This window comes from Erithacus rubecula (genome assembly GCF_903797595.1).
Source record: "Erithacus rubecula genome assembly, chromosome: 17".
NCBI lineage: Eukaryota > Metazoa > Chordata > Aves > Passeriformes > Muscicapidae > Erithacus > Erithacus rubecula.
The window spans coordinates 14,526,032-14,663,057 of record NC_136669.1 but is presented as its reverse complement, the minus strand read 5'-3'; the positions used below and the strand labels follow the sequence as shown (position 1 = coordinate 14,663,057).

Sequence of the window (137,026 nt, the reverse complement as noted above, 5' to 3'; positions counted from 1 at the left end):
TGATTCCTCATTTTGCCCCTCCAGCCCTGCCCCACATGGCACCAGGCAGGCGTGAGCTGGCATAGGGTGTTCAGAGGAGGAGGCAGCAACAGAGAATGGGGCACCCAGCACCTGCTTTCTAACAGGCATTAAATATTCTCTGAGCTTCCTCAAGTGGGAAAACATCTCAAAACCCTTCCTCTGCAGTGGGACCAGACCTCAAACCTCATTCTTCTCCCCAGGGAAGAACATATTATCATAGAATTGTAGAGTAACAGAATGGTTTTTGTTGGAAGGGACCTTTAAGACCACCTAGTCCAGCTCCCTGCCATGGGTAAGGACACCTTCCACTATCCCAGGTTGCTCCAAGCCCCATCCAACCTGGCTTGGCATAGGGAAGTTTAACTGATTATCACAGGCAAAACCAGAGAGTGGCAATCTGGCCCTGACCTGTGTCTTTGTTCCTAATCCCAAAAGTTCGTGGGGTTTGAGACAGAGGAATATTTCCTGCTCACACCTCCAGCAGAACTTCTCTCCTGCTCATGCATCAGCCGAGCTGAGGCTGGCATGGCAGAGACACCACGTGGTGCAAATGCCACATGCCTTCCCCTGTGCCATCCTTCCTGGCCCCACAGGACATTCCTGGTACAAGCTGTTTTCCTCACAGCTCTAGGGGAGAACAACAGCGGCCCTGGGCTGTGCAGAGATGTTGTGGGGCTTTTTCTGGAAAGCTGTTAGCTGAGGGATGAGAGGGAACATGGTGAGGTAATTGGGGAAGATGAGCCTAATCTCATTTTTTTTGTTGTGAAAAGGGTGTGAAGAAGAGAAAAGGAGATGTTCTGGTAAATTACCATCAGGGCTGCTATAGTAACAGGGCTTTAAAGATTGCCTCGTTGGCCTCCTTGGGGCTATAGAAAGCTCTTCAGATTGTTCTGTAGTTTTCCACTCTCTCCTGGTGCAGGCTGGCCAGGGCTGCCTCGTGCCTGTTGACTGTGCCAGTTGTGCATCCACCACCACCATCATCCCATCCGTGCCAGCCCTGGCTGCAGGGAAGGCTCAGGGGAAGGAAGGGACTCAGACCCAGGTAAGTTTGTTAAATTTCTCCCTTCAGGCTCACAGAGAGTTTCAGGGAAGTACCTTTATTCACTTATTACTTCTTTTTCCTCCCCCACTCATTACTCTGACTCATTTCCCTGTAGGGAGTCTGAGAGGGGCTGTAGGAAACCAGCTGGTGCATCACAGGCTGCACAGTGCAGCACCAGACCTGGGAGCAGGGTCTGAGGGGATGTGCAGCCAAAGCCTCCCTTGGCCAGCATAACACCCTGAGCTGAGCCTGGAACTGAGCCCTGCCCTGAACCCTGATCTGAACCCTGACCTGAGCCCTGTCCTGAACCCTGATCTGAGCCTTGTCCTGAGCTCTGACCCGAGCCTGGAACTAAGCCTTGACCTGAGCTTCGACCTGAGCCCTGTCCTGAACTCTGTCATGAGCCTAGAACTGAGCCCTGTCCTGAGCCTGGAACTGAGCCCTGCCCTGAACCTGAGCTGAGCCTGGAACTGAGCCTTGATCTGAGCCTGGAACTGAGCCCTGCCCTGAACCTGAGCTGAGCCTGAGCTGAGCCCTGTGCTGGGCCCTGTCCTGAGCCTGTTTGTCCTCTGGCCCTGCCAGCAGGTGCTGGGGTGCACAGTCCCCACAAAGGGCTGAGCCAGCACAGAGCCATGTGAGCTGTGAGCTAAGGGGGGAACATCACTTGCCACAACTGTGCAGTTCCCTAAGAGCTGCTTCCCATCCCTGAAGGGAACAGTTTCCTTCCTCTTTTTAAAGGAAATCTCCAAACATCTGTGCAGCAGTGCAGTGCCCCCACTCTGTAGTGCTATCAGATGCCTCAGCTGCGATGATGGGAGCTTTTTCCTCTAATCTCACATCAAGCTGCTGGAGTCTGCCCCTTACAGAGGGCCCATTTCTATTTCTGAGCAGTTCCTCATCCCTGCAGAGCTGCTGCTTCTCTCTGTATCCTTGACAGCTGCCCTTGTTTCCAGCACAGTCAGCCTCTGGGTCAGATGTGTTACCTCAGAGTACAAATAGAATTTAACAGGATTTTTGGTTCCAGGAACTACTCATGAATTCCTGTTCTCTCCTTCCACTCATAAATGCATTTCATTTCTCTTCAACACCAGTTTAATGTAGGTGGGGTTGTCTGTATTTTAGGTCTTTGTTTCTCTGGAATTCACTGAAATGGAGAAATGCTAATGTGTAATTACTGCAGGAGGGAGAATGTGTTAACAGCCAAATCCCTCAGAGGACCCCAGATTAATTTAGTAAAAACAAAGAGCTGTGTGAATTCTGGTGTGAATTCAGTGAATTCTGCCATGAGGAACGGGAACTCAATAGGTGTGCTGGTCTGTGGCTTCACACGTTAAAGAGTTTTCAGTAATTTCACTGCAGATTCATAGAAATAATAGGTCTTATTCTTTATTAAAATAACACCTAAGGTGAAATTCAATTTCAGATGAGACATGTCCCTGTGCTGAAGAACTCAGGCTCTTCTAGATATGTTGCAATATATTGAAACCAAGGACAAGTGAATTAAGATTTGGCTGCCAGCACAGGCAGCCATGCAGACCCTCAGAAGCAGAGAGCACCAACACTTGTTATCCCCTGGGCACACACAGGTAGCCCCAGCAGGGAGAGGAAAGTTCCTGCCTTCTGCAGGTGTCAATCTCAGGTGGGAGCAGCCCTGGGCTGTCAGACACACGGTGGGATCCCAGCGGATAACACCACCCCTCTTGGAGGCAGCCACTGCCCTTGGACTGTGGCTGCAGCTGCAGGAATTCCTCTTTGCCCAGAGCTGGCCTGGCCCCGGCGCTGGAGGAGGGAGCAGCTCGCCCAGGCTGCCACTGCTCAGAGCACAGAGCATGAGCAGCTGGGCTGGGCAAGGAGGACATTCCTAGTCTCACTGAAAAAACACTCTTTTTTTTCATGTTTTAATGAAAGAGTGCCCAGAAGGTTCTTCTGTTTCTGTTATGAAATTTTTTGGAGCTTACCAGGATGTGGCTGTTATTCATCTTTTTTCAGGCTTGTGAGCTGAAGGGTAAAGTTTTATTAACATCTTAGAGGAAAGGACTCAGCTTTGGGGTTCCATGCATATTTACATTCTATGCTAAATATGTAGGTGTATTCCTCTTGACATTTCACTTGGTCTCTCGCTGAGAACTTGCCATCCTCTTTTTAAAGCATTGTGCAATAAGCAGATGGAAAATAGCCCTTGGCTATGAGAAAGAGATCTGAAGAGCTGAGGTGGAAGTTTTGCTCTCTAAGAAACTCTGCTGCTGGTTGCTAGCAGCTGGTGTTGGGTTCAATTTCTCCACAATGAGAAGCAGTAAATGTAAGGGACTTTCCTGCTGGAAGACAAAAGATGGCTTTAAAGCAGATACTTTGCCTTTAGAACTGGACATCTGGAACTGGTTCCCATTTTTGCTGAAGATCCTATATGTGACTTTTCCAAAGCCTTTACTTTTCATCTTGACATCCCCTGCTGAGGCTCTGAACACTCGGCCAGGGACTGCAGTGCCTTGTGTCAGAAGATGATGATTTAAAAGGCAGTCCTTGGATGCTGTGATAAGGTCTGGTGATGATTCATCCTAAATGGAAGCCATCCCTGCCTGGCAGCTGGCACAGCTGCTGCCCTTTGAAATGCACCTCTCCACCCGGTGCTCTCTGGGAGACAGGACTAACACGAGGAAGTTTTTGTGGCACAACCCTCACTTGCAATTTGTAAAGCTTTTCAATTGGCCGGGAAAGGCTGAAAATTGCTTTCTAAAAGCTTCCCATTGCTCCTGTCTCACTCTTCCCCGCTGTGTAAGGACAGGTGAAGTTCAGCAAAAAGTTCAGTTGCAAACTTTGGAGAAGTTCAGTATCAGGAGACTTTTAATCTGTGGGTGCTAACTTTGCCTGAAGTCTGGCAGAGCTGGAGACAGCTCCATCTGGGAGATCAGGGTAGGTCTGTAGCAGTTCAGCCCGACCTGCTGCTCTGGAGGCTGCCTTCCTCCAAGAACCTCCAGCCTTACATCCTAATTAAACCACTCCATCTCCAATTCTTCAGACTCTAGAGACAAAAAGCTCTAAATGTGGAATGGAGTGTAAATAGATCCATCAGTGTCTGTCTCCAGGCTGCACAGCTGATGTGCCTCACTGTGCCTGGCTAGGTGGAATGAATGCAGAGGCTGGGGTGAGTGGCCATCTGTTTATCCAAGCCTCTGCTGGTCAAAGCATGGAGGGAAGGCGAGGTGGGTGAGCTGGGAGTGGCTGTTTTACCCTCTCAAATGGCACCTGAAAAAACTTCAGTTGTGTCTAAAAAATATGATAGTATAAGCCCACCGCACATCACAGGAGCTGTTGTATGTTATTTATCTTCATCTTGATGCCCACATTGTCAGTATTCATTTTCTGTTTGTCACTTCTGCTTGACAAGAAGATGTCAAGTTGGTATTTAACACAGCCTTGAGGATGTTTATTGTGTGTTGTGCCATCACTTTAATGTTCATAGATTGCTGGGCTGCAGAGGAGTGCTATCGACCGGGGATAAGAGCAAACCTCAGCAGCAGAGCTTTTTTAGAAAAGTAAGCAACTGATTTTTTACATGGGCCTAGATTTTGGGCTAGTATCTTTAGGGCAATTCTTTGTTTTAATGGGAAAATAGGAAGAATGGTTTACTTACAGACCTAGGGCCAACATAAGGGCCTTCTCAAGTTGATAGAAGGCTCATGTGGTCTTTGTTTATTGAAGATTTTTGTTCTTAGTTGCAATGAGAGCATACAGTGGTTTTATAAGAAGTTTATAATTATAGATTCACAATTTACAGTACTTTGTTATTTTTAAAATGGTTCACAGTTCTTTGCTTTAGATTTTGGAGTTTGACAAATTGCTTCTTTATGATTTTGCCTTAAGTATTGTTGTTTAACAGTGATCTCATATTTTAGGTAGATTACTTTTGCTTTACTACTTGAGCCTTCTTCTTTGATACCCTGTACCCCTGGAATCCCAGAAAATTTAGAAGGCTTACTGTTGAGGCCACACATGCTTCTTTTGTTTGGGTGGCTATTAGGAGGTCATTTAGGTACTGCAACAGCCTTGCTTTTCCTGGTGGGGCTTCCCAAACCTCCAGGTGTTTTCCTGGCAGCTTTGTGCCAGATGTTTTTCTCCACAAATTGCTCTGTGGTGGTAGCAGACTCAGGCTGGCCAGGCAGCACAGCATCTGTAACACAGAACATCTCCTGAAACATCTGAAACACAGAAAATATCAAGTTCTCCAGGGGTGCCCAAGGCCCTGCCCCTGCTCAGGTCACAGGTGTTGGTGCTGGATCTGGAGTTTCCAGCTGGATGGCTCAGCTGAATGTTTTTACTGGAGTTCTAACACTTGCCTGAATTGGGGGCTACCTATGCCAGATCTTAAGCTGAAACAGCACAAATTTTGGCCCAAGATGAGATGAGAGATTCTCTGGGGGGGGTCAGAGAACTGCACTGTGCCTCTGCTGGCAGAGGCTGTGCCCAAGGCTGTCCTTCTGATGGAGCTGAACAGAAAGGAGGCTGAGCCTGCCTGCAGTCATGCAGAGTTACTTGGTACATTCCCAGGAGGAGCCTGTTAATCCCATTGACCTGGCTTGATTTCAATCAACACAGGAATACTCTGCCTACGCAGGTTGTACTGATACTGTTATTTAGCAGCAGCAGGGTTCCCATCTCTTCTGATATTTTATATGTGTTTTGTAAATGCAGTGTCACAGACACCCTTGGCAGTCCTATGTGCTTTGTTCCCAGTGTCCATCCCTGGTAATGCCCTGGCTTTTCTTTCAATCACAGAATTTTTAGTCTCACAGATTTTGGGTATCTGACCCTCCATAGCCTTGGAGCCCTTGATTAAGACAGAACACCTTCAAGCCAGATGTCAGCAAAATGTCCCCAGGCTGAGCAAAGAGAAATTCCTGACCATCAGCATTGTGCATGCACAGGTGCACCCAAAGGATGGTGGCAGCCCCATACCTCAGTGAGGTGTGTGCAGTTTTGGATGCCAAAATAGAAGAAAGATTGGACAGTGCTGACATCTTGAAACCCCATCAGGAAAGCTTTATCCCTTGGAGACTTTCTCTGAGATCACCTGAATTCCTGGCAACTTCGCGCTTATCTCAATTTGGAGAAGTCCAGGTCAGGCTGACTAACCATCATCAGAGATGAAGAGCAGGAAATCAAGCCATCAATCATCCACAAAGAGCACCCAGCAGCACGAAGAAGAAGCCCATTAGAGGCAAAGTGGACCTGTCAGAGCCAGCATGAGGTGCCTCTTCAGAGAGAACTTAGTGTCATTTTCTACGGGCGCCTCATAAAACAATTAAAATAAATGTCTTTGGAATACAGTTTTCTTCTCTCTCTGGGAATGTTTCCAGCTCACTCAGTTACAGCATCACCACAAAGAAAATGAAATTTTGCAATTATTGAGGACAGATACCAGCAGAGGGTAATAGCTTAACTGTGGACCTGCTGGAGCACTGGGGCAGTGCCACAAAGGCATATTCAGAGGTCTTGGCCTGACTCTCTGTTCTCCAGTGTCTTCAACCAACCTTTTTGCTCCTGCAACAGTGTTTATTGCTCTTCTCTTCCTTCCTGTTGCAGACACTCTCCCCTTCCTCCTTGCTGATGTCCTGGCTCCGAGTTTGCAGGTGTTGGGTTGCAGATTCCTGGGACAGAGCCTGGTCCTTGCACCGTGCCTGGTGTATTCCTGGCCAGCTGTCAGACACGTTAGGCAGGCTGAGCCCATGGCAGCTTTTGGAACACATTCCCATGCTGGTCTCTTCTGATCTGCTTGCTCAAGTTTCCTCTGTTACACCCTCAGCCCACTTACAGAAATTGCTGGTAATTTTGTAGCTCAGAAAGCCAGAAATGCAATTACAACCATATCAGTAACTTCCTTTTCTCACACCAAGGCTCCCTTGCAAATGTTTTATTTCACAGGATGTTAAAAAATATATTGATGTACAGCAGAAACTGGAAAATGTTGTCTTCAAACTTGGTGTCTATGACTACCTGGACACAATTCTTTTGGATTTATCACATTGCCATGCAGTGCCAAGCGAGCACACGCTTCTGGCAGGAACCAATTCACAGCACTTGTGCAGACCCTGCCTCACACACAGCAACAACCACTCAGGGCTGCTGTAATGCCAACAATACAGCAGGGCTGTGATTTTGCAGGAGCAGTCTTTAAATTTAACTTACACCAGAGCAAGAGAAAGGCAGTTCCACAGCTGAGTTTTCAGCCTGTGGTTGCTTGCTGCAGATCTTATTTCCAACATCAAGAATGTCCCTTTTGCCTGAATTCACCCCACTTTATGCATTTGGAGCCTAAAAAATTGGTGATACACCCACACAGTGTGTGATCCACATGCCAGAGAAGCCCTGGCTCAGGCCCTTCACTGCAGGCTCCACCAGGGACAGTGGGCACCAAGACTCAGGGTAGGTGATTTAATTAAGGTCTGAATGTAGGCTGGATGAGAGTTAGTTCTTCATTCTCATCATAGTAATCACAGAACAAACTGAAAATTTCACTCACCTCAGCAGAGATTTGCAAAGTGGAAATTTGCCTCCTGCTGAGTCTTTGTGAATAGGTGGGACTTGGATCTACTAGAGGGAGAGTGAGGATCAGTCAGATAAGTTTCTCAGTGTGATGGGTCATAGGCACAGGAAATACACCCAAAGCCTACTTTCCTCAATAAAACAAGCAGGATGACAGGTTTCTTGCTTAGAAATCCACATCTCCTTGCAGTGGAAGTACCTGACCCACAGGCAGTCTTCTGCAGGGCTCAGGCTCATGCAATCCATACAGTCAGTGCCCATCTTCCCCCTTGCTATGCTCCTTCCCCAGCTTTGTGAGGCTGTGCAGGGAAAATGCACTTTTACAAGGTTGGTTTTCAAACAACAGGGAGTTTTGGAACTTCTGCTCAGCCCTCCATACACTGTCTGTGCCTTCTGTGGTGGCCTCCACTGCTTTGTTCATGGCAGAAAGGAGATGCAATGACTCCTGCCATTTAACTGGAACATCTTTACCACCTCATGGGATTTTGATAGGTTTGGGAGTGATGCCCCAGCTGCACAGCTGAGTGCCTCAGGTATCACCAGAACCATGAGCTAATCCCATGACCAAGAACAGACTGGAAAACCCAAAGTTGACTTGTGTGACTGACAAGCATCAACCAGCTCTGCTGGCTGTGTTTTCCTCCACAGATGAGTGTTCATCCACTCCCAAAGATCATAGTTGTTGAAGAAAGAATTGTTAGAAAGTTTTTCCTCCTCGGAATTCTGCCTTCCCACCTGTCCATGCCAGGCAGTGAAAAAAGGCTGGCTCTGCAAGAAGTGGAAGCCAGAGCTCATGCAAGCCCCCAGCACATCCCCACCAGCCTGGGGCTACTCACATCTCAGAGAGGCTGTGCCAGGCAGGAGCTCCCACATGCTCTCTGCCCCTGAGGTTTGCTCTGCTGCATCAATTCAGGAAGGGCAGATCCAGAACTTCTTCTGGGAGCACGGTAGCTCTGAGTGGGTGGAATGTAGGAATGTCATTCCAGCATGCAGGTCAGCTGTTCAAAAGCTAAAAAGCCTCAAAGGCAGAAGAACATTACCCTGCACCCATCCCCTCACCTCATGGGGTCCCCCATCCTCATCAAAGGCTGCCCAGGTATTCACACCCTGTGTTTTAAATCCACACTGATCCATTAGAAAAGACTAAGAAACATCCATTGAATACTGAATCAATTCTTCTGTTCTAGCCTAGATTCCAGCCACAGTGCTCAGTGGTGCCTCTCTATGAAGGACACAGACATTTCCCTCAGAGACAATGTGGAGGAAGCAAACTGAAACTAAGGCAATTGGGATGGAGAGAGAAAGGTTTTGTATTAATTCCATCTTTTTATGTTGCAATTAACCTACAGCAAAGAAACTGACAGTGTCCCACAATGGCACAGACTTTTTCCTGCTTTGTGGAATACAGGGGGAGCTGCAATTTATCCCCCTGCTTACGGCTGTGTCTGAAAAAGACTGTATTTAAAAGAACAAACCAGATAGTTTGTCCCAAATTGAAAAAAAAATACTAACAAACCAAAACCCAAGCAATCTAAAATAATTTTGTCAGAGCTTGCCTAATTTGATTTTGCTTTGCAATCGTTAACTTCCCATTGCAAAAGAATTCATATGGGAAACTTTTTCCAGTTTAATTCCTGAACCTTGCCCTTCTAATTAATCAGATGATGGTCTTACAGCTTGATTCTGTTTTCTGTTCTAGTTAAACTGTTTGGAAATGTGCTAATGTTTCATTCTCATGCAATTGGATTCAGCAGCCAGAGTCTGTACTACACTTCTGCAAAGTTTGCTATGTAGAGGAGCACAGTACAGAGAAACCAGTCATGGATCCATAAAGAAAATCGATGGCATTTGGGAAAATACATTAGAGGATCTGGGCCTGTATTTGATGCATGTCATTAGCTATTTGCAAGAGAGAAATGACATGAGGGAAAGCAGCTCCTTTCAGTCTGCAGAAAGCTGAGAATATATTCTTCAGCCTTTCAGATTCCACTTCTCTTTCATATTAAGAATCCAAGTCTCTAAAGATCTACCTTATAAAATTGCCACTGAACTGTAACAGGAGACACTGTGAAATTCCAGCACTGCAAAACTCAGGGAAATGAATTTCCATCGTGGCTCTGCATAAATTTCTTCTTTGCTGAAGCAGAGCCTGGGAATGACTGACGTTTCCATGCCGTGTGTGCACAGGGCTTTGAGGCTTAGATTTCACAAGAGGTGCAGATGCACCACTGAGAGCTCCTTGGAAGCTGCCTTGTTTACAGGGCTCAGCCTGCCAGGGCTGTGTTTAATCCAAGTCAGGTCACGGGAAATTGTGCTCCAGCCTTCTCATCCCGGTCCAGACTCCATGGTGATATATGCTACTGCAGAGAAAACCCTGCCTGCTGGGGAAGGGAGAGCACAGCACCTCTTCATGCAGCAGGACTTGGCCCAAGGTCGAGCCAAGTCCAGCAGAGGCCAGAGAGCAAACAGAGAGACACACTGGAGTGTGGCCGTGGCTGGGATGTAGCTCATGCAGTGGCCCTGAGGACAGGACCCTGAGCTTAAAGGCAGCTCTGGAGATCCCAAAGGCTTCTCACTGCCCTGCCCTCGCAGCACCCCAGTCCCAGCTTTGGGATATGCACACCCATACCAGAGCTGGCCTTGGATCCAGGCAGGTGAGCCCTGAGGAAGGGAGGAAGCTCTGTTTGGAGACCCACATCCTGGAAAATGATCCATGTGTTATGAAAGACACAGGTGCAGGCCAGGAGGGAATTGGGCAGCTCCAGAGATCTGTGCACTTCAGGCATAGGCCACTCAGGCTCGGGGGGCCATGGGGGTGTCTGAGAGACCATGGGGTCCCCAGGGCTGGGAGTCTGCTGGCTAGAAATGCCACACTTCCTAATGTGGCATTTGGTCTTTATTAAATGGTTGCTCCATGGCAATGAAGCTTTTCTGTGACCAGTGGTTGTAGTGCACATCCAGGAGTTTCTGTCACCCATTTGTTGCCTGTCCTTTGACGAGGGGCCTGTTGGTGGCCAGGAGGCAGCAAACACTCAAGAACATTTGCAGCACTGGGTCTAAGGCTGGCAGAGATGGGTATGCTGCAATAAATGAATCCCAGTCCTGCTACTGAGCAGTCCGTGCTGGGACATAGGCAAGAAGAGAAACCTCTGGTGTAAGGGTAGCCATGAGCAGGGCTTTAAAAGGGAATTTGTCTGCTGCAGGACAGAGATTTAATGTTGCTGGAGTTACAGAGAGCAAGCAACCACACACAATTTCTCCTTCAGAGACCTTGTTTCGGGTTAGGTCGAGGGAGGCTCACGCAGACATTGCAACACTGAGTCATGGCTGGAGACACTGGAATTGTAATGCCTCAACAGCTCATTCTTTTCCTGTTTTCAAACAGGAGCTGAGTTCTGTAGGAGCTCAGAAATGACAAGAGAGGGAGCACTGACAAAGTTGCCCAGTACTTCTACTACCCCACCTGGCATCCTTCACATGCTGAATGCACGCTCCCAAAGGCTTACACACTGCAGTGCCTTGCAAGCACTGCTTCTACTTAAGCAACAACATACTTGCCACAAGTCTTCATCATTGCAGCCTCCTTCCCTCCTGAAACCTCCCAGGCCACAGCTCTTGTGACTGGCTTGTGCAGAGACACAACCTCGTGATGCTCAGCCCCACATAAATGCCTTTTCCATTCCAGATTAAGGACTTCACCTGCACAGATTCTGCCTGTGCCTCCCCCACTTGCACCTCCTTTCACTTCCCAAATCCTTGAGATGCCTCTGACTTCACAAAATCTGCAAAACTTCTGTCTTCTGTTTGTCTAACTGCTTTCTTCACTCAGCTTTAGCCCTCCAGACTTGCCAACATTTATCTCACTACATCATCAACTCTCCACCCATTTCAAACTCAATTGAAAGCACATTTTCTCCCTTGCCTTTGGTTCCTAAATTATATACCCAGCTCATTTCAAAATATCAATTTAGAAACTTGGCAAGGTAATTATTAATAACACCTCTGTTCTTCCCTGGAGGAGAAATAATACTACAAACATGTGAAATGTGTACACAGTTGTCATTCTCACTCTTCTCTTTTGCTAAACATTCTGTTCTTTACAGGAAATTAAAACAATCCTACACCCAGTATTAAGTAGCTGAGGCAGTGGAATTAACATGGAACCATAGAACTGGGACAGTATTCCTTGATGTGTCCCAAAAGTTGGGGTGACACAGATGCCAGTGTCTGCCATGAATTAGTGCTTGGCTGTAAGGGATCCGCAGCACAGAGGGGCTGAGCTTGAGGAGTGATGCACACCAAGAGCTGGAGCCCAGCAGTTCCTTCAGTCACTTGTGTGGAGCTCATCATGGCAAACTGCTTCAGCTGTAATGATGCTATTCATTAGTTGATTCTTAGATTTCCCATGGGCTTCTCAACAACCCAGAGCTATTGGGAACCACTGAGCTGTGGTGTGGGCTGCAAGCACCAGGCTCAGAATCATGGCATGATTTGGGTTGGAAGGGATCTAAAAGTTTATCCCATCCCACCCCCTGCCATGGGCAGGGACACCTTCCACTATCCCAGGTTGGTCCAAGCCCCGTCCAACCTGGCCTGACACACACCCAGGAATCCAGGAGCAGCCACAGCCTTTCTGGGCACCCTGTGCCAGGGCCTCATCATTTTCACAGCCAGGAATTCTTTCCTAATATCCCATCTAACCCTGCCCTCTGGGTCCCCCTTGTCCTGTCCCTCCATCCCTTGTCCCAAGTCCCTCTCCAGCTCTCTTATAATCTCCCTGTGTATACTGGAGTTAAGTACCTGTTTTTTTACTTTCTAAGTTTTCATTTTCTACCTGTACCTATAAAACACAGTAATGTTCTGAAGAATTTTTCATTGCCCATAGTGCCACAGAACATGCAGTGAAGAAGCTCCAGAGTTTCTCCTGAAGCAAGCCTAGTACATGGGTGCTGTGTACACAGGGAGCTGTGATCAGTGATCCAGGTATCCCCTTTATCCCATGTTCCCACACCATGCCAGTAGGAACCAAGGTTGTGCTTCCCTAACTCTGGGGAAAGAAGGCAAGAAGAAAAGAAATCTCTTGGAGGATGAGTGGGGAATTGAGTCCTTTGGAGGATGGAAGGAAATATAAAGATGGGGTGCCTCTAAATCCTGTGGTGGAGGGACAAAGTGAGGGGTTCCCAAGGAAAGGAGGAGGTGAGAAGTCCTCAAGGGATGGTTTTATGCAAGAAGGGAAGCTGTGCTTTCAGCCTTGCAATATAAGGAAGACCCAACTCACAATCACTCTGTTTTGAGAGGAGCACAATGTGTAAAAAGGCTATAAAGGTATCCAGGGGCTTTTAATTCTGAAGACTTGTCCTGGAATTGTGAGGCCAGTCCTCTGTTGTGGCATTTAAGGATCTGTAGGAAAGAAGTGCTCACACAGACAAGAGCCAGCTTATTGCTCACCTTACCCAGTAGTGTCAGTGGCTTTGGCTATCATGGGCCCAATGGCTCCTTCCTGGCACCTCAGCCTCTAGGGTGCTGAGGATCTGCCTCAAGTAACATGGCACCAAAAGATAAATAAATAAAAAAATAAAAAATATATAAAAAATAAAAAGTTATAAACTGAATGTCTCATATCAGCAAGAGCTTGGGAGGAAAACATCTGGTGATAGTGAGAGCCTTTGGCTCTGTGTTATGACAGCCAGTGCCAGTCTGGCAGATACATCCCTGCTTCCTCTCCCTGCCTCCTGGAATCCTGTCTCCCAATTGCAGCTCTGCTCCAGGTGCCTTGCTCCCACAGAAGTGTGGGGTATTTAAGAAGTAGTACTTCTCAAGTGTTTAAAGTGCACAGGTTTAAAGAGAATCTGATGTTGTTTAGAAGTTGGCCAAATTCCATGTTCCCTGGCTGGGGAGGGGATAAGCTTCCACTTGCATGGAGTGAAAGTAAAAGCTGCCCTGAGACCCCCAAAGTGTTCACCCTGCCTCTTCCTTGGTGGGGCCAGCCCTGGATTTTGGAAAGTACTGCATTAACCTATTTCGTGCAGATTGCCTGATCCCTGTTCATGTACCACAACAGCAGTACTAAGTATGAAGAAGACTCGTGAAACTGGAGCTTCTAAAATATCAGTGCAGCACTTTTGGGTTAGGAGTCCTGCCTTGAGACGTCCTAATACTGGAAAAATGCTCCGACGCTGAAAGTTTGATGTCCCATCACATGGGTTTGATGCCACCTCGTGGTAGTTCCATGTCATGATTTGCAAGGCAAAGGTCTCACTCTTGGAATGTTTCCAAGCAGGTTCCTCATGAAAGAGTTTGGAGAAAGGATGATGTCCAGCTCTTCACTGCTGATTTGCAGCTCCACAGTGCTGTTAATAAATGTTAGTATGAGTGTAAAACAAAGATTGCACATTATTCTGTAAAGTGCTGTAGAAATACCTTCAGGATATGGAAGTTGCCCTCACAGAATATGCTGAGATGTCCTGACATAGAACTTCAGCCATAGTTGCCTCATCATCCTGGGACTTCAAGACAAACACTTCTACTGAATTCACAGTTAGATTTTCAAATTTGGAGGAGCTCTTTCCTCCCTTGAAGAGCAACTTCCCTCTCCAACCCAGTTGTCATTATATTGTGCTAAGGGTGTAATAAAGAGCTGAATTACCTCACCCTTTGAAAAAGAGAACAGAAATTACTAGGACTGGAACAAATATTTCAACCAAGAATTGGCTCTTTGAAAAGAAAATTGTTCCTCCTCCCCTCTCCCCAGTCTAGCAGAGAGTGATTTGCCAGGTGCATTCATGGAGCTTTTGAGCCTTTCACGAAGCAAATGGCCCAGATTGCTTTTGTTTGCCCTCTGAACTGCAGGAAAGACACCACTTTACAGCTGCCAGAACGCCGTGCTAATACAAAACTCTCGTGCTCATTGACTGAATAATCACAGACCATGTACAAATTGCAGTGAAATGACTCTCTGCTCCTCACTTTTCCCCCAAGCCTCAGGCATGCTCATATCCATGACATGGGAATCATGTTAGGCCTTCCAGAAGCTCTGGGTCATTGCTGCAGCTGAGCTAATTACTCCTAGGTTTCAGCTGGGCTGATTAACTTTTATGTAGCCCTGTAATATCAAGGCATTTTGTTTTCAATCCTGGACAGTGTTAATCTGGGGGAAAAACCTCTGCAAGTGTTCACCAGACTGAACACTTCAAATGTCTAAATACAGCTGTTTGTTAGGCTGTTCGCTGTCTGAAGAGTTTAGAGGGGGTGTTACATTATTCTTTGTTTACATCACTCTCAAAAACCTATTGGACTGAAATTCTTCATCTTTGCTCTTTCCTTAAAATCAGCACATTTGAATCTGATTGCAATATAGAAATTGAGTGGCAAGATAGGAGAGATTTTTCACACATGCCCATCTGAAGAGGTTTTAAAAGCTGAAGTGGCAGAGGCAGTGAGTGAGCAATAATCTGTGTAGCAATGAACTTCTTTCTCTCACACATGGACTTGTGAAAGTGGGAGCTGATATTTCCTGGCTAAGAGATATTTTCAGCAAAATTTCAGCTTTCCTAGGAGAATATTGCTGTTGGATGTCTTGTTTAGATGCCATGGTCTCAGACCTTTGGATGTCTTCAGAAGAGGGATCAACACCTTGAGTGAAACCAGAGCTGTTAACAACTCTTGCCCCAGAGAATCTCAGGTTTGGCAGAATCACGTGTTACACCTCTGTGGAGTTTTACTTAAATCACAGCAATCAAGACTAACAAAACTACAACTTTGTTGTATTTACCTTCATTTTCAGAGCCAGCAGAAGAAAAAGAAATGAGGAGCCATTCAGATTGAGGAGAAACACAACCCTCTGCAGTGGAGGAAAACGCATCTAAAATAAATCACATAGGATCCCAGAATGGCTTGAGTTGAGGAGACCTTAAAGCTTATCCCATTCCAAGGGCAGGGACACTTTTCACTATCCCAGGTGGCTGCAAGCTCTCTCCAACCTAGCCCTGGACACTTCCAAGGATGGGGCAACCAGGGCTCCTCTGGTTCCCCTGTGCCAGAACCTCAGCACCCTCACCCTGAACAATGTGATAGCACAGTGATGTGACAACGGTTAAGAATGGCTTAAGGCCATTCTCTGTTGTGAAAAGTCCCTCTAAACTGATGTGAAATCCAGCTCAAGATTTGGCAAGATTAAAACATGCACAAATCTGCCTTCTCCTCTCTAGTGACTGACTCTTCCCAGTTGGTGCATTTGTGTTTAGGATGGCGTATCCCACCCAGCATCTGACTGCCTGTTGGTGATGGGGCAGGTCCCACTCCTGTCCTGCCTGCCATCTCTGGCAGGGGTTACAAACCAGACTTAGAAAAGTCAGATGGCCGTGTTCAGGAACCCAAGTCCCACTTCACACCAGTCAGCCTCTGCTCTGGTTTGTCTGTCAGTGATAAAACCACCTGGATGTTCTGCCATCCTGTTCTGGAGAGAACAAAACAGGCCAAGGTGTACTGCTGCTGAGAATCTCACCTCCCACCTCCCAGTGCCTATGCAGGTTTGGGTTATACCTGTCCCTCAAATATAACCCTCTCTGTGCCCTGTGTTCCTCTGCTGCTGCCATGTTTGGGAAGGATGGGATCTACCTGAGGGGGCTGCGCTGCAGATCACCCAAGGAGAATCTCTTAGCTCTCCGTAGGCAGCTGATTATTCATGTTTTGTTTGCTGGTTCAATTTATTTTTAGTTGACAGAAACAGCTGTGAGGGGGAGAAGAAATGAGGAACAAAAGCTGACAGCATGATTAACTTTTTAACTCAAATTGCTTCTCAATTAAAAGAAGCTAAATATTCCCTGTGCTCCTTGCCACTTTTCCCTGTTGGCAGCTGCTGTGTCACCAGGAACATGACACAGTTTCGCAGATGGAGGTGGAGGAGGGGCTGCACGGGAGAAAGGCTGTCCATAGCTGCTCCCCCCTCTGGGGTCACTTCACAGGACTGGGGACAGTGCATGAGGTGCCAGGCCCAGCATGCGGTGGGCTTAGAGAAGCAATCAGGGTATCCAAGCTCAGCATCCCCAAACACAAAATGAGATCTCTGGTGAGATTTCAAAGCTATTCCAACCCCTTGTGGGGTGGAAGGGTGCAGCTACAGAGAAACATCCAGAAGTTCATGTTCTAACAATGAAAAGCGCTTGTAAAATCCTCAAACAAATCTGAGACACAGTACCAGGAAGAACCCTCAGCTTTGCTGGGATTGATGTTGTTCAGTCAAGGTATAATGCTGGGTAAGTTTCCAGCTACCACTAATTGGGGTGCAGTCATTTAATTTCCTAGAAAACAAGAGCCCCTCTTCTCACTGTTTTTAAGTCTTGTGAGTCTTAAGTCTCACGAAAGTCTTCAGCCCAGCGAACTCGCTATCTGCTCTTCCCTACATTGCTTTGCCAGCCTTTTCAATACCCCTCCTTATCCCATTCTGCCCTTTGCCTTGTGAGGATCAGGGCTTTCCTCTGAATCCTGTACTCGGGTTTGAACTTTGACTCCCAGTTTTCTGCCTAATTCCCCGTCATCCCCACACAAAACCAGGATTGGGCAGGATCAGGGGTGTGGGGGGGAGGGATGGGGTAAGGTTGCAGCTCAGCACATCAGAAACAGACTGTCCAGCCAATCCCTGGATCCTTCCCCCAGCAGGAATCACAGAATGGTTCAGGCAGGAAAAGAGTGCAGTGGATCAAACAGTCCCACCTCCCTGCTCCACAGGATTGCATCCAGGTGGGTTTTGAATATTTCCTCTGAGGGAGAGCCCACCCCCTCTCTGGGCAGCCTCTTCAGTGCTCAGTCACGTGCACAGAAAAGTTCTTCCTCATATTCAGATGTAATATGCTGAATTCTGCTTTTTGCCCATTGCCTCCTGTGCTGGGCCCCACAGAGCAGATCCTGGTCTTAAGCTCTGACCTCTCCCTGCAGACACTGACAGATAAGGCTGAGGGCCACTCTCAGCAGTGTGTCCTCTTGGGCTGAGCAGCCCCAGCTCCCTCAGCCTTTCCTCATCAGGGAGATGCTCCAGTCACTTCATCACCTTCCCTCTGTTGACCTGCTGGAGATGCTGCAAGAGCTGCAACCCTCCTGCTCTGGAGCCAGGCTGGGAGAGCAGGGAGTGTTCAGCATGGAGAAGGCTCCAGGGAGACTTTACAGTCCCTTTCAGTGCTTAAAGGGGCTCCAAGGGAACTGCAGGGGGACTTGGGACACAGGCCTAGAGACACAGGACAAGAGGGGATGGCTTCACACTGACAGGGTTAGCATATTAGGAAGAAATCCTAGGCTGCCAGGGAGGTGAGTCCTGGCACAGGTTGCCCAGAGAAGTTGTGCCCACCCCATCTCTCAAAGTGTCCAAGGTCAGGTCGGACAGGGATTGGAACAACCTGGAGCACTGGAAGGTGTCCCTGCCCATGGCAGGGAGTGGAACCGGATGGTCCTTCAGGTCCCTTTCATTCTGTAATTTTATACCCATTCCAGGAGCCCAGAACTGGACACAGAATTCCAGATGTGCCTTCCAGGGCTGAATAGATGGGCAAGATCCCCTCCCTGACCTGCTGGCAATGCCAGAATCCTCCACCTTGCCCCCAGAACACAGGGCTTGTGAATGACAGCTGTGACCCCCAGAGCCTTTGCAGAGCTGTTGTCCAGCCTGGGCTGGGACATGCAAGAACCTCCCTGATGCTTTAGCTTCAGCACGGACACCCTCAGGCGCTGGATGTTCAAGGTGGAAACCATCAGGCAGCAATAAGCCTCCACTGCTCCCCTCAACAGCTCCCTTGGCCAGGCAGCCTTGGTTGAGCACAGGTGACTGTGAGAGACACGGCACCGGCAGGGACGGCTGCTCCGGGCTAGGGCCAAGGGAGGAGAAGGGATTCCTGGACCCCAGGGGGAGCCGAGGGCGCCGCTGTGCCCCAAACCCACCGCCGGCCCGAGGTAAGGAGACACGGGAACATGGCGGGCACACCGTGAGGGAGGCGCGGCAGCCCCACTTCACTCTACCGCCCCGCTCGGCAGGGGGCGCCGTGCCGCCCGCGCATGCGCCGCTGCGCCAGCGCTTCGAACCGCCAACTGTCCCAATTCGAATTCGCATTCTCGCCGACCAATCGCAGCGCGCGGGGCGGGCACGCCCCGCCCCCACGGCCTCCTGGCCAATGACAGCGCCTGCTGTGTTTAAAACAAGTGCGCGCGGGCGGTGGGCGGGGCTGGTGGGCGGGGCTCCCGCTGCTCCTGGCGCCCACTGGGCGCGCCCGCGCTGCGAGCGGGGCGTGTCAGCCACGCAGTGCCGCCCGCCCCCGGCGCTCCGGGCCCTCCTCCGCCCGCGCCGCTCTCTACGAGCCGGGCAGGGCGCTGTGGCCGTGCGCTCGGTCCCCGCGGACGTGCCGCGATGAAGGCGGGCGGTGAGTGCGGCTCTACCCGCGGGTTCCGCAGTTTCCCGGGTCCTCCTGCGCTGAGGGGCGGCTCCGGAGCGGGCTCTGCCTGCCGGGCGGCTCCTGAGGCGGTGTGAGGGCGGGGGCTAACGGGATACACCGAGCCCGGGCTGAGGGAGCGCCGGGACCGGCTGCGGGTCCGGGGGGCCGGGCCGGCGGCTGCGCGCCCAAATTCAAACGCGGCGGGGGCGGCGCGGCCCGGCGGGGGCTCGGGGCTCGGGCCGGCTCCGCCGTGCCCCGCTCCCCGCCGGAGCCGTGCCCCAGCCCTTCTGCCACCGCGGGCTCCGTGGCTGCTGGCTGCGCCTCAGCAGCCCTGGCCTCAAAGCCCAGGGGTCAAGATGTGTATTGCGCGTGGGAGAGCATCTCCAGCGTCTGTGAGGTTACAGGGTGTACAGGAATGTGCAGGAAACTCCATTCAAAAGTAAGAGAAAGTTTTTTACTGTACGGGTGGCTAAACGGTGGTACTTGGTTGCCCAGAGCAATTGTGGGATCCACATCCTTGGCGTTGTTCAAACTCCCCTGGATGTGGTCCTGCCCCACTTGGCGGGACGATTGCCGTGGGTGACCCCCAGAGTTCTCTTCCAGCCTAAACCACTCTGGTTTCATGAAACAACACATTGGAAATGAACCTGTGCCTCTTCCTGTCTGTTGAAATGGAGTTTTCATTTCACGGAGTTGCTCACGTACCCCCTGGTCCCTGTTTGGATGTTCATATAGGCTGAACTGGCATTCCAGTTTGGGTGTCCATTTTCATGGCAATAATACTGCTGAGGATAATACATTTTGTGTACACATATATATGTGTGTGTATACATATTGCATTGAAAGAATAGTCCAGACGATATAGGCAATGGATCTTCCATTAGCACCCCTGGCAGCAACTGCTTGGAAAGATAGGCTTGAGTAGGTTTGGTGGTCTTCCTTATATCTCTGGCTGTGTTCCAGGGACTGCTGTCAGTTGAGAAGGAAAAGCTGGGGCATGGGGGAGGTAAATGAAGTGACAGTAGTGACGGTTAAACTATTTGTTACTACTGAACAGGGTCAGCTCAACTATTTGTCACTACTAAACTTCCTCACAGGAGTCAGGACTCAGAGGGGCTCTTGGTGAAGAGCACTTGACCTTGAGCCACCCCTTCTGAGTCTCTTGGCTTCAGTAACCAATTTGAACAAGCCCTTTCTGCTCTGTAGCTTAGTCCTGTGGCATTATGAGACATGAGCTAGATTTCCCTGGTTAATGTGTTTGCAGTGTCCTGTGCTGCAGTGAAGAGGTGCTCAAGTGAGCACTTGTGTATGTGTGCAATACTATGTAGTGCCTTCTTTCCTTGTGCTGTTCTGTCACTAATTCAGGTGTGCTGTGTTTTTCTTTTCCAGTGGTTCACTGTAGATGTTCCAGATGTTTTTCTTTCCCTTCAAAGCGAAGGATAATAAAACGGCCTCGGGTCCTGACATTCTTGAACCTCCCCGAGGATGTTCTGTTCCACATCTTGAAGGGCCTCCCTGCTGCAGACATCCTCTCAGTCAGAGCTGTAAGTGCTGCAGCTTCACCTCTGCCAGGCACCAGTGCTCAGCTCTGCCTCCAGGAGCCTGGACTGCACACAGAACAGGCTTCTCATATCACAGAGCCTGGAGAAACCCAAAGAGTGCCTGCAGGGTTGAGGTTTTTGCTGTCCCAGGGACAGTTTTGTTTCTCACTGCTCAAGAGTAGTAGCAGTGTTTGACTGCTTTTTGTACCTTTTCTGTCGCAGTTGTCCTGCCAGATTACTGAACAAATTGGTTTGGCATCTCTTGCCTTACTGATTATCAGGCAGACAAGTTAAACATAACTTGTGTTTAATTAGTTACTTCTCTAAAATAAGATTGCAAAGACCTGTTTTTCTGTTGTTGCTTTTATTTTGGTAATCATTATTTTGTGTTCCCTACATGCAGGTGCACTCACATCTTAAATACCTTGTGGATAATCATTCCAGTGTTTGGGCACATGCAAGTTTCCAAGACCTGTGGCCATCTCCAAACCATCTGAGGATGTTTGAAAGGTAAGTTTGAAACATCAAATTTGTCTGGCCTTTTAGAAGATGTTTAGATGTTTGAAGGAAGATTATCTGTTCTAATAAGCCCTCAGTGTAATTGAGGGATCTGAGTTGTACAAAGAGGGCCAATATTTGCTTTGGGAATGAAAAAGGGGTTGATGTAATGAATAAGCTGCAGCTGGTCACTGCTGTCTCTTTAACCAGAGCAGGGCCTATTGCATATACCAAAGTTATTTCTTTTCACAGGCATTAATATTCCAGATTGGAACGTAGCACATTCCCTAAAACCTCTTTCTGGTGCTCCCATGTGAATGAACAAATGAGATCGGGGGCTCCAGAGAATAATCCTGTTTCTAGTTCTGAGTTGGCTTGGTCACTTCTTGTGCAAACCAGTGTATTGAAAAACAGGTGAATTTCAGTAACAAAGTTTAAAAGTGTAATAACAAATCTGCTTTAAAATGATGGGGGACATCTTTTTATCCATCTGATTTGAAGGGGATCCATTGGTCTCAGAGAATTCTTTAACAGGTTGAAATGCCATGATAATAGTTTTGCTTCTGGCTGTCACTTCTTTCTGAGGCAGATCACTATGTGCGCATCAGTTTGGGAGGGAGGAACACAAGGGCTTGATGTTTTGATGCATGTCCTTGAGGGCACAAAGACCAAACTGTGGATTCTGGTACTAGGAAGGATTTCAGCCTTAAGTGCTTTCTCTGTTTGCCCTTCAGGGCTGCTGAAAGTGGTAACTTTGAAGCTGCTGTGAAGCTGAGCCTGGCGTACTTGTACAACGAAGGCTGTAAGTGTGGGAGCTTGTCCTGGGGCTTTGAGGAACATGGCATAGCACAAGGAAGTTTTACATTGCTCTGCTTAGGCACTGGCCATGAGGCTGCCAGGTGTTCAGTGATCCTGGGATTCAGGGTTGGGAGTTGTCCTCTGTCAAACTTGTGATCAAACTTGGCTACTTTGGTAGTGGGATAGATGTATGCAAAGGGCCTGGCAAGTGACAGGAGGAGCCTCCTGACACAGGGTCCTGGCAAGGCAGTTGGTATCTGAAGAATGACCCCCCAAATTAGGTTATGTGTTCCTAAAGCTTGACTGTATTAAGATTTTTCTCTTTAGCAATCTGCATGCTTGCTAAGGCTCTAAATGACAGAGACAGTTCAACTTTTTCCTGATTGTTTCCTCTAGTCTGTCTTGGTCTGACTGAATGCCAAGCAGGCATTGTGAACAAACTCCAAACTCTGCCTGATTCCTGGCTTTCTCTCTGGTTCAGTGTCCATCACGGGCCATGGGCGTGCAGAAGTGAATGGAATAAAGGCATCTCACTACTTCAGCTTGGCAGAGCACCTGAATGTGTGTGCAGTCCCCTTTATCTGGCTCTTCATCCGTCCTCCCTGGTCCTTCTCTGGAAGCTGCTGTAAAGCTGTGGTCTATGAGAGTCTCAAGGCAGAGTGTCAGCTTGATAAGGTCAGGTTTCTTTCTGCCCTTGGCTTTACCCTACGTCAGTAACTGCATCTCGTTATTTTGGAAAAAATACTTTTGCTTCCCCAAGGAGCCTCCTGTACTCTTGTTGCTTCAATGACTGTGGTTCAGTCATTTTATTGAATTTATTGCCAAGCCTGCACATGATAGATCTTGAGTGCTGGAGGCCTGTACTGTCTCTTAAGAAAGGTTCAGTGCTATCTCAGGGATAACAAAACATAGAGAAAAGCAAGGGGGGAGGAATGATTGAAAGATAAGCCAGAACTGTAGTCTGAAATTACTAGCAAGAATTGCTGTGCTTTAACAATTCTTTATTCTGATGCTTTCTTCAGGCTCAGAAGGGATCTATTCTCCACAGCTTGGCTAAGGTTTTGAATTTCTTTGAGGTGAGAAGTATTTCTGATTTGATGGGTTTGGGCTTGGGTTTTTTTTTCTGGTGATGCTAATGCTGTTTACCTTGATTAAAAACATAAATCAGCCAGATTCTCTTTTGCTCCTCAAATGGCCCAGGAGTTTCTGTTCTCGTGAGTTTAATTTACTGGTTGTTTAAAAGAACATTATTAACTTACTTTATTGAATTGTACAAACAGTGAAATTAATTTTGGCTTAATCATGGGCTTGCAGTATGTTCAGGTCTCAAAGGAAGCCCAGCAGTTGTAATGCTTAGCAAAACAAAAAATAAAATAAAAAGCCTTCAGTGGCAAGCAAGCCAAAAAGCATTTGTCTGGCTGAGGGAAAGCACCAACTGCTCTCAGAGCCTGCATCTGCAAATGGCAGCACTCAGTGGATATGGGAGCATTCCTCAGAGGCTGAAGGGCATTCCCAAGGGGTGAATTCTGCTCTGTATCTTTACCACAGTGTTCTGTAGCTTCTGAAGTGTTGAGGCATGCACTTGTCTGGACAGAAAAAAATACCAATATATGCCTTTTGTTTTAAGGATGAAGGAAAAAAGAAAGAATCCCTTGAACTGCTTGAAGAATCATCAAAACAGGGTTGTTTAATCAGCTCCTACCTCCTTTGGGAAAACAACAGAAAAGCTGCTGTAAGTAGTCATTTTTTGTCTCCAAACAACTTTTACACTAACTTTACACTAACTCTGTTATGTGCAAGGAATGTCCTCAGAAAGGAATTGCTGTTCCTCAGGCTTATCCCCTTCATAAATAAGGAGGGTGCTGAGAGCTCTCTGCAATGAGCTCTGGTGTCTGCCTGGGTGTTTGAAGTGAGGCTGTGAGCAGTTGTAGCCATGGTGCCACAGAAGTTGCTTTACTCCAACTCTGCTGAAGGCCTGGGCACTGCTGGCCAGTGCTTCTAGGGCTCTGGGGAACAGGAAGAGGAGGTTCCTGCCTTCTCATTAATAAATCTGCCAAAGCTGTCCCCTTGGAGTCATGAGTGACTGCTCTCATTTCCTGTGAGACCTTGGGCAAGAACTGAAAAAAGGTTCTTAAAATCAGTGGTGTCATGATGAGAAACAGACTTGTTGCTGAAATAATAGATGCACCTCCAGGCAGTGCTTTTTCTCTGGATATTGGTGCTACAATTCTTCTGTTTGTTGTGTAAAGGCCATGGTTTTTACAAATGCTTGTGTTCCTCCCTGTAGATGTCAGATCCTGGCAGATACCTCCAAAGTCTCCGGAAGCTACGAGACTATGCAGCCAAGGGCTGCTGGGAAGCACAGGTAAGACTGAGTTTTCCCAGAAAAACAGTCTTTATTTGGTCTTTTCTGTGCTGCCATTGTAGGTTTAGATTTCTCTTTTTAGAAGCAGGACCAGCATTGCTTAGTCATGTCTTTATGTGTACATCTGTATCTACTCTACAGATTCTCTTCTTTGGGAAATTGTGGCAAAATGAAGTAAAGATGCATCTTTTGATGGACTTAAAAGACTGGCCCCAAATAATCTGTGTGCTCAATATTTATACCAAACTAAGAACTACTGGTTCAAGTAGTTTCCCATGTTCATGATTTTCAGCAGGAGAAATAGAGGACCATCCTCTGCTGCCATAGTTTGCATTTGGTAAAATAAGCATACTTTTGTGTTCTCTCTACTACAGATAGCTTTAGCCAAAGCTTGTGGGAATGGAAGCCAACTAGGATTAGAAGCAAAATCTTCCAGGGAAATGGTTTCTCAAATCTTTCAAGCTTCCCTTCCTATCAGCAAGCAAAGCATCTTCACTGTGCAGAAAGGAATGAATGAAATAATGAGGTAAGAACTTGGTTCCAAGAGTGAGGTCCCACAGCAGAAACCATTCCCTATTTCTCTCTACAATATCCCTTCAATTTCTCTGGGTAACATGTGCCAGAAGAATTTCTTCCCAGTATTCCATCTAGCTCTTCCATCTGTCAGTGTGAAGCCATTCTCCCTTGTTCTGTCACTTCAGGCCTTATCCAAAGTCCCTATTGACTCCCTTTTCCTGAATAAATAGCCACAACAGTATCACCTGTTAGCCTGCCCCTTAATCCTTGTGCATAAGTTCCTTATCCTTCCCTAGGCAGACCTCAATACATTCCAGTTGCTCTCTCACATGCAGGGCAGCTCCACCACTTCCTCTTGTTGGCATTGCTTTCCTAAAAAACTACATAGCCATCCATGGCAGCATTGCAGCCACAGGGGTGTCCCACCATGGCTCTGTAATGTCAGTGGGATCATGGCCCTGTGACCACACACACACCTCCAGCTCCTGTTTACTCCCCACACTGTGTGTGTTGGTGTGCAGAGGGGATGGAGCAGGCAGGTTTTCCAGGAGGGCTGCCAGAGGATACATCACAGCCACAGCCCCACTTGGGGGAGCTGGCTCTTCTCTTGGGAGGCCTCTCATCAACACTTGTCAGTGCTCTGCTTGGCCTGGCTCATTCCCCAGTTGGATGTCCAGTGGGACATCACCTCCCAAGTGCTTTCTCAAGTCTCTCTTCCTGTTCCAGGTATATCCTGGTGGATTGGCTGGTGGAAGTGGCTACCATGAAGGACTTTTCCAGCCTGTGCCTTCACATGACAGTGGGCTGTGTGGACCGTTACTTGAAGCTGAGACCTGTACCTCGAGCTCGGCTCCAGCTTTTGGGAATAGCCTGCATGGTCATTTGCACACGGTGAGAGCTCTGGCTGGTGAGCAGAGGTAGTCATTGTGATCATCCAAATTCCTTCCTGCAGCTCAAACTTCTCCCCAAACCCCATCCCTTGCTTGTAAAACTAGAAAGGCTCTTTGACTGCTTTTTAATGTGTTAACGTACAAACACAGACTCTGTAAATGAGGCAAGAAAGGTAGTTCCTTGCAGTTTTTTTTCTTATTTAGATACATAGTTGTGGATTGCTCTAAGTGCATTCTATCAGCAACTGGAGTCTTTCACACCATGTTGGCATGAGAAAGCTGAAAAGGAATAACAGCAGCAGTGTTCCATAGCTGAGCCTGTTTACACTCAGATGAACTGCATGGTGTGGTGGAAGATTATCCTTCTGTGTTAATTTCTTTAATAGCTTGTATCTTAACCTAGGAGAGGCTTCATAGATGAAGAATTAGGATCAGAGAGTCCCAGATTGGATTGGGTTAGAAGGGACCTAAAAGATCGTGTCGTTCCACCCCCTGCCATTGGCAAGGACACCTTTCCCTATCCCAGGTTGCTCCAAACCCCATTCAACCCAGCCTTGGACACTTCCAGGGATCCAGGGGCAGCCACAGCTGCTCTGGGTATCCTATGCCAGGGCCTGCCCACTGTCACAGCCAAGGATTTCTTCTGTATTAGGAACCACTAGTAGGTGCTTCCATCTTACAGGTGAAATAGAGCTGCAATTTTTTCATTGCTGGTCTTCCTGGGAAAGTACCTTGTGAGGTTGTTTAACTCTGGTCATTGTGGATGCAGTTACCTGTCATAAAAGCACAAACCCCCTTTCTGCTGGGGCTAACTTACTCTTTAACATTACAGTTTCATCAGCAAAGAGATGCTGACAATACGGGAAGCTGTGTGGCTTACAGACAACTCCTACAAATATGAAGAGTTGGTCAGAATGATGGGAGAGATCATTTCTGCCTTAGAAGGGAAGATAAGGGTGAGTTTGGAAAGTGGATGGACTATTTTCCCTCCTTGGGCTGCTGTTCAAGTCAGGCTGTAACAGTTCTTTCAGTCAGTTTATGTCAGTTTTCTCAATGAACTGTGGAGCCTGTGCATGTCTCAGAGCATGCAGATACAGAACCCTCTGCCTTCTGTAGAGATTGAAACTTCAGTTTTAGTAGGCCATTTATTCTCTCACTGGAGAATGCTTCAATGTAGTAGTTAAACAAAAAAAAAAAACCAAATAAACAAAACCCAGCACCTGGAAACAGCTGTTTTAAACACTTTGCGCTGGTCTTACATTTCCAACCTCTGTTCTCTTTTCTGCACTAGATACCCACCATTTTGGACTACAAAGAAGTTCTGTCAAGCATTGTCTCACTGGAGAGAAGAACTCTTCACCTTTACAGCTTCATCTGTGAGCTGTCCCTCCTGAACACAAGCCTCAGTGTGTATTCCCCAGCCCAGCTGGCTGCTGCTGCACTGCTGCTGGCCCAGATATTGCATGGACAAGGTAACCAATCTTACCTCAGGTGGAGCTGCAGCACAGAGTGCCAGACTGCCTTCTCATTCTAAGGGAGATTTTTTGGGGGGTTTGGAGTGTTAATTTGTCTTTAGGCAAGATGTCCCAATCACTTGCTGGGAGAGGTGGAGAGAAGGGTGGAGAAGAGGGGGACAGGAATAAGAATTCAGAATGAAGAGCTGAATTCAGCCTGTTTGGCTGTACTGGGCAACCCAGATGATTAGAGGGCTGGAACAGCTCTGCTATAAGGAAAGGCCGGGAGAATTGGGATTGTTCAGCCTGGAGAAGAAAAGCTTCAGGGTGACACCTAATTGTGGGTTTCCAATACCTGAAAGGAGATGACAGGGGACATGGGCAGTCTATTTACAAGGGGCTAGAGAGACAGGACAAGGGTAAATGGCTTCCCACTGCCAGAGGACAGGGTTAGATGGGATATTGGGAAGGAATTTTTTCCTGTGAGGGTGGGGAGGCCCAGAGCAGCTGTGTCTGCCCCTGGATCTGTGGAAGTGTCCAAGGCCAGGCAGGTTGGGGCTTGGAGCAACCTGGGACAGTGGAAGGTGTCCCTGCCCCTGGCAGGGGGTGGAATGAGATGGGCTTTGAAGTCCCTTCCAACTCAAACCATTCCATGATTCTCTGATTCTATTTTACCTCTTGATAGCAGTGGTGAACTACAGCATTAGCTCAGGCTATGCAAGCTTTGTGTTTACATGAGACTGAAGATTTCTATCTTTATGTATAACATCCATTTGGCAGATAAACCTATCCTTGAAGCCATTTGTGAACTTGAACAAACTATGATATAAGCTTGTAAATATTAATGATCCTTATCCTATTAAATAAAATTTTAAAAAAAGCTGACTCACTATAGAACTACTACACTTCATGAATATGTAATTCAATACATGTATATGTACTCTCTTCTCCAGCACACCCCTGGACCAGCCAGCTATCTGAGTGCACTGGTTTCTCTCAAGAAGACCTGTTACCCTGTGTGCTGAGCCTCCACCAAAAGTGGTAATGGTTTTGGGACTCTTCAGGGGGACACATGAATACTTGGATTGTAGCTCTTGCAAATGTGCTGCACCTGTACAGTCAGCCTTTCTCCTGAAGGAGGAGCCTTTGGTTAACTGCCTTGCTCCCCTGCCATAAGGCACTAAGGTCCAGTTCAGGGACAGCTGTTCTATTTCTACCAGCTGGTCTGGCCCCAGGGTCACAGAAAACAGGGACAGAAAAGGAATTAGATGCTCACATGCTCAGAAGCCACCAGGTGTCCTGATGAAGCTGCTAAAGCACCAACTCCCTTAGCACAGCACTGAGGGACAGAAGGAAATTACCTAACTTGGCAGGTTTTCTTAATATTGTTTAATAGAATCCATTCTAAGATAGGGGTTTTCATCTTTCTTTCCAGCTTCCATGATGATGTCCCAAAGGATTATAGGCAGGTGTCCCTAATGGCAGTGAAACAGAGATTTGAAGATGAGCGCTATGAAGAAATAGGCAAAGAACAGGTGGGTGAGCTGAGGCTGCATCTGCTGCTGGCTGACACCCAGAGCAGAGCTGCTGCCCCATGGCAGGCTGTGTGAATAAAGTGGGAGCTTAAAAACTGAGTTGCAGGACTCCTAACTGATATTTGAGTACCTGTGGGAAGAACTCGCTGGGTTACATTTCTCCTAGAAAATAAATAAATAGTGTCCTTCTGGCTGTTTAGTTCTTAGAAGAACCTCATGGTCTAATTTCTTACAGGTGCTTTATTTTTCAAAATTTATTTATTTAATATTTTAGGTTATGAGTTACAGCCAGCTCTGCTCATTGTTGGGTGTGAAACAGGAAGACCCAGAGCCCAGTCCCTTGCAAAGGAATGTAGTGGAAATTCAGACTTTCCTCAGCTCTCCCTCTGGAAAGAGAGCTAAAAGGTGAGTATAACTTGGGGTTGTTAGCATCTTTGAAGATCAGCCAGAGCCTTTCCTCTTCTCTGATATCCTGAGGTTTCATTCCTAAATACAATCAATTTTTCTGTCACCATCTTGACATATGTATTAAAAGAGCAGGAAAAGACTTGGCTTTAACATGTGATTTCTGGGGTGTTTCACTACAGAAGGCGGGAGGACAGCATTGAGGATGACAGAGGCAGCTTTGTCACTACTCCCACAGCAGAGCTGTCCTCCCAGGAAGAAAGTCTGCTGGACAACTTCCTTGACTGGAGTTTAGATTCCTGCTCTGGTTATGAAGGTGATCAGGAAAGTGAAGGCGAGCGAGAAGGAGATGGTGAGCAGTTTATTCTTATCAAAAGCAGCCAAGAGGATTAAACCTGTCTTTTCATTTTTGCTTGAAACTGTTTCTCAGGCACCAGATGCCTGAACTTTCAGCTGAAGACCAGTTGGAAAAGCTCTTCCCTTTCCCCTGTGGTTATAATTTTTACCAGTTCTTTCACTGCACTGCTTCAGAATGTGATGAGAGGTTTTGTATTTGCTCAGCATTTCAAAGTCAGGCTGTTTGCAGTGCACCAAATGTGATGAATGAGCCACTGTCGTAGGAACACTAATTAGCTGTTGGGTTTTGCTGACCCTTGGCCTGACTGCTAATTTTGTATCTCTTGATACCTGTTCAGATAGTCTAAGGAAATAAAAGATGCTGTGTGAGTAGAGGGTGAGCTTAGTGCCCTGCACTCCTGGTGTGAGCGGACAGAAAGTTGACTCTTGTTTGACTTTTTTCTACTTGACTCTGCTGAGTGCTTGCTTGGTTCTGGACTAGGACAAACTAAGGTTTCTCTTTTCCCATCTTGCAGTGACCAGCCCCAGTGGGATCCTGGATGTGACAGTGCTGTACCTGGACCCTGCAGAGCACTGTGGCCAGGACTCCAGTGACGAGGACAGTCTGCCTGGGGAGTGGGATGGCTCTGGGGCACCCCTCAGGGAGGGGGAGCTGCCAGGGGCATATCTCACCCCAAGGAATCCCAACCCAGAGGGGAGCTCAGGCTACTCTTCTGTCAACACTGCCAGTCCTACATCTTCTGTTGAAGGCAGCCCTGGAGCTCCTCCCAGACCTACCTCAGCACTGCCCCATGGCAATTCCATGAACAGGGAGCCGTGCCAGCCCCATCACCTGCACAGGAGGCAAGTCAAGAGAAAAAACATGGCAGAACACACAGAAGAAAGGCTGAACTTGGGCTTCTTAAGCCTCTGATTTCTTCATGCTTTTCACTTTTTCAGGATTCCTGGAAACCGTATTTCTCTTTCAGTCTTACAGGGATGATAGTGAATAATTGTAAATACCTCCAAAATACCTTCCCTTCAATCTTGTCTATCTGGGCTATTTCCTCCCTTCACATCTGCCTTTTTATGTATCTCTTATTGTCTGATTCTCTGCTAAGCTTCTGCTCTCTCTGCAAAATCCATAGCCCAGTTTTATCATCCCTCTTAGTGATAGAAAAGCACTGTCCTGTCCCTTGCTTCCTCTGAGGCCTGGCACTGAATGAAATGAATTGACATTGGTTCTCAAGTTTCTGAATGTAACACTATCCTTGAATTCTTCCACTTGAAAGACCTATTTTGAGGTTGTGCTGCCTTTTTACTCTGTCCAGGTCTCCCTCAGCTCCCTTCTTCTTGTCTGTGGCATTTGCTGCACTGATACAAGGTTTTTACTGAAAAACCCCAGAGGTAAATGAAGGCTCACTGCAAGTCTGAGCTGCTCTCTCACCTACCTCTCACATGGTTTAAACTCCATTTGCCTCTTTAGTTGCCATGTTTTCCTCAACTGAAAAATCCTTCTGTGCCTTAACACATAGGAATTGGAATACCAAGGTACAAGACTTCAAAAAGATGTCACTGAAGTTAACACTGGAACTGGACTCCAGGACTGTTCAGAAGTTACTGTGGCATTGGCAACAGTTCAGATACACACAGTGTAGTGAGTGTTTACTGACTTATTTTTTATAAAATTGTTTTGTTTGTAGAGATGGGTCCTGGTCTTCCTTCCCCTCATCATGAGGCTTGGCAACTGCTGGGATAAGGTCAGGGTTTACCTCTGAGCTGAGTTCTGAAGGTTAAATTGCAGTGGCACTGCCTGAAGGCTATTTACACAAATCTCACAAGGAGCAAAGGGCTCAAATCACCTTCACAACCCTACAGCAGCTCCAGAAAGGCCTTCAATCTGCCAAATAACCAACAGCAGCCTTGGGTACTTGTCCACAAAGTTTATTACAAAACCATGTACTGCTGCTCTTGTTCAAAAGAGACAATAAAATCCCTGATTTAGTTTCCTGGCTCACAATGACTCCACTGCAGTTCTCCAGCTACTGCTTCCCCTGATCTGCCATGCAGGAATGTCTTCACATTAACTTGGTACAGCAGCAGCCCAGACTTCAGCACTGGGTCACATTAACATGGGAAGAAAACTTGTAAAAACCTCTCTCATTCTAAAACTGGCAAAAGTGAAAACATATCTGGCAAAGGCCTCACTGTAGAAAGCTCTGAACTCAACCTTGATCTGAAAAAAATAAAAGCAGAGAAGGGGAAGATGAATCAGTTTAATTCCTTCCTAACAAGAGGAAATTAGGTGGAGAGCTGGCTCTGTATTCCTGCTGCTGGATGCAGAGCCTTGGCTGATTCAGCCCTGTGCTAAAACCAGATCTGGCTCTGTATCAAGCCTCACTCTTGGAGGTGCCTCATGGCTAAAATAGCACCTGGCCTTGAGAGCCAGTGCCTCAGGGCTGAGGCACTAAAACCAGAACTAGAGGCTGCTTTCTGAGAGAGAACAGCAAAAAAGTACAGCCCAGAGCTTCAGATTAAAAAAAAAGAAAAAATTACCAGATGGCCTGAGTCTGCATTTAGCCCTTACTGTATTCCTTCGTGGGCAAGTATTTCCAGAGAAAACTTGAGGAAACAGGCCAAGTCTGGCTCTGTGTAGCACTGGACTGGTCTCACTGGAGAGCTGTCACAGCCAGGCTGCTCTGTCCTCACCTGCCTGTGGGAGCACAGGGCACAGGCAGTAGTCCCAGCACTCACCTCAGGGCACCACTCGGACATCCAGGGAGTCATAAGCTGAGGATTTCATCTTTTCCAGTGGCTTCCCAAAGAGCTGCCGCAGGGCTGCATAGTCAGGCTTCTCCTCGTACTCCAGGGCCACCACCTGCTCCAGGTAGCTCTCCAGGGCATCTGCAAAGAAAGGGACTCACATGGGAGCAGCACAGACACTCCACTGCCAAATGGCCATTTCAGGCTGCTTGTCCTGCAGCCAGCTCACCCACCACCCCAGGCAGCTGCAGAGAGGAAAACCAAGCCAAGGCTAAGACAAAGCTCAGAGAATCACAGAATCACACAATAAAATACATTCACCAACTGGTTTGGGTTAGAAGGAACCTTGAAGCCCATCTCATTCCACCCCTTGAACACTTCAGGCATGACACAACCACAGCTTCTCTGGGCAACAAAATGGGATGGGGAAGTGACCTCTAGCCCCAGATATTTCATTTCTAAACCCACCAGCACAGCTGTCCCTTCAGCAAGGGATCAAAGCAGATCATGGAAAGCAGGCCTTGTTCTGTACAGAAAACAAGGGATTTGTTCCCAGCCTGCCAAACAGTTCATGCAATGCTTGATCACCATCACCATTGGAAGGCATTCTGGACCAGCACCCCAGCACAGAAAGTTCTGGCTTCAAGTACAGTCAATCCTCTATCCCTGAGTCCCATTGCCACTGAGCAAGCCCATACCTGGAATGGATCTCTGCCTGAAGCACAGTTGGAGAAGGCATCTCACATCTTTTCTGTACCTGGAATAGTCAGCAGAGTCCTGTCAGGTGAGAAGCAATGGAGCAGGCACCTGAGCACCTGGCTTTGACAATAGAGACCAAAAATATCCCCAAAAGGCTGAATTCAGCTGGCTGTGTTCCAGATGAAGCAGAACTCACTGCTTTCTGCTGAGCATTTCCCAGAAGAATAGATGATTTCTCCTACCTTTCTTTCTGTTCTACCACAGCTTTTACTTTGTCCAGCTCATCAGACCAAGGCAAAATGCCACAGAGCCATTTCAGAAGACAATAGCCCAGAGATTCCAAGTCACTCCGACGAGATGGTCCTGATGGGATGCACAAGACATTCATGTGTCACTCATGAAGGGGCAGAAGTAAAGAAATCCAAGAGCTTCATGAGGAGGTGTTCTGGGCTATCAATACTCCTGGGAGCCTGTTAACTCACGTAATTCAGGAATCACCTCCCAGCCTCTGGAGGAAGATTTCCTGAACACTGTGAAAGAGCACTCACATTCCCATCAGGAGAAGGACAGAATTTGGCATAGGCTGCCCAGGACAGCATTGAGTACCCATCCCTGGAGGGATTTTGAAGTCATGTAGATGTGGCTCTTGCAAACTTGGGTTAGTGGTGACCTTGGCAGCATTGGGTTTACAGCTGGACTCAATGATTTTAAAGATCTTTTCTAACCAAAGTGATTCTATGATTTAAATGCCTTTCCAGTTCTGATTGCTTCAAGGTCAGAGTAGAGCCTGCTGCAAATCTGTTTTTGGCAGGGATCCAGTCTGGCTTGAAACAGATCCCTGCTAAGCCAGCACGAAGGGCCCTGTTTTCTATTCCCCACACACTTGCAGCAGCCAAGGCTCCAGATGGAGCAGGAACATCCCTGCTGCAACCTGTGTGACCTGGCAAGTCCCAACACAGCAGCCATCAGGAGGCAGGAGTGAACAGCCCAAATAGGAACCTGGTTCCTGATGCATGTGAATGCCTGGAAAGCAGCAGTGCCAGCAATGCCAGCAGGGAGCCCCAGCTTCAGGGAGCACCACCACGGGAGTAGTTCCAGCAAGTGTCACAAGCCCAGACCCACCTGTGCCCTTGTGGCTGTCCAGGCTGATGAACTCCATGGTGCCCTCGTGAGGGGTCCTGCTGCCCTCACGCCGAGCCACGTGCTTCCCCCCGGGGCAATACCGGAATGCAAAGCCATAGCCAGCCAGGGTCACCTGCAGGGCAGCACAGAGCACACACCTGAGCACAGAGAGCCCCAGTGCTGCCCCACAGCCCCTGCCTCAGCACTGCCCAGCCTGCCCTGCCCGAGGCAGGCACCTGGAGCCTGCCTTATCCATGTCACAATCCCCCCTCCAGTGCCCTTTCCTGGCAGCACTGCTCCTGCTCCCTACCTGTGTGAGGTCTGCTGGGTTCAAATAGATGTTCTCAGCAGTGATGTCCCCATGCACGTACTCATTCTCATGAATGTACTCCAGGCAGTCTAGCTGGGAATAAACAAGGGGAGCATATCAGATGCATGCAGGCTCCTGCAACACCCTAGCTATCACCAAGCTGGACCTTCCCCAGCTCCCTGCAGCCATCTAGAAGAGCACTAAAAACACCATGTCTCACAGCCTTCAAGTTCAACGGTCAGGTTTTTCTCATTCTTCTTATCCAAAATTCATTCAAAGTGACACAGTGCTCAAAAGATGCTACTAAAATTTACAGCTACTTAAGAGACCCCATCCCAGCCCCTGGAGCAGCTTTAAAACACCTCTGGGAGATCCAGAAGGAAATTGGAAGTCAGTTCTGAAAAATCTCTTGGGAAGCATTGGTTCTCCACATACCACACGAATTGCAATCTGAAAAGCTGCCTTCTCCCTCAGCAGGTGCAGGCCATCACTCAGGACCGACTGAAGAGAACGCCCCAAGTCAGAGAACACCAAAAACCTGCAGGAGAAAAGACCCTGCAACAGACACTCATCACATCCACTGGACCCCACTTCAGGCTGACCTGGGCAAACACTTCCTTGACTTTTGATAAGAGAAAACTTCTTATAAAGGAGGCAGGTGTGCTCATCATGTGTTGCAGACACACAGCCTGAGTTTCCCCTTTGTGTTATGTGTCAAGGACCAGAATAAGGTGTCCCTTGGCCTGAGGGGTAGCAGCAGCAAAAGCAGTAACTTCACCAGCAACACAAGGACTGAAGGAAACAACATAGTAAGAGGCAAAGCATTTAATAAATGATAGGAGCACTGCATAATGCCAGGAGCCCAGGGGACAATGAGAGAAGGACTAGCAGACAGCAAGCAGAGGAGAGGGAAAGCCAGAGATGCTCAGACTGAGCCCAAGAGCTCAGTCACCTCACCTGTAGCTGTCTGCATGCAGTCCAAAGCCAACGCAGTTGGGGATGCCCAGCAGTGGCACACAATGCCACTTCTTCCACTTCTCCACTACAAGAGAAGAGGACAGTGCAGCAAATGCTGCTGAGATGCTCCAGGAGGAAAGAGTCAGGGATGCTCCTCATCTGAAGGTCTGCTCTGCCTCAGAGAGCTGACAGTGGCCTCTCATTCTGACTGTCCCCAGAACTGCAGTCTGATTGTGTCTATTGGCATGTCAATGCATATGGCACTGTAGAGCAAGATTGGAACAGGGAAGATTCTAGGAATACCAGAGCAAGCTATGCCATGGAATTGCTACAGGGCTGGGGAAAGCAAGGGGGGGTGGATTTTTACACTTCTAGAAGTGTAGATTTGACATAAATTCTTCCATCCCTTCTGCCTACATTCTTGGGGCAGAAATGGAGTAAATATCAGAGAGCAGCTGACAGAAACACCCATGGAAGAGGGACAGGTGAGTCAGGCTGCAGGGCTGAACAGCTGCCAGACACATCAAGACAGAGTGAGGAGCACAAGACAGCTGTGCTCATACTGCACTGTCCCACAGCACACAGACTGCTGGGAGAACAGGTATTGACCAAACTCCTCAGCACTCTGACACTAACCAAACAGAGGATTAATTTATCCCAGCCTGGCCTTCCAAGAGATTCACATAACTGATCAGAGAGGAATGCTAGTTATCCTTAGTCCCTGCCCTCCCAAGAAACACCAACCTGTGCCTGCCTTTGCAGCTCGCTGGAAGAAATTCTGTTCATTGTAGATCCTCCCATCTTTGGCATCCTAAAGGGAACAGGGAGGAGCATTACTTCAGCCACACACATCCTGCTGGAAAAGGAAACTTGGGTAAGATTACTAGAAGACCTTCACTACTCATTTTAAAGAAAGCAAAGATCAACTAACAGAGCTGAGAGCAGAGCTAAGCTGTCTTGGTTCCCTGTTTAATGCTGCCCCTAACGACCACATAAACTCAGCATCAGCACAGAACAGGACAGGGGCCATCTCAGGTTAGGCCTTTCCAGCAGCCAATTTACAGCTGTCTGAGGGTTAACAACAGCCAGGCAGTGCAGCCCAGGTGCAGCATGGAGAGAGCTCTGGTCCCACAGCTGATACATTAATAGGAGCCAGAGGTGACCTTAGCCACAGCAGGGATGAGGGCATTTCTACAAACACACAAGTCTCAACAGAGAGCAGTAACATTTATTCTAACTGTCAGAAAGTGAGACAAGAAAGTCTGTATTAGTAACACTTGAGGTATTGTGTCTCAACTGCACATAGTTCACACTCAGTGTGTCTGTGTTTGCCTACACACTGTATCTATTCAACACTAACTCAGGACAGCTGCTATGGTGCAGAAAGCAGCAGTGTTATATTCTACCTGGTTTGATACAAAACTGGTATCAAAGACAGCTGGAGAACAGCAGGCTGCAAAGAACACAGACCATGTCTCGGAGGGTATTTCACTGCATTTTGCCTGTGAGCCCATGTGGGCCATCAGACCCCAGAGCCAAAATGCTCTCATGCTATATCACACTCCACAGTGCTCAGCAGACCACCAAGCAGTCAAAAGGTCCAAAACAGAGAAGCTGGGAGTGTTGCCTACAGAAGTGATTACACTTTCCCACCTACTGGTTCTAGTTTTGTGGCACTTAGCAGATTTTTCTCATCCACAGTGTACTCCTTCTCCATCCTTTCACTTGTCTCCTCTGACAAAAGGCAGAGGGATTATCTAAGTGCCTTCAAGAGCCCCCCAAAGCCATCGGTCAGCACTGGTCCTCCTACAGACCAGCAACCCCCAAGAGCCACAGGAGACTAGCAAACAGTCTTTCAGCTCTTTGTGAGTTACTGAAAATCAATAGACTGGATTTCCATCACAGAATGACTGTTACTGGAAATAACACATTTCTGAAGAACCTAAGATATTGACAAAAAAAAAAAAAAAAAAAAAAAAAAAAAAAAAAAAAAAAAAAAAAAAAAAGCTGGAAAGCTGACCTGGAACTCCAATTATAATTCCTATTTGATTTCAAAGTGTGCTCTGGTTTTAAACAGTGTCTCCATGCTGGCTCTCACACAGCCTCAGCACAGCACCAAATCTCAACCTCTCCAGTTTCCCCAGACTTCAGCAGGGTGTGTGCACACCTGCCAGAGAGGAGAAAAGTTGGTCTGACATTCCTGAATCAAGATCTTCACCTCACACCACCAGGTTCAGTCCTTCAGGTTTCTGAGCCTGGTCAATCAAAGCAGCAGCCTTCTGTAATTAAAGCTTGGGGTTTTTTAATCCTTGTATTTTCTTCACACCTTTAGCAGAAAAGCCAATTGAAATCCCAGCACAACACCCTCAGAAGGTCAGATCCATCTCCTAAGTTAGCAAAGACTTCTATGACCACTCTCTCAGATACTCTCAGCCAAGCAGGTCAGGACACAGTACTCTATGCACTATTCCTTACCCAAACAGATCAAAACTCACAAGTTTGAGGGAGTAGCTTTGCTTTTGAGGACAGGCTCCAGATGCTGACTGCGCTGTGGAAAGATGGAACAGATGTGGTTACAGGAGCATGGAAAAGAGGTTGAGCATCATTAAATGCAGCCTGTGCAGCTGGATTAACTCATCCTCTACTTCTTTCCCTTGAGCTTTGCAAAGCAGCCTCTGTGACAGAGCCTTCCCATATCACTACAAAATAATTCTTACCTTGCTTCAGGAGCTCAGCACCCTGACATGCTGCAAGTGCAGCTCTGCTTAAGTCACAGAAGCATCTGAGCATGGCTACAGTATGGGGGGTCTCTGAGGGGTATGTACAGAATAGATTATTAGTACAACCTCAAAGGCATCCCCCAATTCATTTGCTGTGCGCTCCTTCCATCTCACTCCATGGTTTGACAAGTCTAAGGGATGCCAAGTCCCTCTGTTCTGTATGGATGTTAGAGTTGTATATGGCTTCTCTTCTCCAAAAAGATTTGCATCCATGACTTGGCCTCAAGGCAGTTCCTCTTCTCTTGCTCTTAGACCAAGTGCTATTCACAGGTTACCTGCTGCTCATCACCTAAAACCTATTTCTATAAAAGCAGCCTCCACTACTGATTTTCCTTTTCATCACATTTTTTTAAAAACATAGATGGATGCTCAGACTTTGTTATGCAACAGCTTGAATAATGAAGAAAGCAAAGCCAAATATTAAGCAAAACCTAGTGATGGAGAAGATTCCTCCTGGACAGTTTCCAAATTAACAAGAGAGGAGAAGATCAAAAACTCCCCTTTGGATGTTTACAACTAGACTGAAAAGATCAGCACTTACTAAATGGCTGAGAAGCAGCCTATGTGGTGTAGTTGCTTTCTTTGGCCTCAAAACAGGCTGAGAATTGACATTTAGTGGGTATTGACACCACTTAGAGGAACTCCTGTACAGTGCCAGCAAATCGTTATTGGACCTAAAAGAACAGAAAGAGGAAGTGTGGCCCCAACAAAGAGCATTTCATAATAACAGAGCAGCCTGGCCTCAGCTTGATACTATGCTGGTGGCAGAGTGGCTGACAGGCAGATGCCCAGTGAGGAACGGCTGGAGCCGTGCCAGGGAAGTTCATGTTGACTATCAGGGAAAGGTTCTTCCCCAGAGGTGCTGGCACTGCCCAGGCTCCCCAGGGAATGGGCACAGCCCCGAGGCTGCCAGAGCTCCAGGAGTGTTTGGGCAGCGCTGCCAGGGATGCTCAGGGTGGGATTGTTGGGGTGTCTGTGCAGGGACAGGGGTTGGACTCCAGGGTACTTGTGGATCCCTTCCGGCTCAGAATACCCTATGAATGACAGATCCCGAAGCCTGCGGGTCACTGCCAGCCGGGCGGACACCGCACTATCACCCACTGCGCGGGCTCTGGGGCATTCGGGAGTCCCGACCGCCATCGACGAACCAGAGCCGCGGACCCTCGCCGCTCGCCCGTCCACCCCGGGTCCCGCAGTACCTTCGTACACCAGCCCGCAGCCGCCCTGTTCCAGCAGCCGCACCAGCCTCCACCGCAGCCCTGCCTGGTCCGTCAGCACCGTGTCCGCCGGGAGCGGCGCGGCCGGGCCGGCCCGGGACTTGCGGGGCGAGCGGGGCCCCAGCCGGGCCGCGGCCGCCCGCGGGGAGGGGGAGGCGACGGGGCTGGGGACCGGCGACGGGCTGGGCACCGGCGACGGACTCGGTGCCGGCGCTGCGGGCTCAGTGTGCTCCTCGGGCGGCGCGGGCAGCCTCCCGCCGCAGGCCGGGCAAAAGCGGAACTCGGGCTCCACGGCGAGCCCGCACTGCGGGCAGAAACGGTTGCGCCTGCGGGACACGGACATCGTCAGAGCCCGTCCGCCGCCTCGCTTCCACCGCCCCGCTCCCGCCGCCCCCAGCACCTTGGGGAGCCGCCGGCCACGTCCGCCCGCGGCCGCTCCGGGGTCGGTGTCCCTGTCCGTGTCCCTGTCCCTGCCCCCGAACCGCGCCGCCCGCGCACCCTCCGGCCCGACATGGCACAGCGCCGGGCCCGCCGCCACCGCGCATGCGCCGCGCCTCGGCCTGTCGGGACGGGGGGGCTGCCATGGACGATGGGCTGAGGGGACGCGGATCTGTATGGGGCACCGGGGATCTGAGGGGCATGGGGCTTCTGAGGGGACACCGGGGCTGTGAGGGGACACCGGGGCTCACGGCGGCCCCGCGGCCCGTGGGCTCCCCGCGGCCCGGCCGGGCAGAGACACGGGTGTTCGTTCAGGCCGCTCCGGTGGGGATCCTGACGGGGGATCCCCTCAGGCTGTGCTCTCAGCGCTGCCTTCTGGGGCCGAGTGTTTGTTTTCACATTACTTCATAAAAGACATCAGGAAACTACTTAGAAAGGAGCCTGGGACAGCGGAAGAGGCGCTCACAGGTTAATGAGTGCAGGAGTTAATGTGTAGCACAGGGCTGTTTATTCAGCGTATTCTCCGTGTATCCCATCCCTCGTGTATATTCTACACCTCAGGCAGGCACCATTTCCATAAAAGATGTGTATGTGGACTTAAACCTTTCCCATCACGAGGGCAGGGTCTGCTTGGGAAGGTGCCTGGCCCCTGAGTCCCCACAGCAAGGGGAGAGCAGTAGGGACCTGGTTCTTGCCCCAGAGAACATCTCACACATAAAGATGTTTTCCAAAGCCCATCCCAGTGAGCCATGGAACACCAGCCGCTGGGCACATGCAGAAGCAGAGTGGATCTGGAAGGCAACTGCTCATTGCATGAAGAGCTGAGTAGAGCAGCTGCTCCCACCAGAGCTTAGTGTGAAGCAGGAGTGAGCTCTGTGTGCCAGTGGTGGGAGAGGGAGCAGCATGAAATAACCCCTGGGGTATGGACTGAGCACACCAGGGGGCTGCAGGGCTTGGAGGAAGCATCTCCAGATAGGGTGTTCTGCACAGACACCATCCTGCCACAGGCTGGTCACCCCTTCTCAAACACTCCAAATGCCAGGGCGTGTTCCTAACATTCAGTAAGCACACAAGAAGTCCCAGCAAAGTCAGAACTCTGCCAAATGACTCTGGGAAGCTTGGCATGTTTGAATTGGTTTCTGCTACCTGTTGCTGGGATTTTTTTGAAGCACCTGGACACTGTCAGGAGCAACAGGGCAGGCAGGAGGGATTCTACCATTCCTGCCCACCATGGCCATCAGGACACCGCACTCCACAATCACTCTGTTATTTCCCCTGGCATTGCAGGCAGCAGCAGAACATTGAATTGCTTCACCTCCACTGCCAGCCCCCTGCACCTGAACCACTTTAGTTCCAGCTCTTCTCACATCCCATACAGGTACAGCCTCAATTTATTTGTTGACCCAGAGCATCTCCTCAGAATTTTGACAGAAAAGAAGCAGCCCTTTATGAGATTTGTTTGAATTTACCTTAACAGGCTGGTGGGTTGTCTTTGTTTCCTCTAATTCCTGATCAAGGTCTTAGTCCCCAAGCCCTTCACAGTGACCAGTGGCTCACCTGGGAAATGCCTTGGTTCAGCAGATTTATGAAGTCTTGCAATTGCCATTTTAATTTTTTAAACTTTCTTAAGCTGGTAATTCTTGATCATAGCTGTATAATTTTGTTGGTGGTTGCCTAGGGAACAGTGATCACGACCTGATTGCATTCAATTTGGGGAGAGAAGAATCTATGCAGTACACAGGCATTCAGGGTGCTTTAAAAAGTCAGACCCCATAAATACAAGAAAAACTGCTAAAACAGAATGATAGGGAAAACCAGACAGAAAAAACACAATTCTTTAAGATTTATTTCAAGAGCCACCAAGCCATCATCAGAGAGGAGAAACCTCCATCCTACTTAATGCTGTATTGAAAGTAATAATTAGCAATAAAAAAAGAAACTCGTAATAAATAGATGAAAAGGGAAATAATTAACAAATTTCTGCATTTCATAATTGGTAATTTGCATCAGCAGGGCAATCTGGGTGCCTGCAGTCACTCCATAGGGGATTGTGTTTGCAGCATTGCACCTTTTGCCTGGTCTTAGGAGGAATTTTTTCCCTCTTTCCTACCTCAGGCATTGAAATCCAGTGTGGATTTTGGGCTGCAGAGGCCTCTGGCTACTGGAGAGCCTCTGGAGCAACCTGCAGTACTGCCTGCCCTGTTCCAGCTTCCTCTAAAGCAGTGGGTTAGGTGAATTTTTAACTCTCACTCGCTCTTGGAAGAGGAAAAAGTTTAGATTTTTAGGAGAAGACCTGTCTTCCTGTGGCCTTTGTGTGTTGAGGATGGTCTGACAGAGTCACAGAATATCCTGAGCTGGAAGGGATCCACAGGGATCACTGAGTCCAACTCCAGGTCTATGCTGCTGTGCTCTCTGGGATAGTGCAGACAGCTGGGGTGGCAACAGAAAGATCCCTGTCTCCCCCCTGCAGGAGTTTCTGTGGTGCCAGCTCAGTTATGTCTCCCTTATCTCACCCCTGGCTTCCCAGCACGCTGCCAGCAGCCCAAACACGTGACTTATCGGATTCAGGTGCTGGCAGAGATCTTTGAGCTTGACAGAATGCCCAAAGCTGCCAGTTCTTCAACCTCTTAATGAAATGAGACTGCTCCTTTTCATTTACACACCTCTTGGATCCTGAAGTGATGCCTCTTGAGAAGCCATGCTAGAGTGCTGGGAGAGGCCTTGGAACCCTTTCAGCTCCAAATTGCCAGGTCCAATCCAGCAGCTTTAAGAGGTCTTGGCAGTTGGCACACCTGTGGGAAGTGGCCCTGGGGACAGCAGCTGCCTCTCTGGGCTAAAGGGACAGCTAGGCTGCCTTTGGGCAGTGCAGGCAGAGCCTGCCCATGTGTCCCAGCCCGTGCTGCCTCCCCAGCTCCCACCACAGCAGGAGGCTCACCCAGGCACAGGAGCAATGGCAGCTGAAATTCCCAGCCACATCTCCTCGGTGCTGGTGGTGCACCAGGGTCTGTCAAGGGCCTGAAGCTCTGTAACCCCCAGCAGGGACACGGGGACACAGCAGCCACACTCTGGGGACACTTTGCTGGAGGCTGCTGTGGGCAGAGACTGTGCCAGCTCCCTGCAGAGCACTGCTAGGGAGATCACACGTGAGGAGAACAAGGATTGGGAAGAGCAGCAGATATTCTGGAAGGCTTCTTCCCATGTCATCCTTCCCAGCCCATTGAGATTTTCCTGTGTCTGAGCACACCAAGGGGAGTCTGTTTCACTGTGCATCTTCGCAGCACTTAAAGGACAAAGTGATACACCAGGAGACTCCAATCTGTCAGCCAAGATTGGGGGGCTGCAGGCTAGGATGCCTTGGGGTGAAAGGGAATAGGGAATCCACGCCCAAGAGATCTGGTCCTTGGCAGCTCTGGGGGAGCAAGAGAAGGTGTTGGATTCACTCATCCACTTTAACCAGAACCACCATCCTGGCATTTTACTCCTGAGCAATGGCACTCCAGGGTAGAAAATGCCAGTCCTAGAGCTAAACCATGCAGCACTGCAGCAAAGTTAAGGATGGGGAGAAATGAGGACAAGATGGAAAATGCTCTCAACAGAAGTCAGTGTATCAGTCCCTGCACCACAGCTCCCAGGATGTGTCCAGGGAAGCCCTTGCTGCATGTCCCCGAGCCACCAGCTGCTCTGGAGGAAGGTGCCACTGGGCATCATGGGCTCATGCTCCTTCCTCCCTTGCAGGGAGCAGCAGGAGGCTGGGACAGAGGGCAAGGAGCAATGCAGCTATGGTCACACAAGGACAGAGAACATCCAGCCAAAATCCTCGCCTGGGTACTGGCCAGGGTGGCAGGGCCATGGGGAGAGCAGAGAAGTGAAGGAGGAATTACTTAATCAAGTTCCTCTTCCCAATGTCTTCATTTGGCTGCTGGCTGAGAGATAAGGGGCCAGAGCCCTTGGGACTCACTGGTACACTCCCCCCTCCCTCCAGTGCCCCTGCCAATCCGTCCTGCGTTTTGAATGGGGAAGGGGAGGTCTTTGATGGACAGAGATAAGATGGTTTCATGAGCCAGCCAGCACCTTTAACACAGGTTACACCCTGAACCATGTATGGGGTAAGCAGGGCTGGGGTTTCTGAACCAAGCTGATCTGAAGCAGCAGGATGGATGTCCCCACTGCTGCTGACAGGATGGCCCCTGTGGCTGCCCCTTGGCAATAACCCCATGGGAGATGGGGGTGGCAACAGCCAACAAGTAAAGGTGGTGGAGAACAGCTTGAGCCATTATCTCAGGGACACAAATGCTCCAGCTGCAGGCAGCAGGAGTAGAGTTGACAAGTTTGGCACAGGGGCTGGTTCTTCCTTACAGGGGCTGATGTGAGAGGTCAGAGAGGGACATCCCCCAGATAAATGCTTCCCCACTGCCTAATCCCTGCTGTCCTTGCTGCCTCCTCTCTGCCTGATCCACACTGCTTGATTCCTCACTGCCTGATCCTGCCTTTTTCTGGGTTTCTCCTATGTTCCTACTGAGTCTCCTGCATACTCCCAGCATTGGGTGTGAGCTGAGTCACTGCAATGCCACTGCACCTCATTGCAACATCTCCTGTCTTCTGTTCCAGGCACCATGAGGAGCCTGTAAATACTTTCTTTGGCAAGATTTTTGTTTTGATCTAATGGCTCAGCTTCCTTCAAAGGCAGGCATGGAGAGGCACTGTGTGAGGCAACAGGGAAGGTCACGGGAAGAAGTGAGGCAGCTGTAATTGGGGAGGATCAAACCCAGGCTTGAGCAGGGGTGTGGACAGGTGGCTCAGCCTGGGCTGGCAGCGTGTCACCCCAGGCAGTGACTGTCCCAGATCCTCCCCAGGCCCAGCTACCTGTGACTACTCAGCTGGCTGCTGGCATCACCCGAGACACGGCCAGGGGCCCTGTGATGATGCAGGTGCTGGACAAGACCACACCATTGCCAAGGTGGCCACAGCAGCATGCCATGCAGGAGGGTGACTCACAATGGGGGAAGGCAAACAGAGGACGAGCCCTGAGCCAGGCCATGCTTGGAGGGAAGGCACGTGCCATTCCCACGCCTGGCCAACCTGCATCATCCACGTCTCAAAACACTCGTTTGGCTCTGGTGAGGGACAGCTCTGAGCCAGGCAGCTCCTTCCTGACTCTGAGCACTGTAATGAGCTTTGCTTTGTGCTACTAAGGATGTGAGTGTGAGCAGCAAACTTTGCTGTGGTCTGGTGGCTGCTCAGTCACCCATGAGAGACAGCTTCAGTTCCTCTGGTGTCTGTGGAACCAGCTGGGGGAGGGCAGCTACAGGGCTCCCAGCTGCAGCTCTGAAGATGGACACTGGGTCCAGGCCTCTCCCAGTGCAGCCCAGTGAGAGATGGGATCTGGGCACAGGCCAGACAGTCAGAACTTCAACTGCAAGCACCCTATCTGGGGCCAGACCCACAGCTGTGACTTGCTCCAGGTAACTTTGGCACCCAGGGAGCCAAAATTCAGCCTTGGCCACTGCCAGGATCAAAGGCACCAAGGTGGAGAGTGGGGTCTCCCAGCTCAGGGGTCCCAGCAGTGCAGTCATGAGTGCCACTCTCTGTAACACCAGTGCTGCTGATTCCTACCCCCATACCCAGACATCTTCACCCTTGCCCTGGTTCTCATTTCCTCCTCTCCCAAAGCAGTCGTACTCAAAGCCATCACTGAGGTATTCAGCTACATGGAGACCCCAAAAATCATAGAGTCATAGAATTATAAAATCATTATATAAGATAAATCATATATAAGATAGATATATAAGACATATATTATATATATATGATTATATCATATATAAGATCAAGTTCAGCTGTTCCTCCAGCATATGCCACTAAAACATGTCCCCAAATGCCACATCTACCTGATTTTTGACCACTTTCAGGGACCCCACATGCTCTCAGGAGCCTGTTCTGATGCCTGAATTCCTTCTCTTTATCATGTGAAAAAGACTGGCTGCCCTGCTGCCTGCCTGTCATGTCCTGGGGCGAGCTGGGTTCACTGGGGCATCCCAAATCCCCCCCAGCACTCACAGCACCATACAGCTGCCAAGGGGTACCCCCTGTCCCTTGCTCAGTAGAGCTGCCTTGAGCCACTGTCCTTGTTCCTGTTGCAGTCGGCTTTCCCCACCCTTCTCTTCCTCCTCCTTCTCCCTGCACTGTGCAAACTTTCCCCTCTTTGGTGTTCTCAGCACTAGCAGCACATTCTCCTGCAGCCAGCGGGCAGGGCAGGCAGACACCAGCAACTGCGACCACACTCCAGCGCCGGCACTTTCATCCTTATCTGGAACATTCCACCTGCCCCCTGGAGCGGCCCGGGAGGGCAGCATTCCCACGCACGGGAGCTGGCACCCGCTTCCAAAAACCAGGGCAGCAGGGCAGGGCCCGCTGTGGAGTGCTGCTGTTCAGGAGAGGAGTGGACGGACAGACGGACATGGCAGCACCGACCCTGCTCCAGGAACCACCACGGCTGCTCATGCCGCCGTCCCCACATTGCGTGTGAGCTCCTGTCACAGACACGCGTGGCCCCGCGCACACACGCATGGCCGCTTGCACACGCTCGTGTCCAGGTGGGCACGTGTGAATGTGTGTGTCGCACACCTGGCACACGTGCAACGCCAAGCGCGTGTGCCCAGGTGTGCTCTCATACACTGGCATGGGTGCGCACACACACACACACACACACACACACCCACACACACACACACACACACACACACACACCCACACACACATACACACACCCACACATACACACACACACCTGGCACACGTGCAATGCCTGGGGCACACCCAGGTGCGCAATGCCCTGTGCGCACACACGCGGGCACACATACACGCACACACATCTGTCTGAGTGCACGCAGCGGCACACACGCGTGCACACGGACACACGTGTGTATGTATATATCTATATATACACACACATTCTCTCGCCCTCTCACGGTCCCGCCCCGCTCGGTCCCGCCCCTCCCGGCGCGTGCGCGGTGCCGCGGTCCCGCGGCGGGCGCGGGCGGGGCCGGACGGAGCCGAGCCGCAGCCGGAGCCGGAGCCGCCCGGCCCGGTGAGTGAGCGGGGGGGCGATGGGCGGCGGAACCGGCACCGGCACGGGGGGCGATGGGCGTTGGGGGGTGATGAGCACCGGCGGGGGATGGCAGCAGGAGCAGGGGAGTCGGGCGGGGCGGGGGATGCGCGGGGCCGCGGCCTCTCGGCCGGTCGGCGGGGCGGCCCCGCCCGGAGCTGCGGCAGCGCCGGGGCCCTTGGCCGGCTCCTCCCGCTGCCGCCTCCGCGCTCCGGCGCGGCTCGGGCTCGATGCCGGCGGTGGCTCCTGCGCGGGTCGCGTCCCCCGTCGGCTGCAGCGGATGGACGTTCGGGATGGAGGCGGCGCCGCGCGGGATCTGCCGGGGATGCTCGGCCGCGCTCCGGCAGCCGCGGGCGGCTGCGCCTGGCTGGGACCCGCCGGCGTCCCGGGGGACCTTGGGCAACCCCTCCCTGCCGGGGAACAGACACGAGGCTGCGGGGACCGAGGGGGCATCTGCTGGCCCCCAGTATGAGAAAGTCTCTTGTTGCCAAGACAGACCTCGGTGGGCTGGAGCGTGTCCAGGGAAGGGAACGGAGCTGGGAAAGGGTCTGGAGAACAAGTCTAATGCGGAGGAGCTGGGGGTGCTCGGCCTGGAGAAAAGGAGGCTTCTTAGTCCACAGCTCCCTGACAGGAGGGTGCAGCCAGGTGGGGGTCAGACTCTGCTGCATGGGAACAAGTAATGGAACAAGAGGAAAGAGCTTCAGGTTCTGCCAGGGCAGATTTAGGTTGGATATTGGGAAAATTTCTTCATGGAAAGGATTGTCACACACTGGAACAGACGTCCCAGGGCAGTGGTGGAGTCCCCATCCCTGGAAGTGTTCAAAACTAAGTGGAAGCAGAAGGGATCTCGCTGTCCTCTGTTCACAGCTGCCTGGGTGTCCTGTCCTGCCCAGCCTCTGAGCAGCCGCAGGAGCGGGGTTGTACACGGGTCCGTAAGAAACCTGTGTGTTGGGCTCCAGACCTTGTTCTTGCTAAATCCATGAGGCCAGCGAGTTTGCAGAGTTTGTTTTTTATGGGCAACTGCAAACTCACTGTGCAAGCCAGTGTGTTGTTTTTAAGGTGAAGGTGTTGACCAGCTCTTGCAGCAGCTTTGTCCCTCCTCTTCTGCTGCTGCCCCAGCACAAAGGCAGTTACAGACACAGCCATGGAACCCATCAGGCTCCCTATGCCCACTGACACACTCCCACTGCAGGGCAGCAGCTGTGCACGAGCCAACCCCTCTTTCTGCAAAGAGGATCCAGCCTCAGCTCTCTTCTTTATTTCAAGGCCTGAAGTTCCTGTCTGGGTCAAACCCAGACTCACGTATCTGTCGGGCACTGGGTGTTGGGTTTGTAGAGGGCTCCGAGGTGCCTGGTCTCTGCAGCACCCATCACCCCACCAGCCTTACAGCCTCTTAGAAAGTTTTATTACTGTTTGCACAACCAAGGTGAGGTTTTTATGGTCTGGCTGTGTTGTGATTCCCAGATCTCTCTGAACACTGAGAAGGTGAAAACACCCCAGCAGAGAGAGCTGTGTGTCACTGAACACTCAATGCTGGTTTGGTGGCTGCTGGCCCTGGTTGCTCTTTGCAGAGTCTTTGGGACTTGCTGGACGCACCTGCCTCGGAAATCACTTGCTCTTCCTGAAAACAGTGGCCCTGCTGTGGCTACTTAATTTCCAACACAGACACTGTGGGTAGCAGAGGAATTTCCTGCTCCAGTGACAGTATGGAAAGTACCCAGGGCCTGACAGCCCTCACCAGGTGTGTGATGCCACCACCCAGGCACCGCGTGCTCCTCAGCTGCAGAGGTGCAGGTACCTGGCAGCTCATCCTGTAGGGGTGACACGGTGTCTCTGTCAACCAGCAGAAGAAATGCCGGGTTTATATTTAAAAAGGCAACGTCTGCCATTTCCAGGGCTGGTTTCTATGGGAACGGGACATCAGAAGAGCAGAAATGCGGTGTGTGCTCTAAAATAACTGCCGGCTCCCGGGAGCATGTGGCCTTTGCTCGGCCCTTTCCGCTGAGGCGGTGGCCGGGCACAGCCACCTCCCGGCCATGAGGCAGTGTGGAAGTGGGTCAGGAGATGGGATGCTGTGGCCTTGATCCCTGCCAATTCTCAGCCTGTCCTCATCTAAATCCACCAGAACAGCTCTGGTCCAGGCTGGCAGCTGGTGCTACCACGTTATCCAGCACAGCTCGGTACTGCGGCGGGGGCTGGCGAGGACCAATCTCATATCCACTCATGCAGGCTGTGAGTGTCTCCTTCCTCACTGATCTCCCTGGGGATGGCCAGGGTGTGTCCACAGTCATGTCTTCATGAGACCCTTCTTCCTGCTGTGGTCAAATGCAGAGAGGGGAACTGAGTTGTTCTCCCAGAAGCTGGTGGTCTCTTCATCTCTCTTCTCCCAGATATTTGACCCTGCCCCTTGGTGGGAAATTCAGTCTTATCTTGTAGTGCTTGAGGTCAGGTGGGAGCATCTCTAGCAGGGGCAACGCAATGTGCTGCCCGTGTCCTTGGTGCCTCTGAGGTCATCACCAACCTGTGGCACTCAGCCCTCCCTTTGGGCCAAAGATGGGCTCAGACATGGACCCTGGGGCCTGCCTGAGGCCCATGCCCTCTGGTCATGGACATCTCAGGGCTGATCCCAGCAGCACCTCCCAAAACAGGTTTTTCTCTTTTGGGTTGGAGAAAAAAAAAAAATCATGTTTTAGATAGAGCCTGGAAAACCATTTTTACTCTCAAATCCAGTCAAGACTTCTTCCTCCTCATCCTCCAGCAAGCGAAAGGTCCAGAACAAGTTTTCTTGAAACACTTAAAAACTTGGAAAGTATTTATTTGCAATACTGGAGTTTTTGGTCTTTGGATAGTGTTTGTGTTACCCAAGAGCTGCTTGACATTTTCCCAGCAGCAGCCGTAAGACCCGTGGGAGTGGTCAGGGGGGCAGCTTGGGTTTGAGGGTGTGGCGGGGTGAGCAGGATTTGGGATGTGTGCGAGGGCAGCAGCCTGCTCCTGCCTGACCTGCAGCCTTGGTCCTCTTGAAAGTGAGCCACAACTTTGATTCCCTTGGTTTGCTCTTGGTTCCTTCAAGGGGGTGCATGGCAAAGGCTTCTCTTTGGGGGTGGGGGGGCTACATCGGGGGGTTTCAGGTGCTGCTGCGTGGGATGTGTGTGTGGGTCCTGTGGCACAGCATGGACTGTTCTGCGTGGCCACATGCGGGCCAGAGGTCAGCAGGAGACATGGCACTTTGTGAGGCTTGAAGGTGCCTTTGCCAAGTCCCCATTGCTCTTCCTTTCCTGCTTGCTCTGGGTGGGGGATGGACGTTTTGGGGCTGAAGGATAAGATCTCCTGCTTTTTCCTGCCTGGAGAAAGACCTTGAACACAGATGTCCCTGCTGTTGGGGGAATCTGTGCATAGAGTGGCAAAGAAATGGTGGGTTTTTTGTGATGTGAGAATACATCTGGATTTAGCATTGGGGCTGGGAAGATGCTTGCAAAGCAGGAGGAGATTCCTGGGTTTAGGGTTGGGGCTGGAAGGTGTGTGCCAAGGCTGGAGAAGGCTCCTGGAGAGCTCAAGGAGCTAGTGGCAGAGAGCAGGTGAGGCAGGTGGGTGTTGTTGCTGTGCCTGCAGCCCTGTGTGAGTCTCAGGCTGCTGCAGCTGTGTTGCCGCCGGAGCTGTGCTGGCTGTGTACGTTCAGCAGCACCGCCGGGAGCCAGGGTGGGCCAGCAGCCTCCCCTGCTCTGACTGTGGCACCCTGAAACCCCTGCTGAGATTGCTGGGTGCCAGCTGCACCCACCGAGCTGATGCCATCCCAGCCAGGGCTGGAGAACGGGCTATGCGGCGTTGCTCGTGGCTTATGTGCCCGTCCGTGTCCCTGTGGCAGGTTTCGCTGCTGCCCGCTGTGGAGCAGCGGCTGGGAGCTGGCCCCGGCAGCTGCCCGCTGTGATCCTGTCGGGATTTGCCGTGCTCAGAGGCTGGCGCTGCTCGCTGGGGCTGCCGAGAGTGCGGCAGCGCGGGCAGGAGGCTCTGCCCGTGCCGGGGCTGCCCCTTCCTCCTCCATGCCGCCCTGCAAGCCCAAAATCCCGGCCAGTGGGACGGCACTGCTCCGTCAGGAAATGCCACTGCAAATGGAGACACGAACTTGAAGGGGTGGCGGATGCTTCCCGAGAGGGGGAGGAGGTGGCGGGGGATCGTCCTCAAGCACCGACCTTCCCTTATGCTTCCCTGCCTTTTTCTCCTCGCCTCTCCGAGCAGTTTCTGCTGGGAAAGCACCGACAGTGTTGCAGAACCAACCGTTCACACGGCAGGAGGTGGAGGCACAACTTGCAATCTCCACCCATCCCAAAATAATGGGTTGCCAGGGCTTTGACGGCTTTCCTGGAGGTGGTGTTTGTGTTCTGTAACCCTGTGCTCCTGCAGTTCAAGGAAGGGAAGCTGCTGGGAAGGACCCAGCTTAGGTATTGAAACAGTAGCTTCTGTCTCTGGGAGCAGCCATGCCAGCAAATAGGGACTCTTACTCTTAGGAGAGGGAACATAATTGTTATTTTGCCCTGTCTGGGGCCAGGCCAGCTGCTGTGGCACCAGGCTGGAAGCAGAGAGGTGGCCTGTGCTGGATGGGGTGTGGGATGCTGCCCTCCTACTGGCCAGCTCAGCCAGCACCTGGAACTCACAGCTCTCTCCTCTCCTCTTCTCTCCTCCAGGGTCCTGCAGAGCAGTGGTGCTGGCACTGAGCCCCTTCTGATGGGAGGATGGTTGTGCTCAGGCAGTTCAGGCTGCTGCTCTGGAAGAACTACATCTTGCAGGTAGGCTGGCACTGTGCCTAGGGGCTGCTTCTGACACTGCTAAATGGGGGTACATCAGAGCTTGCCCAGCCTCTGGCTCCTCCAGGAAACCTCCCTGGACACAGGGATCTCTTGGAGGAAAACTGGGTTATTTGTGCACGTGGTGTGTTTTGTGCTGGACTGTGTGACCTTATGGGTTTTGCTATGTGCTCAGTTTTTTTGTCCCTGGTATCCTCTGCCTGCCCTCTGGCAATGAGCTGAGCTCCTGTTCTCCTGGGACAGGGTAACTCACACCCCACCCGTGTGACAGTGGGGTTTTTTGAGCTGTCTCCTTGAACAGCCTTCTCTGGGAATGCCAGTGCCTCCAAAACCCACTGGAACCCTGAGGTTTGTTTTTTTTTTTTTTTCCCATTGCTTTCTACCACTCCCAGGAACAACTTTTAGAGGTCTTAAACCACTGGCACCCACTGCCAGCCCACCTCCCACCGTGGCAGCTGGGTAGTGCTGAGGGATTTGGGGTCTGGTAGGTCCTGGCTGCTGCTGGCCAAGGCTACAGCACCTTTAAGCAGCTTTCAAGTGTAGGTGGGTGGGTACTGTGGCCCTGCTGAGACCCAGAGGACAGAATGCAGTGGAAGAGGAGGGAGCAGGGGTGGCTGCAGCCTGCCTTTATGCTTTCAATTACCTGTCTGCAGCTCAGCACAGTTGCTGTAAAAATAAACCAAAGGAAGAAGGAAGTTCTGGCTGCACCTGGCCTTCCAGCAGGCACAGACAGGGAGCAGTGCTTGGAGGGGACAAAGGGGCTGGCAGCAGGGCTGATTTGAAGCCAGGAGCATGCCCCATCTGCTCTGCAGAGGAAAAGCATTGTTTAATGGTGTGCTCCAGGGTGGGGACACATTTCAGCATGTTTTCCAAGGCCACAAGCTGACTCAGGTCTACTGTATTGGGATACATCTAAAAGTCCTGTTCCTGATAAGGACAGGGAGCTCCCAAGTGACCCCACCCCGCAGTGAGGATGGATGCTGGCACATGTGGCTCTGCAGAGTGCTCTAGCCAGGGAGGTGGGGATTATGGATGAGTATCCCTGTCACCTCTGGAATACAGGCTTGAGTGACTTCTGCCGCAGGGCTGCTGAGTGTGTGTGAGCCTGCAAGTTCAGGGAGGCAGGGAGCTGTTGTGGAGGCAGCCCAGGAGATAGGGAGAGGTTCAGCACAATAGTAAATCAGCAGGAGGCAACTGGGCTGCCAGGGCTGCATTATAAACCCATCACACATCTGCAGCGTTTGCTTTTATGAGCGTGGCTTTGGGAAAGCTCCCTTTTCCCTGCCTGCTGCTTCCTGCCTATGCTGCCAGGGCTGGCTGTGACTGGAGGAGACTGTTCCCCCCAGGGGAAGCCCCAAGAGGTGTTTTGGGCTTTGACAGTGAGTGCTGAGAGCCAGGCTAATAGTAGTCCCTGTATCATCTCCTGACAAACTGTCCAAGATCCCATTCACCCTGGCTCCTGCAGGGCTGCCTCCCTTCCCAGGATGTCCAGGTTGTGCTCAGGGCTCCCTACCTGCCCCACTGGAGACTCTGCCCACCTGAGCCTGCCTCTGGCTGCTCAAAAAATCCGGTTGCTGAGACAGCAAAGTTGTGAGACTAAAGCTCTTGGTGCTCCTCTTTCCAGCCTGGGAAAAGGGGAGGCTGGAAAATCCCCATGTCTTTTGAAGCCCAAATTAGCCATAGGCCTCAGAAAAGGTTAATGCTGCTGCTGCTGCTCCAGGCACGTGCTCCAAGTGAGCAGCCATGAACTCCTGTGGCCAGGGACATCTCTGGGCTGTCCCTGCTGTGGCTGAGGCTGAGTGTGCTGTGTCATTCTTGAGCCTGGCCTGGGGTAAAGGCAGCTCGGTTTGCAGAAGGAAGTCACAGAATTGCAGAATGGTTTGGACTGGAAGGGACCATCCATCCCACTGCCCTGCCATGGGCAGAGACACTTCCCACTAGACCAGGTTGCTCAGATTACCACAGTTTCCCTGGGACACCAGTTTGAAATGCTAATGAACGTGTTGGTGGGGGCTGTTACTAGCTGGGGGGCATTATGCAGGAGAGATAGCACTGGGGGAATTGATGCATGAAGCTCCAGAGTGCAGGGCTTGAGTTCATTCTCCAGTTGCTTGAACCTCAATTAAAAAAATGAGCCACAGTGTGTAGTGCAGCAGTGTCTTGGGTATGCCCATGGGTGTGCTTGCTGTGCTGTAGCTGTCCTGTAGCCAGAGGCTCTGCTGGCCCCCATCCTGGGATGCAGATCCCATGCCCAGCTGCCTGGAGGAACTCAGCTCCAGCAGGAAAAGTTGTGCTGGGTCAAGCAGCCTGCATGGCAGATCCCCAGGGCACAGGGAAGGAGCAAAGGACCAGCCTGGTCATTCAACCCAGCAGCATGGAGAGGAAGGAGCATGATGGAGGCTGGTTTGAGCTGGAGCAGTGCTTAGGGTAGGGGACACCTTGACTGGAGAGTCTTGAAGGATGTGGGAACCAGCACAGCATTCCCGGCCTCTGGAAAAACCCAGGTTGTGAAACTTTGTGGAATGCAAGAATGCTATTGCTCCTTGGTGTTCTCATGCCTTTAACCCCGTGACTGTGTGCTCATCTACCTTCTGTGTCTGCATCTTCTTTTTTATCTCTTGAGAAAGTGTGTACTAGGTATCAGTGTATAGACACATCCCTATGGTAGACACCTAGATGTCTGTGTGTACATATAGATACATACTATATTTTCTATCCTGCCCCGTATTTGTCTCTTTGCCGGCAGAAGCGGCAGATCCTGGTGACGCTGATCGAGGTGTGCCTGCCGCTGCTCTTCGCCGCCATCCTGATCGCGCTGCGGCACCGCGTGCACTCTGTCAGCCACCCCAACGCCACCCTCTACCCCTGCGAGTCCCTGCACGACCTGCCCAGCTTCTTCTCCTCCCGCCATGCCAGCAGCCCCTGGCAGCTGGCCTACGTGCCCTCCAACAGCAGCGCCGTCCACAGCATCGCCGAGGCGGTGGAGAGAGCTCTGCCCATCAACATCAAGGGTGAGCAGGGCTGGGGCTGCCCCTTCCACCTGGGAGTCTCTGCTCTGGCCTGCCTGCTCCACCCTTCCAGCCCACACCATTCTGTGACTGATTCTGAGATTCCCAGAACACCATTTTTTTTTTAACTTCAAGGCTATAGTTTGATTTTTTTTTTTCCCCACTTAAATGACAGGATTTGGGGTTGACTTTTTGGTCTCATTTTATTGCAGTTTCCATCTAGAAAAATATCACCCTAAAACAGTAAAAGAAGGTGGCAGCACTTCCCTGAAAATACTGAAAGAGTATTTTTGGAAATCTTTTGGCACAGAAAATGTTAGCGCTTAGTGTTCCAAACTGTTGGGATTTTCTGTGGGAAAGCTGACTCCTGCTCTCAAGGAGGACGAATGTCTGCATGCCCAGGATACACAGCAGCATCCCGTGTCTGAGAGCAGGCACGGCACATGCCATCCCAGCAGTGCTCCTGGCCATGGCTGAGCACCAGTGCATGGTGTGTTGCATTTCCCTGTCTCTCTCCCCTCACTCCACAGCCCAGGGCTTCCCCTCGGAGCGGGACTTTGAGGAGTATGTCAGGCTGGACAACCGCTCGGGCAGCGTGCTGGCGGCCGTGGTGTTCCGGCACCGCTTCCCGCACAGCGCGGCCCCTCTGCCGCTCCAGGTGAGCCAGGGAAGGGGGCACAGATCCGCGCCCCGCTGTGACCCCGCTGTCACCCCACTGTCACCCCGCTGTCACCCTTCTGTCACCCCGCTGTCACCCTGCTGTCACCCTCCTGTCACCCCGCTGTGACCCCGCTGTGACCCCACTGTCACCCCGCTTCACCCCACTGTCACCCTTCTGTCACCCTCCTGTCACCCTGCTGTGACCCCGCTGTCACCCCGCTGTCACCCCACTGTCACCCTTCTGTCACCCTCCTGTCACCCCGCTGTCACCCTGCTGTCACCCCACTGTCACCCCGCTGTCACCCTGCCCTCTGTCCCACCCACCCCGACCCTGGTGCTCCTTGCAGGTGGAGTATGAGCTGCGGTTCAAGTACAGCCCGCGGAACGCCCCGCGCAGTGAGCAGACGGGGCTGAACCCCAACCTGGACCGGGACTGGCACACCAGTTACCTGTTCCCGCTCTTCCAGCTGCCCGGGCCCCGCGAGGCCAAGTTTGCTGATGGGGGCACACCAGGTGAGCACCCCGAGGACACAGGGTCACCTTTCTGCAGCACCTGCCAGGCTCTGAGCTTTTAAAGAAATAGGTCCATATTAAATTCAGTTAGTTATAATGAAGTGTTGATTTCTGTTTATACCAGCATTACATTTGTGTCTGTCTAAGGTGAACAATTAAATATTGGTTTGTATTTTAAATATTTGTTCATATTCGCATTTGTTCAGGGTAACCCACACCCCACCCGTGTGACAGTGGGGTTTTTTTGAGCTGTCTCCTTGAACAGCCTCCTCTGGGAGTGCCAGTCCCTCCAAAACCCACTGGAGTCCTGAAGTTTTTTCCTCCATTGCTTTCTGTCACTCTCAGGAACAGCTTTTATAAAGCATATATTTATTTTATATAAATACAAGCAAGCGATTAAATATTTATGTAGATATTAAAAAATTTTAATTTACATTAGATCATTATGAATACATAAGTAGTTAGATGCTTATGTGTTTATATATATGTTTATATTCCATTTTATGCATATATAAACAATTCATCAAATAATGACACAATTTAAAATTAATATTTGATTATTAATTATTAGCTGTCACACTTCTTAATGTTCATTATATATTAATTAATGTGTTTTTAGTTAGTTGAATTATTATTTATTGCTTAGATATAATTGGACTGTATTTAGAATTTTGTTATATTCATCATAGTTATCCTTTATTTAAATTTTATCCTGTGACTTCATAGGCACTTCTTGGTCTCTGGGCACCTCTGCTGAGCAGGGTTGGATAAGAATAAATTTTAATGTGCATGAATCATTTTAAAATTTAATTTTTTTCCCATTTCGATTTTTAATGGAAATTTTATTTCATGATCCAAAGTGCCCAGTGTTTATTGCACTGCTTAAGTACTTGAAAAGTAAATAGAGCAGTTCTGTGGTTTGAGGTGTTTAAGGTTGAGGTGCTCTGCCAAACCACTGGCAGAGCAGGAGCCAGCAGGGACAGTGTTGGTGCTGGTGCTGGCTTAGGATTGGATTTTTGGGAACTTCTCCTGTAGTGGCAATGGGAATATTTCCCTCAGTGGGATTTCTCCCTCTGTATTCCATTGCAATGTTCAGGGAGAGTGAGGGCGAGGAAGTGGGCGAACAGGTTTTGCTCACAGTGTGTAAATAAAGCAGAGCCCTAGAGTGTTTGCTCAGTACATGAGTTAATATCAAACAAAGTTCCCAATCTCATAATTCCACTTTTATCTTCTCTCTCTGTGGGCCATTTTAACCGACTGACTTTCAAAATGTTCATTTGGGGTTTTGTAAGAGGATTTAAGTTCCTGTTCAGGTAACATTTGGCAGCAATTCCACTTAAAAATAAACTATTTTAAGTTTATTTTGTTATCTGAAACTGTGTCAAGAGAGGTTTAGGTTGGATATCAGGGAAAGATTCTTCCCCCAGAGGCTCCCCAGGGAATGGGCACGGCCCCGAGGCTGCCAGAGCTCCAGGAGTGTTTGGGCAGCACTGCCAGGGATCACAGGGTGATCACAGGGATTGTTGGGGTGTTTGTGCAGGGACAGGGGCTGGACTCGTGATCCTTGTGGGTCCCTTCCCACTTGCATATTGTTGGGATATTAAAGTATTTTCAGTGTTTTCTGATGTACAAAAATTTAAGCCACGTGTGTGAGTCACAGGATATACTTTTTCTCACTACAACCTGAATAGTATTGTTTATTCTTTTGGTTTACAAAGAAGAAGGGGTGAAACACAAGCCCAGTGACTTGTGGTGGTTGATGGTGACAGAGAATCTCCCCATTTCAAAGCCACAGCAGTGCTGCAGGACAGTGACAATGAACAGAGTTTTCCTGGCATCTCCTTTTCAATGATGATTAATAGAGATACTGGTTTGGTCTAGTGGAAGGCCCATAGCAGGATGTGGAATAAGATAAGATTTGGTCCCTTCCAACCCAAACCAGTGATTCTGTGAATTTGCTGTGGTATCAGTTCTCCCCCAGTCCCTTATGTCACAGCAATACTTACATTGCTTTTCCTCTGCACTGCAGTGTTAGCCCCTCTTCCCATGCAATCCTCCCCCCAGAGGCAGTGTGTCCCTCCAAACCCCGGAGCCATCAGTGTTCCCGTGTGTTCCTGCCGGGCAGGTTATCTGCGGGAGGGATTCCTGGCGGTGCAGCACGCCGTGGACAGGGCCATCATGCAGTACCACGCCAATGGCAGCTCTGCCAGCCTGCTGGACAACATCACCGTGGTGGTGCAGCGCTTCCCCTTCCCTGCCTACGTCAATGACCTCTTCCTGCTGGCCATCCAGAACCAGCTGCCGCTGCTGCTCATGCTCAGCTTCACCTACACCTCGCTCAACATCGTCCGCGCCGTCGTGCACGAGAAGGAGAAGAAGCTGAAGGTGAGTGCTGGGATGTGCTTCCCTCCCTCTCCAGGGATGGTTACTTTAGGTTAGGAACAAAATCCCTGCTGGGTGTAGAGCCAGTTTACAGGAGGTGGGGATGGCAGCAGATTAGCGAGCCATAGAGAAGAATGTTGCTAATCCTGCTGCCATGAGGGGGCTGAGCTCTTCTTGCTGTGCTGGACCACAGGGATGGTGTTTCTCCTGAGCTGGGAGAGAGGGCAACGTGTGTGGCTTTCCAGAGTTCATGGATTCAAGAGTTCAGCCTGTTGGAAGGAAGATTTTTGCCTTCAGCATGTGGAGACCTGTTGTGTGTGTGGTGTGGGGGCGGCTGGAGCTCAGCCACGTGGTTGCAGCAGCAGGGCTTGGCTTCCCCCAGGAGTTGGGTGACCCTGGTGGCACCACTGGCACACTGCTCTGTGTTTGGGCTCAGCTCAGCTCTCTGGGGACTCCTACAGTGGTGGCAGCCTGGTTTGGGAAGGTGGGGGACACCATGCCGTGCTGGTGTCCGTGCTCTGGTGGTACCTGGGGCTGCCACCTCTTTGCTTGTGCCACGGGGCAAAGCCACCTCTGCCTTGCCCCAGCCGTGCCCGGGGAGTGTGGGTGCAGCCCTGGGTGACACCATGACCTCCCACAGGAGTACATGCACATGATGGGCCTCAGCAACTGGTTGCACTGGAGTGCCTGGTTCCTCATGTTCTTCCTCTTCCTCCTGGTGTCCGTGTTCTTTGTCACCGTGCTCTTCTGTGTCAAGGTGAGTGTCTGTCCCCAGGGCACGAGCTCTGTGCTGGCAGGGCACAGGATTGCAGGGGCACTCTGCCCATGGGACTGTCCTGGTGTCCCAGGGCTCTGCAAAGACTTGAGTCTGGGTTTGCCATTCTGAGACGGGCAGTGCTGCCCCACAGTCACATTCATGGCAGGGGTGACTCCCCCCAGAGGGAGGTGGGGATTGGAGCCCCAGGGACACTGCATGCAAAGCAGGACCACCCTGCTCCCACAGCCTCTGGAGGGCCTGAGCTCTCCCCTCTGCATGTGCATACACCAGGGGAAGCAGGAGTGGGCTCTCTTGAGTGCTGGCCAGAGTGTTCCCTGCCCCTTAGACCCTGCATCACACAAGGGTAATCTGTATTTCCTCCCTCTGGAGTGGTCTGGGAGTTTCTGGGTGTTCTCACCCATCTCAGTATGTCTCCAGCACTTGGAGAACATCAGGTCTGTGCTGCTAAAGCCATGGCTGGCTCCAGCAGCTCTGGGCTTCACAAGATTTTCTTGGCAGGTGAGCGAACAGGGAGCAGTGCTCACCAACAGTGACCCCACGCTGGTGTTCACCTTCCTTGCCATCTTCTCCATCTCCACCATCTCCTTCAACTTCATGGTGAGCACTTTCTTCTCACGAGGTGAGTCCCCCCACGCTGCCTCCTTTTGTTACTGACAATTCAACTTGTGGAGGGGGCATTTCTTCCCATTTTTGGCTGCCTTTGCACACAGGGGTGTGGGTACTGTTGCTTCCCAAACCAGAGGAGGTCCAAGGGCTGGAGCCCCTCTGCTCTGGAGCCAGGCTGGGAGAGCTGGGGGTGCTCATCTGGAGAAGAGAAGGCTCCAGGGACACCTCAGAGCCCCTTCCAGGGCCTAAAGGGGCTCCAGGAGATCTGGAGAGGGACTGGGGACAAAAGATGGAGGGACAGGACACAGGGAATGGCTTCCCACTGCCAGAGGGCAGGGATGAATGGGACATTGGGGAGGAATTGTTCCCTGAGAGGTTGGGGGACCCTGGCACAGGGTGCCTAGAGAAGCTGTGGCTGCCTCTGGATCCCTAGCAGTGTCCAGGGCCAGGCTGAATGGGGTTTGTAGGAAGGTGTCCCTGCCCACAGCAGGAGGTGGGACAAGGTGATCTTTAATGTCCCTTCTAACCCAGATCATTCCCTAGTACCATGACCAGCTCCTGTCTTAGGGCCTCATCTGGGTGGCTTGGCCCCAGACTCTGCTGTGGGATGGGCAGGGGGCTTCTGCAGCTTCCCACCATGGGATTGGGGTTGGGGTCAAGCTCCTGCCTTGCTGTGGGATGTGGGGCTGGCCTTGTCCTGCCCCCATATAGCCATGCTTTGTGCACAAGTCTGGAATGTCCCTGGGTGGGAAGCTGGTGAAGAGTGCTGGCTGCCATCACCCTGATGTTTTCCCTCCTGCTTTTCCCTGTGCTGACAGCAAACGTGGCAGCTGCTGCTGGTGGCTTCCTCTACTTCTTCTCCTACATCCCCTACTTCTTCATCTCGCCCCGCTACGACCTCATGTCCCACAGCCAGAAGCTGGCATCCTGCCTTATCTCCAACGTGGCCATGGCCATGGGGGCACAGCTCATCGGCATGTTTGAAGGGAAAGGTGAGCTGGGCCCTCTGTTCCTGGGGACAGGAGCATCCCCTTCCTGCCAGCCTCATTTTGTGGTGGGGTAGACAGCATCGAGGAGAAGAAGTACTTTTCTTAGTAGAGCTGATTGCTCCCATGTCAGGCTCTTCAACCTTGTACCTGTGCCCCTGTGCTGTGCAAAATGTAATCCTCACTTAGTTACCAAAGCAATTTTGTTCTAATGGATGGGAACCATTGCATTTCCTCCTTCACAATAGATATCTTTAATTTCTTTAATTTAAAAGAGTCTGCTGTTGGTTCCAGCAGAGCCATGCATTTACTAAGAGTGGCAATAGCTCGGTGGCTGTAGTGATGTGGGGGTGATGCTGGAGAAGGGATCATTTCTTCCCAGGCAGTGGCAGAGAATGGCATGGAAGGAGCATGGTGGGGTGGGGAGCCTCCTGTCAGGTGTCAGTGCCGCCTTTCCCTCCATCTGCAGAGGCTCATAGAGCTGTGCAGGTGCTCCTGGTTATGGAGCAGTGAGCTGGCAGCCCCTCTGAGAAGATGGTCCCCTAGGGGATGCAGAGGGAGCAGTGTCCCGTGTGTCTTGCAGGGACTGGCATCCAGTGGAGGGACCTCATGAAGCCCATCAGCGTGGATGACAACTTCACCTTGGCCCAGGTGCTGGGGATGCTGCTGCTGGACTCGGTGCTCTATGGCCTGGTGGCCTGGTACGTGGAGGCCGTGTTCCCTGGGGAGTACGGTGTTCCACAGCCCTGGTACTTCTTCCTCACGGTGAGCACTGCTTACACCCCTTCCCTGGCCTTGAGGGGCTTCACCTGGGACGGTCACCACTTCTGTGTCCTGCAGCAGGCCAGTCTGATGAGCAAGGGTGGCGCCATCTGGCCTCCAAAGCCACGGGGTCTGCAGCGTGTCCTGGCTAAAGTCTGATGCAGTTGTAGATTTTTCCTGTGGGTGAAGGTCATCTCGGCTTTAAATCTCTCTCCCAGCACTTCCTGTCATGCAGGGTGTTCTTAAATGTCTGCAGGTCCAAGCAAAGGCATTGGAGAAAAAACCCAGGTGGGAGCAACCAGATCCAGCTATTTGACACCCCTGAGCTGTGCCATGCAGGCAGCATGGGTGACCTGTGTCCCACTGCCAGCCGCCACATGCCAGGGGTGGGTGACAACTGTCACCCCATCAGCTGAGCCACCCTTGCTCTGCCAAGCCAAACACTTGGCATCACCCTCAGCAGCTGCAGCTGCAGTGGGCTTTGTGGCCCCATGGCTGCAGAGAGGATGTGTTTTATTTGGATACTAGAGATGGATCCTTTGTTATTTGATAGAGAGGTTTTTCCTTCTCCCTTCCAGATTCCTCATCCCAGAGTGGTTTCACTCCAGCATCTCACCCCCTCTTGCAATCAGATCAAGGAAACAGACATTAAGCATTGACGAAAGCTAATCTTGCATCCAGGAGTTAATTGAATTGTTATTCCCACAGGGATTTAAGGTCCCAAACACTCAATTTCATTTCTAGAGGCTGTAACTCCAGCAGATGGACCCCAAGCTGTAGTTTAGTGTTTCTCAGGGGTTTTGGAGGAGAGCTCTCCTAGGCAGGAGATTTTATTTCTCAGTGGAATTTTTTCCATGGAGATGAAGGTGGGGAAAAGCTGCTGTGTAACCACAGGCAGTACTTCTGTCAGGGAGAGATGGGGGAAGGCAGGAGGGCAGGAGGAGGTGTTTCATCATGTCAGCCCTGCCTGCAGAAGACGTTCTGGTTGGTAATTCTCAGGCCAAGGAGAGCAGTCTGGGAAATCCTTGGGAGTGTGTGTTGTGAGGAGGAGGGTGACCAAGGCTGGGAAGAAGAGATGGGCTCTTCCTGTGCCTGATTTCTGTCTCTCCTTCCTCCATCAGCCCTCGTACTGGTGCGGGCGGCCCAGGACTGTTGTGGGGAAAGAGAAGGAGGAGGAGGAGGACCCCGAGAAAGCCCTGAAGAGTCAGTACATTGAGGAGGAACCAGCCGACCTGGTGTCAGGCATCAAAATAAAGCACCTATCCAAGGTACCGGCTGCCCAGCAGGGCACAAACACACCATAATGTTGGTTTTGTAAAATCTATTGCCTGCAGGCAGCTTCTGTATCCTTGTGCTGCCCTAGGGCTGGGTGTGGCTCTTCCCCAGAGCTGGCTGCATTTTGTGGTGGGATGAAATGCTGGGTACTTAGAGATGCAGTGACATCTGTATTTAACTTGTTCAAGTCTGAATTTAACCTGAATTAGACCTGTTGTCTGCTGCTAACTCCCCAAGAGCATGCCAGGCTTTGCCTGCTGGGTGGACTTGAGACACTTGCCTGAAGTGCAGCACCAACTCACAGACATGATCCCCACAGGTCTTCAAAGTGGGAAACAAGACAAAAGAGGCAGTGAAGGACCTGACAGTGAACATGTATGAAGGACAAATCACCGTCCTGTTGGGACACAATGGTGCTGGGAAGACCACCACTCTGTCCATGCTCACAGGTAGGAGCACTCTGCTGCAGGAACTGATGGCTTGACCCTCAAAGGAGAGCCAGACCCTGTCTCTGAGGGCAGGGAGGGGTTTTTGATCTTTCTTGGAGCACCTTCTGTTTGCTGAGCTATTGGCCAGGAGTGCCAGGGTAGTGAGAGGGAGATGGAAGGAGCATGGGAGGTCCCTGCTTAGCCCTCCACAAGAGTGGGATCAGCCAGTGGGTGAAATGACAGACAGGTTTTGTGCTGGAGAGCCATGAGAAGAGACTGGACCTGCTGTAGGACTGCTCTCTGTGGGCTTTCCCATGATAAGGCAGATAAGGTAGAGCTGGTGTTTGTCTTGAGCTGCTGGGCTCCAGGATACCTGTTTTGGCACGATGGACACAGGGACCTTTGATGGTCCTTTTCTGTTCTCTATTGATCTGAGCAGCTCCTGGCAACTCAGGGGGCTCAAGGGACCTTCCTGGGAGCTCAGCCCTGACACTGCACAGCTCAGAACCATGTTTGACCTGCCTGTTCCTCTCCTTTCTGCACTGGCAGGCCCAGTTCCCACCTGTGGGTGCCCTGCTGCACATCCTGCGGGCAGGAGGAACCTGTTGTACCCCAGCCTGAGCATGAGACAGACTTGCTGGTTTTTGTCAGAAAGCTGCTGGTGGGGGGGGAGGGATGCTCATCAGTACCCTCCACATGTCCACTGGCTGTCTCAGGGTCATGTTGAGCTGCTGTGCTGCTCCCCACAGGGCTGCACTCCCCGACGGGCGGGCAGGCCTACATCAACGGCTACGAGATCTCCCAGGACATGGTGCTGATCCGCCGCAGCCTGGGGCTGTGTCCCCAGCACGACGTGCTCTTCGACAACATGACCGTGGAGGAGCACCTCCACTTCTATGCAGGGGTGAGCCTGGCACTGAGCAGGGCTCAGCCTGGGGGAGGCACCTGGAGGTGCTGCCTCCTAGATGAGCTATGGAGTGGGTCCAGAAACGGCCAGAAGGTGGAACACCTCTGCTCTGGAACCAGGCTGGGAGAGCTGGGAGTGTTCACCTGGAGAAGAGAAGGCTCCAGGGTGACCTTGGAGCCACTTACAGTGACTACAGGGGTTCTAGGAGAGGGATTTCAGACAAGCGCCTGGAATCACAAAACAATGAAGAATGGTTTCACACTGAGAGAGGGCAGGGTTAAATGGGATATACACAAGAAATTGTTCCCTGTTTTGGTGGTGGGGCCCTAGCACAGATCGCCCAGAGAAGCTGTGGCTGCCTCAGGATCCCTGGCAGTGTCCAAGGCCAGGTTGGATGGGGCTTGGAGCAGCCTGGGATAGTGGGATGTGTCCCTGCCCATGGCAGGGCAGTTGGCCTAGATGACCTTTCAGGACCCTTCCAAACCAAAGTTCTGTGATTCCATGATAAGCAGGACAGTCCTTCCATCCTCTTCCTACCTCATCTGCAGGCTGGTGGAGGAGTGGAGGGTCTCAGACAGCACAACTCCATGGAACCACCCTCCAGCTGTGCCAGCTCCTGCAGGGGTGGGCGGGAGTCCATCTCTGCTTCCCCACTTTCCTGTGTGTGCATGGAGGAGGGATTGTGGTGGGACTTGGCAGCCCTGCAGGTGGGCTCATCCCTCCCTTCCTTTGTCTGGCAGCTGAAGGGATATCCACCCTCCAAGTGTCCTGAGGAGATCAACCACATCCTGAGGATCCTGGGCCTGGAGGACAAGCGCCGCTCGCTGACCAAGGCTCTGTCCGGGGGCATGAAGCGCAAGCTGTCCATCGGCATCGCCCTCATCGGGGACTCCAAGGCAGGTGGATTCCCTGGGCTCACCTCACACTGGCACCAGTGCAGCTCCTTGGGCTGCCTCTGAGCCTGTTCCTCATCAGTGGTGAGCCAGTGGGAGAAGCAAGGACAGCAGAGAATGGGCAGGAGCACCCTGACTCCGTGGACCATGCCCTGAGGCGCTGCTGTCTGGTAGCTGCTCCCCAGGATCACTGCTGTGAGGCCAAGGCTCCTCCTGGGCCCTGAGTTTGTCCCCTCCTGTGCTGCTGATCCTCTCCCAGCCCCTTCTGAGCTGCACCCATCTCCTGTGTGCAGGTGGTGATGCTGGATGAGCCGACGTCAGGAATGGACCCAGCCTCTCGCAGAGCCACGTGGGATCTCCTGCAGCAGCAGAGGAGCAACAGAACCATCCTGCTGACCACTCACTTCATGGATGAGGCAGACCTGCTGGGGGATCGCATAGCCATCATGGCCAAGGGCGAGCTGCAGTGCTGCGGTTCCTCACTCTTCCTCAAGCGCAAATACGGTACGGGAGCAGCAGCAGCCTGTGCCTGTGTCTTCTTGTGGCCAGGGAGGAGCAGGAGGGGGATAGAGAGCAGGGAGGGAATCCACTGCTCCTTGCCTGATGGCTGGTTGCTCCCATCCTGCTGTGTGACCTCTCCTGAGGCCCATCCCCACATTTGCTCTTGCATCGTGTCTGTGTCCAGTGCAAAGCAGTGCCTGTACATCCCTCTCTGTTCCAGCCCCCTGCCCAGGCTGGGCTGGGCTGGGATTGACCCTCCTCTCCCTTCTCTGGTGGCTCCCCCCAGGGGCAGGATATCACATGGTGATGGTGAAGGAGCCCTACTGCAACCTGGGAGAGATCTCCCGCCTCATCTGCCAGTACGTGCCCAACGCCACCATGGAGAGCAATGCTGGGGCAGAGCTGTCCTTCATCCTGCCCAAGGAGAGCACACACAGGTAATGGCATTGTCTTCTACTGCCTCTCCCTGGGGGCGTCCCCTTGTCTTCACACTGTCTCACAGGCTTGCTGGAAAGGGGAGCTGCTCCCTGCATCAGCACTGGTCATGGAAAATGGGATTCAGTTCCTCCTGCAGTGCTGAGGGTGGCAGTCCCAGAGGGTCTTTACCCCAAGTGCCCCCTCCCATGAATGTGAGTGTCTGACACGTCCCTTCTCCGCTCAGGTTTGAGGCCCTGTTCACAGAGCTGGAGCAGAGGCGGGAGGAGCTGGGCATCGCCAGCTATGGTGCCTCAGTCACCACCATGGAGGAGGTGTTCCTCAGGTAGGTGGAGGGGTGACCAGTGCCTGTGTGTGCTTTGGTGATGCCCAGCACAGCTCTCCAGGGCACTTGTTGGCTTTGGTCTCTCGGCTTCGGCTTCCCCAGCTCAAAACAGCTGTATCCTGCCTGGATCTCTGTTTCATCACCCCCTTTCCCTCCTGCACAGGGTTGGGAAGCTGGTGGACTCCAGCATGGATATCCAGGCCATCCAGCTGCCTGCTCTGCAGTACCAGCATGAGAGGCGCTCCAACGACTGGGCCATGGACGACTCGAGCAGCCTGAGCGGCATGACGGACATGACGGACGACAGTGGCGCGCTCATCACCGAGGACTGCTCCAGCATCAAGCTCAACACCGGGGTCAGTGCTGGGGGCTTGGTGCAGCGGGAGCAGGGAGGGGACATCTGAAGGGCAGGGTTTGAAAGGAGGGTTGCCAGGTGGAGCCTCCCCTTCCATTGCTCTTGTTGCATGTGGTTTGGAACGACAAATTGAAAGATCAAGTTGGAATCTGCATCATTAGGACAAATGATATTTAGGGTTGGTCACTTCCACTGTCTTCATGTTAATTTGGGGTTTGAGTTGCTCTTCACGGTGACCTAATGTGGTTTTCCACCCGCCGTTGTTCCATCTTCGGGGTTTTCCAGAAGGAAAATGAGAAAATCCATCTTCCAGCCCTCGCTAGGCTGATGTTCCAGTTCCCTGGCAGCCCTTCATGCCCCGCTGCCTCAGCGCCTGTGATCAATATCGCTTGTCTTCTCAAGGGCATGTCTCAAAGGCAGAGGGGGAGGAGGCTGTTGCTGGGTCTGGAAAGCACAGAAGGTGTTTGCAGGGGCAGGGCTGGGCACTCACCGGTGCCTCACCTGGTCGCTCTGGCCAACAGCTGCCTTGCAGTAATCCTGTTTGGGAGCCTCAGCTGCTGGGAGGGGGAGAAAGGTAAAGGTCATGGCTAAAGCTGCTTTTCCCACCTGAGATGTCAAAGTGATCTTTCAGAAGCCATGGAGTTGGAAGTGCTGGAGCTGGGCAGCTGCCCTGCTAATCCCTTTATAGGCTTAGCTGGAGAGCAGCCCTGTAGCATGGCAGGTGCATACAGGGTGGGGGTGCTTTGGGGTCATCTTGCACATCAGCTGCATGGGGCAGTGTGTCCACATCTGTCAGGGCTCACCATGACCCGGCCTCTCCCCCGGCAGTTCTACCTGTGCTGCCAGCAGTTCTACGCCATGTTCATGAAGCGGGCCATGTACAGCTGGCGCAACTGGAAGATGGTGGCGGCGCAGTTCCTCGTGCCCCTGATCTTCACCGCCTTCGCCCTCGTGGTGGCCAAGACCTTCCCGGGCCCGCGGGACTCGTCCCTGCTGCGGCTGACGCTGGATCCCTACGGGCAGACCGTGGTGCCTTTCTCGGTGTCGGACGGCGCGGCGCTGCCGCAGAGGCTGGCGGATCAGTACGCGGAGATGCTGGATGCCCAGCGCCAGTCACCGCTGGAGGTGCTGGGTGAGGGCTCAGGGAGCACCCCTGGAGCACGCCCGATGGGGTGTCCAGGGGGCACTGGTGTGGGTGGTTAGGTCCCAGAATATCTGCAGAATATCTGATGCTTTTCTTCCTTTGTGGGTGTGTTGCTGTGGAGTCGCTGATCCTTGTAGGTCCTTTCCAACTCAGGAGGTTCTATGGATCTGTGTTTGTGTGATCAGGACTGTGGTGGGCTACCAGGGCTGAGTCTGCTTGGGGTGTTTTGCAGTTGGCCTCAGTTAGCTCTGGTGTGGTGGAGCCCACCCGTAACAGCAGTGGTGTTTGGCAGGTGGGCTGGAGGAGTACCTCATCTCCCGAGCCTCCGAGGAAGGAGGAGCCTTCAACGAGCACTACATCGCAGCCGCCTCCTTTGAGGACGCGGGCAACCGCACGCTGGTCACGGCACTCTTCAACAACCAGGCCTACCACTCCCCGGCCACCGCCCTGATGCTGGCTGACAACGCTGTCCTCAGGGTGCTGGCAGGCCCCAACGCCTCCATCACTGTCACCAACTACCCCCAGCCCCGCAACATCACCGAGAAGGCCAAGGACCAGCTGATGGAGTGCGTGTGCTGGTGGCACGGGGCTCGCTTTCCTGCTGGGGCCCAGGGGCGGGTTGGGACCCTGGGACGGTGGTTTTGTCAGCCCAGGGACACTGAGAAAAACCCACTGTAGAGATACAGTATGTAACCCTCTGCATAGAGGATACAGTCATGTATAGAGTATACGTAGTACATCTCTCTGTATACTGTTTATATGTGCATTATATCTGTGTAAATACATGCATAGTATACAGAGATATTCGTAGTATACAGTTAGTTTTCATATGCAGTATCTAAGTTCAGGTTGGCTTGCTTGTCAGTGGAGGAGCCAGGCTGAAGCTTCTCAGACCCCAGTGTAGCTGTGACTGCACTCAGGAGGTCAGGGGAGCAAAGCTGAGCCTGGCAGCCATGTCACTCCATGTACATCTCAGAGGTTTGGCTGTTCCCCCCAAGATGCTGGCTGGGGTTAGTTTTTCACGGGGGCTCATAGTAGGGGAAGCCATGTGGCCATGCTCTTCACAAAACTCCACACCCAGGGCCTCTGCACCTGACCTAAACCAGAGGGGCCATGTCTGGGACCTCAGCAAGGCAAGGTGGAGATTTCTGGTATGCAGGGTGGGCTGTGCCTGGGGGATGATAGTCTCCCTTGAATATTTCTTCAGCATGTTGGCAGAGTGTAGGCTCTTCAAGAACCCAGTGTGGGTGTGCTGGCCACAGCTTCCTCAAGAGGGGCAGTGGAGGGGCAGGTGCTGCTCTCTGTTCTCTGTGATCAGAAACAGGACCCAAAGGAACGGCTGAAGCTGTGTCGGGGAGGGTTAGGCTGGAAATCAAGAAAAGGTTCTTCCCCCAGAAGGGGGTGGGGCACTCAACAGGCTCCTCAGGGTATGATCATGATCATGATCTGGTCTTAAGGCTGCCAGAGCTTCAGGAGCATTTGGACAATGCTTTGAGGGATGTACAGGGAGAGATTGTTGCAGTGTCTATGCAGGGCCAGGGGTTGGACTGTATGATCCCTGTGTGTCCCATCTAACTGAGACTATTCTGTGATTCTACGCTGTCCCTGTGTAGCTTCAGCATTGGTTTGCTGAGGTGTCCCTGCTCTAACATGTCCCCCTGTCCCCACAGAGGCCAGACTGGGTTTGCCATTGCCATCAACCTGCTGTATGGGATGGCCTCTCTGGCCAGCACCTTCGCGCTGCTGCTGGTCAGCGAACGCGCCATCAAGGCCAAGCATGTCCAGTTCGTCAGCGGCGTTTATGTGGTCAACTTCTGGCTTTCTGCCCTGCTCTGGGACATCATCAACTTCCTCATCCCTTGTGCTCTGATGTTGGTGAGTCACCCCTGGCACCCCAGTTCCCTCCCTGTGGGTGGGAGTGCTGAGTGCTGCTCCTCTGGGATGCGTATGGGTGCAGGGAGAAGGACACGGCCGCTGGTGTTGTCTCTGTAGAGGGGACCAGCAAGAAAGCTGTCCCTTGGTCCTGCTGGGAGCTGGACCATGGCCAGCCAGCTGGGGCAATTGCCTCAGACAGCTGAACACTTTGCTGTTGTTAAAATGTTAAAATCTGTGGAATCTTGGGGAGGAATTCCCCAGATCTGCCCTTCTGTATCCCAGTCTGCAGAAAGGGCCTCCCCTGGGATCAGCCATGGGCTGCTGGTGGGACCCATTTGTGAGGGCTTGTCTGGGTCAGTGCAGTGCTGTTATCACCCTGAGCCACTGGGACAAGGAGACTTCACCTGAGGTCAAGCCAAATGTGCCTTTCCCCACATTGCTGTGCCCCAGGTGATATTCCAAGCCTTCAACGTGCAAGCCTTCACCCAAGACAGCCACCTCGTTGATGTGATGCTGATCTTCCTCCTTTATGGCTGGGCCATCATCCCCCTCATGTACCTTCTCAGCTTCTTCTTCTCAGTGGCAGCCACAGCCTACACCCGTCTCACCATCTTCAACATCCTCTCTGGCACCGCCACCTTCCTCGCCGTCACCATCATGAGCATCCCAGGTGGGTCACTGCCCTCTCTACCTGATCAAGCCCCCAAGGGGGCTCTCTCACCCCAGGGCCATTCCCACAATAGCCATAAAACCCTGCAACAGTTCATTCCCACCCATTAAAAGTGACAAAATATGTTTGGTTTCCCACTGAATTTGGCAGTATCAGGGTTTTTTCTTGCAAACCAGCAGTCTCTAATACCTTAATCCACCTGTTCTCTTTCAGAACTGGGGTTGGTGGACCTCTCCAAAACCCTGGATAAAGTTTTTCTCATCTTACCCAATTACTGCTTGGGCCAGTGCATCAGTGACTTCTACCAGAACTATGAGTTCATTCAGTTCTGCACCTCCTCTGTTGAAGCCGTCTTCATCTGCAAGGCCTTCAGTGAGTCTCTATGTCCTCACCTGGCCAACCCCCACAGCATCATGGAGGGGGCTGAGTGGTGGAACTGGGCAGTATCATGGGGCCTCTGCCTGGGCAGTAGCTGCAGGTACCATTTTAGAGCAAGAACTTGGCAGCATATCAGGGCATACATAGGAAAAAGTTGCTTAACTGGATTACCTTACTCATGATTCAGAGAAAAATGTGGGCATGGGGAGGTTTCACAGATGACTAAAGAAATCCCAGTCCAAAGATTTTGATGTCCTCTGCCTGCCTCCACTGGGCACCTTCTGCCAGATTCCCTCCAGGCCCAAATCCTCTCATGGGAAGCATTGGGAAGAGCTGTGGGCAGGGAGCCAGTGTGGGATGGAGATGAGCTTGGCAGAGCTTTGGGCTCACAGCTTCCTCTGGAGCTCATCTGCCCTTCCCTGAATTGATCCAAGAGTTGATTTTGTTTCATCTTTCCTCAGATATCAGTTATCAGATGAACTACTTTTCCTGGGAGACCCCTGGGATCGGGCGGTACCTGACCTCCTTGGCTGTCCAAGGTTTCTCCTTCCTCTTCCTCCTCTTCCTCATTGAGACAAACCTCCTCTGGAGACTGAGAACTCTGCTCTGTGGTATCTGCAGGCGGCGCAAATGGGTGAGTGAAGCACGTAGGAGGGAGCTGTGCCCTCCAAACCCAGCCCAGGGGTCCCTGTGAGCTGGAGATGGGCCCTCACCACCTAAACCATCTTCCCAGGGAGCATCCCCAGAGCCTGGAGGAGCCAATCCTCTTAGGTGTATGCATTGGCAAAGGGAGTTAGGCATCCCCAGAGGTGGCTGATGGAAGGGATGGTTCCTGCCAGGGTTGGGGACACTGGAGGAACCCATTCATCCCCTAGAAGCCAGGTGACACAGAGTGTGTCTTTCCCCTGTGTTCAGGTGGCCCTACTGAACAGGGTGTCCGTGCTGCCAGAGGACAGGGATGTGGCAGATGAGAGGAAGAAGGTTTTGGAGTCGCCACCAGAGCTGCTGTCATCTCTCAGCAGCCCTCTGGTCATCAAGGAGCTCACTAAGGTGAGGTGACATGAGCATCCTGCTGCCGCCTGAGCCGTGTCCTCTCGGGGCTGGCAAAGGCACCGGGGCCTTGCCGTGCCGTGGGCAGTGACACGTGGCTGGTGTGGGGTCTCCTGCAGGTCTATGACAGCCGGGAGTCCCTGCTGGCAGTAGACAGGATCTCCTTGGCAGTCAGCAAAGGGGAATGCTTTGGTCTCCTTGGCTTCAACGGGGCAGGCAAAACCACCACCTTCAAGATGCTGACAGGCGACGAGAGCATCACGTCGGGGGACGCCTTTGTGGATGGCCACAGCATTCTGGCCAACATCAAGAAGGTACCCAAGGGTGCAGGGGATGAGGGTGGTGTTGCAGACTGTCCTGTTTTGGCTGGGCTGAGCCACCTAAGAGGACATGGTTGCAGTTCCAGAGGCAGGGACAATACCCCGGGGACACTGTGTCCTTGGCTGGCTCAGCTCTCCATTATGTGGCCATGTGGAAGCAGTCTCCACTAGGATTACAGATGTGATACAAATGGAGGCCAAACCTGGTGATGGTAGCAAAACCTTCAGACCTCTTCTAGGGGTCTCCTTGCTGGGTGTTGCCCACTCCCTTTGGAAGAGGAAGAGATGAGCAGGGATTAGGCTTTCAGTCCAGTCCTTCCTCTACCACTGTCCCAGATTTCACGGAATATTCTGGTTTGGGAGGGACCCACAAGGACCGTCAAGTCCAACTCTTAAGTGAATGAGCATCCCAGGCAAGGTCAGATATGAAGAACATTCTTTGAGAGCATGCCCCAAATTACTTCCTTCCCTGAAGCTGCTTTCTTTCATGCTCTTGAGAGGTACCAGCGCTGCAGTGCTTTCCTGGGAGCCTGGGCACCCCAAAATGGTCCCTCACAGTGAGGAACCAGCTTGGCAGAGGTGTTGTGAGCCCACCCAGTTTCTGTTCAGAGACACATCTGTCCATCCCTGCCACCCCAGCTGCTCCAGAGGCGCATTTCCCTCTCATTCCGCCCACGGTTTCAGAGCTGCGGCTCAGCTCCCATCACTCCGAGCAAAACCTCCCGTGGGTGCTCCGACACCCGTGGGCTGACGGGTGTCTCCTCTGGCCCAAGGTGCAGCAGCGCATCGGGTACTGCCCGCAGTTCGACGCGCTGCTGGAGCACATGACGGGCCGCGAGACGCTGAGCATGTACGCGCGGCTGCGCGGCATCCCCGAGCGCTACAGCGGCAGCTGCGTGGAGAACATGCTGCGCGGGCTGCTCCTGGAGCCGCACGCCGACAAGCTCGTCAGGACATACAGGTGACACACGGACCCCTCCTCCTGCCTGGGCTCGCCCTGGCTCTCTCCTGGTTTGAAAAAGACAGGTGTGCTAGGCAAAGCAGGGCCTTGCCTTGGAATGGAGAAAAGAAATGAAGGGGCTCTCAGGCAAAGGTGTGGGATAATAGGAATAACAGTTCTTTACTAGTACGTATATATGTAACAAGGCAAATAAAATGAGCCCGGTAACATTTCTTTTGGTTGTGGGCACTTTGCCCTGTGCTGCAGTTACTGTCACCCTGGCAGTGAGCGCTGGCAGGTTCCTGGTGGAAAGGGCAGATGTGATGATCCCCTGCAGCTGCAGGGGTGCTGGGGCTGATGGCGGCTGTGTCCCGAATGGGAAGGGTTGGAGGAGAAGTGGGACACTTGGAAACCAGCAAGCTGAAGCAGGAGGGGGTCCAGGCAGAGGTGCTGGGTCCAGCAACAGAAGAGGCAGCTCCTGGTGTTGGGATGGTAGGGAGGGAGCAACGACTTTTCTCCTCTGAAGCCAAAAGCAAGAGAGTGAGTAACTCCCTCCCACCCACCCTCCTTTACCTGCTTCTAATCTCGGGTGTTCCCCCCTTCCCCCTGCCCATCAAGAGAAACTCCCAAAAAAGCAGGGAGGCTCTCCCTCCCCCCATCTCCAGTTTTCAAGGACCCAGCCATCAGTGTCCCTCAGTGTGTCAATGGGAAAAAATTCCACAAGCCCAGAGGAAAGGAAAACCCAACCCCGAGCAGGGTCTCTGTCCCCATTCCTCACTCCCCTTCTCAGCTGAAGGTTGAACTGGATGATCTTGGAGGTGGTTCCCAACCTGAATGATGCTCTGATTGCTCCGCAGCGGTGGGAACAAGCGGAAGCTGAGTGCTGGCATTGCCCTCATTGGTGGCCCCCCCGTGATCTTCCTGGATGAGCCCTCCACTGGCATGGATCCCGTGGCCCGGCGCTTGCTCTGGGATGCAGTGACACGGACACGGGAGTGTGGCAAATCCATCATCTTCACCTCCCACAGGTGACACTTGGCTGGGCAAGGCTTGGCATGAGAGATCAGGGAGAGTGGTGGGATCTAGGGGTGGGGACACACCTCCAGGGCCTGGTGGGTGGGCATACACTGCTTGCAGCCAAATCTCTCTCCTTGTTCAGAGAGAAGGGAATACACCTCCAGCTGCTTTCCAGAAGCTTCTGCTTGTGTCCTTACATGCTTACATGCCCTGGAAAGCTGTGGGTGCCCCATCCCTGGAAGCATTCAAGGACGTGCTGGACTGGGCATGGAGCAGCCTCTTCTAGTGGAAGGTGTCCCTGCCCAGGACAAGGGGTGGAATGAGATGAGCTTTAAGGTTTCTTTCCACCCAAACCATGCTGGGTTTGTCTGAACGAGTGCTGTCCTTCCTGCAGCATGGAGGAGTGCGAGGCGCTGTGCACACGCTTGGCCATCATGGTGAACGGGCAGTTCAAGTGCCTGGGCAGCCCCCAGCACCTCAAGAGCAAGTTTGGTAGTGGATACACCTTGCTGGCCAAAACCCGGGGTGAGGAGGAGGGCGAGCTGCAAGCCTTCAAGGCCTTCGTGGAGAAGACTTTCCCAGGTACTGTGAGCTGCTGGAGCAGGGGCAGGGTGCTGGGTGAGAACATCAGCACATTCCCTAACACAGAGCCTCTCCCTGCTCCATTCCCCAGGCAGTGTCCTGAAGCACGAGCACCAGGGCATGGTGCATTACCACTTGACCAACAAGAACCTCAGCTGGGCACAGGTAAGGGAGCACTGGGAGCCCTTCTCCTGCCCCTTCCCCTGTTCCTGGTGCTTTGCTTTTGGTGGTGCATCCTCCCCACACTGCATTCTGCTCTGGGAACGTGGCACGGGTGGGCACAGCTTCCCCATGCTGGCACCTTACTGCTCCTGCCCCTTGGCCAGAATCCCCTGGCAGTGGCTTCAGATAGTGCCACGTAGGCACTGTGTGGTCCCAGCAGGGCTGTGGGCAGTGACTTTCCCCAGCCACTGATCCTGAGGGGTCCCAGCCCAGGGACACTGAGAAAAACCCACAGTAGAGATGTACAGTATGTACCCCTCTGCATCCAGTATACAGGGTCATGTGTAGAGTATACCTAGTACATCTCCCTGTCTGTATAGTGTCTATGTGTGCATTGTCTATATGTAAATACATACTATACAGAGATATTCATAGTGTACAAATAGCTTTCATATGCAGTATCCAAGTATATATATATATATATTTATATATCTGCTTATTATATGCACTGCATGTAGTGTATATAATATACTGGGTTTTGTATATATACAATATATCTTATATGTACTCTATAGGGTATATGGTATATGGTAGTACTCTATACAGATTATATACTCTGGAGTATATATTCTTTATATTAAGTGTGTAGTGTAGTCTATAGAGTATATCTAGAGTGAGTACAAAGTTACAGATTATATGAAAACTATATATAGGAGCATATAAAAACTAGAGAGTGAGTTTATGAATATATATATTACATGTAGCTCAGTATAAAAATGGTGTGTATGCTAGATACAGAGTTAGGTATAGTGTGTATAGTATCCTATGTAGTTATTTTGATATTATATAAATATTTTATATATATAATATATTAGCAGAAACCTTGGACAGGGATTCAAACCCAGAGATGTGTGTGTGTATATATAAATACATACATACATACATACATACATACATACAAATATGTATTTGTGTATGTATATATGCATTTATCACATATAAACGTGTAAAGCTATCATATCCACAGCATATATTTTTAAGTGGTGTCAGATACTCCTGGCTTCCCTCCACTCTCCTGCTGGGGAAGGTGTCATTTTCCTGGGTCTCCCTGGAGAGAAGAGTTTTCTCTGCATTCCCTGGGGTTCCTGTCACAGCCTGGGGTTCCCCCTGGGGTCCTGGGAGTCCCCCCACACCAAGTCATGCTGCCCTCCTGTCCCTGCCCTCCCTTGCAGGTCTTTGGGGCCCTGGAGAAAGCCAAAGAGAAGTATCGCTTGGAAGACTACTCAGTGAGCCAGATCTCTCTGGAGCAGGTCTTCATGAGCTTCACTCGCTTCCAGCACTACACAGAGGACAGAGGGAAATGAGCCCCCGGTGCCCTTCCTCACGGACTGGCCCTCAGCCTATACATAGTATATATAGAGACAGTAATTTATATATCGGCGTGTCTTAAATACTGTATAAATGTAACACTTTTCACCGGGGAGGGCTGAGAGGATGGCGGTGCTGCTGCCGGCTCTGGGTGTGCATGCATGGCACTGCCACTCTCCTGCCTTCATCCATCCATCCAGCAAAAATAATCCGCCCAAAAAGCCTGGAGGAGCCTTGGATGGGGGGAGAGGGGTGTTGAACGTGGCTGGCAGAGGAGGAGCAGGGTCCTCTCTGCTCCCCTCTTCCCTGCCCCAATCACACCCTGTGGGATGCTGCCCCCGGTCCTCACCCGCATGTCCATGTGTAGTTTGGTGGTTGCTCGTGGTTTAGCAGGAGGCTGTCACATAACTCAGATCCAAACCGTCCCTGGGGGCAGCAGGAGTGCTGGGATTGCCCATGGGAGCACTTTGTGTCCAGCTCAGCTCCTGCCTGGCACCTGCAGGGCATGGCAAAGAGGAGGCTCTGTCTCCTTTAAGTGCTTGGGAAAACCGTCTGCTCCTGCCTGCTTGCCAGTCCTGGCCCGAGGAGCTGGCACTGGCCCCAGCCATGCAAGGGGAGCTGTGTGGAGCCAGGAGCTGGCACTGGGTGAGAGGTAGGACGTGGTGCTGGAGCGATGCCCAGAGAACAGCACATGATGGGCACGGCCAGGAGCCAGAGCTGGAGGAGCCAGAGCTGCCCAGGGACCCTGCTGGGATGGGGAGAGGGGCTGCAGGGTCCCTGGGGACACTGCTGGGATGGGGAGAGGGGCTGCAGGGTCCCTGGGGACGCTGCTGGGACAGGGAGAGGTGCTGCAGGGTCCCTGGGGATGCTGCTGGCATGGGGAGAGGGGCTGCAGGGTCTTAGCTGTGCTCTGTAGGATGGGTGTGCAGTGTCACAGGGTGCCCAGGGACGCTGCTGGCCTCAGTGTTGTGCCCACAGAGGGGCTGTGCCCATACAGGGCTGTGCCAGCAGTGCTGCCCCACTGTGGAGTGCAGCCACAGGACTGCCCTCGCTGTGCCCATGTCCTGCTGAACTCACCCCTTACACCCCACACAGCTCAACCAGATCATATCTGTCCTGCATCCCCCTCCTCATCCCCATCTCCTCTGCCCCTCACCAGGCTGTGCCAGCAGCAGGCAGGGAGCAAAGGCCCTGTCCTGCCCCTGCCTGGCTCCAGGATGCTGCTGGGCACCAGCATTGCCCAGTCTTGCCTGGGCCCAGTTGGAGGAGACAACTTCTTTTTGGAGTTTCCCAGTGGCTGGGTTGGGGTTTTTTTTGTTTGTTTGTTGGAAATCTGTGTTGATTCTTGTCTGTCTTTTAACTAGTCCCTGTGTCACCTGGGGCAGTCCCTTGGGTGCTGCCCCATGATCAATGCAGAGCTATTTGCACTATAGTACTACACACAATTGCACATAACTAATTAATATTTATGGCAAGGGGGGTGATTCCCTCCCAGTGATTGCATTGTCAGGGGTTGGGTTATATTTTTGGGTTGGGTTTTCATTTTTTTCCTTGTGACTGACTCATTATTTCCTGTTCCATTTCTTCCCTTTGCCTAATGTTGTTGTTCAGAGCAATGGTGCATCATGTTACTAAGAATTTCCCTGGATCTTAAAGATGTGTGTTTTTATTAGTCAGCAGCCAGCAGGTGAATGGCCTCCCTGGACACCTTGGAGCCTTTTGGAGCTGCTGGCAGGGAGGGATTGGACCCTGGGAGCATCCTGGTGGGCAGCAGAGCCATGCAGTGCCAGGGCACATGCAGGGGGGAATCCCAGCACCAGTGACTTCCCCAGGGAGGGAAGAAGAAGGGAGAATGCTTTTTGCTGGAAGGGTGGCTGAAGTGCTGAAACTCCCAGTAACTGTTTTCTAGAAAGGGAAGTATATCAGTATGTTGTAAAGCCTCCCAGGCTTTGCCTGGGATGGGGAACAGTGGGAATGTGGTTTGAGGGGGTGAGATACAAAATTGCCACGGGCTGGCAGTGCCCTGAGCACAGCAGCAGCAGTCCATGTCCTGCTGGCTCTGGTGCCCCTGCAAGGCTTGGTGCTGGGTGGGGACAGGGGAGGCTGTGTGACCTCCACACTGCCTGTGGTACTATGGCAGAGTCCATGGACAGGCTGCCATCCCCTGGCCCCAGCCCTCCATCACTCCAGGGCCAGCCTGGCCTAAATGAAGGAAACCTTACAGAAGCAGCATTTCCTTGTCCTGGGGGCTGTTACACCCTGCCTGTCAGCCAGGCAGGCACTGTGGGCTGTGCATGGTGCTGCTCCTGATTTCAGTCACAGCCACAGTGCCAGGCGTGCCAGCCCAGGGCCAGCAGCAGCACCAGGAGCCTCCCTGGGCAGGTTCTGCCAGGGGCACAGCTGCTGCTGCTGGCACTGCTCTGGCCTCCCAAGTGGGAGAAACAACAGCTCCTGGGCAGCTTCTCCTCCCACTGGCTGCAGTGTGGTTGTTATTCCCATCATAGGAATAATAAAGATGATTTTTTTTTCCAGTGAGTGTTTCCTGGCCTCCTTTGGAATCAGACTCTATTCAACCTGTGCTGGCCTCTTGCTCTCTGCTTGGGGAGAAGGACATGGGGGTAGAGGGGTGTTCTGCAAAACCAGAACTGGAAAGGCTCAGTCTGGCTTGGAAAAGCCTAGCAGTTTAGGAGTTCTTTTGGAGAAGCAGAAGTTGGGGTCCCCATCCTTTCTACCTCAGGCAGCCACAACTATCCTCTCAGCTCCCACAGCCAACCACAGGTGAGGGGGAGACCTTGAGCCTGGTGCCCAAAATGCCTTTTGACCTCCATGGCAGTGGGCAGCTGGACCTGGCAGCTCCCATCCCTGCAGATTTGCCCACCTACATGCTGCAGCCCAGCTCTGGAGCACAGCCAGGGTGCCCCCCCCCCCCCCCAATCCCAAACACCACCTCAGACAGCACCAGCCCCTGGCTGAGCCCCCAGGAGCTGAGGCAGCACTGGGGTAAGGAGGAGGAGCTCCAACGCCCTGAATCCACAGAAGCCAGGCTCCCACTGAGCCATGAGCCAGCTGAAGCACCCCCTCTCCAAGGCAGGATGCTGCACCCCTGCCTCCCCCTCTCCCCATGCCACAAGCGCTCTCCACAGGCAGTTTCAGCGCTTTATTGTCTGGCGGTCCTGCTACAGCACCCCACTGTCCTCCCCGTGGCTGCGGGGAGGCTCTCCCCGTCCCCAGCGTGGCACCACAGTGTCCTGGAGCTGGAGGCTGCAGGAGCTGCAGCAGTCCGAGAACTGGCACTTAAGGAATCCTGGCTGGGGCCGCACGCCGCTCCTCTGCGGGGCTGGGGGAGGGCGCCCGGCCGGGCATGGCTGTGGTCCGGTCCCGCTGGGCGGGGTCACTCCCCCTCGGGCATCGTGTGAAAACGCTTCAAAAACGCCACCGGTTCTGGGCTGTGACCAGGTGCTCGCAGCTTCCTTTCTCTTACACAGAAATCAAATGCAACCTTTTCTTCCCTTTTATGAGCAGTTCTCGATTTTGGCCAGAAATTGCTGTGCCCACCAGTCCTCCAGGTCGATGGGAACAAAGTCTGAAAGAGAGGGGAGGGAGAGAGGGGAACAGCTGAAGCAGGAGCAGAGCTCTGGGTGCTGTCTTCCAAACCCCAGAAAAAATAAACTTGGAATCACAGAATATCCTAAGCTAGAAGGGATCCACAGGGGTCATCCTGTCCCTGCACAGACCCCCAACAATCCCACCCTGTGCATCCCTGTGCCCTGACACTCCTGGAGCTCTGACAGCCTCGGGGCTGTGTCCATTCCCTGGGGAGCCTGGGCAGTGCCAGCACCCTCTGGGGGAAGAAATTTTCCCTCATCTCCAATCTAATGACATCCCCAGGTCTCTTCCACCCCTGTGCCATGTCCCCAACAGGCGAGACTGGGTTTACAGGGACATTCTCTTCCTTGGGAGCTCTCAGCTGCTGCAAGAGCCTGCAGGCTGCTGTCACTGCCCTCACTCCAGGTGCCACCAGACAAGTGCTGTCCCCATGCCCAATTGGTCCTGCTGGCTCCAAGAGCAGTGGGTCCCTACAGGATGCTCCTCTCTCCAGCATGATGCTGAACCCCTTGGTGGCAGAAAGCCTGAATGCCAGAGGAGTCAGCAACACAGTGGAACATCCAAGGGACACAGTGGAACATCCCCACCACTGTGCCTGAGGCCAGCTGTCTCCCCCCAGCACCCCCAGAGTGACCTCAGCACCTGCAGGAGACCCAAAACTTGCACTGGAATCCAAATCCTCCTTCCACCACAGCCCTGTTCAGGTGCAGGCTGAGCCCACAGCTGCTGCACCCCAAGCCTGACACACCCCAGAGTGCCACCAACACTGCCCACTCACCTTTGAGTCCGGGGTCGGGGGTTTTCTCCACGTACTGCACGGGGCCGCAGGCGCTGTCCCCGCTCCGGCTCCCGTCCAGCTGCTGCTCTACCTGCTGCCAGGCTGGGGAGGGGCAACAAGCACTGCGTGGGTCTGGGATCCCCGGGTGAGGGGCTGCACACGGGAGCAGGGAGCAGAGCGAAGGAGGGCAAGCCCCAGGCTGGGGACTCCACCCCTGCCACCGATGTCCCCAGCACGGTGCAGGTACTGGGGAGGGACTCCATCTGCTCCAGCTCTCCTGGGTACCGCCCCAGGGACCCTCTGCCCTCACCTTCATAGACAAAGCGGACGTTCTCCTCGTGAGCCAGGGTGTAACATTCTTCAGGGGCTGAGATCTGCTGCAGCAGCAGTGGGGGCCTCTTGCCATTCACTCTGTTGAAGACGAGTTTCTGCACTGGGCTGTGGAAGGAGGGAAGCAATAGTGGGGTGAGGGCACAGGCAGCTCTGCCCACCCCAGCAAGAACTGAGGCGGTTCTGGTGTCCTGGGTTGCCCCACAGTGCACACACACATCCACAGCTGCAGTCACCCAGCCCTGTCCCCAAGGACTGGGATGGAAAGGGACTCAGCCCCCAGGGATAGGGGATTCTGACACAGGAGGGGTGCAAGGGGAGCTCCCTGGGGAAAAGCACCAGCTGCCCATCTCTCACCCATGCTCAAACCTCCACCAAGTGCAGTCTCTAAGATGAAGCATCTGCCACCTAATTGCAGGAGTATCAGGAAAAGGAAGGGAAACCCACTTAGGTACTGGACAGGGGATGTGCCATCCTCTGCAGATTAATCACCCAGGTTCACTGGAATAGCTCTGGCCCCAGCATGCCCCCAGGGTGCCCCAGGACTGGGATGCAACACCGTGAAGTGGGAGCAGGTCAGGCTTCCTGAGAGCTGGGATCTCCTCTGTTGAGGGGCACTTCAACCACCTCGTGCCCTGGATGCAGCAACACCCACCAGAGCTAAAGGCAAAACTCAGGATGAGACCTGGCAGCATCTTCAATGCAAATCTCCAGTATTTTGACTTTTCTGCCCAGCTCTAGAGCAGGCAGGACATGTCTGCAACAGCCACGTTCCTCACGGGACAAAGTCTAAGGGGCCCTAGGAGTGGGTTTGGAGAGCAGGAGAGACCGGGAGCAGGCAGCTCCTGCAGATCTGCAGGGAGGGGCTGGGGAGGGCAGTGACCCTCAAGCCCCCCCAGACAGCGGCACTGGGCAGGCAGGAGGAGGACAAGTGTGGCTGAAGCTACCCCAGTGAATTTCAGGGATCCAGGGAAGGAGAGGAACTGCGTGAGGTGTAGGGGCGGCAGGAGAGGATGTACAGAACTAGCAGGGTCCCACTGCCCTGTCTGGGCGTGCTTTGAGTCAGCCGGGAAAGGGGTCTCCTTAGGGGTCCCATCGCCACCTCCCAGCCACGGGAATACCCCACAGCACGCAACCAACAGCTCCACGCATTGCTGCTGGACACCGGAGCTCACCCAGAGAGTGTGACGGCGGCTCTGGGGCAGCGGGGATCGCCAGCTCCGCGGGCACACGGCGCGGCCAAGGCGGGCGGGCTCCCGGCGGGAGCGGCGCTGGCCCCGCCGCCCGTTTGTGCAATCGGGGCCGTCCGCAGGGCGGGCGGGGGGGCTGGACAAGCCCGGCCCCGCACCGGGACCCCCCCGCGCCGCCTCCTTGGCGTGACCCCACCGCTCCCACTCCCGCGATTTTAGGGGACGGCCCGTGGGAAGGAGGAGGGGCGGCGGCTCCGCCGTGTCTCCGGCGCGGGGCGGCCCACGGCACGCGTGTACCGAACTCGCGGGACGCGTGCGGGCACGGCCGCGACCCCCGGGCGAGCGGCGCCGAGCCGAGAGCCCGGGTCCCCCTCCCGCGTCCCGCCGGGCAGCCCGGCCGTCCCCGCTCCCCTTCCCAAGGTCACGGCCCGGCCGCCCCAGCGCCGGTCCCCTTCCCAAGGTCACGGCGCTCACCTGGCGGGGGGCCACGGGCCGGGCTGCGGCCGCCCCCGCAGCTCGCCCAGTTTGCTGCTCTCCACCGCCTGCTGCGTGGGACCTGCGGGGGGCGCGGGGCGTCAGGGGGGCAGCGAGGGCCGCACGGAGCCCCCGCGCCCCCCGGCCCCGCGCCCCCCGGTACCTGTGCGGCGCTGCGTGGCGAGCTTGCTGGGGCCGCGCGTGAGCGTGTACATGGTGCGGGCCCGGCCCACGGCCCCGCCGCCCCCGCCCGAGTGCCGAGCGCGCCCCTCGCCGGGGCCTTTAACGGGCCGGGCCGGGCCGGGCCGGGCGGCCCCGCCAGCACCGACACGCCCCCGCGCTTAAAGGGACCGCGCGGCGCGCGTGGGACGGGCGACAGCGCGCGGCGCTCGGGGAACGCGTGCGACACCCCCGGGACAGAGCGGGGGGACACGTGTGGGGCGTGCGGGGACACAGGCGACGCGTGCGTTGGGATATGGGGACATGTCTGCGTTGTGGGGACACGCACGGGAGACATCGGGGGCACGCCTGGGATGTGGGACACGCAGGGGACACATCAAGTGTACGTGTGGGGGTGCGTGGGATGCGTGGGGCACACAAGGGACACACGTGGGGACGCTGGTCGCGCACACGGGGTGTGTGGGGACACGCAGCGGACATTCATGGGATACAGCGAGGGCAAGTGGGGGATGTGGGAACACACTGAAGACACGCAGGACGTGTCGGGGGTGCACGTGGGGGACACACACTGGCGACAAGCAGGCCACACGCTGGGAGCATATATGGGGACTTGCGCGGGACACGGGGGGACATGTAGGGCGTGGGAGACACAGGACACACAGAATGCACAGAAGGGACATTGGAACGTGCGGGGCTGAAGAAGGGGACAGCGCACAGCAGACATGGGACACGGGATGGCACAGGCGCGCAGGGGACACGGGAGTCACGGGAAACTCGGGGGGGACCTGCACGGGAACAGTCAGGAGACAGGACACTGCACTACACACTGCACACACAGGGGACAGATAGGGGTCATTCTTGGGACACGAAGGACCCAGGCAGGGAAAAGTAAGGGGTGCAGAGGCAGGGGCTGAGGTGCCCCCCTCCAGAGGGGACACCGCTGTGACTGCACATGCCATAACCAGCGCAGGAAGCCGGAGTGGGCAGCCGCGTCCCGGCCAGCACGGTGACCTTTGGAGTGGGGAGGTCCTGCCAAGGTGTCCCCACGTGGCAGGAGGTGCAGACCCAGGACATAACCCCGAGCAGGTCCCCGGCCACCCCTGGGGCTGGCGACAGCACCCAGAGTTTTGAGGAGAGATCGTGTGACAAACGCACTGGGGACAAAGAGGCTCCAGCCCGGCTCCAGGGGCTGCAGAGCCGCCCCACGAGGGTGACCTTTGCCTCGCCGCCACGTTGCCACGGTGCTGGCCGGGGAGGGAGGACTGCAGGAGGGTGCCTGCCATAGAAGCCCAGCGGAGCCTGACCCCGGTCGGTGCCAGGCACGCGTGGACCCTTCGTGGGTGTGCATCCACTGTTGTCACTCCAGCCTTCTTACCGTGCCTAAACACAACCCTGACCCACAGGACGTCACCACCGGCTGCCAACCGCCCTGTCACGTGCTGGGAGCTGTGCCTCAGTTCCCCCGCGGACCCGCCCGGGGTTTCTAAGCGCTGTTTGTTCATCCCTGAGTTTTTCCATGCTTGGAAGAGCTGAACCCCTAATCCTTGTGCTCCAGATGGATCCCTCCAGACCTCCATCACCAGTGACAGCTGTCGCGGACAGGGTGGGTGGGTGCGTCCCCCTTATCCCCGTTTTCCTGGGGTGTCCGCGCAAAGCCTGTTTGGCTCTTTTCGGGTGGCGGAGCAGCGGCAGGCTCCGGCCGGGTCCCCGCAGGGTCCGGGGCAGCGCCGAGGGGCGGCGGGGCGAGAGCCCTGCCGGCCGCGCCGCTGGTGTAGTGGTATCATGCAAGATTCCCATTCTTGCGACCCGGGTTCGATTCCCGGGCGGCGCACTTCTTTTCCTTCTTCCTGCTTTTTGCCCTCCCCGCTGTGGAAGCTCCACCCGCGGCCGGGGGGGGCCGGGCGGTGCCGGGAGCTGTAGTTCCCCGGCTCGGCCCGGTCCGGCCCGGCCCGGCCATGCAGGTCCCTGCGGCGGCGGAGCGCAACAAGGGCCCGATCCTGGCGGTGCTGCGGGAGTGCGCGGGGCCGGGCGCGCTGCGGGTGCTGGAGGTGGCCGCGGGCTCGGGGCTGCACGCCGCGCACTTCGCCAGGGCGCTGCCGCGGGCGCGCTGGCAGCCCTCGGACATCGACCCGCGGGCGCTGCGCAGGTGAGCGGGGCCGGGGGACCCGGGGGACACCGCCTGCAGCCCCTCCACGGGCCCTGTTCCCTGCTCCCCATTTTATTTATTTAATTTTTTTAAATTTCATTTCCTTTGGGGATTTTGGGAAAACCCCAGTATCCGAGTCTTCCGCAGCCCAGGTTCTCCTGCTTAGTGCTTTATTTCCTCCAGGAAAACCCCAATATCCAGCTCTTGGATGAGCTGGATGCGTATTTTTTCCCAGAAAAGACGCACTCAAAGGCCCAGGCTCTGCACGTTTTTTTTCTATTTTCAGGAAAAACCCAGCAGCCAAGGCCCTCTTACTATCTCTTGGCTCTCCAGCAGCCCAGGCTCCCCTGCCCAGTGCTGTATTCTTTCCAAGAAAACCACAATATACTGCTTGCAGATGAGCTTAATGTGTATTTTTTCCCAGCAAAGACCCTCTTGGACAGCCCAGGCTCTCTGGCTTGACACTTTATTTTTCCAGGCAAACCACAATATTCAACTCTTGCCCGGCGCAGGCTCCCCAGGTCAATACTCACTATAATTTGTTTTTCAATAAATCCCCAATATCCAACTCCCAAACAATCCATGCTCCCCAGCTCAGGACTTTATTTTTCCCAGAAAACTTCCAAAATCCAGCTTTCCACTGTAGGAAAAAAAAACAAAACAAAAAAAACCTGGTGGGGAGGTACTGGAACCAGCACCTGTCCAGGGGGAGTTTTGTGCTTCCTACCCAGCAGCAGCCACCACCCCAGATACAAATGATCCCCAGGCTGGGAGGCTGCAGGAGCTGAGCTGGGTGGTGAATGTGCCAAAGAGGGTGTAAATAACACCAAAATCAGGAGGTGTTGGTGCAGTGGTGCCAGTGGGGTGCCCCACAAGGGCAGGGTGCTCCAAAATTGGGGAGTTTAGGCCTTGGGGCCTCTCCATCCCCATGCTGCTGCTTGTTCCAGTTTTCCATCTGCCAGCTGGAAGCAAAGGGCTGGGCAGAGAGCCCCCAGGCTGTGCTGCACCCACATCCACGTGGAATAACAATTATTGGCTGAGTCCATCCTGGGGATTTCCCCCCCTGCAGCGAGTGGGGGGGGTGCACGGGGGGCTCTGCAGGGCTTGAGGTGGGTGTGGTGCCCTCAGCATCGCTGCCTACGTGGAGGCCACGGGACTGCCCAACCTGCTGCCCCCCATCCTGCTGGACGTGTCCCAGGGCTGGGAGAGCTGGGGGGGCGCCCAGCCCGGCACCCTCGACCTCCTGGTCAGCATCAACATGATGCACATCGCAGAGCTGCGGTGCACCGAGGTGAGCAGCCTCACAGCCCCTGCCAGGGCCCGGGGGGGGGGGGCTCCAGGGGTGTCCCCGGCCCTCTGACCCGCTCCCCACCTCTCTCCTTCCCCAGGGCCTGTTCAAGGGTGCCGGGGTGCTGCTGAAGCCCGGAGGAGTGCTCTTCACCTATGGGGTGGGTCCTGGTGCAGCAGCATCCTGGGGATGCAGAGCAAATACTGGGGGGAGAAGGTGGGAGAGCAGCTCCAGTCATGGCTTAGGGAGGGAACTGGGAAATGCAGGGCCTTGGAGTTTGTGGGGTCTCTGACTTTTGGGGCACATGCTGAGCCCTGAAAGGAGCAGTTTTGGATGGGAGAGCTCCTGTCCTCCCTCACCTTATCCATGGCGGGGTCTGGGGAGCTGCAGAGGGTGACAGGACTCACAGTGGGTGATGGGACTCCTTGGGGGCCGTGTCTCTGCCGTGCTTGGGGACTGCAGCCCATGGAAGGGGGGCTGGGGGCGCACAGGGTGGCTCATGCCTGCAGCTCCAGCTGTGTCCCACCAGCCCTACGCCGTAGACGGCCAGATCAGCCCCCAGAGCAACGTGGACTTTGACCGCAGCCTGAGGCAGAGGTAGGAGGGGCTGGGGGGGCTCAGGCTCCTGGGGGCCCATCCTGCAGTGCAGGAAGCTCCCTCCCAGCGTGGTCGTTCAAGATAAGCCCGCCCTAGGGCAGCCCCTCAGCCCAGGTAGCTGGGGCTGCTTTGGGGCGGGGTGTCCCCAGTGTGACCGCGCCTCCCTCCCCGCAGCAATCCCGCCTGGGGGCTGCGGGACACGGTGCTGCTGCGGGAGCTGGCCCAGGCCAACGGGCTGTGCCTGGAGAGGATGGTAGGTGATGGGAGCGGGCTGCTCCCCGTGCCAGTGTGCACCCTGAGCCCCGCCTCTGTGCTTCCAGGTGGACATGCCGGCCAACAACAAGAGCCTGATCTTCCGCAAGCTGTAACCTGCCCTGACGGCACTGCTGTCCCCACCGATGCCTCCTGCAGGGTGTCACTGTCCCGCCATGGCTGCCGCCGGGGCTGGGGACAGCAGTGATGGGACAGACTCACCCCAGCTGGGCCTGACTTGGCTGGGGGGGGTCCATCTCCCCTGGTGCCTTTGGGGCCCCCTTTGCAGTGGGACCAGCCTGGACTACAGGAGCCAGCACAGCTGCCATGGGGGGACACAACACTCCTGGGCATAGGGAGACTCTTGCTCCATTTCCTGTGCTGATGGTGTCCCCTTCCCCCCCTCCCCAGGACTGTGCTGCTGCCCCCCCTAATAAACTCTGTGGCTTTGCCCTCCACACCCCAGCAGCTCCCTGATGTTTTTAGCACAAACACGGGGGGTGGGGGGGTCCCTAGTTCCACCTCCAGCACCAACGAAAGGCTCAGGTCCAGCACCAGGGGTGTTACACTGGGCCCAGAGGCTTTGGTGAGGTGGAAAGATTTGATGAGTGGGGTGGTCCTGGCAGACCTCCCACCTCTCTGCAGCCCAACCCAGTTCTCTATTGCTCCTGGACGGGCTGGGGGTGGGGTCACACGGTGGGGGGAACACGCGGCAGATAAATTACAGTGGAGGTGGGAGCTGCTCTGGGGCTCAGCATGGGGTTGGGGGTACTACATGACAGTGGTAACCTCTAGACACAGCACTGGTGCGGGGGCTCCCTCAGGCTGCCCTGTGTCTGCAGCTCCCCCCGTCGGCACACCCTGGCTGTCCCCTAGTCCTGGAAGCGGTTCAGGAGGTCGCAGGTTTTCTTCTCCATCAGCTCGTAGATTTTCTTCACACGTTTGTCGTTGGCTGCCCGGACGTAGCTGCTGGGGTCCAGCGTGGCCATTCCGTCGTGCACCTCGCCCATGATGATCAGGGGCCCGTCCTCCGCAGTCATGTTGGGGCAGGGGCAGCTCCAGTCCATGTCGGTCAAGGTCACCTCCAGGTACTTGATGTTGAAGAACTTGAGGCCCATCTTCTCGTCCTTGAGGACGTCCTCGAGGGCGAAGCGGGCGATGCCGGAGTCCTGGTCCTCCACGATCTCCATGAGCCGCCCCACGATGGCGAAGTCGCTGCGGCAGAGGCTCAGCACCATCTTGCTCTTCAGGCGGCACGCCTTGCACTGCAGGCTCTTGGGAAAGGGGCACACGTCCTCGCACGTCTCCTTGCTCTCGAAGTTGTTGGTGTTGCCCTCGCAGCCGCCGTAGACGAAGGAGTGGCACTGCTTCAGCAGGTGGTTGTACGCCCAGCGCGCCTCCCAGTTCTGGCAGGGCCCCTGCACCATGGGCAGGAGGCAGGTGGGGCGGGCGCTGCCCAGGCAGGCGGCTCGGCACTCCTCGTACGTCTCGAAGTGGTTCCTGTTGGCCCCGCAGCCGCCGTAGCGGAAGGTGAGGCAGGAGCCCTGCTTGGCATCGAAATGCCAGCGCACCTCCGTGGGCTCGCAGCGCCGCCGATCCGGCTCCTTCAGGCACTCGGCGCTGGGGAAGGGCTGGGGGCTGCCGGTGCGCGGGGTCCCGCCCGGCTCCCGCCGGAGCACCGACAGCGGGAAGTCGGCGCGGAGCAGCCCGGCGGCGTTGCGGGCCGTGCAGGTGTAGATGCCGGCGTCCTCGTGGCGGGCGTTGTAGATGACCAGCTGGCCGATGTTGGTGACCACCACGTTGCCGTACATCTGGTCCGGCCGCATGATGAAGTTCTCCTCCCGCTCGCTCTGCTTCTCCCAGGTGATGTCGGGCTGCGGGCGGCCGCTCACGTCGCAGCGGAAGCTGACGGTGCCGCCGGCGCGCACCGACTGGTGGAAGGGGTTGGAGTACAGGGCGGGGGGCACCGGCACCTCGGGGCCGACGCCCGGCGTGGGGCGCGCCGTGGTCTCCTGCGGCACGGGGCTGGTGTCGGGCCAGGTGAAGATGTGCTTGCAGGGCACGGTGGTGAGGCGGGTGCCGCGCAGACACGCCTCGGCGTCCATGTAGCACTTGTTGTAGTAGGTGAGGCCGTCGGAGGCGCAAGTGAAGTTGGGCTCCTTCTCGCAGCGGTCCTTGCACTTGCAGACGGGCTGCCCGTCCCAGATGTCGCAGTCGGAGCCCTGCTGCGCGCACACGAAGCTCTCGCAGGAGGCGGTGGGCGCCAGCGCCAGCGCCGGAACGCTGCCGTCGGCAAAGCGCGCGGCCACGCAGCTCCGCAGCCCACACACGTTGGTGCAGCATTTCTCAAAGTCTTCACAGTCCTGCTCGGGGAGGGAGAAGAGATTGCGAAGGGGACGTGGAGGTCACCGCTGTGCTGGGGCTGTGGATGCTGTTCCCACCCCCGTGGGACTTTCGGGAGGGCAGGTGTGTCCCCCTGTGCACCTCCAGCACCGCTGGGCTCCGGGTGAGAGCCAGACCTCCCCGGCGCAGCTGCGCCAGCCCCAGCCCACCCTTGGCAACCCAGGATGTTTGGGGTGCGCCGCAGTGATGACGGTCCTTTCAGACCGCAGAGAGCAACTTGCCCTTCTCAGCTTTTGGTGGCCGAGAGGAGGCAGAACTCATACAGATGAATTGTGAAGGAGTCTCCCCTCCGCGTTCAGACAGCCCTAACCGGGGTGGGGTTGCCCTGCTCCAAACCAAGGCTCTATAGGATGGACAACCCGGTCCATGGGTGGGCTCCGACCCTCAGGAAAAAGCTGAGAGAGGATTCTGTCCTCGGCTTGATGGGGTCCGGGTCCCAGCACACCCATTTCCTTCATCCCAGCCAGCCCTTTGACAGGGTGGAAGCATCCTGGAGGTGCACGAGGAGGGTGGTCTGACCATGGGACAAGGTCTGAGGGGGTGACGTGAGGGGGCAACAAGCAGTTTCTCTGCCTGTGGGGGACTAGGGAGACCAGCAGACAAGAGAGGCTTAGGAGGAAAGGTTGCAGCAGGGCTGAGCCCGTTGCACAGAAACAACTGAACCGGCTGTGCCGCCCGGCACAGGACCCGCACCCCAAAGCATCTCCTCTGGGGACCTGGGGATGCCCCCAAACCCTGTCACCGCCGCCTCCGCAGCCCCTCGCTCACCTGGTCGGTCTGGCACTCCCGCTCGCAGGTGCTCTGGGCATCCACCCATAGGTTGGGGTTCAGCTGGTTGGGGCAGACGCCCAGGTGCCGCGTCCTGCCCGGCTGCAGGCTCAGCCCGGCCGCCGCCGCCAGCACGGGCAGGAGCAGCGCGATGCCCACGGGGAGCCGCTGCCGCCCACCCGCACGGTGGCCCCGGGCCCCGCGCCCGCCTCTCCCGCGAGGAGCCATCGGGCCACCCCGCGCCGCCGGCCTGGATCGTCCGCGAGGGCTCGGGATAAATCACATTCAGGATGGACGGGATGAGGGAGAAGGCGGGCGGGCGGGGGGACAAAGAGGAGGAGGAGAGGACCAAACCTCTGTCCTTCAGCACGCCCGGCGCCCTCCGGACCACCGGCGATGCCGCCCGCCGCCTCCATCCATCGCCGCTCGGCTCTCGGGACGCCGGGGACACGGCGGCGGTGGCGAGTGTCTCTCGGGGCTCAGTCCATCCCCGGCACGGCCAGCGGGGCGAGTGGGGTGGAAGGGGAGGACGGGAAGGTTGTAATCTGAATCCCCTCCCTTCCCACTGATGTTTCTGGGTGTTTGGAATGGGAAAGGCGCTGACCTCAGCCTCTAACCCCGGCGAGCCCGGCGATCCCTGGGCAAACACGGGGGGAGATCAAAGGGAGAATTCAGAAAGTCTCCAAAGAGGGAGAGTGAAAGGAAGGGGGGGGGGGGCACACAAAAACCCGCCCGGCCCACGGAGCCGAATTCCTACAGGATGAGAAAACAGCCGGAGCCTGCGGTCCCCTCGGACGGGGCGGCAGGCGGGAGGTGCGCGGAGCCCTCGCTGCGGGCCCGGCTGGCCCGGAGTCCCTCACCCCGCACCGCAGCTCTGGCACCCGCCCGGGAGCGGGACACGGGCACGGAGCCGTCCCTGCTTTCCAGCCCGCATCCCAGCAGTGCCGTGCTGCTGGCACTGCTCCGTGTCTCGCCTGGCCGGGTGGGTGCCCAACCAGCCCCCTGGAGGGGCTCCCCCAGCCCCCTGGGGCTCGCAGCCATCCCTCCCTCCCCGATGATTTACAGCCAGATGTCTCCTGAGCCACACCAGACCCCGGCACATTGTGCTTGGGCTCAACCAGCACGTCCCGCACCAGCCCCGAGCTGGCAGGAGCCGGCCCCGGCTCCCCGGCCAGATCCTCCTAATCCCCAACGGAGACTGACCTGCAGCAGGAACATTTCATGGCATTTTGGGAGCATTAACTCTTCCGGCTCTGGTGAGAGCCTCAGCCCTGAGGGGGGTCTGCAGCCCCTGTGAAACAGCAAACCGGAGGGCGTTTTGCCCCGGGGAGCAGCTCAGCACCTCCAGTCTCCCCTCTTGGGTAGTAGATAGTGGAAGGGACAAAAAAAAAAAAAAAACAACAAACCCGGTGGGAGCCTTTTCCTTTTTTTTTTTTTTTTTAATTTTTTGGAGGGGTGGGGAAGTGGGGGGGATCCAACCCACCCCAGAGCTGCTTTTGCATGTAATGGTTTGGTGCTCCCCGAGTCTGTGACTCCTTGGGGAAGCCCTTTTGCCTCAGATCAGGTGTTTTGGGGGATCCTCAACACCCCCACGCTGGTGTGAGCAGGCTGCAGCCACACTGCTCTGGCACAGTGACCAGCCAGGAACAGTGAGAGTGCTGTGACCACCACCCCTGCCCAGCCCAGCACGTGGCTCTGCACTGCCCGTGGCGATTCTGGGGCTCCCCGGGGCCCAAAACCCCACAGCAGAGACAGGTCTGGCACCAGCTGGCCATGACCACACGTGGAGGGCTGGAGCACGTCCCATGGCTGTGCCCTGAATCCTGTTCCACAGCCAAGCAGCCACCCAAGGGTCCATCCAGCTCTGGATGCTGAGGGAAGGTTATGCTGCCCTTGGGACACTGATGTTTTTTGAGGCTGATGTTTTGCAAACAGGGAATTCATCAGGATAGCCCAGCCAGGAGCTGCTGGGGCCTGTACTCTGCATGCCCTGAAACCCCCAGACCCACCCAGCCAGCCCCACCTGCTGCCTGGAGTTCCCCAATCCTCAAACCTACAAACTCCAGCTGGAAGCAACGTGGCAAATGCATGGCACCTTGGTCCCAGGAATGCAACCCAGAGGCATTGTTCCATTTTGGGGTGTCCCAGGGTCCTTCCAGGGGGGGCTGGTGCAGGAGGAAAGGGGGAACAAGACCTGGAGCCCAACTTCTGCCCATACCCATGGCTGGGCACTATGTAGTCACAGCACAATGACAGTGCCAGGGTCTGGGTCAGTTCTTGCCCCACTGCCCCTTTCCAGAGCCAGAGGAGCAACCCCAAAGGGTGGCAGGTGCCTCCCACCTGTGTTCTCAAGATCAGAAGCTGCAAGGACAAGCCAGGAACCTTCACCTCAGTGGTGCAAGGCTGGATGGAGGAATGGCAGCTGCTGCGTGGCTAGAAAAGCAGCTCCCAACAACTGGAAATCCTCACCCACACCTTGGGAGCCCCACCCAGTCTCTTCTAGTGCTTCTTCAGCTGAAGATGGATGACAAAGCAACTCTTCCCTTCCCACCCTTACCAAACCTACAGTAATTCCACCATCTCAACAGCTCCAAACTGTTCACTTCTATGAGTCCAGGCACCAACTGTGCCCTAGAACAGGGATTTTTGGGGTCGCTTTCAAAGATCCCAGACACAGATCAGGGTTTTACAGCTCCAAGACAAGGATTTGGCTCAGCACCGTGTCGTGGAGGGAAAGGTGCTGTGCCACGTGTCCCTGCTCCCAGAACCTGCTGCACCCAGCAGGCTCCTGCCCCTCCAATGCATCCGTGGGCAGCTGCACCCTCATTTTCAAGAATCCTGCAGTCACATGAAGGCTCTTCCCAGCCTGCATGGGACAGTGGGACCAACCCAAGAAACATCACATCAGAGAGGTGATGCTCCCAAGGAGCAGGGAGCCTTGAAGCTCTCTCTCCCAGGCTTCCCAGCCCGCTGAGGCTGTGCAGTGTTTTCCTGCCCTGCTCTTCCCAGGCAGACAGCTGCAGCCCCCGCTGCTGCGCCCTAATGGGCTCCGGCTGTCCCGACCCCACCTGAAACCACACACAGCCTTTGTTTCGGCCCTGGGAGAGGCAACAGACACTTCCAGAACCCCCTGAAGAAAAAGAGGAAGAAAAAAAAAAAAAACGGCTGTGTGACTCTTCCCTGACCAGGCTTTCACCTTAGCTCCAGGGTTTTCCAGGCTGCAGACACGATCTCATTTCCCCCTGCCCCCTCCCAGCCCCAGCAATTACTACTTAAGCTGTTAAAACAAGTGTGGCCAGTCTGGTACGAAGTGGAAAATCTGATCCTAGGGAAGTGAGAAGGCAGGGGGAAAGGGAGGTCAAGGGGAGGTGGGAGAAGGGGATCAGACAAGAAGTCTCCCTCCATCCCAGGATCAAATCCCCCTTCTCTGGGGTTCCTGGTGCCTCCAAAGGCCACCCTGGTGTGACACCGGCACTCCGAGCTCCCTGCAGCATCTTGTCCCTTTCAGTTCCCTCTGTCCCAGGATGGCTTCCAGCCTGCTCCAGTCTGGGCAGGATGGGTGACTGCTGCCACAGCACTCGCTGCTCCCCCAGGGTCACCAGGCTCTGAGAAGGGATTTAGGGTTTGACTGTCCCCATGGAGCAGGGACTGGTAAACTGCAGAGAGCCTGGCTTCCTCCATCCAGCTGTGGGACAAGACTGTTGGAGATGATTCTCTGTTTTCTTAGGGCTCCACTACCCCAAGTGAGTGGTTCTGTGAGAATCAAGAACAGATTTATCTTCTGCATCTACAGAAAAGGAATCATGGCTCCCCAGAAAATGTTGTTCAAGCTATTTTGTGAATGACCTGGAAATGGGAATACACACCTGTACCACAACAGGCATGGGCAAAACCACCACTTTTTTTCCCTTCAAACTCTTCTCAGCCCACACAAAAAAGGATACGACTTTTCCTCTTTTCAATTGGTAGTTCAAAACAAACAAAAAGACTTTAATTTATACAAAACAAAACCATGTAGAATCAGTTAAACAACACTGACTGTACAAAGGAATAAAAAAATAAAAGGATAGTCCAAAAAAACCCAACTCAGGAATGGTACAAGTGTTGGAGAGCAGCTACAGACTAGTGTTGACATCAGATGCAAGAATCTTTTCCTTTTAAATTAAAAAATAAAAAAAGTTCGTTGCTGGGCAATCACTCCAGGGAAATCTTCCATCCCCACTCCAGAGAGGATCTGTGAGACTTTGCAGGGTGACAAAACCTAAACCAACCGCAGGGAAACAGCGTGGGGAGGTGGCACACGTGGCACAGCCAAACCAAAGCAGAGCTCCGGCGAGTTCTGAGACATGCAGCAGTTGGTGGTTTCAGGCAGGATCCCTTTATCCCTCCTGTCCCGGGGGGATTCCCGGGAGGAGCTGTGCTGGCGGGGCAGTCACCTGTTGGCCGTATATCCCTGTGCTGCTGAGCCAGCCATTGTCCTGGGCTGCCTGTTAAGTGATGGGAAACAGGTGCCAGCCGTCCCAGACAGGTTCTCCAAATCCCCCGGCCTTCGTGCCACTGGCACGGCCCGGCTGCAGCTTTGCTCTTGAGCCAAAGCACCCCTTCAAAGGATTCCTCTTCCCCTCCACCTGCCTGGCCTTTAATTCTGTCCTCGCTCACTTGAGCTGGGTGATAAAGCACGAGAGAAGCGAGCCAAGAGACCTGCCCGTGCTGTGCTCTGCAGAGAGGGGAGGGGAAAGCCTCTGGCACCTCCCAGGTTGGCTCTGGAGCTAGGGAAGCAATGTCCCCAGAGGGGACACGTCCCTCCTGTCCCTGTGGCTGGACACAGCAGGTCTGTCGGCCGCACGGGAGCTGCAGCGGCTTCATTCTGCCCATGCAGTGCCCCAGGCTGCCTGGGAAGGGGGAGCAGAGCAAGCTGATCCCAGGAGGAGATGGCAGCACTGTACACTTCACTTGTTACCACACTACTCACAATCTACACGTTCTGGCCACCTATGAGAACCTGCCACCATAGCCCAGGCCTGCTGCCAGGCTGCCTTAGCTTCTGGGATAAGGGCTGGGTGCTGTTTCTCAGTTCCCAGGTAAATTTCCAGCACAGGTCAGCTGTGGAACAAAGCCAGGGAAGCAGGTGCACTTGCCTGACAGAAGATCCATCCCAAGCTCTTGCCCCTCCAAGATCTGGGAGCCATCCCACAGAGCAAAGCAGTTGGCTCTCCTGATCTCCTGGGAGTGCCCCAAGAGCCAAGTGATTTTGCCACTGAGGGACCTGGAGATTGCTGTTTCCCCACCCCAACCTTCCCTGCTCCTTCATGCTCCAGTGGGGAAAGCCACTTCTGCCCCTTCCCACCTTCATCCAGGAGGAGCCACAGCAGCACGAGCTCAGGCAGCATCTTTGGGAAAGCAAAGCTGGAAGCAGCCACGATCCAGGGGCTGTCACATGGGGTGATGTCATGAATGGAGGGCACTAGAAGCAACGGCTGAGGCTTTGCAGCAATAAGGGACAAAATTCAGCATTTTTCCTCTGCTTTAGGCACAATGCTTCCACCCCCTGCTCCCAAATCCCCAGCAAGAAAGCATAAAATGAGCAAGGCATCAGTCTAACCCCAGAGCTGCCTCTTCCTACTGCCTGCCAATACACTCCAATCCCCCTGGACCCTGGCCTCACCACTCTGCTTCTCCATAAACTGCCATCCCACCCTGCCTTCAGCACTCACAACTTCTAGGGAATCATAGGAATAGAGCAGCTTGGGGCATGCTCCACACCAACTGTCCTTTCCTTCTGCACATGTAGTATTTAAAAACACCAGCACGAGCCCAGAGGTGAAGGAAAGTCTCTTAAAGCATTTATGTGTTTTCATTGGAAAATCCTCCACTTGTCCCCTTTGCTGACACTGGGAAAGTCAATCCAGTGCTTGTATTTACACGGCTGCATAAAATTTTCCCTGACTGCTTCTTAAAAAAACCCTTAAAAAACAAGTGATATTTATATATATGTATAATATTTACATAAATAAGCGAAGGCGGCGAGCGGAGCGCTGCCTTCCCCTTTCCAATTGGCCAACTCTTGCCTTGTTTTCTGGTTTTTTTTGGCAACAGCAGGTTAACACCCTAGTGAAAACTGTCATTAGTCCCTGTTTCTTTCTTTTGTCTACATCCAATGATCACTATTGCACCAGCAATCTGTTCAGGAGGCCAAGAGTTAAAGTTGCAGCACAGACTCTCCTTGCCTACTCCCTTAAGCCTCTCAATCTTCCATTAAATCCATTGCTCCATTGAGACTGGATGAGCTTTTTTTCCCCTTCCCCCCTCCCCAACCCGGCAGCTGCTGAATTTTCCACCCCAGGCCAAGAGGCAAAGCCCAAAGCATTCTTGGAGGGTCACTTGGCAGATCCTGTCCCCGCCAGCGCTGCGGGATCCAGCCGGCACCATGCTTCTTCCTATGCCAAGCCAAAACGTGAGCACATTCCTAACGCTCGTGCGTGCCATCGGAAAAGCAACCGCGGCCCGTCCGGAAGGATCCGGCGGGGAAGGGCTGGGTGTGCAAACAGCTGTACATCGGTGGGTGGCTGCGGATCCGACACAGGCTCAGGGCGCCCACCCTGCTAAGAGATCTTGCAGTTGTTGCGTGAGCAGTTCTGTGGGGGGCTCTGGGGCGGCCGGATGGATTTGGATCTCTTCAGGCTGTTCCCTTTGCTGCTGCTCCCGCCGCCGCTGCTGGCCAGCGAGTAGGAGCGGCCGTGCATCATCACCGCGTTCATCCCGTTGGCCATGGAGAAGGATTTCAGGTGGCTCTTGATGGTGACGGGCAAGGGCAGCTTGTCGATGAGGTGCACCGGGGTGCAGGACACGATGGCTCGGCAGCACAGGTCCTGTAAGCTGAACACTGGGGGAGAAAGGACCACACAGTCAAGGGCCAGCAGATCTCCTGGGCTGCCCTTCCCCCACAACTACTCCTCATGCTGCACAGCTCCAGCTCCTCGGGGAGATGTGTCAATAATGACTGCACAGGAGCTGGGAGTAGGGAGCAGGATATTTAGGACAAAAGCTTGGGAAATCAAGATGAACTGTGCTGTTGGAGGTTTGTGCTTTGCCAGACAGCAGCTTTGGTGTGAACACAGGGTTAGGCACTGCCCAGCACCCGGGGCTGGCAGGGCCTGGCTCACATTTCTGACAGACACCTGGTTTCTCAACCCATCCATTGGCAACCAGGATGTGCCTGGGAAAGAGGCAACAGGGTCAGCAAGCCCTGAAACAGGACCTGCTCAGGGGGCAGCCTTCTGTAGAACTCCTAGGCCACAGAGAGCCCAACAAGCCAGAACACCCAGAACACCACTTTGCCCTTTCCAGCTTCCCAGCACCCTCCCAGCTCAGCGTGCAGCATTGCCTTGTCCATTCCCGTCTCCTTGCCGGGGAATTGGCAGCCAGAGGCCACACGAGGGCGCTCGTTATCCTCCTGTCTGCCTGCTGCCAGAGCCAGGCTGCCATTCCCGAGCAGGCACATCCCCATTCCCCAGGAAGCCCTCTGTTCATGGAATCAAAGAACCATTTAGGTTAGAAAGGCCTTCTAAGACCAGCGAGTCCAACCATTCCCCCAGCACTGCCAATGCTTCCACTAAACCATATCCCCAAGTGCCACATCTGCATATTTTTTGAACCCGTCCAGGGATGGTGACTCCCCTGCTGCCCTGGGTTTAGGTGCCTGAACACCCTTTTTGTGAGGAAATTTCCCATAATGTCTAAACTATACCTCCTCCTCTGGCATAATTTGAGGCCACTTCCTTTTGCCCTTTCCATTCTCAAGCTGGTAGCCTGCAGTTACAAATCTTCTGGAAAAGATTCAGGAAAGGTCTGTGCATTCAGCCCAGTCCCTGCCCACCATCCCTCTGTGACCTGCAGATCATGGCATAGCAGCCAGGTTTAGGACAGGAGCACAGGCAGAAAATTTGGTGACTGGGGCTGGCAAACCAGGATTTTCTCACCCTGGTGAGCAGGAGCTGAAGGTCCATATGAGAGTAGGTCACCCCAGGAACACAGATCTGCTGCTGCTCAGACTGCATTGGGACACACTGCTACCTCCAGCCAGTAATAATATGGGAACTGAGATTGTTCTGCTTCAAACTCAACAGACTGAGACGTAACATGGAATCTGCTCATGGTTTCCCTACCTGTGGCACACATGCTTGGATATATGGAGTAACCCAGCCCACTGCTGCATGCTGACAGCAGGGATGAGATTTAGTTCCTTTCAGCTCCTTGGGCACACTCTGCTTCCCTCCAAAATGAGGAAGACAGGCTCAGGCAAGGGCAACACTTGGATTTATCCCACACAGCCGTTTGATTGAAGTACTTTCAAGCTGGAAGCTTAATTGCCCTCAGCCTCATCCAGAGTAAGGGGAAAGGCAGGTGATGCCCCAGAGCACTTCAGATCCTGGACATGCAGAGCTGCCCATCCCTACACCAGCGCAGGCAGCCTCTGGCTCAGCTCCAGCTACTCCAGCCCAGAGCACCTCTCCACGTCAGATGGATGCAGTTCCCACTGCTCCACACCTCCCACCCGGGCAGCCACAGCCCCATGGCTCCCTGCCAGCCCCTCCTCCTCACCCCGGGCAGCACTGACCTCGGTTGGGCCTCCAGATCTTCTCCATGCCGTGGCGCATGAGCACGATGCGGGACAGCTCGGTGAAGGACTCGATGACGTTGAAGTTGCACAGGGGGCTCACCTCGAAGAAGGTCATGCAGTTCTTCTCAGCGTAGGCGCGCGCCTGCTCCGTGGGCACCTGCCGCTTGAAGGCCAGGTGCAGCCTGTTCCCCACCAGGATCCGCGGCACACCTGGGGCGTGCTGCAACAGGGGAAGAGCTGCACAAACCACGGCTACACCCAGCTCGGCTACACCCGGCTCAGCTACACCCGGCTCGGCTACACCCGGCTCGGCTACACCCAGCTCAGCTACACCCAGCTCAGCTACACCCGGCTCGGCTACACCCAGCTCGGCTACTCCTGCTTAGCTGCAATAGCAGCCAAGGAGAAGCAGCAGAAGCTGCTCTGTGGCCAAGGGACTGCCCAGCAGCACCTCTGTATGGTGGGGATGACTAATCTGTCACCTCCCAGACCATTCATTTCTGAGGGAACCATTCCTGAGCCCTTTCCTACTACTCCAGATTTACACAGAGGTGGAGGGCAGACAATAATTGCTTTGCTCCACTTGTGACTGCACTGCCATCATGTCCCCTCATCAGGTAACACCTCCCCATGTCTCTGCTATAGATCACTGTATGTGTTCTTCCATTCACTTACCTCATCTATTTCCTTTATCCATCGGTCTATCCCATCAAAGGACCAGCGATTAGTGATGTCATACACCAAGAGAATTCCCTGGTGGAAGACAGTCAGAAGCAATCAGGAAGTTTCATAGTAGGCAATGCAAAAAGGGCAGGACATCCCTGAAAGACCCCCACATGCAGAAACCAAGAAGCAAGGGGACAGAACATCTCTCCAGCTGCACCACTGGTGTGCTGATGGGGCAAAAATTGAGACAACAGGGCTGTGCTAATGCAGTCCCAGGTCATTAGGGAAGGTTTTATTCCTGTTTTGGCTCTGATGTGCCCCAAATAATTTCCAAAGCTGCAGTTGCTACACAGGAGGAGGAACTGTCTTGCTGGCTGTATCTGGAGGAGCAAAACACACCCTTCTGTCACAAATCTGATACAAAATCACTGAGGCAGAAACACATATTTTTTTCTATCCCCTTAACACAGAACAGTTGTGGTCAGTAGTGAGGTGGCAGCAGGACAGGAAAGAATTTTCAAGCACACCTGTCTTCTCCAGAGCCAGTGTTACTGTGAGCCCTTTGCTGACAAGGAAGAAGATGAGTAATGCAGTAAGCACCACAGGATCTCCACAGACTGAGCTTTCAGGACTAGGATTCCTTCAGAATTTGCTGAAGTTGTTTCCCACTGTCACTGCCACACTGGCAGAGAATGCTTTCCTCAGGCCAGACATACCTACAGCATCCTCACATTCACATCCATTGTCCCTAAACTCCACCTGCATCCATGAATCACTTCCCAGACACCTCCTGAGGAACAGCACATGGTGCTGGTAGCAGCACAGGCATCACTCAAGGCAGGAAAGACACAGAGCAGCTCTGAGGAATCTCCATCTCACCCCAAGCCAGGCTGGCAGGACCTAGGAGCATGGCCAGACTGTTGGCCACCACTTAGGCCTACAGCATCTCCCAGCAAAAGTGAGCATTTCTTGAGTGTGAGTATTTCTGAGGACAGACACAAGGAAAGTAGGCTGTGCCTGGCCCTGCAGGCACACGAGTCAGGAGCTGCTGCTTGGTACCGGCTGGGCACAGCCAACATTTATGGAATTGTCCTCAGCAGAGCCTTTCTGCAACCCTCCCGTTATTTTTCTGACTTCTTGTCACTCTTCTTTGCAATCAAGGACATTCCAAGTGACAACAGGCACTGCAAGCTGACTTGGCAGAAACACAGTACAAGATGCCTGGAATGGGAACTAGGGAGGAAGAGATGATCCTGTGTTGAGAGAGGAGGAATCCAGCTGGGAAGGCAGCGCTGGATGAAAGGAAAACCAGCAGAAGCAAGGGTAAACCAAAGCAGATCACTGAGCACCAAGTTCTGCAGAACCAGCCTTCCCTGAGTCAGGGCTATCCTCCAGGAACAGCCATCCCCTATAGCAAAGCCCCAGTACAAACAGAGACCTTAAATTGGCAAACGAAGGTCTCAGCTTTGAGCCCAGTCCTCCCTAGGAGAGCCTGGATTGAGCCCAGGGAAGGAGAGAGCTGAGACACTCCCAGCACCTGTCCTGGTAGGAGTCAGGGACCATGGAGCACCCTCATCTATCTGTGGAGTTGCTTCTTTACCCTCTGAAATGGGAAGATGTGCTACACAGATGGAAAGTATAAGGTACCCAGTCCTCCCAAGCCCCAGCTTTACAACCCCTGCTGCTGCCAACCCCTGTGGTGAACTGAGAGGAGCCTCTGCAGAAGCCTGTGTATGATATACCTCAAATTTACAACAAAAAATCATTAACATGAAATGTGGAGTACACAGGAATGGTAAACTGGCATCTGGGCCACAAAAGCACCTGAAATCTCATAATGAAGCCACATCTGGAGCTGGCACTAGCACTGCTCCCCCCTCCTGGAACAGCAGCTGTTCCTGGAATGCACGGGGTGTGCCTCGACCTTGTCTGCCTTTCTCTCAGCTCTTTTGGAATAAGCAGCTCTCATAGCCTGGCCAATTTTATAATTTTATGACAATTCATATTTTTCCTTGTAGAACAATTCTGATTCTTGAGCTGTAACCCCAGCCTCACTGCTCACTGCTTCCACCAGAGGCAGTTACTCTCCAGGTGAAGTTTGTTTTTTCTATCACTGGCCCTCTAACATCTCCACATCTACATTTGTATCCCCAGAGAAAGGCTCAAATGCACAATAATAGAAGGGCAGAGTCCACAAAAGGCAAGTCAGGTGGGTTGGTTTCATCTTTGACAGCCCAACACAAAGGGTAAGCCCTAAAAAAGTCTGGGTTTGAGGCTGTTCTGTAGGACCTGAAGGTGACTTTACATAATTGGCAGAAGCACCTGTGGGGTGGGGGAAGCAACTTCAGTTTCCTTCAAGTAAAGTCTGAAGCTCCTTCCTAAAGTCCATAGTTTTTTGTAGTCTAATTTCTAGGACAGTCCAAAAACTTCATAATCAAAAGAAATGGAGGTTGTTTTTGTTTTGGAGGAGAAAAGGATCATTCTCTCCTATATTTAGAGAGGAAAAATAAGAAGAAAGTAATGATTTCCCATAATTAAATAATCCCACAAAACCAAAGATACTGCTTCTCAAGGATCCAATTGGGAAATACCTACTAGCAGGATACATCACATTTTAATTGCATATTGAAAAAAAATACTCTGAGCTTTCTTTTAATTTTTCCTCTATTTGTTTTGATTTCCAGCTTCCAAGGCTGTGAGAATTAATGAGAGTCAGGAAATAACGAAGCAAAGGGTTTGATGAGCCCCTTCCAAGACAAATGGCCAGCAAGATAAATAAAGTCTACTTGCTTCATTTCTGGATTGACAAGCTCCTTCAGCCAAGAGAAACAGACTCAAGACCTAGTTTGTGACTATTATTTCTGCCAGGAAATAATAATGCTTGAGGAGGAGAGAGTTTTTAAGCTTGCTGGCAGCTTCTGCCTAGATCTTCTTTGAATAGGAATTAAGGATAAAATTACAGCAAAACCACACCCCTACATTCTCAGCAGGGTGGAAGGTCAAGACTACAATTTCTAAATGCAAAACATGACACCTTGTCTGCCAGCTGAGCCCCCAAGCCACACCACAGCTCCAGCACACATGTTTAGAGTGAAGATTGTCCAGGAAAGGCTCTCAAAGATCAAAAGACACAGAGGCCAAGCTGTCTGTGCCTTGCTCCAGCCCCTCCTGCTCAGCTGGGTATGGAGCTCACCAGGGGAGGAAAAAGGCTGCTCAAGCCCTGGCCAGCTCCTGCTGCTGCCAGAAGCTCACACTGCTTCCAAGCAGCACTGGCATGCTGCAGACACCACGTTTCAGAGCATACATCCCAAACCCACTGTGCCATTGCCATTTCTGCCCCAGAGAGAACAGCACTCAGCCAGGCACAGGGAGGGAGCTGGCTCCATCTCTGCAGTCAGTTCCAAGTGAGATCTGTCAGGCTTTTTTAAAGTCTCCTTTGGAATAACGTGCACAGAATTTTAATTTCCTCAACTCAACAAATGAACAGCTTCCCATTTGCAGACTAATTTCTTCTCCAAGTACTTAGATGGTTGTCAACACCCTATTATCTCCACAGCTTTCAATTTTTAGTTTCACAAAGCCCTTTTGTACCATTATGTACTCCAGGTTCCCACAGTATGGAGTGAAAAGCTCCATGCTCAGCTTCTCAGACCAAGGAGACCTGGACCCCTCACAACCCTCCAGCAGCCTTCCTTCTTTTCCTCCTGTCTGCCAGCTGCTGTGCAGGTAGATGACTGGACTCATCCCCAGATCCATCTGGGGTCTTTTCACAGTTGAACTTTTCAGAGTTCATTTCCACTACTGGGACTGGCACAACCTTTAGCAACCAGTGACAGAAATTTCCACATGAGTGCCCTGCATAGTGAACAAGGAGCATAGACAGACCACCAGTTATTGTATCCAGCAGCACATGTGGACACTTACTCTGCCAAAACCCAGATTTGCTTCCAGCAGGAACTTACACAAAGATCTGTTCACATAGCTGAGGTGGTGGTGAGGAAATATCATCTTTGCCTGTTTGCAGCAGGTTTGGACCAGGTTTATAAGCAAAAAGCTTTTAAAGGTAAGAGAAAATCAGCTTGCACACTGACAATGCAAAGCAGGCTTGTCTAAAAAGGCTTCCCAGATGCTTTAGGAGCTTCCAGCACACAAGCAAATGCTAGAAACACTTGTACAATTGCCAAGGACCTCAGCCCAATGCAGGCAGGTGACAGGGTGGCCAGGAAAGTGTCACTTGCTCCACTGATGGAAAAAAGCTGCTGCTGAAGAAAGCTGAAGAGCCTCTCAGAGAGAATTTTCTGTCCCACAAAATAAAATAAACCTTAAACAGAAGATCCAGTGCTGACATGAAGCAGAACACTCTGTCTCCTGCCTGCTCTTTCACATCTCCATTTGATCATGACTTTCCAGCTGGCATCTCGGACCTTGGCTCATGGGCAGTGACATCCTGCTGCCAAAGCTCTTCCCAACAGCACAGCACACTGTGGGGGATATTTATCACTGAGCTTTTGGTAACTATTTTGGCAGGCAGGGCAGGCTCCTCCAGCAGCTGGACAATCCCCTCTGAATGACCCAAGGCAGGTGAGGTACTTGCAGCAACCAAAAAAGCAGTAAGGGAGGGCTGAATCTGCACCTGAGTCTGCTGAGCTGCCAAAAATCCACCACCTTCCTGCATACTAAGAAGCCCTGAACAGGATAAACTGCAACTCCTCAAACCACCTGCCTAAGCAGAACTCAATAATATTCATCATTTCTCTAAGGCTGCAGCTTTGCTGCAAGATGGGAGCATTTTATCACACTGTGTGGGAAGAGTTTGGCAAGCCACATTTTCAGAAACAGTTTAAATCACTGGCATATGAGGACATCAGGAATGATGCTAACACTGCTTCTTCCTGGCTAGACCAGGAAGCTCCAGCACAACTCTTTCGCCCCTCTGTGATCACTCTTGGAATAGTTTGCATTTGCTCACAGCAGCCAGAACAGTCACAGCTGCTCACGACAGCCGAGATCAGTGAGCCAGCTCTGCTGGAATGACTGAGACCTTGAAGCCAAGCAGAAAAGGAACAGAAGTCCAAAAGCAAAAAAGATTTCTGCAGCACCTCTAAGCACACTAAATAATTTTCACTGTACCCCATGCTGTGACAATTAACATTAAAATCCTTCTGCAACACAGCAAGCTCCAGACTGCCCGAGCTGGCTCTGCAGGGCACAACACTACTTAGTTTCCATCCCTCCTTCCTTCCTGGACATGCAGTCACCATGACTGGCTGCACACTCCCCCTGCCCCATTAGTGCCTGGAGACCAGTGTTCTGCTATCCCAGACACAAATGCTCCTATTTTGCTCCAAAATGAGACCCTAAAGTGATGTGTTCATGTCCTGCTGGCCCAGCAGACCCCAACAGAAATGGGGATGAAGTGGAAAGTCAACACCTAGGGAAGTAAGAGAAAAGGAGAGGGTTCCCAGGCACACCAGCACCACAAGTCCCCACCTGGAGCCCAAGAGCTCATTGTGTCCCTGATGAGATCAGATCTGCTAAGGCAGGGCAGGGAGGAAGGCAAGAGACTTGTGATCCTCACAGCAAAGCCTGAGATAATCACACTGGAAGAAGGGGCTGGTTCATGCTCAGAGCCAGCAAGGATGTCTCACTGCAGATAATTTCAAGAGGAAGAAGTTCCTGCTGAACATCAAAGTCACATGGCTTGGGAGCCAGTCCAGCGGTGTGGAGTTGAAACTGGGGAAGGCATCAAGGTACTTAAGTACTTTCCCTGGGGAGGGACCAACCAGAAGTTCAGCTTGAGCACTGCATCAGGCTGTGCCATGGGGGGAAAAAAAACTCCCAAGAAGGTCTGCTCGCTGTCTGGAGACCATTTTTCCATGTTGCAACCTCTCCAAGGTCTACTTCAGAAAATTCAATTCTTACCACTACACTTGAGAAACAATAAAGAGTGTGTGGGAAAGTCAGGCATGCTTCCCTGGCTTGGAGGCACTTTTCATACCAAATATTCTCTTAAGCACTGGCTATTCAGACCTGGGTAAGGGCTGCCAGGTTGCTGAGCCAACTGCTCAACTGCCAGGCAGCTCTCACAGCCAACAAGTCCTCTCTGAAACCTGGTTCTTCAAGCTCCCCTTGTGCTCTTTGGTCCTCTACTCAAAGAGAACCTTACACTAATTCTCAGCATGAAGGTGCTCGAGGCCAGTTTACACCAACCTGTTCTTGTACAAACGTCACACTGAACTTCAAAGAGTGCTTTTCCAGTGCTGGCACCTCTCTTCTCTGCTGGATTTGTTCTTCCTGAGCTTTTAGTTTTTAGTTTAAATAAGCTGTTTCTCTTGCCTCCAGAGGGATTTGCGTCAGCCTTCCTACAGCAGAAGTCTTGAAGTCTGATGATTCCAAGACAGTAGAAAGGAAAGCAAACAGCTGCAGCTAGGAAGCCAGGACAGCACAAGCCTTGAATACATCCTGAAGAGCACAGCTGGAGTACTGCACCAGCTCTGGGGCCTCCAGCAGGAGAGGGATGTGGACATCTTGTAGCAGTCCAGGGGAGGCCATGGAGATGCTCCAAGGGCTGGAGCCTCTCTGCTCTGGAGCCAGGCTGGGAGATCTGGGGGTGCTCACCTGGAGAAGAAAAGGCTCCAGGGACACCTCAGAGCCCCTTCCAGGCTCTAAAGGGGCTCCAGGAGAGCTGGAGAGGGACTGGGGATGAGGGCATGAAATGACAGGACAAGGGGGAATGGCTTCCCACTGGCAGAGGGCAGGGCTGGATGGGATATTGGGAAGGAATTGTTCCCTGGGAGGGTGGGCAGGCCCTGGCACAGGGTGCCCAGAGCAGCTGTGGCTGCCCCTGGATCCCTGGCAGTGTCCAAGGCCAGGGTGGACAGGGCTTGGAGCAGCCTGGGACAGTGGAAGGTATCCCTGCCCATGACAGGGGCTGGAAAGGGATGGGCTTTAAGGTCCCTTCCATCCCAATCCATTCCATAATTCTAAATCAGAGAACTCAGAAGGGTTTCTGTGTTTCTCCACCAAGACCACACAGGTTATGCTGTATTTATGCTAAGGCCATGCCAGAAGAAATCAGCTTCTGCATACTGAAAATAACTGGAGGTGTTGGAAGTCCATTCTTGCAGTCACACAGGTATTTGTTATTCAAAACAAACAGTCCTTTTACTTTGGTTAACCAGAGTATAAATTTAGATACTTTCTTCTTCCATTGAAAGTTGTGATGAGTTATTTAAGAGACACAGTATCTGTATTCCTGTTAATATAGGAATAACACTGGATCAGCACATGGGAGCCAACCACTTGTTGCTGAAAACAATCTGAGTTTTGCTCCAAGCCACCTGAAGACTGTACAAGGACTCCAGTCATTTTCAAGAGGCACCTTCCCTGTGCTCATCTCCTGGGCACTTTCAGAGGGCACGGAGAGACTTCCCTTGGGAATTACCTCTTCTCCTCCTAGGCAGGCTTGCTCTTTAGGGCTGGTTTGCTGCTTTTAAGCGTTGACTGTTTGGGTAGACCAGGATTAAGGCATCACAACAGCACTTTGGAAAAGGCATTTGTTGCAGGAGCAGAAGGCAGGTTTAAGTCAAAAGTGTGAGCTACACTTTGCTGTGCAAGTGAGCTCCATTCCCCAGCATTCAGCAGTGAATTGCTCTCTACAGCTTCCTGAAAGGAGCTGAGAGTCAGATGAGGGTTGGTCTCGTCTCCCAGGTAAGAAGGGACAGGGTGAAAAGAAACAACCTCAAGTTGTGCTAGGGTAGGTTTAGATTTTGGGGTAATTTCTTCACTGAAAGGGTGGTCAGGCATTGGCACAGGCTCTCCAGTGCACTGGTGGAGTCACCATCCCTGGAGATGTTAAAAAGAATCCATAGAATGTGGTGCTGAGAGCCATGGTTTAGCTGGGGCCTTGACAGTGCTGGGTTACTGGTTTGACTCGATGACCTGAGAGAGCTTTTTCAACCCCAGTGATTCCATGATTCTATAAAGCATTCCCATTAGAGGTCCCTGGCTGCTGATGAGGCTCACTGTCTCTCAGACCCAGCCCATAGGAGGAATAGGCCATGAGATGCATGAGGCAAACCTTGCTGATGTTCACATGACAGCTTCTCCAGCAACACTGATAAATACAGCTGAAGAAGGGCAAGAGCTTCACTTTGGGAAAGGAAGATAAAATCAATCCCTTTCAAGTCAATGGGCAGCCAGGTACATGACACCTTCTGGCACCCAAATGTAGAGTCCAGGGAGAACAGGCTGCAGGAATCCCATGGAGGTGCTGTGCCAGTGCCTCACAGCTGCATGCAGGTTCCAGACAGACCTGTGTCTCTCTCCCCATCCAATTTAAATGTTCTCACCACTGCTCATTTCAGCTTTGCCCCGTGCCCAGTTTGCCCTGTAGCAGCAGCAGGTACAAGTTCTGGCATGTGGGCCCAGACTCTGAGGGTGCAGCCCTGCCAAGACACAGCACTTGCTCTGAGGAGCTCCCAGGTCACATCCAGGGGAGTAACCACTGTGCACAGTGGCTGCACACAGGGCTAAAATCTCCCAGGTGCCATTCCTGGACACAGCAGCTGCTGCTTTCTATTTCCAGTTTGATTCAAGCATCTGATACAGCAAGGTCTTAGAAAGAGCCTGAGCAAAGCTGAGTTCTGTGATGACCAGAAGACCACACTGGCCAGCTCGGGTCACTTCTACCTGGTGAGGGAAGCAACGTGGCCTCAAGCCCAGAGGTTCCACGAGGAGGTTGTGGGTTCCTGATCCCTGGAAGTGTTCAAGGCCAGGCTGCATGGAGCTTGGAGCACACTGGTCTAGTGGAGGGTGTCCCTGCACATAGCAGGGGGGTTGGAAGGAGATGAGCCTTAAGGTTCCTTCCAATGCAAACTGTGATTATGTGATTTGGGTTTCAGATTTTTCTAAAATGTAGTAAAGACTGAAAGAAAATGAAATGCAGAAGTTGAAAGAAACTCAGACATGGGACTGAGCATGTGAACAGGAGATCCTGCACTCTCCCACTGCAGAACTCCAATTTGCCTCTGCTTCAAAGGAGCTGCCTCAAAGCATCCAGACCACCAGAGATGTGCACTAACATGAATAAACAGGACACAGGGAGATCTGAAGAGCACATCCCACGTGAGGTGCTCCTATGTCTACAGCACAAGTGAATTTGCTGGAAGTCAGAGGAGAACAACATGGATTTTGCCAGTTAGCAAAGCAAAGGTCAGATACAAGGAGCAAAAAGCCAAGAGTGGTAAAAGCTTGAGTAAAAGTATGTTTCCCAAAGGCTGGGAATCTCCCAGGACACTGGCATGCTCAAGAGGCTGATAAACAGCCTCAGACTCCCAGTGTCTGTCAAGAGAAGGAATTTTCTCCCAAGTTTTCCAACTTGAAAACAATAAGGAAAATAAAGTAACTCATTTAACTTATGTAAGTTTTATCCTGGAGGGACCCAGCCATGTTACTAAAAGGACAACAGCAGAACTGTGAGAAAGCACTATTAAACAGCAATTTTCCAGAGGACCACAAGATTTTTGTGCTTTTGAGGATCTTGATGCTGTTCTGAAGCAGGGCCCAAAGGAGAAACTCAAAATGTAACATTCTGCCTCATGTTTTGAGGAACACACATACTTTATGTTCCAATTGAGCTGCTCTAGTTTCAAGTCTGCCTCAAACACACAAGTAGGAGCCACCCCTATTTTTGGAACTGACTTGAAAGCAACACAGACTGGAAGAACTCCACTGGGAAAGCCAGTGCCATATTTAAATAAATTCTAAAACCCTCAGAAAGTAGGAGCTCCCACACTAAAGCTAAGGCAGATCTAGAGCGAGAATTGCCTCATCCTCTCTAATCCAAACCTCTCAGCCTCCTCTAGAAATTAAAACTGAATATTGTCTGCACAGATCTCTTCTGGAGGAGTTTAGCAAAGTCTGTCATTTACTCCCTTCTCTCCCACCACTTCATAAGAACAGAATCCAGGCAACAAGACAACATTCAGTGTCTCTTGTCATCTACAGAGATCCTTTTGGTGATCAGTGCATTCCCCTTCAGAGCTCTTTACTATGGCAGGAAAGACTTACACAGCCTAAAGGAAAAGCAAATGTGTCCCATCAAAGCCCTGAGAGCAGCACTTACCTGGGCTCCCCTGGAGTAGGATCTGAAAATGGTGCAAAATCTTCCTTGCCCTGAGGTGTCCCTAAAACACAGAAAAGTTACAGCTATGAGATGAGGAGAATTGACTCCCATACTGCACAACTTCTACTAGCCATAAATAAATAAAATAAAAATCAGTGTTGGTCTTGTCAGATCTTTAGGACATGCATAGCACCCAAAGTGCTCTGCATGGTGGGTCCTTCTGGGGAAGAACTGGTGGGTACACCTCTGCCTTTGGGTACAGGTTGTTGCTGTCTTCCTGCTTCCCATGGAGAAGGTACAAGCCCAAACCACTAGGCTGCAGCGCTACCTGAAGATGTGTGAGAGTATGTCATTTTACCTCCCTGGGCAAAGGATTTTCTGCCTAGTTCCCTTCAGTCCACAGGAGTTCAAAGTCAGAGTGAGTCTGCAGAGGTCTCCCACCAGGGAGAAAAGGCAACCTAAATGTGACCATTCACAGGAGGAGAAATTGCCTTGCACTAGGCTTCACTTATTTTTCAAACATATTAACCAAAAATAAAGGGAGTTCTCCTCATACCCAAATCCCTGACAGACCTGGTCTATTCACCCTACAGAAAGCTGAGGAACAGGAGTGGGGCACAGTGTTTCTAGACCATTGTGACAATAAGGGGCTTTTCAGCCACTATCATTAGTCCTGCCTGGACAAGGTGTAATTAAGTTTGACAACATTACCAGCACCTCTCAGTGCCCTTCTGGAACAAGATGCCAGAGCCCAGCACTCTGATTTAACCAGGATATAGTGAAATGTGTCAGGGCTAATCAGAGACACATTATGGTGTTTCTCAAATCTATTCCCTGGGCCAAGATAAAAGACACTGTAATGACCACTGAGAAGGCTAAAGAATCCCTCAGCCCCAGATCTGCAGCTCTAGGAAAAACATACTGACCTCACATGCAGGACATTTTTTCAGATCTAAAGCTTTGTAGGATCCTGGACATCAATCTAACAGCCTGTGCTTACATGTCCTTCTCCCTAGACAATCAAATACTGGGTAAGTATGGTAAAAGATTACACTAAGGCACCATCAATCAGTGTTATCAGCTTTACAGTTTCTATGCTGTCTTCCAGCTCAAGAATTACAGTATAAAAAAATGGTTTCAAGAAGGAAGCACTAAGTTACTACACACTTGGGACTGAAATGTTAAAATAGGCATCTTACAAGAGAGACAAGAATGCAAGTGGCACATAAAAACATAGAGGCTAGAAGAGATAATTTAGCTGCTTCTGTTCATTTTGTAAGAAAAATGAGGACACTCAGCTTCAGAGAGCAGGGGTATAATTAAACCACCAAACTACACACTACTAGAGCCACTGAGGCTGAGAACATGGAGTTCATTTGTACTTAACAATTCAGACATGTTACTAATATTCCTGTTATTTGACTGAGCATCTGTAAGGGGATATTTAACTCCATGTTTTATGACTTGTGTCATTCCCTACCAGAGCTGTGTGAAAACCAGGTAGGGACAAACTACCTATCCTGCCCCTCCCTTCCTTTATTGTTTCATCTCCACAGACTGCTGTGTCAGCTCCTCAGTCCTCAGAGAAAGCTCAGCCAGGACTCCAGCTGTCCCTTTGGTGCTGACAGATAAGGCAGGGGTTACTCCTCCCATGCAGTGCTCTCCCATCTCTGTCCCAGTGTCTGGTCACTCCAGTCAGTCCTGCTCTGCAGAGGTTCACCCTACCCTGACGCTGTGACATCTGTTCACAGCTCATTTTAATTTTCTACTCAAGGCATTGAGAAATACCCAGCTGCTGAGGGACTAAGGGTTTCACCAGTTTTATTCATCTACTTTCCTGCTCTTGTTTATATTTCTCATCCCTGGATTTCAGGAAAATCCAGTATTGTTTCCAAAACAATACCAGTCCCTCAGTTATCAAGAGCTGTGTGGGAACATAAAGCTCTGTTTTAGTTTGGTTGGAAGGGATGTTACACACCAACCAATTCCAGCCTCCTGCCGTGGGCAGGGACACCTTCCACTGTCCCAGGCTGCTCCAGCCCCATCCAGCCTGGCCCTGGGCACTGCCAGGGATCCAGGGGCAGCCACAGCTGCTCTGGGCACCCTGTGCCAGGGCCTGCCCACCCTCCCAGGGAACAATTCCTTCCCAATATCCCATCCAGCCCTGCCCTCTGCCAGTGGGAGCCATTCCCTGTGTCCTGTCCCTCCATCCCTTGTCCCCAGTCCCTCTCCAGCTCTCCTGGAGCCCCTTTATGCCCTGGAAGGGGCTCTGAGGTGTCCCTGGAGCCTTCTCTTCTCCAAGTGAGCACCCCCAGCTCTCCCAGCCTGGCTCCAGGGCAGAGAGGCTCCAGCCCTTGGAGCACCTTCATGGCCTCCTCTGAACTTGTTCTAACACAGCCACAACTTTCTTGTGCCAGGAGCTCTGGATAACAGAACTGCAGAGTAATGGTGAAAACAGTCAGTTATGACAATGACTGAATTTGGACTATTCCAGTAAAGAGCAGCATGGTGTTTCTGCTACTTGACTGACAGAAAGGAATCTTGTTTGCCAGAGTAACTTTCTGGTAAGAACAGCCAGGAAGTCCCACCACACACCTAGGGATGGCCCACGCTCTCCACATCCTGATACAGTGTCCCCCCCCAGCCCCATGTCCCTACTCACCTGGCCTGAGATCCCAGGGTTTGGGTTATAAAGGCTCAGAAACACTCACCAGAGTTCCAGCTTGACCCTTCTTCCATCCAACAAGATAGTAGTGGTCTTGTAGTCAATTCCTGAAAGAAAAACAATGAAAACACCTGAGAACATCTTCAGAGATGCACAAGAACCTTGCTCTGCCCACATGGAGCTCTCATTTCATGTTTCCTAAAGGGCTGTTTTCTCCCCTTTGCTCTGCTGCCTCTTTGAGGAGGGCCTCAGAGACCTGACAGGAGAGATTTCTGCTCCATGGCAAAGACTGCTCTCGTGGAGCTCTATCCCTCCTCCCTGAAAACACCACTAACCCCTACATCACTTCTGACTTCTTCATTGTGGTTTTAAACCAATGAAGAACTTGAGCTGTAGGAGAGGTTGGATGGGGCTTGAAGCAACCTAGCAAGGTATCCCTGACCATGGCACAGGGGATGGAACAAGGTGGGCTTTAGGGTTCCTTCTAACCCAAGTCACTCCATGATTCTCTGAGATTCAGTGATCTGTAGCATTGTCCCATATGGCACTGAAAATTTTGATTTTTAGGGGGTAAGCCAGAGACAGAGACAATTTAGATTCACCTCTGCTACATCAGCCTGCAGTGCCAGCATCTCTCAAACTCTACTGCAGCCACAGGACATTTTGGGAGATGTTACAGGAAGGCTGTCCAAAGATTGCTGTCTCTTCTTCTAAGCAGCTCTGGGATATGGATGACAGAGGGCCAGGTAAGGCAGGACACACTCCCCCCTTGTGAAGGGCTGAGGGGCAGCACAGACATCTGCTTTTGCTTTTCATAGAGCTCACAACTCACACAAGGGGCATCCACTACCTTCACATACACAATAAATCTGTTAAAATTGGGAGCCTGTCTCACAATCAGACTGAGAAGTTTTAAAAAAAAACCAACTCCCCTTGCAAGCAACAGGCCCAAGCCACACTGAACACAGCACTGCCTGCAGCCCCAGGCACAGGGCAAGAGGCACAACTGCACCTCCCACCTCCTTCCCAAAGCCAAGGGGCAGCAGGAGCCCAGGAAAAGCAGCTTCTTGGCTCTTGTTAATAAGCTTCCAGTGTACTGAAGTTGCATAAATAAAACATAGAGCACCATTACTGCACACCCACTGAAGTATCAACTAATTTACAACCTTTTAATAAAGCAGAGTCACTTCACTCTAATTACATCAACTTTAGTTACTCTTCTTGCCAACAGATATCAAACTTTGAATCTCTATTAAAACACCACACTGTTGTGTTATGACCTGCATTTCCCTTTTCCTGCAAGGAGAACTCTGCACTGACAACCAAACAGACAAGTTTGTCAATAAAGCAAATGGATTTTTCTGAGTCACCCACAGGAGTTCCCTGTTCATAAAAAACAAATTAGATTTCAGCCTTCATAGGATGCTATAAAAAGCAATAAAGATAATTATCTTAAATTCTAACTATTTCCAGTGCTGTATCACAGAAAATAGGCAGTTCACATTTAATCTTCCTCCAGAGACAAGTGAATGATCTGTATTTATTTCCAGGCAGATATAGATCTCCCTCATGCCCAGGATGGCAGGGAGTAGTGGGAGTAAGGCTGCTGTGCTATGAGAAGGAAGCATGCAGACATCTTCCCCTGCCAGTTCCTGAACCAGGATCTGACAGGCTGTTAGGGAAGGGGCTAAATAAGCCAATTGCTCTGTTTCAGATGCAAAATTCCCAGAGACTCTGCCCCCTCCTTGGGCACAAGAGCTCCTGACAGCAGCCAGTCCAAACCACCCTCAGTGCCAGCAGTGCATGGGGGGAGCAGTCGCATGAAAACACCACGGAGGGGGGACAGGGACAGTGTCCAGGGCAGGGAGGCCACATACTTCCAAAAATACCACTGCTGAGCTGAAATAAATTGCCTGACTACAACTTTTAAAAGTGAGAGAGGTTCAGCTTAACTGGGAAGAGAAGAAAACTTGTTAATGGAAATGTCAAATACACAGATGCCTCCACTGTGCTCCTCGCCCACTAACTGCCCAGCCTACATCCCCAGAGGAACATGGGTTCCCTGCCCTCAAAACTCATGACTTAGTCACCAGAGAAATGCTTTAAATAGTCTCTGCTCATCTGAATCTACAGCACATACTTCAATCCAGAGGGACACCAATCTTTGGGTGTTTCATACACGGGCCCAAGGAGGTCACGCACCCTCCAGGTAAAAGCTGGCTGGTATCTGGTAATAAGCTGCACTTTTTAACTTGCAAACACCCAAACTGAGACTAGGCTGAATTTACAAAAGGTTTTGGGGAAAACTCTGCCCAAGCTCATTAATAAAAAGCCTGCACAGCTGCAATATTTTGTAGAAAATTTCAGCTTTCGTTTTCCATAAGCACTCAGTGCATCAGGACAGTTCAAAGGCCCCCTGGTTCTGGTGTGCTGTTTTAGCTGGGTAGCACTGAGGAGCTGCACTCACAAGCACAGCTCACTGGTGCCACAAAACCTGCATCAATTAGAGATGCCCTCCAGATCATGGGACTTGCCAAGGTGGTGAACACTTTATATTTCAGTCCAGTAACACACAACCGTGTCCTGAGCTGCAGCCCAAGGCACTCCCCCATTTACAGCTCACAGAGAAACTCAGCAGCTGAGCTCTCTTCCCCAGGCCCAGCCTACAGCTCAAGCTCAGCCTTGGCTCTCCCCTTGTCCCAGGTATCTGGGGACAGAGGGTCACAGCAGCCACTAGATGCCACCTCTGCACTGAGGCTGCTGGCAGTGCATGGCCACGGCCACACCAGGGCTGCCCCTCCATCTTTACATTTCAGGCAGCTCAGACACAAGTTGAGGGAAGTTTTTAGAACTTCCTTTCTGCAGGTGACAGGGTTTCCCCTACCTGAGCACCACCCCTGCTTGCAGCCAAGCTTGGCTCATCTGGGGACAGACACTGCCCTGCCCTGCCAGGGAGGGGCCAGCCCCAGCAGCGGGATGCTCCCGCAGCACACACAGCTCAGAGAAGCCGCCCTGCCCTGCCCGGCCCCGCGGCAGCAACGCTGGGGGAAAAGAAAACACTCCTGTTTGAAGCTCATTTTATATCAACTGATCTCCTTCTGGACCGATATTACCGTGATGCAACAAAGCCAATGAGGCTCAGAGAACAAGTCTGGGCTGTTCTCTCGCATTTAGGATTCATGTTGACTCCCGTGTTATTTTTGCAGCCCTGCTTTAGACTCCTGCTTACACTGATGCCATCCCAGCCACATTGCTGGAGCACAGAGCCGACCTGGCACAGGGCACTGTGCAGAGGGATCTGCTGTACCCAGCCTGATGCTGAACACCCGACTCTCCTCCTTGGAACTGGGTCTCATGCAAGGCTCCAGGGAATTCCACACCTTTTTTTCTTTCCTTTGTCAGTCGCTATAAGGAAAACCTAAGAAAGCAAGTCATTTTCCCATGGGAATCCACGGGATGTGTTAAAGGAAACTCTGATCTCTTCCAAATTACTCATGCCCAACACAACACACATAGCATCAGGATCATGTGAAAACTCCACACCCAACCTGAGCTTACTTAAAGCTTTCACCCAAAAGATGACTCTTGATGTGAATAGGGAAAGTTAAACCCTTCCAAGAGAAATGGCAACTTTTTCCCAGCACTTGATACTACTTTGTATCAGGCTGTTTCCTTTTCCCCTGGGAATTCATGGCTTGGACATAGGTATATGCCCACTTTGCCAAACCTCTGCCCTGCATCTGCATGAGCAGGAAAACCATAAAGGAGGAGGCAGCAGCCAAGCAGGTCCATGGATGTGGAAGTCACACAGGAAAAGGGAGAAACATAAGGAAGATTGTGCATTTCATGTTCTCCCTTTAAAAAGTTTGATCTCTCAGGAAAATTGTTTTAAATAGCTCAAGCAAACAAAGCTCTATAAATATTTACTACTGAAACACGGTGGCCTCTGGGTTTTGTGTGGGTCTTTGTTTCAGAGAAAAGAAGACAAGTTTGCAGTTGCAGACTCACCAGGCGACTCTGCCCTAACGCCTGGGTGGGGGCCAGAAGAACACCTCCCCTTAAAAAGGCAGGTTTGAGCAAAACCTAAGAGCAGCACGTGCCTCTTTCCTCCTTTAGCTTTCCAAGGTGATTTCAGCTCCCGGGGTAATGCCAGAGCCAACACCACATTTTCAGTTAATGGTCCAAATCAAGTGTCCTCCTCCAGGGATGCTCTAATGATTCAACTAACAATTCCTGTACCTACACAGACATCACAAAGGTATAACCAGGACTTGCTCCATGACAGGGATGAAGGGCTCATCCCACATTAACCAACCCATCAGCAGTTTTTCTTGAGACCTTCCCCAAAAGCTACCAGCACCATCTTCAATTTGCATCTGCAGTGTCTCTAAGAAGAACATAATTTATTCACAAATCTGGGGCAGAAGACATTCCAGGTAACGCTCAAAAATCTTTTTCCAAAGGAGAAAAAAAAAACAACTTAAAAGCAGTAAAAATAAATCAATGTACTCAAGTGAAACACTGATACCGTTTTAAGACGAGCTTGCCTTCCTTCTGAGAGAAACTCCTCGTCACTTGCAGTCATTTCCAGTTTACATGAGTCAGATTGGCCAAAGATACTTTTGCCACCTCGTTTCTTACACAAATGTTTCTGCTTATGGAAGCTCAGAATCGACCTCACTGTTAGTTCACCCACAAAAAAAAAAAAAACAAAACGAAAAAACAAAACAATGCACATTATTTTAACTTCATTAAAACTTAGTTCCCCCAGCTTACAGACATGTGCTATATAATGCAACCTCAGCTTTTTTCCTCCTTTTAAAAATTAAATTTGGTTTCATTTATTTATAATTCAAAAGAAGATAATCAACCTGCTTGCAAAGTGATACAAAAGGTCAACAGGCAAAATTGGAGGTGTACAGTGATGATGAACCAAGGCCAAGCCTTACTCAATGCATCATATAAATAAGAAATAAGATAAACTGAGTGGACTTTTGTTACCTGACTAATGCTGCAATTCAGTGGATTGTTCCTTTATCTACAGACATAATTACATCAGAGTGGCTGCATTCTGCAACTCTGATGGCATCTGAGCACTCAGAGGAGGGCTGAGAGTGAGCTGTGCCTGATCTGTTGCAGCCCTACAGAAATGCTCTGCTCAACTGGGAAATTTACGACCGGCTCAGAAGCCACCAGAAACACTCACCACAGTGAGTGTGACACAGTGCCTCACCCAGCCAGCCTGGTGATAGACTTTGATTTGTGACTGTCATTAGTGCAGCTGAAGCCACCACACCACAAATGTCTATCTGAAAATGTTGGATTTTCCCCCAAACACCTGCAGCCTCCTCTGTTTGCTCACAGGCCATCAGCTCTGCTGAGTGCAGAAGGTCTAGGGTACTTAAAAGTTCTCCCTAAAGGTTTGTAGGTTTAGTGCCACACTGATCACTGGCTGCTGGGAAGAGGGGAGAGCACAGGGCTGGAATGAAAACATAGAGAATACACATCAAATATTTAACTTGCTGAGATTTCACAGTGAACTTGAGTAACCAGCTGTGAAGGGCTGGTTGTGCTGTGTGGCACCAGAGAGGAGCCTTGGGAGAAAGGGATGCAGAGCTGTGAGAGCAAGGAGCTGACACAGCCAAAGACATGCCACGATTATAAAAGAGGCCATCACCAAGAGTATCCAGCCAGGAATTTGTAACCAGTGTTGTGACAATCCTTCCTGACTACACAGCGAAGGATCAAAGCCACAATCACCCCGTGTGCAGCTGGGCTTAGCATGTTCTCACTGCCACAAAGGTAGATAAGCACCTAGGAACACTTTAGGTGGGTCAGTGGACTGCAAATGCTTTATTGTGTGTTTGCAAAAGGAAAACACTAAGGATGAATCTGTTGTGAAGCTTCTCAGGAGCAAGGACTCCAGGAGCTGACACTAAGCGGAGATGGGTAAATTTGGTTTGAAACCTTATCAACAGTTTAGACAATGCTGTGGATGCCAAGAACACCACAAACATTTTTGTGAGAACACAAACTATACATGAGAGCCCTGTCCCTTCTGGCCAGGTTCTCCATGAGGATCTGGCCCCTCCCCTGAGTCCTCTTGCAGGGCTGGCAGAACCTGGCTGGGTGTCACTCAGGCTACCCATCCGACACCTTTGGGGACATACCAGCATGTTTTCTGTCAAAAAACTAGCTGTCATCTTACTGGTGGGTATGCAAGACACAAGCTGCTGAAAGGTTCCTCCCTCTCCCTCCAAAGGGCCTGTGCCACCCTTCCTGCTGGACTAAAAAAGGAAAAAACAATCTGTGCTGCACACGGTGCAGAGGCTGCCCCTCTGCCTGTGGTGGAACTGGAGCCCTTCTGAGCTCTAAGTCCAGCCTTAGGCCATTAGTGCAGAAATTAATTTATCCCAAATGCCAGCAACACCTGAGCAGCATCCAAAGGTGACTTGTTTATTCTACCAAGGCCCTGGGTGTCACAGATGTTACCAGATCTTTCCAAGATGTTACCAGTCCTTTCCTAAGAAGATCCATGCCCTTCCAAGTCATGACTGATGTGGCTGGGGCACAGAAAGCCTTGTCCCTGAGTGTGCAGGCACCACCTGGAGATGCCCAGGTCCTCCTGTTGGGGGGAGAGCAGCCAGTGGCCAGACACCCACATCCCTGCTGAGTATGAAGAAAAGGCAGAAGCAGCAATATGCAGCTAAGCACCATCCTCAACAAGCCCAAGAGAACAAAGGAAGGAGGAGAAGTGCTGGGGGGGTCGAAAAATTGAGGCCAAAAGCTGAGCATAATAGCTCCAGGTCTGCTGGCAGACCAGCTACAGAATAAGAACATCACTCCCAGTCTTCAGCATGCAAAAACCTCACCCCAAAATCGAGGCAAAGCCCCCAGATCACCTCCACAGCAAGCCACACTCACACCTGGGGCTCACAGCAGGAATCTGGACAGCATGGACATTGGCAGAGGAGCTTGAGCAGCCCTGAACTGACACCCTCTGGTGAGGTTATTTCAGGGTGAAGCAGCCCCCCAGGTGTCACCCACAGGCAGTTTCCAGCAGAGCCTCTCCAGTGCCCAGCTTTGGGGGTGCACTGGGAGCACAACACAAGGTGAGGCTTGGAGCCACAGAGCTACTGCAGAGCAGCTCCACAGCACATTCCTGCCACACAGCCAGGGCCACACAAACTCACCAGCTTCTCCACAGGCTCTCCCTCACACCAAAGTGGGCACTCACCTCCTGGGACTCATTTTCTAGCAGAACCATATTCCACCAGACAACAGTGACTACACCCCAACACCATGTTCATGCTCACTGCAACCTCTCATCACACCCCACATCCTGCACATTTTTGTTTAAGAACTGCTTATGATGGGGATGGTCATGAAATGTCACCTATAGTGACTTAGGCCAGTGACCAAGTTGCTCCAAGAGCACGGCACAAAGCCAGTATACATTGTAAACGTGGTTTAAAATTATTTTGTCTTATTTGTTTTATTTTGGGCTTTTGTTGGTTTGGGGTTTTTTTACAAGCCTGCACCAGCCCGTGAGTAAAAGGGCAGAATTCACCTCTCAGAATTGGTTGGTTGTGGGCAAAAGCTGATAGAGGAAGACTTGTTGCTTCACTTCTAGTCAAACAAGGAAGACGGGCATGGAAATCACAGGTGGCCAGGAGCTGCTGAAAGCATGTTCAGAGCAAACAGGTTTAACCAAATGTACAAATCCAACACCAAAACCCACTCCCAGGCAGAAGGCAGCTGCTGGGGCCAGCACCCAGGTTATGCACACACCCACAGATGCAGGGTTAATATCCTCTCATTTCATGAACACTTTAAAAACAAGACACATCTGTAAGAAGATAGTACAGGTGCATTATCTTGCACCCCAGCTCCTACTATGCGCTTAGAGGAGTAGTTACAGTCTCTGCCATTTGTAAGTGATACTAAATCGTTCAGAAAAAATGTGCTATGAGGCCATCAACATAACAGATGAAAAAAGAGAATTCCAGCTATTCAAATAACAGCTGATGAAGTCACCCAACCTTAAAAAGTGTGTACAGCAGCACATTAACAGCAGCAATTTAACTAGTCAGCTCAGAGCTGTGAGCCACGGGAAAAATCCGTTCCAAACAACACATGAGCTCATCCCTTTGAGTCATGCATTCAATTACCTACTCTTTAGAGAGAGAAACAAATTATCATCACCAACAACAGGGGTCAACCAAACGCACGTGGATTCATCCCAGATCCCTGCCTTTCAGCGTCAAAGCTTACCTCACAGTATCACTATTCTGTTTTGAGCAGAATGATAGAAGTTCCCCAACAGCATCACTGCAGAACAGCCCAGCTCCTGCCTGCAAAGCTGGGACTGAAGGTCAGCAAGCACGTGATTTTACCCCTGTGATCCTGTCCAGCACTATAGGTGAGCTTCGGGAACAGGATCAAGAGGTCTCAGTTGCCACTGGGCATGGAGGAGACCAGCACAGCTCCTCCCCTGCTCCTGCCTTCATCCCCTCCTGCTCACGGCAGCTCACACACAATCCACTCTCGCTGCTGGGAGGCAAGCAGAGCTTCCCATTATTTCGGTGTGCGGGAGATGAGAGGGAGCTGCTTTGGGCAGGAGGGAGCCCTGTGAGCTCTGCCAGCCCCGGGGAGCTGCTGCGGCGCTTGGCAGCTCTGTGAGAAATCCAGCGAGCTGCTAAGCACCTCGTACTGACACACACTGAAACACAGAGAGAGAACAAACGCCTTTCAATTATCTCTAGTTACCCAGATTTGTAGATTTGCTGAAAAACATGCTCCATCTCGCCTCATTTCAACTGAGAGGGATTTCCATTTAGCCTGGAAGCCTTTCACAGGAAGTCTGCTCACATCAGTTCCCAGGCATCTTCACCTCCAGCTCAGGGGGCCTGTGGGTGGGGATCTGGCAAATAACTGCTTGTTTGGTTTTGTAACCAGACAAAAGGAAAACACTGATTTGGAGACCTCTAAGAAGCCCGGATTTGCAGATTTCATTTGTCCATGGGCTGCCCAAGCCCAGCAGCATTTCAGCAGCTATATGGTTCTCACACAGAGGAACTCTGTTCTGGGCACACTTAAGGGGGACAATTGCATCAGAAAATGGCATTTGAAGCCAGGAGCAAATCTGTTCCTAAAGCTCCAACAATTTCAGCAGACACCCGGGAAATCCCAGAAACAGTCCAAAGTCAGTCCAGAATCAGGGATGTGAAGTGGATTTGTGCTTTAGAAGAAAATCAAGAATGATTTTATGCACAGAAGTGACAACAAACAAAAGAGTTTCTTCATGCTTTGCAGTTCAGATCTCCATAAAAATTACACAGCTGCACACAGAAACAAAGGCAGATTGTGAGGGAAATCAGAGGGCACCATAACAGTCTGCATTGTTGCTGGATGACCATACAAACATCAAGATATGCTTGGAGACCAAAAAAAAATCCCTAACACCCAAAAAAATCCAAGCATTTGTCCAAAATACTTTGAATATCCTACCCCTCCACAGTTACATTTCTGTGGACACTGTGCAGGGAAATACTGCTCTGCAGCATCAGAGCACAGCATCCCCACACCATGCCTGGGCAGCCTGTGGTGCCTGCCAGCCTCAGGTGCACATCTGCCCAGGGATCCTGCAGAGGCTGCCTTTGATCCCTGGGATCCCCATCCACACCCCACCTGGCATCTCCAGGTTTTGCCAGCAACAAAACAGCATCTCCAGACAGATGTTCCACACCCAAACACCCAGAGAGAGCTGCAGCTCTTCAGCTGGGTGTAGACAGGTTAAGCAGACACTTGCAGAGTTCCCAGAACAGCTACAGAGATTCCACTCCCCAGGAACTTCTCTGGCTCCTAAATGTGGTCTTGCTGCACCAACCACAAGCCCTATGGCAGGGAAGGGCTGCTCCATGCTGGAAGCACCAGGATGGCTGCAAACACTGGTTTCACCTTTCCATGTGCTGTTTCCAACAACAACAAATCTCCAGGGACCTCCAGGTCCTGGCAGGTGTGCTCATTCCTCCCTCCTCGTCCTTGAAGGATGGGCTGGCCCTGTTGGCACAGCAAGCACCTCACTACACATCTGTACAAACTCTGCTGCCTCACAGCACCTCTCACCAGCCTGAAGCCAGGTTTTCAAAGCCCAAATTGGAGCCTCCCAGGTCCCCTCCTGACCTACAGGACAAAGATCTCACTCCAGCTACCCCAGCAGCCTCTCTGGAGCACTTTTGCTGCCACCAGGGAAAAGCCAGCATTTGACATTTTTTAAATAGAAGAAAGTATTGAATTTCAGCCTTTTAATACAGATGAGCCCTACAAGAACAAAATGTATCTCAACCCACAGAGGTGTCCACAGCAAACACATTTGCTTGCAGGGTGAGTAGCACAGGTAAAGCCCTCAGATAAGATCCATCATACAGAGTTTCATCTCCTTGTGCCATAGCACAGGCCTGCAGTTTCCTGGATGTATTTTATCACCAAGTTACTCAGGCAGTTTGACAATAACAACTACTGGGACAAGAGAGGATTTAAGATTAAATAAACGATGGGCAAAATGGGGTGAGGGGGATTTTCTTTGTCCATTGTTTGGTTGGGGTTTTTTCCATCTAGGTGTGTCTCCAGTCCACTCAGCCTCCACTCCAGAACCATGGGTGGAAGGCCTGTTACAGCTGGTACCAAAGGAAACAAGACAGGGTCATTTCTGTGCCCAGGGCAGAGCAGGGAGCAGGGGCAGTCACCTGCACAGAGAGGCAAATGGTGGAGTAAAACCCCCAAATGAGCCCAAGAACCCAGCAGTTGGGCTGGAAACAAGTTAAAATCCCTAAAAAGAAAATATTTTTAAAAACTCTGCATTTTATTTAAAAGGTTACCCCAAAGATTCTCAGAACCTTCTGTTAAACTGCCATTTAAGCCCAGCCTTTCAGTGTCCCCTGTCTGCCTGTCTCCTCCTTAACCATAGTTTAAGCAGCAAATATGTTTGAATTGCACGAGGACTTTTGTCCCAGTTCAATGCCTGATACTGCACAGAACATACAGGACATTAAGAATTTCAAGTATTACATTTATAGGAGAACAGGTGCCAAAGCTTTTAAATGATCTAACAATATCTAGATTGGCTGATGGAAATGAAACAAAGATGAAGGAGAAAAGAGGAAGAAAATCTAAAAAGCTGTGGCTATGTAAAAATACTTTCAGCAAATAGAAGCTCTGTAGGAGCAAACAATCTCTGAGGAACAAACAATCTCCGAGCTATGTTGCAACCTCACTATTTACTACAACTTTTGCAGAAGGAAACAGGCTCTTTCATGGAGGTTTCTTGCCTTGAGCCACCACCCTCTAAGCCCCAGGGTAATTTTCTTTCAGGTGAGTCTCACCTTACCAGCAAAGCCTTTAGCAAAACAAAGCTGAAGGTTTTCACATTGGAGCTTCCTTCCTCCTGCATTACCTGCAATCACACAGGAATTGATATGACATAATGCTCCTGTAGAGCTCGAGCTGGAGTGCCAGGGGACAGTGAGGGCAAAGGGAAAGCAAGCCAGATTTTAACCAGCAAGATTATAAAACCATAGCTCAAAGCCTCAGCTCAGAGCATAGCTATTCTCAAGTGCAATGGAAAGATGCTATGCTCTTCTGAGAGAGCAAGGCTGCAGAGGAAAACATGCCAGGGAACAGCTGGAAACAAAAGCTGAAGGAGGAGATGAATTTCCATTGTTTTTCCATGCAGTTTAAATACTGAACCAACCAAAAACCCCCACACCAGGAGAGGTGTGGAATCTGGAGAGAGCAAAACCTGCCTACTTTTTACAAACGAAAAACACAGAGAAACTTTAAATCCCAGTTATTAGAAGAACATTCCACCCATTTCAGCTTTGTACTGCTCAGCTCACATCACCTTTGTGCACTCAGGGCTCTGGAACACATTAACAGCCATAAAAGCACAGCTTTTATAGAGGGATTAGAGGTGGTGAAACTCTGCAGTGCCATCCAGAACTTTGCAGAGTAGGTCCCCAGCGTTATAAAACCCAAAACGCCCCACAACCCTCCTCAAAAATCCTGCACACATAACAACCTACACTGTTGTGTGCCTCTAATCCTGACTAGAGAGAGACACCAAACCTGCCAGGCACTCAGTTTGGGGGTTGGGTTTTGGCTTGATGGGGATTTTTTTGTTTGTTGGCTTTGTTTTGGAATATAAGTTTAAACTGCAGCTGGTTAGTCCCACAACAAGCAGAGCTGTAGGTTCAGCACTGGATGTTTGGAACTATTCTTCACTCAAAGGTTATGTAGTAAACACTGGAGAAATAAGAGATGCTGGAGCTGTTTCTGAGTTGCCTGCTCTGATGAGATCAGCTTTGCATCTCTGATGACAGGGAAGTGAACATCCCTGAAGGACACTGATGCAAGTGCTGGCAGACAGCAGGAATTGCTGCAACAACCACTCTGCACTCTGCAAGGCATCCAAAGAGGTTTCCAGGAGCACGGCCAGCACAGTCCAGCTCAAACATTTCCTGCACATCACTTGTGCAGCCACTACAGGAACGTGATGGCTGGGATGCACTTGGAACACTTGGCCTCAATCCTCCTTGCAACAGAGTGCTAAAGCCTCAAACTGAAACATTATTCCAAACATTATTCCAAAGAATACAATCCTGCCAGAAAACAAAGAGCAGTTTCCACTGGTGTGCAGCAGCTGAAGCAGCGAGGCAGCCCGACCAGCTCGTGTCACCATCAACAGGGACAGTGCTGCTCCAGCAGAGCATGTGGGACTGGGCAAGGTGAGGAGGAGGAGGAGGCAGCAAAGCAGCACCAGAACCAAGGCTTCCCTCCCTGCTGATGCCAAATAGAGTCCTGACAGCACAGCAGCACCAGGATGAGCACTCAACTGCCATCTGAAACCTGAGCTAAACACCTATAGCTCTCATGTCTATGCCCTGAAGGTGCCACTACATCAGTGCTGGCCCTGTGTGAGGTTTTACTGTACAGGGGCTCTCCCAGCAATTCTTGTCTGCTCAGGAGGGTGAGGCAGTATGGAGAGGTCCTGTGCTTACACGAGTTCAAGTTTAGAGCAGAGCTGCTCAGCTACACACATTTTAAGGCTGTGAAAAGTGAACCAGTGCAGCAGGACCTGCAGCCAAACAAGCAGCCCCATGGAGGCTGCAGATCAGAAGCAGGAGACAATCTTCATGGTCATTCTTGGACTGGAAAACATCCCTTCACATGCCCTCCACAGCAGCAAGGAGGATGACACAGTGTCTCTGCACTCCCTGCCTGTACATGCCACTGTGGGACACATTATCTCCTGGCCATGGAATCGCCAGGGGAGTTTCTGGTTGCAGAGCAGTGCCTGAGGGGTCACAGGACATTCTGGGAGAGGAACTGTTGTAAAGGAAGACTTGAAAGAGACATCTTGGGGATCTCCAGATTCAGACAGCTGCACAGAAATAACCAGAGGGAAAAGACAACCAAAGCTGTAGATCACTCAAATGAACAATCTGGTAATTAAGAGCAGTCCCCAGGCAAACAGTGGCAGTTGGAGGGGACTGACCACTTCTGAGGGCTGGGCAGTGTCTTCAGCTGCTTCTCCTGTTCCTCCTGCCCAGGAAGCTGCACTGCCCCAGCCCTTGCTCCTGGCATGGAGCCCCAACCCTGATGGGCTTGCTGCTGCTGCTGCCCAGGAGCTGAATTCCTGCACTTCTGCTATGGGGGAAAAGCTCTTGGGAAAGATGCAGTTTTCACCTGAACCATAAAACCTGGCAGCAGCTATTGCATTGAGCATTTTGGGTGCCTTTTCCCTGCCATTGCCTGGGGTCTGCATAGCAGTGGGATACAGAGCATGTAAGGATGGTGCTTGAATAAAGGTACTAAAATGCAGCCAAGGGACAGGCTGCTGCTGGGGCTCACTGCATTAGAACTGGTGTCGGCACCAACTCTGTGCAGGGCAGGGCCCTCATTTCAGCTTTTGTGTGCTCATTGCAAGATCAGAGTGAGGACATTGGCTGCATCCTCATCACTTTCTTAATACAAGCTGAGGACAGGAAAAATAAAAATAAAATCCACCCCCTTCCCAGTCAAAGCCATCTGCTCCAAAACACACTCTACTCTCTCCCTAACACACATTGCTGCTTTCCTGTGGGAATAGCAGCAGGTGAGGGGGAAGGCAGCTGCAGAAAAAGCCCTCCAACATGTGAGGAGGGAGCACATCACCCTCAGCAGCCCTGGCCCTGCTCTGGGGCACCAGCACTGTCCCATAGGCAGCACCAGTCCTCATGCCTGCTGAGCACTGCCCTGACTCAGCCAGGGCTCCTGCAAGCCAACAAACCTGCTGGGTGAGATCATTTCAGCACATGAATAACCAGCTACTCCAGAGTGGATGTGTGACACCATGGTGACAAAGCCACGGGTCCCTCAGGTGAGGAGCAGCCTCGTGCCCCTAACGCGCAGCACGCACACCGCCCCTGCTCTCATGTGCAGCTCCACCACATCTCATGTCCCAAACCACCCTCTGAGCACAGACAATTCTGTCCTGATGCAGTACTTGGGGATGGATGGGGACAGAACCCAAGTGAGCTGTTTAAAGACCAAAGTGATCTGTGTAGGGGACTCATATCCACAAGTAAAGCACAGTTTCACTCCAAGCCTGGTGTAACCCCCTGCCATGAGCCACGGGGGCCAGAGCAGCCCCTCCCTGCATTGGGGAGAAGGAGTCAGCACTGACAGCAGAGGGCATTCAGGAAAAATGCAGCATTTTTGGTTCCCAGGTGAGATCCTCCAGCTGTCCAGAACAGCAGTGAGGCTCTAAGAACAGCATCCTGCCACCACAACTACAGATTTGGGAAAGGGAGGGTGAAAGCTGGGAAGAAAGACAACACTGGAAGCCCAGAAGAGCATTAATGTTCTCCCTGTCAAAACAATAGTAGGAAGGCTTAATTCAGGGTCTTCTGTGGATGGCCAAGAAAAAGCAAAAGCTAAGTCAAATTCAGTTACAATATCCAGCCACAGCACAAAAGCAACACTCCTTGTTCTTCACAGGGACTGTGCTTGGCTGATGCTCCTGGAGACTGATACACTCCATAGCTCCAGCATCAGCCTAGTAAGGAACACACAAGTGACAGCTGGACCTCAAATTCATCTTCAAATGCCACCCTTATGTCACTAAAAGTTCCATACTCAGTGCAGCAATGGTCAGGGCATCACTCACATCTCCTGCACCAGGAGTAACAACCACCTCTGCTCCCACAGAGCAGGTTTATTTTGCCAGCAATTTAAAGAAAGGACATTGCTGAGGCCACGCTATGCACCACCGGAACTGCAGGGGCTAATTTAAGATGTGCCCGATTTAGAATGAGGTGCCAAACTCCAGGGCTGTGCTGAGAAGTGACACTTCTGTTCAGGGACCCTTAAAAAGGATGGACAGAAGCACCTACAGTGCTGTGTGACAGACACAGCTCTCACTGCATCCAAGGCTCTCAGATACTGGACAGAGGCAGGCAGAGGTTGCTTACAGCACCTAAAAGCCAACAGAAAAAGGGCTTCTCATCTCACAATTGTGTGCTAATCAAACACCCAGATGCCCACAGAGTAGAGAGGAATTCCTCAATCCCTTTTCTAATAGGCTGGGTAACAGCAGCTAAAATACAGACCTACATTTACAGAGCTTCTTTTCTAAGGGTGTGCCTTCCCCAAGCTGGAAAGACAATCCATTCCACGCTGCATCACAAAACCTGGCTGCTTACAATTGTTTCCACACAACAGAGCAAAAGCAGCAGACCCCAGCCAGACAGAGAAGGCTAATGCTCTCTCCCCTCCCTGCCAAAGTCAGGGACCTGAGCTCCACATGAGATGTCCCCACCACAAGAGCAGCCCAAAGCACACACCAGCACAGGCAAGTTGTGCTTTCTGCACTGACCAAAACACTGACAGATGATACAACACCCATTTTAAAACTGGAATGAGAGATCTGGGAGGGGATGAGGACAAGCACAACGTGCTTCCAAGCAGATTTACAAACAGAACCTCCACATATCATTCTGGCATTGCTGTTTTGGGATGGCATTAGGTATGTGTCAAAGAGGATGCCAGGCTTGAGCTGTTCCCAAAATCCAAGAGGCTTTGCTCAGGGGAAGGTCTGTGTCAGGGCAGGGGAGCAGCATGGCCTGTCAGCACGTCCCAGCTGTGCCAGAGACACAGGGAGTTCCACTGCCAAGGCTGTCAGCAGCATCAGCAGGATCAAATTCACTTGGATATCAAAGCCACTCCAGCTGATTATCCTAAAGGTGCATCGCTTCCCAGAATCAACAGAAGCAGAGGCTATCAGAGCATATATTACTGTGAAACAACAGTATGTGACCTAATTCTCTAATTGGGAATGGGCTCAATTGCCCACAGAGGACAAGGGAAGGTTCTGAAATTATTCACTGAGATCTCTTTTTCCAACAAAAAGATGCTGGTATTTAGCTGGTAATGAACAGAACAGTGGGCTCTGAGACAAAAGGTCTGTAGTCATGGCCAAAATCCCTGTTCTTTGGGACCAAAGACCCTATGTAACTCACTCCTTATTCCTCCTCTGTCTGCTTCAGACCCACGTCAATCAGGAGACAATTCCAATGTAACACTTCACTTAAAACAGCCACCCCGTTACACTCTGCATAGTAAACACGAACCCCACGGAGCAGTTCCACAGCTCCCAGGTGAGGCAGGTTCTCCAGAAACACAAACTCTCTTCAGGGAAGCTCTAAAGCACCCACCACCTCCTCGAAGGCAAACCACACCAGCCCAGTCAGACACCCCAGGAGATGAACGAAACCAACGCCTTCTCCTTCCTGAAGCGCTGCTCCCAGTTCAGGCAGCTCCACTTCTGAGTCACCAGCTCCCCGTGGAGCTCCGTGGAGCAGGTGTGCACTGGCATCAGCTCCTGGAGAGCTGGTGGGGCTCCAGGGGCCGAGTGTGGTTGGAGCCACACTGCTCTGCATGCTCCGAATTTGGCCAGTGCACAGCACCAAAAAGCTCCCGATTCCCAAAAGGTTCCTGATACAGACTGAACTCGTCACCACCTGCTCCTGCCTTGGGCCACAGCGATGATGCAGGGTCTGAGCCCTTGGGGATGTTATTGTGCACGGAGCAGGGGGAAGGATGACAGATTGAAACCCACAGCAGGACCCGCACCCCGCCAGGCCGTGCTACACTGTAACTGCAGGAAATGCACCGCGCTGCTCCTTGCCTCTTAATTACGGGCTTGTGATATCGTACTTAATGGTCTGTCATGGGCTCCATTAGGAACCTGGATGCTGGCAGGAGGTAGATCAGTCAACCCGGCCGCTCCCGGCACAGTCACCGAGCCAGAGCGGCTCCGGGCTGGGAATCAGGCTCCAGTTCTTTTGTTACAGCCCCTGTTTCCTCTGGGAACGGCTCGGTGCTTGTGGCAGCCGGGAACAGGGAGGGCAGGCTTGCCCTGAAAGCGGGACCGCTTGGGAAGGGTCCGGCTGCGCATCCAGCGATTACATCAGACACCAGCCCCTCTGCCCACATTCTCCTCCAGATTCGGGGAGATTTTCGAGGAGCTGAGGAGGCCTCTGAGCTGCCTGCCACGCGCTGCGCTCCCGGTTAATGAAAAAAAAAAAAAAAAAAAAAAACCAAAAAAACAAAGGAAAAAGCAAAACAACCCCTCCCTGCCCGCCAGCTCGGCGCTGGGGTACGGCCCTCGGGAGTCCCCGCGGGATGCGGGTGACAGCAATGGCGGGGGGAGGTGACAGCGATGGGGGTGTGACAGCGATGGGGGTCCTGCGGTCCGGGCTCCCCCAGCCCCCCTTACCGTTGCTGTAGGCGTAGGGGGACTCGGAGGCGCCGTCCTGCAGGCTCTCCAGGATCTCCCCCTTCCCCACGTCGCTGTCGCCCACCAGCAGGAACTTGAGCAGGTAATCGTAGCTCTTCACCGGGCTGCCCTGGGTGCCCATCCTGCCTCTCATCGGCGGGGCGGCCCGGCCCGCATCCTCCGCCCGCCAGCCTCGGGCTGTGGCCTCTGCCCCGCCGCCGCTCACCGCCGGCCGCGCATCTTCCGCCGGGGCCGCGCTGGGACCTACGGCGGACAAGGAGGAGGAGGAGGAGGTGGAGGGGCGGAGGAAGGGCCCGGCCCGGCCCGGCCCCGCAGCGCCCCCGCCGCTGACACGGCCCCGCTCCGCCCTCCCACTCGCACAAAGCGCCACCGCCCCACCGGACCCCGAGCCCGCCCCGCCCCGCCGGGCCGCCACACCGCTCCGGGTCAGCCCCGGCTCCGGGCCCGCCACCCACCTCAGCCGAGCCGGGCCGCCCCCGCCTCACGGAGCCGCCGCGTCCGCCCGAGCCCAGGCGGCGCCTCGGCCCCGCTCTCGCCGCTCCCATAGGCTGAGCCGTGCGTCAATCGAAAACGGTTCAGCCTCCTCCACAAATCCGCTGCTCCCATAGGCTCAGTCACACGTCAATCAGGAGCGCCCGCCCCGACGCGCCCCTCAGAGCGCGGGGCCGGGCCAGCGGATGGCTGGGCGGCTGCGGACTACAGCTCCCGGCGTGCCTTGCGGAGAGCGGGGCATGATGGGATAGCGAGTCGGGCGGGGGGAGCAGCCGGTACCGGGGGACCGGGACTGGGGAACATCCGTGTGTGCGGAGCACTCAGGTGTCAACCAGGAAAGGGCGGCATCCGGCTGTGAGCTGAGCATCCATGTGGGAGGGCATCCAGGTGTGTGGGGCATCCAAGAAGAGGCGGCACCCAGGATTTGGAGGCATCCATGCGTGAGAAGTGTCCAGCTGGGTAGGTAGGTGGGAGGGAGGGCGGGCATACAGGTGTCCTCCTCCAGAAAGAGGGGCACCCACAATTTGGGGGCATCCAGGTGGGTGAGCATCCATTTATGGCAGGCAGCAGGTTCTTGGTGTGGGAGGTGTGTGCACCCCATTTTCGGTGGGGCAGGGGACAGCCATGGTGACAGCTGGCATGTCCCTAGGGAATGGGGATGGCAGTGGGGCTGTAGGTGCCAGGCTGAGCCTGTTCCAATGACTCCTGGACATTCTCCAGTGCAGTCCCTTGGCCTGACATCCCTGAGGAACCACACCCAAACCCAACCACTGGGGATTCCCAAGGGAAGGTGTGGAGGATCCTCTCCCTGCCATCATTTCTGACAAATCCCTGTGCTGAACAAAGCATCCTATTAATCTTTCCAGAGCTGGGCATTTCACCATCGATGTTCCCAGCCCAGCTGCTTCCAGGGAATCCTGTCTCAATGACCCATGTTCCCCAGCCCAGTGAGCACCACCCCTCAGCCTGCAAGGATCCTGTGGCTCCTCGGGGAGCTCCTGGTGGCTGCTCATGCCAGGGAGCCCTGGGAAAGACAGGAGAGGGTCTCTCATGGATGGAGAGGGAGACAGGATGGATTGAGGGGCAATGTTTTTATAGAATTATGGAATAGTTTGTGTTGGAGGGGACATCACAGACCACCCACTCCCACCACCCTCCCAGGGAACAATTCCTTCCCAATATCCCATCCATCCCTGCCCTCTGGCAGTGGGAGCCATTCCCTGTGTCCTGTCCCTCCATCCCTTGTCCCCAGTCCCTCTCCAGCTCTCCTGCAGTCCCTTTATGCCCTGGAAGGGGCTCTGAGGTGTCTCTGGAGCCTTCTCCTCTCCAGGTGAGCACCCCCAGCTCTCCCAGCCTGGCTCCAGAGCAGAGGGGCCCCAGCCCTTGCCCTCCCTGGACTTGCTCCAGGGTCATTCCCTGCACACTCACAGGGATGGGGGAGCTGCCCCCTCTTCGGTCTGGCCCTGACTCCCTCTCCTCTCCCACAGCCTGAGGGCTTGAGCTCCTGTGCTGCCCTGGAGCCACAAGCTGTGAATCCCTCTGGGGGCCTGTTCTGGTGAGGGTTTTGTGACCTGTGGGCCCAGGGAATCCTCACCCTCAGCTGCTCAGGCTTCTGCACTGGCAGGGGCCAAACACAGCCCCCTCTGTGCCCTCTCCCAGCTCCCACGGCTGCTGCTGAGAGCATTGAGAGAGGAAAACACAACAGCAGCTAAAGCAAACCCAAAGAGCAGATGTCCTCTGCAGCCACTGCCATTCCTGGCCTCTGCATTCCCAGGGTAAAGGGGCTTGGAGGATAAAGCCTGTGGAGAAACATCTACCCCAGGGCAGAGCCTGATCAGTGGAACACAGAAGGGGAGAGGGGGGACCTATGTTTGTTTGTTTTCCCCAGGAGGAGAAAAAAGCCTCATTTCTGTCTAACAGTCCATTGGATCCAAAGCAGTGGAAGTGGACAGGAGGAGGATGGGCAGGAATCTCTTCTATTTTATTTCTCTTTTCTCAGTCCTTGGGTTTCAGTCCTACTGCTCCACAGGGCCAGCAAAGCCCTGTTCATGGTTCACTCATTCAGGGGATTTCTCTTGTCTTTGGTGGGATGGTGGAAATCAAACAGAACCCAGACAGGTGGGAATTGTGGCAAGAGGTGGGAGGCAGAGTGCCTGAGGGTCCTGGCATGGAAGTGACCTTGGCAGGGACTTGCTGCAATGTGGGGACTTTGTCACAGCCATGCATTCAGCTGGGAGAGGGAAAAGGAGAAAGGAATGGAATTCAAGGGAGTGACTGCTCTGGTGTGAGGAAGGAAGGAGTGGCAAGAAGGACCAGTCATTCCCAGGCCCAGCTTGGGCTCCTGTTGGACTGTGCTGTGCTGCAGAGGATTGTCCCCCATCCTGTCTCCTCACACTGAACACGCCACATGGGCAGGCTCATGGGAAACCAAGGAACCCCTCTCTGAATCACAGGAACACCTAGAACTGGAGGAGCATCACCTCAACTATCTCCCAGGCCTGAGATGGCATTCATTGGATCCTCCTTGCACAAGCTTTGTGGCTTGGCCTTGGCAGAACAATTACAGCTGGACAAGTGCTGAAATACCCCTCTGTGAGAGAGCAGAGGTTGAGGAACTGCCCAGCCAGCGCCTGGGATGGGGATGAACAGCTTGCCTGGATCAGCTGAGCCTCCAGCAGCTGCTCTGCCCCATCCCTGTGCTGCTGACAGCCACACCGTGCTCAGCAGCAAGTCAAACTAGACAGAAGGGCTTGATTTTCCTCCCAACATCTTTATTCCAGTGTCATCTAGATCCATGTAAGTTCTGATTAAAAGGTTGAATTAACCAATAAAACCTATCAGCAGAACAAAGCTCTCCATCCCTAAACTCACACACAAGCACTGGTATGTGCAGCACCCCTCATGCCCACTGCAGCTGGCACTGCTGACATTGTCACTGTCACTGTCCTGCTGGCTGCCATTGCTCTGGCCAGCACAGCTGGAGCTGTGATGAGCCTGAAGCCAGGGTGGCTCCTGAGCCAGGCTTGTTCCTGGACTGGTGCACGGGACTGGTCTGTGTTTCACATCAGGGCTGCAGTGGGAAGGAAGTCACCTTCACTGGGGTGAGTGGTGACATTTCAAACAAACTGTGTCACTGCTGCAGGAGCACTTTGAGCATGGTGGTTCACGTGAGGGAAGGAGAAATGCACACTGGGTTTTAACTTCCTTGCCAAACCTCACTCACAAACACACACACTTTTAATGAAACTCTCAATGAGTCAGTGCTCTTTTATAAAACTTTACTTAAAAGCAGAAAACACTGTGAGAGGATTGATTACAAGAACTGAGTTCTCACGAACTTCCCCAGTGCCAGATGTTAAATAACAGTGGTTGGGAGAGGAGCTGCAGCCCATCCCTGCCCTGAGCTGGGTCTGGGTTCTGCAGCTTCCCCCAAACACCTCCACTGCTCCCAGCCCCAGCACCTGCCTGGGAATGCAGGGGAGTGTTCTGTCACCTGCAGCACTGATCAGTGCAGGAACACTCCTCATGTTTAGCTTGCTGGGATGGTAAGTGGGGAGTCTGAGCATTCTTGGTTTGAGGCCCAGGCATAGATAAGGACTGGAACCAAAGGTGACAGACTTGCAGCAACTCCTAATGCAAAATGGTGAGCCAGAGGCAAAGTGGTGGGCTCTGTTCTCACCCAGAAAGGCAGATTAGCTGCCTATGTGGATTGCTCTGAACATGTTTTTCCTGCACTCAAAACTCCCAATCCAGCTGGAAAGCCCTGTGGCCTCCTGTCATGTGGAGGATCAGCTGAGATCCAGACCCATCCCCTGTGCTTGCACAGCACACTCAACCTGCTCCACAGAGCTCCACACTTAGGCTGTTCCCTGACCCTGCAGACCTGGACACAGCCAAATTTGGGGTTCTGCTTCCCAAGCCCCCAGAGCTCCCACTGTGAGCTCAGCACAGGCAGGAGTGTGGCTGGAGAGAAAGTGCTCTCTGCTATGAAGTCCAGAAAAGAACCAAGGAGCAGATCAGGGATCTGAGTCAATAAACAGGCACCCCCCTACCCAAGGCTTTAGCCCACAGAAGGCAAAGAGGCTGCTGAGCAGCCCCTGAAGAGGGGAAACAGGGCTGCTAATGTTCACATTCACTGAGGCAGTCTGAGTTACAGTGTCCCCAAGCTCTGCACAACACAAGGACAAGGGGACATGAACTGAAACACATCAAACCCTGTCTGAGAGCAGGGAACACCTTTTCACTGTGGGGGTGACCAAGCACTGGCACAGGTTGTCCAGGGAGGTGTTGGAGTTGCCATGCTTGGAGATATCCCAAAGCCATCTGGACACAGTCCTGGGCAACCAGCCTTGGGTGGCCCTGTGTGAGCAGAGGCTGCACCAGACAGACCATCACAAACTCCACCAGTTTCCTGGGATGGTGTAACCAGCAGGTCTAAGCATAAGGATTAATCACTGAGGGCTAGAGTTAAGCAAGAAGATGGTGTTGGAGCAGCAGAAAGAGGCAGCACAGGGCAGAAGGAAAACAGCTTGTTCTCTGCAGGGTGAAATGCAGATTTTCCTGCCTTACACTAATGAAAGTCAACATACGGGTTATACATTTGTGCAAGAGTCTTTGTGTGGGCCTGAACAGGGCACAGTGCAGCTGCAGCATCAGGGAAAACTCCCAAACCCATAACCAGAGCCTTCAGTGCAGTGTAATCACTGAGGTTTCCTTCCAGCATTGTCACATGCTGTACTGATTGGGGAAGAAAGGATTTCTCCAAGGCAGAATTTCTCTCTAGGATAGAGTTTTCACACAGTGAATGACATTTTCCTTCAAAAACCCCCTGCCTAAGTAAAGAGGGGGTTTATGGCAGCACTGGGAACCAAAAGGTGAGAGAAATAATAATAAGAAAATGTAGAATTAAAAAAAGTCTGTAAGATTAGAGTCTTTGAGTAATGCTGGCAAAGCCTCCTTGCTGCCTGCTATAAGGGGTGCGTGGTAGGAATGGGAGATCTGGAATTTTTAACTATTTCTCATCCAATGGCTGCTCTGGATAATATGGATCTGAGGATAAATCAGAGCCAGAGCCTTAGCAGCAGCCTCTTCCCTGAGGAAATGTCAGTGCTGGGCCAGTCTGTGCTGCCCTGGAAGATGAGGCTGATCCTAACTTCTAATTAGAGAGATGACATAAGGTCAAGTGCTCTTGAGCAGGATGTCTGCTGTGTTGTTGTAATGTCTCTGCACAGAGTCGGAAAAGGGTGGGGGAAGACTCTTTCACAGCAGGGGCTGGAAAGGAAGAGGAGAGACCTGGCAAACATCCAGCAGGACAACTCAGATGCTCAGACACCACTGGGTGCAAGGAGAACACCCAGTGTGGGGGCAGAGAGGCAGCTCAGGCACCAGCTCAGGTGACACAGGGGAACAGTAGCCACAAGGAGCTGCCACTGCCCAGCTGGGCTGCTCAAGGCTCTCTGTTGCAGAAGACTCAGCATCTCAGGTTTGAGGAGGAGCTTTTTCTCCATTCCATATTTCCCCACCCCAGAGTCAGTATCAGCCTTTAGTAAACAAACCCAACACTGGAACATCTGATACATCTGGCAGGTTCCCAATAGGAAGGTCACAGTTGCTGGTTTTCATGGCATTTGATCCCCAAGGACCATGATCAGGACCATCATGAACTGTCTGGTCTCACAGAAAGATTTTAAAAGCCAGGGTATTAGAAACATTACTTTCACAAGACCAAAAATAACAAAGTTTCTCACAGCAGTCAGCAAACTGAACTGTGAAGTGTGGGAGGAACCAGGGGATATCATTTAGAAGCTCCAGAGGAAAGACAGAGGGAGGTGAGGTGTAAACCTGCCCTGCTCTGTACCAGGTGAGGATGAGGCTCATGACTCTGACTTCAGCTGAAGAGAAAATGTTATTTAGACCATTCATCCTCTAAATGGATCACAGCCTGCAGTTATTCCCACCTGGAGTGCAGAGAATTTCTCAGGCAGTGATAATCCCAAGACAAGAAGATGTTGCACAGGAGTTTTAAGCACGGATCATCAAAGAACAAGCTCTCTCCAGTTTCTGCAGGCAAGGATGTCCCAGCCAGAGCCTGCAGTGGCAGATGGTGGGGGGGTTTTCCACACTGGCTTTCCCCAGCGATGTGCCCCGGCTCAAGGTGACAGGGCATCATGTAGTGCCCATGGAGTCCTACCTCCCTCACATGGCCCTGAGAAACCTTGATGGCCTTGGAGCTTTTCCTGCACCTGCCTGCAGAGCTTCCTTCTCTCCTGCCCAGGCTTTGCCTGTAGAGGCAGTGACTGCACCATGAGAGGCCTTTAGCAGCTCCAGACAACCAAAATACATCCAGCCAGGGATGTCTTAAAGCAGGGGGGCACAACCCTTCTCCTCTGTAACAGCTGCCAGCACATGGATGAGACACAGGGCAGGGGTAGGAAACTCTGACCCTGTCCCTGGGAGTGCTGACTGAAGGCTCCTAAAGCCCCAGGGCACCTTGCCCTGCCAACACCCACTGGAATACAGAGGCAGCCATGCAGAGAAGGGCTGGGCACTGCAACCACAGCACCTTCTCCTCTTCCTCCTCCATCTTTGGCTCCTTGGCCAGGGCAAAAGGGGCAGGATCCAGCACAACCCTCACCTGCTAGTGCAAAAAGCAGGGTACAGTGACACTGACTCCTTGTTTGAGCTGGGGCAGAGGAATGAGCAGAGCTGGAGGAAGTGTATTTTGGGTAAGGACTGTATTTA

At 52.5% G+C, this 137,026-nt stretch overlaps 7 protein-coding genes across 15 annotated transcripts; 3 read left to right on the top strand and 4 right to left on the bottom strand.

Moving 5' to 3' along the window:
• The first annotated feature begins 18,810 nt into the window (after positions 1–18,810).
• On the top strand, positions 18,811–31,057 carry CCNF (cyclin F). 3 transcript variants are annotated; one of them, XM_079321065.1, is made up of 18 exons: positions 18,811–19,005; positions 20,407–20,561; positions 20,962–21,068; positions 21,309–21,470; positions 21,791–21,858; positions 22,336–22,529; positions 22,877–22,930; positions 23,482–23,586; positions 24,142–24,219; positions 24,594–24,745; positions 25,462–25,626; positions 26,458–26,581; positions 26,917–27,097; positions 28,033–28,120; positions 28,515–28,614; positions 28,889–29,019; positions 29,202–29,371; positions 29,892–31,057. In XM_079321065.1, exons 4-18 carry the CDS (start codon positions 21,382–21,384, stop codon positions 30,287–30,289), a joined length of 2,097 nt encoding a protein of 698 aa, XP_079177191.1. In that variant the 5' UTR covers positions 18,811–19,005; positions 20,407–20,561; positions 20,962–21,068; positions 21,309–21,381; the 3' UTR covers positions 30,290–31,057. The 3 variants fall into 3 exon arrangements, with proteins under 3 accessions (XP_079177191.1, XP_079177189.1, XP_079177190.1); XM_079321063.1 differs by lacking the exon at positions 21,309–21,470 and having other exon boundaries at positions 18,817–19,005; XM_079321064.1 differs by lacking the exons at positions 18,811–19,005; positions 21,309–21,470 and adding an exon at positions 19,339–19,456.
• Positions 30,085–39,718, bottom strand: VRK3 (VRK serine/threonine kinase 3). 4 transcript variants are annotated; one of them, XM_079321108.1, is made up of 12 exons: positions 39,604–39,718; positions 39,186–39,529; positions 37,702–37,754; positions 35,951–36,017; positions 35,207–35,291; positions 34,685–34,787; positions 34,250–34,342; positions 33,940–34,072; positions 33,060–33,180; positions 32,817–32,875; positions 32,110–32,259; positions 30,085–30,208 (listed from the first exon to the last, which is right to left on the bottom strand). In XM_079321108.1, the coding sequence occupies exons 1-11, from the start codon at positions 39,714–39,716 to the stop codon at positions 32,111–32,113; spliced, it is 1,320 nt and encodes a 439-aa protein (XP_079177234.1). In that variant the 5' UTR covers positions 39,717–39,718; the 3' UTR covers positions 30,085–30,208; position 32,110. The 4 variants fall into 4 exon arrangements, with proteins under 4 accessions (XP_079177234.1, XP_079177232.1, XP_079177233.1 ...); XM_079321106.1 differs by lacking the exon at positions 30,085–30,208 and adding an exon at positions 31,284–31,591; XM_079321107.1 differs by lacking the exon at positions 30,085–30,208 and adding an exon at positions 31,284–31,472.
• Positions 39,719–49,669: 9,951 nt separating this feature from the next.
• Positions 49,670–75,931, top strand: ABCA3 (ATP binding cassette subfamily A member 3). 2 transcript variants are annotated; one of them, XM_079321018.1, is made up of 31 exons: positions 49,670–49,769; positions 51,426–51,527; positions 54,292–54,556; positions 55,084–55,211; positions 55,561–55,726; positions 57,852–58,111; positions 58,749–58,865; positions 59,385–59,505; positions 60,311–60,484; positions 61,062–61,243; positions 62,362–62,508; positions 62,835–62,964; positions 63,693–63,847; positions 64,591–64,746; positions 65,037–65,247; positions 65,531–65,681; positions 65,906–66,004; positions 66,168–66,360; positions 67,188–67,491; positions 67,796–68,069; positions 69,174–69,378; positions 69,829–70,048; positions 70,262–70,420; positions 70,888–71,060; positions 71,342–71,476; positions 71,596–71,790; positions 72,570–72,757; positions 73,594–73,764; positions 74,148–74,335; positions 74,427–74,500; positions 75,730–75,931. In XM_079321018.1, the coding sequence occupies exons 2-31, from the start codon at positions 51,474–51,476 to the stop codon at positions 75,859–75,861; spliced, it is 5,127 nt and encodes a 1,708-aa protein (XP_079177144.1). In that variant the 5' UTR covers positions 49,670–49,769; positions 51,426–51,473; the 3' UTR covers positions 75,862–75,931. The 2 variants fall into 2 exon arrangements, with proteins under 2 accessions (XP_079177144.1, XP_079177145.1); XM_079321019.1 differs by having other exon boundaries at positions 49,713–49,819.
• A 3,076-nt stretch (positions 75,932–79,007) lies between these two features.
• On the bottom strand, positions 79,008–82,566 carry MCRIP2 (MAPK regulated corepressor interacting protein 2). The gene is made up of 5 exons (XM_079321145.1): positions 82,407–82,566; positions 82,244–82,325; positions 80,560–80,687; positions 80,250–80,351; positions 79,008–79,448 (listed from the first exon to the last, which is right to left on the bottom strand). Exons 1-5 carry the CDS (start codon positions 82,456–82,458, stop codon positions 79,378–79,380), a joined length of 435 nt encoding a protein of 144 aa, XP_079177271.1. The 5' UTR covers positions 82,459–82,566; the 3' UTR covers positions 79,008–79,377.
• A 1,741-nt stretch (positions 82,567–84,307) lies between these two features.
• Positions 84,308–86,994, top strand: METTL26 (methyltransferase like 26). Of its 2 annotated transcripts, XM_079321206.1 has the most exons (6): positions 84,308–84,569; positions 85,698–85,860; positions 85,958–86,017; positions 86,387–86,454; positions 86,629–86,707; positions 86,775–86,994. In XM_079321206.1, the coding sequence occupies exons 1-6, from the start codon at positions 84,379–84,381 to the stop codon at positions 86,820–86,822; spliced, it is 609 nt and encodes a 202-aa protein (XP_079177332.1). In that variant the 5' UTR covers positions 84,308–84,378; the 3' UTR covers positions 86,823–86,994. The 2 variants fall into 2 exon arrangements, with proteins under 2 accessions (XP_079177332.1, XP_079177333.1); XM_079321207.1 differs by lacking the exon at positions 86,629–86,707.
• Positions 86,995–87,274: 280 nt separating this feature from the next.
• Positions 87,275–90,582, bottom strand: WFIKKN1 (WAP, follistatin/kazal, immunoglobulin, kunitz and netrin domain containing 1). The gene is made up of 2 exons (XM_079321085.1): positions 89,878–90,582; positions 87,275–89,069 (listed from the first exon to the last, which is right to left on the bottom strand). Exons 1-2 carry the CDS (start codon positions 90,103–90,105, stop codon positions 87,579–87,581), a joined length of 1,719 nt encoding a protein of 572 aa, XP_079177211.1. The 5' UTR covers positions 90,106–90,582; the 3' UTR covers positions 87,275–87,578.
• A 3,242-nt stretch (positions 90,583–93,824) lies between these two features.
• Positions 93,825–130,351, bottom strand: RAB40C (RAB40C, member RAS oncogene family). 2 transcript variants are annotated; one of them, XM_079321136.1, is made up of 7 exons: positions 130,249–130,351; positions 129,773–130,036; positions 112,001–112,061; positions 109,290–109,350; positions 99,173–99,250; positions 98,495–98,717; positions 93,825–96,760 (listed from the first exon to the last, which is right to left on the bottom strand). In XM_079321136.1, the coding sequence occupies exons 2-7, from the start codon at positions 129,924–129,926 to the stop codon at positions 96,480–96,482; spliced, it is 858 nt and encodes a 285-aa protein (XP_079177262.1). In that variant the 5' UTR covers positions 129,927–130,036; positions 130,249–130,351; the 3' UTR covers positions 93,825–96,479. The 2 variants fall into 2 exon arrangements, with proteins under 2 accessions (XP_079177262.1, XP_079177263.1); XM_079321137.1 differs by lacking the exon at positions 130,249–130,351 and having other exon boundaries at positions 129,773–130,157.
• Positions 130,352–137,026: the final 6,675 nt, after the last annotated feature.

Excerpts from the sequence above, each read along its gene's own strand:
- CCNF (XM_079321063.1), top strand. Across the intron at positions 22,931-23,481 it reads AGGTTTTGAATTTCTTTGAG|GATGAAGGAAAAAAGAAAGA; the intron begins GTGAGAAGTATT and ends TTTTGTTTTAAG. Across the intron at positions 28,615-28,888 it reads AAGAAATAGGCAAAGAACAG|GTTATGAGTTACAGCCAGCT; the intron begins GTGGGTGAGCTG and ends TTAATATTTTAG.
- MCRIP2 (XM_079321145.1), bottom strand. The coding sequence starts at position 82,458 with ATGTACACGCTCACGCGCGGCCCCAGCAAGCTCGCCACGCAGCGCCGC. Across the intron at positions 82,326-82,406 it reads CGCCACGCAGCGCCGCACAG|GTCCCACGCAGCAGGCGGTG; the intron begins GTACCGGGGGGC and ends CGCCCCCCGCAG. Across the intron at positions 79,449-80,249 it reads CCCCGACCCCGGACTCAAAG|ACTTTGTTCCCATCGACCTG; the intron begins GTGAGTGGGCAG and ends CCTCTCTTTCAG.
- RAB40C (XM_079321136.1), bottom strand. The coding sequence starts at position 129,926 with ATGAGAGGCAGGATGGGCACCCAGGGCAGCCCGGTGAAGAGCTACGAT. Across the intron at positions 112,062-129,772 it reads CCCCTACGCCTACAGCAACG|GAATTGACTACAAGACCACT; the intron begins GTAAGGGGGGCT and ends TTTTTCTTTCAG. Across the intron at positions 109,351-112,000 it reads AGGGTCAAGCTGGAACTCTG|GGACACCTCAGGGCAAGGAA; the intron begins GTGAGTGTTTCT and ends TCTGTGTTTTAG.
- WFIKKN1 (XM_079321085.1), bottom strand. The coding sequence starts at position 90,105 with ATGGCTCCTCGCGGGAGAGGCGGGCGCGGGGCCCGGGGCCACCGTGCG. Across the intron at positions 89,070-89,877 it reads GGGAGTGCCAGACCGACCAG|GACTGTGAAGACTTTGAGAA; the intron begins GTGAGCGAGGGG and ends CTCCCCGAGCAG.
- METTL26 (XM_079321206.1), top strand. The coding sequence starts at position 84,379 with ATGCAGGTCCCTGCGGCGGCGGAGCGCAACAAGGGCCCGATCCTGGCG. Across the intron at positions 84,570-85,697 it reads GACCCGCGGGCGCTGCGCAG|CATCGCTGCCTACGTGGAGG; the intron begins GTGAGCGGGGCC and ends TGGTGCCCTCAG. Across the intron at positions 86,708-86,774 it reads GGCTGTGCCTGGAGAGGATG|GTGGACATGCCGGCCAACAA; the intron begins GTAGGTGATGGG and ends CTGTGCTTCCAG.
- VRK3 (XM_079321108.1), bottom strand. The coding sequence starts at position 39,716 with ATGTCGGGCCGGAGGGTGCGCGGGCGGCGCGGTTCGGGGGCAGGGACA. Across the intron at positions 35,292-35,950 it reads AGCTGCAAAGGCAGGCACAG|TGGAGAAGTGGAAGAAGTGG; the intron begins GTTGGTGTTTCT and ends CTTCTCTTGTAG. Across the intron at positions 32,260-32,816 it reads CAGGCAGAGATCCATTCCAG|ATGCCCTGGAGAGCTACCTG; the intron begins GTATGGGCTTGC and ends CTTTCTTTGCAG.
- ABCA3 (XM_079321018.1), top strand. The coding sequence starts at position 51,474 with ATGGTTGTGCTCAGGCAGTTCAGGCTGCTGCTCTGGAAGAACTACATC. Across the intron at positions 59,506-60,310 it reads GAGCACTTTCTTCTCACGAG|CAAACGTGGCAGCTGCTGCT; the intron begins GTGAGTCCCCCC and ends CTGTGCTGACAG. Across the intron at positions 64,747-65,036 it reads CCCTCATCGGGGACTCCAAG|GTGGTGATGCTGGATGAGCC; the intron begins GCAGGTGGATTC and ends TCCTGTGTGCAG.